At 53.4% G+C, this 121,518-nt stretch overlaps 1 protein-coding gene across 2 annotated transcripts; it reads left to right on the forward strand.

Annotated features, from left to right (window-relative positions):
* Nucleotides 1-323: 323 nt before the first annotated feature.
* On the forward strand, nucleotides 324-114,814 carry RIN3 (Ras and Rab interactor 3). 2 transcript variants are annotated; one of them, XM_087856192.1, is made up of 10 exons: nucleotides 333-770; nucleotides 36,967-37,174; nucleotides 51,171-51,288; nucleotides 73,356-73,428; nucleotides 77,565-77,656; nucleotides 83,355-84,929; nucleotides 86,824-87,132; nucleotides 102,093-102,224; nucleotides 109,203-109,366; nucleotides 112,794-114,037. In XM_087856192.1, the coding sequence occupies exons 1-10, from the start codon at nucleotides 727-729 to the stop codon at nucleotides 113,112-113,114; spliced, it is 3,036 nt and encodes a 1,011-aa protein (XP_087712318.1). In that variant the 5' UTR covers nucleotides 333-726; the 3' UTR covers nucleotides 113,115-114,037. The 2 variants fall into 2 exon arrangements, with proteins under 2 accessions (XP_087712319.1, XP_087712318.1); XM_087856193.1 differs by lacking the exon at nucleotides 102,093-102,224 and having other exon boundaries at nucleotides 324-770; nucleotides 112,794-114,814.
* The last annotated feature ends 6,704 nt before the right edge of the window (nucleotides 114,815-121,518 follow it).

Here is a 121,518-nt window from a genome sequence, read left to right on the forward strand (position 1 = left end):
AGTGAGTTCATCGTTAGTGGAGGCATCCAAGAGGAAGCTCCGTGGTCACCTGTCAGGGAGGTGCAGGAGGTGACCTGCCTTTGGTCTGGGGCTGCCCCTGGGCGAGGCTCAGGCTCCTGCAGGCGGGAGGTAAGGCTGTGGCTCCCTGCCCGGCGAGAGAGTGCCCCGCGCCGAGAAGAGCTCTTGGCTTCCCCACCTGCCGGTCCGCGGGCGGGCGGGCGGGAGCCGGGAGCGCCCTCCTCCCCACGCGACTCTCCGCCTTGTGGGAGACTTGTCCCTAAGTTTCCCTCCCGGCGCTCCGGGAGCCGCCCGGGCCGCAGCCCCAACGCGAGAAGGCGCCGCCCGCGCCGGGCGCCCACCATCCCCCGCCGCCCGCCGCCAGGCCCGGCCCCGGGGGCGCGGCCGCCGGGCTTCCGTGTGCCCCAGGGGGGCTCCGGCCGTTCGCCGCCGCCGCCGCCAGGCTTCTGACAAAAACCCCTTGACCACCAAGGCCAGCCTCTTCCTGAAAGCCCCGCTCGCTCCGATACAGGAAGTGGAAGCGAGCAAGCGCCTCAGAGCGGCGGCGGCGGCGGCGGCGGCTTCCCACTCGGCGCGGGGCTGGCGGCGGCGCCCGGCCGGGCCCTTCCCGAGGGCCAGCGCCAGGGCCATGCGGGCGCCCGGGGCACGGCGGCCCGCGCCGCCTGGCGCCTGAGCCCCTCCGCCCACCGTCCCGGAGCTGCCGGCGGCATGATCCGACGGGCCGGGGCGCCCACGCGCGCGGACTCCGCGGGGTAAGTGCGGGCCGGTCGTCCCTCCGCTTCCCCGCCCCCGGGAGTGCTCGGAGCTCCGGGAGCGGCCCCGGCCGCCCGGCCTCGGGGCGTCGGGTGAGACCGAGCGCCTCCCCAAGGCCGGACTCCGGTGCTGCGCGGAGCGGGGCCGGGCTGCTGGCTGCAGGACCCGGGGACTTGGCTAAACTTTGAAGCCCAGACGTCACTGCTCGCTGGAAAACCAGCCGGCACGTTCGGCGGCTAGGCGGCCAGGCGGGCGGGTGCTAGAAGGGCGTCTCTACCTGTCACAGCCGGCGTCGAGGGGCTGTGGACGCGGCCCCCTCCCCAGGCTCCTGTGCCGCCTGAACTGCTTGCAGAAGCAGTCGCTCGGGGTCCGGATCCCGCCAGCCTCCGGCACCCGCCGCTCCGCCTGCGTCCCGGCGCGCGCGTCCTGGGACGCTGACGCCCATCCGGGCGTGGGGTGGGGGGTCGGGGTCCCGCCGCGCCGCAGCTGACCGCCTATACCGCGGACCCACTGGGATCCCCTCCCCTGTCCCTCAGGCGGGCCCGGGGACGGTGACCTTTGGACCGGCCTTTGTCGAGCCTGGTGGTTGGGGAGGGTCCGGGGCGCACGGGCCGCGCGGGGGTCTGTGGGATCCCGGGGCGGGGGGCAGTGCACACAGCTTGGCGTGCGTGAAGCCGAACTTGTTTGCGAACTGGCTTTCAGGAGGGGTCTCTAGTGCCTCGTTTGAGGTCCCCTACCTCCACCTAAGAACCTCAAATTGCTTCTGAACGTTGCTCAGGACTGCCCTTCGGGGAGAAGGTTCCCCCGCCCAGCCCAGCGGGCGTCTTGGGAAACTTTAGGGGGTTGAAGAGGCTCCAATTCCGGAGGCAGTTTCTTGGGAAAGCCTCTTAGAACCTTCTGGGTGCCAAGGTTTGTGGGCGCCCTCCTGGGGCTGCCATTCCTGGCTTTTCGGTCAAAAAATCCCGGGCCTACTTCTTGTTGGATACCCAGCTGCTGCCCGGCCTAGCTCCATAATCTCAGCTCCCAGGGCCTCAGTTCTCCACTGTGTAAACCAAGAGGAATGGGCAGATCCTGTGCCGTCCTGGATGGGAGCAGCCGGAGGTGACTGGTTCCCATTCTGGTGGGAGGGGTGGCATGGAGGGGCCCTTAAACTCTTCTGCATCTGAATGCCTCCCTCCTCCCTCTTCTCCCATCTGCCCCTCCCCGGAAATTCTGCCTGGATGCTTTCCCTTGGAAGTGATCTCTGCAAAGACAAATGTCATCCGGTGGGACGAATTGGAAATTATGTTGGGGAAGGGGCCCCTTAGGGGCAAGTATCCACCACGCCCAGTATTGCAGGGTGGAGCTAGGAGGAGTTTCCCAGGGAGGAAGGCGAGGTGGGGGGCCAGGGTCTTGACCTCTCCAGCTTCCCTTTCCCCACCCCCCCAGGAATGACCTGGCCTCACCCACTTCCTCTTGCCTTTCTTTGTTCACTACTGGGTCATTACTTAAGCTCTCTGTGCCTCAGTTTACTTATCTATAAAATGAGGATAAAAAATAGTAACTGCCCTCACACAGTTGTTTCGAGGATTAAATGAGATAATGCATAGAGTTTTGCACATTGGAGCGCCTGCAAGGCTCATTCTGACGAGTGCCTGACTCTTGATTTTGGCTCAGGTCGTGATCTCAGGGACCCAGGATCAAGCCCTGGGTCAGTCTTGCCTGGGGCTCCCTGCTGAGCGGGAAGTCTGCTCTTCCCCCCACTTGTGCATCTCTTGCTCTCTCTCTCTAAAAATAAATCTTAAAAAAAAAAAGTTTTGCACGTTTGCCTATAAGCTCTTTTAATAGTTATTTTTGATAATAGTAGTTTTCTCTGTTTACCAGCTGTTTAGCCTTGGACAAGACACCTGGCCTTTGCCTCATCTGTAAATAAGGGATAATAATAACACCCACTTCATGGGATTGTTACGAGGTTTGGTTGAGTTAATATTTAAGCAGCTGCCTCTGGGCAGCTAAGGGTTAACACACCAGCTCAGGCCTGCTTAGAACAGTGCTGGCACATTCTAAGGAATATCGGTTTGTTGCTAAAAACACTTTATTTAAATAGAGGACCTTTTGTGTTGGAAGGGTTCCTACAAGTATCTCACTGAACCTTGGACCTGGTACAGGAATCCCTTTGACAACATTCCTGGAAGGCACTTGCATACCTCCAGGGATGGACAGCCTGCCACTACGGTGGCAGTCCCGACAGGCACGTACCTAAGAAAGGAATTCCTGAACTTGAGTTGCAGTCTGCCTCCCGCTAACTTCTACCATATGAGACCCTGTCCTCCCCTTGGGATCCCGGTCCTTCTTGACTCTCAAGTCCTATAAGGCAGTTCTCAGGGGCACCCCCACGCATCCCTGGTTCCCTGGGCTGCGCCTCCACCTGTGTTCCAGCCCAAATATGACTCCTCACCCCCAGACCACCCCTAGACCCTGCTGACCCACTCAGGGCTGCGATCTGAGTCCTAGGCTGAGGATTCTTCTTTCTGCTTGGCTTCTAAAAGCCCCCTCCTTCTCACTGGCCGGAGCTGATGTTCAGACGGCCAGGAGAATGGCTGCCACCCCCATCCTCCGGGAGCTAGGATGTTGTCACTCGGGTGTCAACCCCCTGGAAGAGGAGTGTGAGGATCTTGGCAAGCAAGCTCTATCTACTTCTTGTTGAAAATGTCAGCTGGGGAGAAAGAAAAGGCAGACAGGCTGCCCAGTATCCTCGGTGCAGACACTTTTCTCCTTCTGTTGGACAAATAGTGTCTGCACTGGGGGGAGGGGGGCAGCATTAAACCAAGCCCCTGCCTGTTTGCAGCTGATGTTCCCAGAAGAAACAGAAAATCAGGGTCAGGGGTATGGGGATCCCAGAGGGGCTGTTCTGGAGCAGGTGGTCAGGGAAGGCTACTCCAAGGAGGTGGCATTTGGGAGAGGCCTGAAGGGAGTCGGGGAGAGTAAGACAAGTCCCTGGGGGATGCTGTTGGCATGTCGGGAACCTCGAGGCCAGGGAACCTGGAGTAGAGTGTGGAAGATGAGGACAGAAGGTGTTCTGGTGGGGTAACGGCTCTGGAGAGTGCTGGGGGCCACAGATAGGGTTGCACAGAGAGGTGAGCTGATTTGGACTGGGGCCCTACTGCAAACAGGCTGTAGGGGGAACAGAGTCAGGGAAACTGCGGGGAAGGAAGCTCTTCGGTAGAGGGAGCGAGGGCTGCAGGCTGGGGGCTGGGCCATGAGGGGAGAAGCTGGAACGACAGGATCTGCTGATGAATTGGAGGTGAGATGGGAGCAGGAGAGGCATTGAGGATGACGCTGGTGAAGCTGTGACCTGCCAAGAGGCCAGGTCCCAAACTGTGCAGGGGTCACTGCGGACGTGGACACTCTGAGCCCACACTTTTCTATGTCTGATAAATTGAGAGTCTGCTTAAGATTTTATTTGAAAAAGGATTCCACTCTTGGATCTAATCCAATCCCCTAATTTGACGGACAAGGGAAAGGAGTCCCAGAAAGAGGAAGTGACTTAGCCAAGGACTAAGGAGCTGGAGGTGGGGCTGGGCCTGGAAATTGGGTCTCCTGAGCCTTGGGCCTGCAATGGGCTGCCTGGGCCAAGCCCCAGGGTTTGGGAGAGCCCTGACTTTGTGCCTCATGCCTGACATAATGCAGGCGTCCTGCCGAACCCATTGAGAGGAGTCCCTCAAGCACTCCAGGCTCTAAGACTGGGGGCTCTTCTGGGCTGGGGCCCACCCAGAGCAGTGATGAATTCAGGGTTCCAGATCCCAGCTCCAGCTCTGCTCACTGACTGGGCTTCCTTGTTTCCTTGCTTTCAGGGGCTAAGGCTCCCAGGGGGTCCTGGCTGGCGCTCAGCTGGGAAACCCACCCCCTTCCAGACCCTAAAAGAGGCTGTGGCCCACAGGCAGCGAAGGGTTACCTGACCAGCTCAGGCTTGCACTTCTGGGCCTTGAGAACCCCCGGTGCACTGGCTGGGAAGCATGTAGGGGGTGGGGGCTCAGGATCTGCTTGGGACAGGGGAGTCTCAGCACATTTGTCCCTGAGGCCCCCCCTTCTCATCTCCCCTACCACTTGACAGGACCTATCCTGGGCCTGGGCCCCTGTGTAGTGATCTTTACTGAGGTTGAAAGCTTTAAAAGCTTCAAACCCTGTGAAGACACCTGCATTTTAATCCAGGACATAGGAAATAAAACACGGAAACCCACCAAAAGTAGGTATGATATTTGAAGGGAAGACCCACCCCGGGCCCCTCACTGTGGTCTCAGGCCTCCCTGGAGCTCCACAGTGCCTCCCAGCCAAGGAGCCAGAGCAGAGGGAAGGAAGGAATGTTGATAGGCAGTCGCAAACTCTGTCCTTCCCGTCCCATCATGGATTCCATCTGTCCCTTGAGTGAGGGTCGTCCCCAGTTCATGCCATCCAGGCAGTGACAAATGAGTGGAACTGTGTAGGCAGCATTGAAGAGGGAGGGGAGACGGGTCTGAGTGAAGTTTAGAGGTGGAAAAGTTTGGGGGGGACTCTTGGTGGGGAGGGTCTACCCCTCAGTTATCAGAACGGGGGAGGTAAGTCTTGGCTGGGAGCCATTGATGGAACGGCCTGGCATAGGAAGGGGGCCCATCCCCTGGGCCTGGGTTACTCTAGGGGTTTGAAGTTCCTGTGTGCCCAGAAAGAGCCCCAACCTGGGGGAAGTGACTCAGAAAAGTCCCAGACTTCCTGTGTGTCCCCAGCTGTCTGCCCCCATTCAGGAGTCACCTTCAGAAGGGAGCGAGGGCCCGGAGTCATCTTGGTCTTGGCAAGTTGGCTTAGAGACAGTGAGTGTCGTGCTGGCGGCCAGCTCTAGAACTTTTGGCTGTGTAACTATTACCCCGAACCTGCCATTTACCCCATGCCCTGGGGGCGTCCAAAACATGCATGTTTTCTTCAACACTGAAGCTAAAGATGAGAATCACGATTTTAATGACTTTTCTTTTTTCTTTTTTCTTTTTTTTTTAAGATTTTATTTATTTATTAGAGAGAGAGAGAACACGCAGGGAGGAGAAGAGGGGGAGGGAGAGAGAATCAGAAGCAGACTCCTCCCTGAGCACAGAGCCTGGCGCAGGGCTTGATCCCACGACCAGGAGATCATGACCTGAGTCAAAACCAAGAGTGGACGCTTAACCGACTGAGCCACCCAGGTGCCCCAATGACTTTTCTAAACTGTAGATCTCCCCTTGATCTTACCCTGCCGCTCCCCACACCCCCACCAAATGAGCCCTTCTGGTGGAATGGGTCTTGCTGCTAGAGACAGAAGACAGCCGTCCGGCCACTGCTGAGGTTTCTCAGACTGAGTGGGGAAAACAACGTGACCCCCTTAACCCCTCATCACCACTGTCCTCCATACACCATTCTAGCCCTGCGTGAAGCCAACGCACAGTTTTACTTTCTCTGTCCTCCCTGACGTAGGACGGTTGCCATAGCCTCCCGCCTTTGCCCACAAAGTTCCTTCCCGCTGGGATGCTGCCACCTCCTCCATGAAGCCTTCCACCCACGCAGCTCTTGGACATTTCTCCTTTTTGAACACCCCAAAACCTTTTTGCGTGCACTACTTATTTACCTAGCAAGACACCGAAACCCCCTTAATGTCACATCTTGTTTAGATTACAAACTTCCAAATCAAAGGGATCCGATCTTTTACTCTCCTATCGTTCTGTCCTGCACACAGCTGGCGCTCCACAAATGCTTGAGGACAATGATATACTGAACAGGATTCTAAAAATTGCCTCGCAGCCCTCTCTTTTGTGTCCGGAAGCGCCTGAACTTCTGGACTATTTGTGAGACAGCACAGACCTCGGGGTGGGACCGGGGACTGGGAGGTCAGGAGCCCATCTCCTCGTCTGCAGCAGGTGGTGACCCCCTGAGGCCACCACACCCCTCCCCCACTCTGGAACAAGAGGGTGGGGACCCTGTGTAGCCCCCAGTCCCTTCATCTTATCCTCCCTAGCTGGGCTGCCCCGATTCTAGCTGTGTTCCTGTGTTTGTCTGGGAGGGAGGGTGGGAGAAGTTGAAGCCAGCTCTGGATCACCAATGGATGATTGGTCCTCAGCAAAAAGAGTGGAGTTAGCTGGGTGTCTGGGTTCTGGGGGGGCCCAGGCTGGGTCATTGCGTCCCAAGAGCAGGTCTGTGGTCCACTGAGAAACTAGGAAAATAGGGTGCTGGTGGGGGTGGGGGTGGTATGTCTGTGTGTGTATCAGCCGAGATTGCCAGACTGTCTCTTCCTGGGCAGAACTGTCTTTTATTCTGAGATTAGGGTTTGTTTGTTTGTTTGTTTGTTTGTTTGTTTGTTTTTGCCACGTTAAGCCTCCTTTCTATGAAATGGTTTGGTAAATTGATGGTGGTTGTTAGTTTTTCATGTCCTTTTGGCAAAATAGAAGATTGCAGAGGCAGGTCTGAGAAATGCTGCTCTCGTGGTTTCAGTGGGATTGATCCCTTTTGTGTCCCCTTCACCCCACTCCTGCCCCCGCCACACCTGGCGGTCAGACAGTCGATCTCATTGCATCCTCCTTTGCTGATTTGGAAGATGCCTGGGGGCTTACACACTGTGAGACAGTGGTGGGGCTGGTGGATGTCTCTGGGGTCCCGTCCCTGTGGTGAGTTGGGAGGATACTGTAGGAAGCAAGTCTCTAACTCTCTCTGGGCCCCATTTTCCCCGTCTGAGAAATGATCCCAGTGATCTCCAGGTCCCTGCTTGGCCTAACGTTCAGCGATGCCCCGAGTACCGGCCGAAAGGCAGCAGAAGCTGATATCCTAGAGTACTACTGGAACTCGGGGGATTGACGTGCCAGCTGGAGGTGACCTAGCCTTTCTTCCTTCTGACGGCTGGAAGGGCAGCCTGTGGACGAGTCTAGAACATATGGGTACACTTTCAAAGAAACGAAGACCCAGAAAGGAAACTTCTGGGTCGTCACCCTGACCAAGTACCTGGAAGGAAATGCTTTTGCACTGCTGTGGGTTTATTTTTGAAAAGCCATTTTTGAAAACATTGCGTTGGTTTTGGAAGCCCACTTTGGGGCTGGGCTGCTGGTATCCTGGTAGAACTTGCTGGCTGGACGGTGGGTCGGGAAAGTTCTGTTGGAGTGGTGTCTGTGAGTGTGACTGGGGTTGTGAGGTGGCGCCTGCTCTGGCCATTTTGTGTGCGAGCTGGGGAGAGGCTGAGGAGATCACAGGCAGCCTCATGTCACAGAGCTCCTGGTGGGAAGGCTGTCCTGTCAGGGTTTGAAAGGGATGAGGCCCCGAGAGAGGGGGCTCCCTGCTGGGCAGGCTGAGGTTGGAGTGGGGGTGCCCCATATCAGGCCCAGCACTACCCTGAGGTGGCCAGCCTGTCCCTGTGTAGGCGGGGCTGCAGATGACACCGTGTACCCCCCCCCCCCACGCAGTGTTATACAGTGAACCCAGACCCTTCCCTCCTGTCAGCGTGGCCTGGAAGGAGAAAAAAGCGATGGGTGGGTACAGAGGAACTTCCCCTCTGCCTAAGTGTCCACAGGGCAGTGGGAGGGCCTTACTAACTGCGTACCTGCCTGGTTGTGAGCCTCTGCCTCTGATAGAAGAATCTGGAAGCCACCATCATGGCCGCCACTTCCGGCTCGCCCCACCTGCCAATAAGTCCTCTGCTGCCTCAGGCCCATCTCCTGGCCTCGGGGTGGAGCTTGAGGAGGCTGCCCCAGTGGCTTAAACAGCTCTGGTGGTCGAAACTTCTGGTGGTCAGAACCTACTCTGGCAGTCAGCAGAGCTCTTTGCCCCCATCTTGCCAGTAATTCCTGGGAGCGTTCCTACCCCGGTCTGTACTTGTTTGAAAGAACGAACCAGCCTGCTAAGAAGTGTCAGTTCCCTTTTAAAAGAAACGGCCTAGAGAGCGGTTGTGGTCAAGGCCTGTTGCTGCCGTGTGCACTGCGGCAGTGCACACTCAGGCCACATCCTATGGGCTAAGGGCACCAGCCCCAGGGCCAGGACCCCCTGCACCCTCCGTCCTGGTACCAGGCAGAGTGATGGTTCCCCCAGAACCTGGCTCCACCCACAAACCTGGAGCCCAGGGGCGGTAAGAATTCTAGGAGAGGGAGGCCAGGGTGGGGACCTTTGAGCCCAATGGTGAGAGGCTGCCCTAGAGGGGCCCATCCTATGGGGTACATCCCCCCATGAAGGTGGCCCCCATTTCCTCACTGACTCTGGGATCTTTGTCAAAGCCGAGAACTTTTTATCCCCTAGTTAAGAGATGGGACTTCAGCTGTCAACACCACCCCAACTCCTTGACTGACATTTAAGAGGAGATACCAGGGCTGATGAAAAAGCCTGTTTTCTGAAGATGGACAGAGGAGAGAGGGGGATGGAGAGGGACATCCCAGGAGGAGGAAAGGGGACCACAGCAGTAGCAGAGAAGCCTTCTTCCCTACAGGTTGTCCCACGGCTAAATTGTTCCCTGGGTCTGTAAGTGTGCTTTTTCACCCACCTCCGGAGACTAAAGAAATAAAGGACTCTGCATCTGAAATTCACAATCTGATGATCTCTGGCTAAAGGAGCAAGCTATTAAGAAGGAATTCACCATTAATTCTGGTCTGTGGGCACAGTTTTAATCTGTGTGTATATGTTAATCTGTGTGCCTTTCTCCCCAGCCTTCATGTCTCCAGCTTCCTTAATCTCAATCAATGTCAGATGGATACTGTAAATTTCTCTAGGGATATTGCAATTCAAAGCAAGAACTTAGCTTCTACAGATGGCATCTGATGATAGCATTTATTCATTTATTATGCTTGCTTCTTTCTGTTCTTGACATTTTTTGACAGAACATCCATCTAAAATATATTCAGAGATTCTTTTCTCAACTAATATCTTCTTTATCCATCCTCAGCCATCTATCCATCCATTCATCCATCCATACACTCATCCACCCCTCCTCCCATCCATGCACCCATCCTCCCATCCTTCCACCCATCCTCCCATCCTTCCTTCCTTCCATCCACCCATCCATCCATCCATCCATCCATCCATCCATCCATCCATCTATCCACCCATCCTCCCATGCATCCTACCATCCTTATACTCATCCATCCATCCTCCCATTCTCCCATCCAAACACTAGTCCATTCACCCATCCATCTGTCCACCCATTCATTCATCTATCCATCTATCCATTTACCAAACAGTTGTTGAACATCTAGGAGTTTCCAGTTTATCTATTACAGAAAATAAGAGAAATATGCACATAATTAAATCACAGGTCACTATATAAAATCATGCCTGTGTTCTGGTACACCTAAATTACAGTGAGCAGGAAGGACTCTCTGGCAGAGGAGGCATCTGGATTGGGTCTTGAAGGATGAGTAGGATTTTAACAGCTGAAGTCAGGCATATGCAGAGAAGGGCCTCCTAGATAGAAGAAAAGCACAAAGCAGGAAGGTGGGGAAGGACAGGTTGTGTGGGGGAGCCCTCAAGAGCCTCATCTGGGGGTAGGGAGGAAGAGTTCTGTGTGTGATGAACCTAGAAAGGGAGTTGGAGCCCAGATGGCAGCAGGTGGAAGAGTTTGGATTTGACCACGGTGGTGAAGACCACAGGTCTGTTCCCCCGCTTAGAGCGGGGCAGCCCTAGGCAAATCACTGCCCCTGTACCTGCCAGGACACCTTTCTCCTTCTTCTCTGCCATGTGGAGCAAGGAGGATCCCTGCCTCCCAGGGTTGTCGTCACCGTTACGTGAGAGGATGTTGGTTCTTAGCTGTTTGGGCTGAGATTAGTTGAGAGGTGTTACCTGTATGGATATGGGGGGGGTGCACTGTTGATTCCCCCCCAAAGTTTATTATATACCTGAAAAAGGTCACACACGGACACACAAAAATATCGACATTTAAAGCATCAAACATTTTTCTCTCTTTGAAGCTACACCCAGTCTGAGTGCGTGTTTACTTAATTCTGGTCTGTGGGCACAGTTTTAATCTGTGTGTATATGTTAGTCTGTGTGCCTCTTTCTTCACTGAGTGTTTCCTGTACGCATTTTTACATACCGGGCTGTGGACATATGTTACCCACATATCATCTTGGATGGCCTCATCATATTATGACCATTCTAATGGTTGGAGTTGACATGTTAACTTCTTTCTAATCCCCTCTGTTTTGAATGAAGCTCCTGGAAACCTCTGTGGGTCTAAGGTTGGAGGACTGTTTCCTTGAGAAGTATCACCATCCTGGAGTACTTGAATTCAAGGGTATAAAGCTGATCCTGTTGATTGGCCCCTGAATTTTAATTGGGTGAAAATTTTAGCTGAACTCTTCCCGGTTTCCTTGAAGCTATGTGTGGCCATGTGATTAAATTCAAGATGGTGACATTTAAATGGGGAGTATAATTTGTTTGGAGATGTCCTTAAAGAGAAGGGGGGCATGGCTTTCTGTCCGTTCCTCTTTCCTGTTGGCTGGATTGCAGATGTGATGGTTGGAATTGAAGCAGCCATCTTGGACTCTTTGGTGAATTTGAGAATGGAGGTTCCTAGACATGTTGGAGCATCATCCCAACCCTGGACTACTTACTTGGACTTTTATATGACAGAGGAATACATACCTATCTTATTTAAATCACTGTTCTTTTAGATTTTCAGACACAGACAAACTTAATCCTAACATAAAAAGTTTTCTCTCTTGTCACATAGTACCAGATTGTGTCAACAGTAATAATGCTGCTTTGCAGGGCTGCCTGAAGGTCTTCGTTCCTAATGGAGGTTGGAAGGAGGAAGAGGAGGAGAGAGAAAAGGCAGTTTTGTGTCGACCAAGGCTCTTATTTCAAAGACTAGATTGCAAACACTTTCTTCATCTTGGGTGTTCGTGAGTTTTAGATTTCACCAGAAGCTGCAGACTTATTACTCTGGTTTGAGTTCTGACTCCCAAATTCTGGGCTTTGATGGGGTTAAATATTGCTGAGCAACAGTGTCTCTTCTTTCAGCCTCAGTTTCCCCACTCTGCCGTAGAGAACTCTCAAAGGTTAACCCTCCCTGTGCTGACCTTCTGCAGCTCCTTCTCAGATAGAGCCTTCTGTCACCCCAGCACCAGAAAGGCCAGGTCCAGTCTGAGCAGTGCCTGTGTCCTTGCTGGCTGCCACCATCCATCCATCCATCTATCCATCCACCACCTCTTTTTTTTTTTTTTTTCAAGATTTATTTATTTACTGTAGAGAGAGTGTGTGTGTGTGTGTGTATAAGCAAGGGGAGGGGCAGAGGGAGAGGGAGACAAGCAGATTCCCCACTGGGCAGGGAGCTGACTCAGGGCTCAATCCCAGCACCCTGAGATCATGACCTGAGCCGATATCAAGAGTCAAACATTTAACCAACTGAGCCACCCAGGCATGCCCCCCGCCTTTTTTTTAAGTAGGCTCCACACCCAGCCTAAATGGAGCCCAACACGGGGCTTGAACTCACAACGCTGAGATCAAGACCTGAGCTGAGATCAAGAGTCGGACACCGCCCAGGCGCCCCACTCACTGCCTCTTTATTGGGCACTTGCTGGGCGACAGGACAGGTTTGTGCTGAACACTAGCCCCTGGAGGTCTTGAGTAATCACCTTACCTCTCTGCCTGGGCTCGGGAAAGATTGTCCTGAAGTGGCCGGGTTTGGCTTCCCCTCCCGAGGATAGCACGGGCTTATTCGGAGCCTGTAAGAGCTTGCTCTGAGCTGCCCTGCATGGCCCAGGATCGCCCCCTGGGCATGAGGAGGCCCTCAGGGCTGCGTCTGGGAGCTCCTGCGTGTGGCCTGGGATTGAGTGGGGTGGGCTGCCTTGACAGGCTGAGCAAGTGTCCCTGGAAGGGGTTTGAAAGACAGTCAGGGGTCTTCTTTTTACAGGCCAAAGCTGCCCGCATCCCTGGCCCGCATCATCAGATGTCAGGGCTCGGTGTTGCTCTGGGGAACACCCAATCCATCCCCTACTTACAGATGAGTCTGTGGCCCAGAGAGGGGAAGTGATTGTCCTGATGTCTCACAGCTGGACCCAGGCTCTTTCCAAGGCTCTGTGAAGGTGCCTAGGCCATTCTTTTGCCTGAGGCATTGGAGATGGGGGTGGGGTGGGGGTGGCTGGCACATCAGTCTTCACTGGCTGCCTCTCCCTTCAGCCTCTGGAAAATGTGAGCTCTTTCCTGCCTCAGAGACTAAGCACACAGGCCCCACCTCCACCCCCTGCAAAACGCCTTCTGGGCTGTCTAGCTTCCAGGGCTGTTATATACAGTTGTGCAGGCTGTTCACTGCACAGGGACACCTGGCTGAGAGAGAAAACAGTGGGGGCTAAAATTTCATTTTCTTGCCAAGCCATGTATGATGATGTCAAGCGGTGGAGGGTGAGAGGATTGCCTGCATTCATGGGGAGGAAGGGCACCTCGTTCTAATGTACACAGAGGAACCGCACAGGCTAGCAGGGACCCCGGACAGCAGTAGACCCATCACCACCCTCGAAGCCTTGCTCCTTGTGCCCGTCACAGTATATTCTCTGTCTGTGGCCCCAGTAGACCGTAAGCTCCCCAGGGCAGAAAGAGGGACTCATCTTGGCATGTGTCATTGCCGGCCCAGCGTGCTGAGCAAGAGCTGTGAGGGCTGGGGGGGAGTGTCCAGCTCAGGGCTTGGGAAATGTTTGTCGAGTGAATATATGGCATGTTAATGCCAAGGAGAGGGGTGAGGGGAGGTTACCGGGACAGAAGGCATCTGGGAGAAGGAAGGGGGCCACTGGGAGGCCTGCAGCTTAGGGGGGTGGGGAACCAGTAGAATAAGGGGGTGATTGGACAAGCTGTGGGGGCCCCCCTGGGTGGGAGGCCCTAAGAGCAGAGGCTGTGGCTGGAGAAACCAGAGGCCCACAGGCACACCTGGCTTAGCCCCGGCCTCATTTCTGCAGGGCCAGGGCCAGGGCTGCGCTGGGCCCTTTGACTCCCACCCAGCACAGTGTCCTGGGGCACGGTGCCGGTCCAGCCGTGACCCGAGGGTTCATCCTTGCCTCAAGGACCCTCTGTCTTGTGGGGACACGGGAGTGACATGCAGTGCTGTGCCTACAGGATGCGGGATGGCCGCCTGGAGTGCTGGGGTCCCCGCTGGCTGAGGGGTGTCTGCTCAGACAAGGGGGTGTCTGGGAGAGCTTTCCTGGGGAAGGCAGAGCCAAGCTGAGTGATGTCTGGGAGTTTCTCAGGTGGGGAGCCAGTATGGCCATGTTGGGGGTTGCTGCGGGCTCAGTGTGCCTGCCCTTTGCACTCTGCACGGATGGAGGATGGGGTGTGCAGGAGAGGGGACCAGACAGCAGGAGCTCTCAGGCTGTATCCTGAAGGCCATGGAGAGGGAGACGGGTATGCTCCCCATTTTAAAAACTGAGCCCTGAATTCATTTCCTAGGGCTGCTGTCACAAAGTGGCACAAACTAGGGGGGGGTTAAAGCAAGAGAAATTCATCCTCTCACAGTTCTGGAGGCCAGGAGTCCAAAATCAAGGTGGCAGCAGGGCCACGCTCCCCCTGAGACTGGGTAGACCCCTTCTTGCTCTTCCCAGCTTCCAGGGGCCCTGGGCAGTCCCGTGGAGTCCCCGGGCTTGTCAGCTGCGCCCCAGCCTCTGCTTCCTGGTGTCACGGCCATCTGCTCCCTGTGTGTCTGTCTCTGTCTAGTCTCTTCTTACAAGGAGACCGGTCCTACTGGACTCGGGCCCGTCCTGCTCCAGGATGACCTCATCTCAACTCATTGCATCTCCAAAAACCTTCTTTCCAAATAAGGTCACATGAGGAGGTGCTGGCAGTTAGGACTTCAGCATATCTTTTGGGGGGACACAGTTCAACCCGTAACAAACTAAAATTAACATACGGTAAAATTCACCTTCTTTTGTGTTCATTTCCATACACTTGGGCACACGTAGATGGTTGTGTCACTGCCACCACAACCAAGACACGGAGCGGGCTGTCACTTCCCAAAATTCCTCTGCGCCCTTTTATAGTCAGCCTGCCACTCCTCCATCCCCCCATCCTGGCAGTCACTCATTTCTTCTGGGTCGTTTTCGAGAACGTCCTATATACGCTGCCCGTGAGTCTGGCTTCTTTCACTTAACTGAATGCATCTGCGATCCGGCCGTGGCTGCGTCTCAGCACTGTGTTCATTTGTATTGATGAGAGGACCTCGTTGTTGTGGACGCGTCACCGCTGGTTTATCCGTTCACCCACGGCAGCACATTGGGGTCGATCCAGTTTTTGGCAGTTACACATGAAGCCGCTGCCGACATTTGCGTAAAGGGTATAGGTTCTGGGTAGGGAGCTCCATGGGCCCACTTGCCTTCAGGCTGCCGTGTGAAGAAGGACGTGGGGTGGGGGAACAGCACGTGGGGAGACCAAAAGAAGGCCACAGCAGGGGTCTAGGTGAGCAGCGATGGTGGCCTGGCCTCACATCTTGGCAGCGGGGGCGGGGCGAAGTGGGCCCACTGGACAGTAGAATGCCCGGGGCCTGGGGGTGGCCAGGGTGGGCGCCACGCCAGCGTGGAGGCCCACGCTCCACCTCCCCAAGAGAGGCTGGCTGTTGGAGCTCAGTGTGACCGTCTGGACCCGAGGAGCTGACGGGCGGAACGCTACAGTGTACCGGGTGGGGGTGTGGACCCGGGAGCAAACTGTCCGGATTCAAGTTCTCCTCTCCTCCTGTTTCCTCAGCTGTACAACAGGGATACTAATAGTCCCCGATTCACAGAGCCGTTGTATTCTGTGAGTTATTAACTGTAAGGAGCTTGAACCGAGTCTGACACATAGTAGGTGTTCAAGAAACCTCAACCATGGTCACTGGCCTTCTGCAGGGCCTCCACTCCACACGCTCTTGCCTGCTTCACTCATCCCTTTGGCAACAAGCCAGTCTGTGGTGCCTCTTGTGGCTCTGTGGGGCCGTGGGTGACACCGTCTTCTGGGCCCTGTCCCAGGTCTGCCCCGACTTGCTGGGAGAACTTGAGGGGCCTCCTTTACCTCTCTGGTCATTGTTGCCTCTACTCACGCTGTGCAGCGGTACAGAGCCCCACTGTGTGCCAGGCTCTGTGAATGGCATGCGGCATGGTGGCCACACACAGTAGGAACTTCATAAAAACACGCAGGTGAGGGGCGCCTGGGAGGCTCAATCGGTTAAGCGTCTGACTCTTGATTTCAGCTCAGGTCATGATCTCAGGGTCCTGGGATCGAGCCCTGTGCAGAGCCCAACACAGGGCGTGGAGTCTGCTTAAGGTTCTCTCTCTCTCTCTGCCCCTCCCCCCTTCCCTCTCTTTAATTAAAAAAAAAAAAAAAAAAAAGACGTGCAGGTGACCTGCTCAGTCTGTGCGGATGCCCAAGTGAGTGACTTTCGGGGCACCCCCAGCTTGGGGGCTGGCAGAGGCTCTCCTGTAGTTGCCACAAATCTCATCCTCCTGTTTTCCTCCCAAATCCACCGTCCCCCTCCAACAAGAACTGACCGAGCTGTCCCCCCAGCAGCCGCAGCAGCTCCCCAGTTGGAGGTGAGCGAGTGCCTGGCTTGGGCTCCACAGGGAGATGTGTGGTGGGTCCTTGGTCAGATGCCGCAGCTGCTCCCAAGGTCTGTTGGAGAGCCTTGCTCGGAGACCAGGGTTCATGTCCAGGTCATGATTGGTGCCGGCCTAACGAGGGAATGTTTGCAGTCAACCCTCAGGACTCTCAGATTCCCTATTTGCACATTCTCCGTAACCCCTGAATCGTAGCAGCTCAGAAGTCATTTGCAAACATGCTCAGAATGGTAAAAAACTGGGATCCTCTGACACGCACGTTCCCACCTGAGGCCAGATAAAGCGAGACGCTGCCTTCTTGTTTATTACCCTTCAAACGAGGGTCCTTGTCGTTGTCTGTTGAGTGCCATGGTTTTCACATTTTTTGTGCATTTTGTTGGTGATTTTGCTGTTTACAATGTCCCCCGACCACAGAGCTGAAGTGCTTCCTAGCGCTCCTAGATGCAGGAACACTGTGATGGCCTTGCAAGAAGAGGCGTGTACTCCAGAAGCTTCATTCAGGCGAGGTAGATGCACTGTTGGCTGTGAGTTCAGCATTCATGCATCGAGAATATATATTAAGTAAAGTGTCTTTAAAAAGAAAGGCACATAAGGAAGGTTATGTATTGATCAGTTGACGAAAGTGTTGTGACCAGCGGCTCACAGGAACCTCACCTAACCCTGTGTTTCCCCTGGACGGAGTGGTTCAGTATTCGCTAACTCAGTGTTCACGGTGACTTTACAGAACATAGCAACCACAAAAAATGAGAACCGATTATATCTACATCGTGTAGGTAAATTGGCCCCAAGTCGCTCCCCTGCGCCGTCTGCACTTCCGCTGCTGAGCAGCTCATTCCTCTGGATTAACAAGTGCCCTGTTCATGTATGGTCTCTTCTTCAAACGCACAAGTCCTTAGGATAGGCACTATCCTCCTGGCCCCGAGCCTCGGTCCTCTCCCCTCCAGGGAAATTCAAGACCCGAGATTTCCAAGAAGGGGAGTGGTCAGTGCTAGTATTTCACATTCTGTGGTTCTAATAGAAGAATCTTTGCGGGGGCGCCTGGGTGGCTCGGTCAGTTGGGCATCTGACTCTTGGTGTCTGCTCAGGTCATGATCTCAGGGTTGTAAGATCGAATCCCATGTTGGGCTCCGCGCTTAGTGGGGAGTCTGCTAGAGATTCTCTCGCTTTCCCTCTGCCCCTCCCCCCACTCATGCATGCATGCTCTCTCTCTCTCTCTCTCTCTCTCTCTCTTAAATAAATCAGTCTTGAAAAAAAGAATCTTTGCAGGGAGCAGCATACCAATCAAGGCAAATAAAAAACGAGGATTCTTGGCATTCATAGGTCTGTCCCTAATAATTACATCAGTTATGTCTGGAGGGTTTACATCAGGCCCCTTTGCTGACAGCTTTTTTCGAGTTCATTATCACAGCCCCAGGAGGCTGGGGTTACAGTGCCCAGTTTACCAGTGACTCGATCAGAGCTCTCAGCAGTCAGTGGGAGAGCCCGGACCTGGATCCAGCGTTGTCTGAGTCCAGAGCCACTGTCCTGAGCCCCCAAACTCCCTGCATCCCAAGGTCCAAGGTCCTTGCTGCCTCTCCTAGAGCCAGGTGTGCCTGGAAGGAATGCTGTGGACCCTCCCCAGCCTTCTGAGGTTACCTTCTGCGGGGGAAACCTCCTCGCCCCCTCCCTGATTTGGCCCTATCTGGATGGGGGAGCTGAAGAACCTGCAAGGTGCGGAAAGGTACACCTGGTCCCACCTGCTAGTGTCTCCCTTGTCATCCTTTGGCCAAGTCCCACCCTGGAACCCCTGGCCCGGGAGTCACGGGGAGACGGTCTAACCTGGGTAGGTTGGAGTGTGCCGTCAGGCCTCAGGATGGCTCCCTCTGGCTCCTTACTCTGTGCACCCCAGTGCCTCCCCACAGCCCCCGAAGTTAATGAACCAGCGTCCTTGGCTTCCTCCAGCCTCCCACTCTGGAAAACTCCGCGGTAGTGACTTCCCTTATGCTAAGGTGTCGGGGATTGTGCCCACTGTGAAGTCTGCCGAGGACAGGTGGGCGTCACTGGCTGCAGGGAGCAAAAACCTAAACAAGATGCGGCCGAAGGGTGGGATTTCAGGCAGGGAGTGGGGCATCCCGTTTGTGTTTCAGGGTAGGGCCGGGCCCAGGAGGTGGCAGCTGCCAAGAGGCACCAGGACTAGTGAGGCTGGCTTGTTCACATGACTCGCTTACCCCCGGTAGAGGAAATGTGGTCACAACAACTGTTGGGTGGGTTGCAGGGTGACTCAGTGTCACCAGGGGTGGAAGGAACGTGAGGCTGCAGTAGTTTCCTGCAAGGTGCTGTCAGGGCCCGACGTCCGCAGCCTGCAGCCTCGCCCCGCTCTGCCACTGTCCGAGGGGAGGCGAGCCTCGGGCATCAGCACTGCATTTGGCCCTGGAGCCCTGGGTTGGCGCCATGCCTGACCCCACCTCCAGTTTAGAAGTGGGGTTCACTTTGTCGAAGCTCGTCCCACAACCTGTGGTCGCGGTTCACCCTTCCAGCAAGCCCCTGAAGTAGTGTGGGGGGGGGTATTCTTCCACTTATTTCACGACTGAGAGAACCGAGGCCCAGAGAAGGAGGGAGACTTGTCCAGGGACACACAGCAAGCCCATAGGAGAGGCTAGAATAGACCCGGGCGCCCTTTTCCCGGCAGAGCATTTTCTGCACCACTCAGCTGTCCAGGATGAGTAATGTCACCGACGACCATTTATTGAGCCCTTGTTAAACTCTGGATAAGGTAAGCTATCTTGTCCTCCCAATGCCTTGTAGGGTCAGTGCTGCTCTCAATCTCGTTTTACCGACATTGGAAGGCCAGGCACAGAGTGGAATTTGGTCAGGCCCCCAGAAGCTCAGGGCAGGGAAAGGAGAAATCCCAGCAGAGATCCAGCAGGAGGAGGGGCCTGAGGGCACAGAGGCCCCTTGTCTCTCCTTCTGGGGTGAGTCATGTCCACCATGGGCTGCTGCTCTCCCCCCTTGCCTCTCCCTCCCCGGCCCCAGTGTCAGGTGGGGGAAGGGAGCACCGCACTCTCCTTCCTTTTTCCCCCAGATAATGGGGAACCACTGAGTAAGCAAGAGGCAGGGCCAGAGGCCAGGGTCATGGTGGGGCACATGGGCCACCACGTGTTGTGGGTGCTCATGGAGGTAAGGAGGTTGGCAGGGGCAAAGGACACACTTTCCCAGAGCTGTTTTCTGAGCCGGGTCCGCCCTTGGGAAGGACAAGGCAGCAGAAAGGTGGGTAAGGACTCTGGGAACTTTGTAGAAGTTCGGGGAAGGGGTGGTGGGCTGGGATCTGTGAGCAAAGCCAGACCTGCAGCCAGCCCCCTAGAGAAGGGTCCTTAAACACTGGAACAGGTGACCAAGAGCAGAATCCTCCCCTTGAAGAGCTTTCTAAACAGAATAATGGCGAATGGTAATAATGTGCGTGTAATTTTTGACATGCATATAATTTTCCTGTTTATCTTCTTTCTTTCTTCTTTCTAATTAAAAACAAATCCCCCACGCAGTACACGGATTCACACACACTGAAAAGATTTAAACCGTGGAAGAGTCTAGACCTGTGTTGTCTAGTACACGAGCCACTAGCCACATGGAGCTGTTTTACAAATTAAATTAATTAAAATGAAGGAACAGGGGCGTCTGGGTGGTGCAGTCGGTTGGGCATCCGACTCTTGGTTTCAGCTCAGGCCATGATCTCAGGGTTGTGAGATCGAGCCCCATGTCAAGCTCTGTGCTCAGCGTGGAGTCAGCTTGGGACTCCCTCTCCTTCTCTCTCTGCCCCTCCCCCAGTGTCCCCCCCCCAAATAGATAAATAAATCTTTTTAAAAATAATTTAAAAAATATAAAATGAAGTAACAGTCTTCACCAGCCATACTTCAAGTACCCCATAGCCACAGGCAGCTGATTGGGACCACACTGGACAGGGCAGTCATAGAACATTTCCGTCATCATCCACCGTTCTTTCGCACAGCACTGACCACACCGGAAGCTGGGAAAACTCTCCTGCCTGGAAAATCATTTTTGGAATTGGGTTGGTTCCTTTGAATCTGTTTTGAGTTCCGTATGTCTGGGTATCCACCTTTCCTCCCACAAAATTCCATCTGGCCTGCCCAGCTACTTGGCCCTGTGGGTATGAGGGTGGTATCTCCCATGTTTTCCAGATGAGAGGAAGGTAAGAGGGCGACAGGTATGGGGAGGGTGGGGTCAGGTCTGTCCCTAGGAACAGAAGCCCTTCCCCTTGGTTTGTCCCGGGTGGCTGAGGTGCGGCCAGGCCAGGGGACGCGGTGATCTGTCCGAGTCCCCACGCATAGTGCCATGTTGTCTGTGACAGGGAGATGCAGCTGAGCAGATGGTCGTAGGGAAGACTCGCCCCTGGGCATCCATTCCTCCATTGTTATTATGCCCCTGAAGTGTTTGCTTATTGTTTTCTGATTTTTGTAAGAGAGTACAGACAAGGGTAAAGAAGGAGGAAGAAGTCACTTAATCTCGGGATTAGCAACCACTGTTGGACCAGTTTATACTCCCACGGACAGAGCAGGAGGGCCCTGGCTCTCCCGCGTCCTCCGGGGCCCTCGGTAATGCAGGTCTTCTTCGTGACAGCCGTTCTTGGGGGGCTCTTGGAGTTGTCATGCCAGAGTCCTAGAATCTTCGTGCTGTTGAGAAGCTTCACGCACTTGTCGGCCATTGGGAAATCCTCTGGGTGAAGTTCAAGCGTCTTGCTCGTTTTTCTATTTGCTTCTGCTTGTCTCATGTCTTCTTTATTGATATACGGAAGGTCTGTGCTTCGGCTGAGTATCAGCCTCTTGTTGGTTATGCGAGTTACCAGGATCTTCTCCCGCTGAGGGCTCGACTTTGCTCTCTTAATGGCGTCTTGATGAACAGAAAGTCTTCATTTTAATGCAGTCACATGTATCCGTTTATTTAAGGTCGGTGTGTATGTACTGCTTAAGAAGTCTTTCTCTCCCATCAGATGATGAAGGTACTCTTTATTTTCTTCTAGAAGCTTTTTGTTTTGCTTTCCACATTTAGGTCAGGACAGAGTCTCCCTTGAACTGATTTTTGTATTGCTGTGAAGAAGAGTCACGTTTCTTTTTTCTGCCCGCGTGGACAGCCCGTTGTCTCAGCACATTTTGTTGCAAAGACTGCCCTTTCCTCAGTGTGCTACTGTGGCGATGCGTAGATCAAGGGACAGTGCATATGTGTGGGTCTGTTTCTGGACTCTTCTAGTCTCCTAACCTACGTGTCTCTCCTGCACCGGGACCACACCATCTTAACCACTGTAGCTTTAGCATAAGTCTTGGTACCCGGCAAACAAAATCCTACCCCGTTCTTCAAGTGTGTCAGGGATACCCTTGGCCCTTAGCCCTCTCCATTGCCTTTTCCCGGAACACCTTTGGGAATCGAACTGGAATTGCATTGATTCTCTAGATCAGTGCGTGTAGAATACCTTGGCATTCCATGGACAAGATCTGTCCTTCCATCTGTTCTCGTCTTGCATGTTTATAATGTTCCATGTTTCATCTTATATCATAAGCAGGAATCTGGAGGGGTTTGGCAGAATGGATTAAGAATGTGGACTATAGGGGCGCCTGGGTGGCGCAGTCGTTAAGCGCCTGCCTTTGGCTCAGAGCGTGATCCCAGCGTTCTGGGATCAAGCCCCACATCAGGCTCCTCCGCTAAGAGCCTGCTTCTTCCTCTCCCACTCCCCCTGCTTGTGTTCCCTCTCTCGCTGACTGTCTCTCTCTCTGTCAAATAAATAAATAAAATCTTAAAAAAAAAAAAAAAAAGAATGTGGACTATAGACTCAGAAACCACCAGGGTTCAAATCCCAGCTCTGCCACTTACTAATTCCATAGCTTTAGTGAATGGCTTATCTTCTGTGCCTCAGTTTCCCCCTCTGTAAAATGGGAATGATAACCAGAGTTATCTTATAGGGTTATTTTAAAGGATTAATATAGTTAATATAGAGAGCAATGCCTGATGCATAGAAATCTCTGGAAATAGTATTAGTTTATTTTCGAGTATGTAATATATTCACAGGATTCAAAATAAAAATGTATTTTTAAAAAGATGCATAGTAAAAAATTCTTACCACCTTTGTTCCCTTTGTGCCTGTACCCACCCTTGCCCAACTAGTTACAGTTTCTCGTATCTTCTTCCAGAGTTTCTTTATTCAAATACAAATAATCTTTTTGTTTTTCCAACAAAGGAGCTCAATATACATGTAGTTCTGTATTTGCTTTTGTCATTTAACCACATATCCTGGAAACCTTTCCATATCAGTATACAGAGGGCTCCTTCCTTCCTTGTTTAACCATTGCCTGGAATCCATCTATTTACCTCGCCCCTTTATGATGGACATTTAGATTGTTTCCAGTCTTTTCCCCATTGAGGACAATGCCACAGTCAGCCCAGGGAGTATCTTTGTCCAGTCATCATTTTGCACACGTGCATCTGTATACAGATATATGATTCCAGTGTTTATATTAGATTGAATATCTAAAATTGCTTTCAGGGGCGCCTGGGTGGCTCAGTCAGTTAAGTGTTTGGCTTCGGCTCAGGTCATGATCCAGGGTCCTGCTCAGCAGCAAGTCTGCTTCTCCCTCTACCCTTCCCCCCTCCTGGTGATCTCTCTCTCTCAAATAAATAAATACAATCTGTAAAAAATTGCTTTTTTTGTAGGTCAAAGATAAGTGGATGTTGCCAACAGTACTAATCTTTCCTCAATCATTCAGTCATTAACAAAATTTCATCGAGCACCTATTCTGTGCTGAGCCTGGGCACGCAGCAGTAGATATGACCGGCCCGGGACAGAGTGAGGGCAGGGGAGGGACCGGCAGTGAAAAGCAATATTGTTCGCTGTTTGATTCCACTTCTTGATGTCTGTAAGTCACGTTGCGGTAAAGAAACACATTTGTCCATGGAGCTTTATGGTACTTTTTTTCAAAAGACTTTTTTAAATCTATTATTTATTTGGGAGAGAGAGACAGAGAGACAGAGAGAGTGAGAGAGCATAAGCAAGGGGAGCAGTAGAGGGGGAGAGAAGCAGGCTCCCCGAAGCAGGGAGCCCAACGTGGGGCTCGATCCCAGGACCCTGGGAACAGGACCTGAGCTGAAGGCCAGCACTTAATTGACCGAGCCACCCAGGCGCCCTTATCGTACTTTTAAAATATCCCGTTGAGATAGATTCTAGAAGGGAAATGACCTAAATGCGCCATCTTAGCCAAAACAAGAAAGCAGTGTTCTCTAGATCTGCTTGTACTGAACCCCACTCAGTTCAACATCTGAAATCCCCTTAATGAGAACTTTTCTTTTTGAAAGTTACGAATCGTTTTAATTTTTTTTTTTTGAATAGGTGATAGAGTCACATGGTTCAAATTCAAAAGGTACAAAGAGGTCTACAGTGAAGCACCTCCCTTCCACCCCCAGCCTCCCAGTCCCAGACCCAGGCCACCCCTTTATCCCTCTCCCGTGTGTCTTTACAGAGGCGGCCTCAGCCCATCTCAACATATGTGTGTCACAGATGCGAATGGCCTCCCACTGCCCTTGGTGACCTGGGTTCTTGTGTCCCCCACTGCCTCTCGCTTCAGTCCCAGGCAGGAAGTTTGTCCCCCAAATCCTGTCTTCTCTAGTAGCCATCTCCATGTTCAGTGAAGTTTCTAAGATTTTTTTTTGTGGGGGGAGGGAAATGTCAGCTGCTCTTTCACTATGTGTGATTATTTTTGTAATTATGATTATGATAAGTCTAGAATTTTGTCTGGTCCAAGTAGATGCTCAGTAAATACTCATTGGATAAATGAATGGATGCTAATAACCTCATTGAATGTTTGCTGTATTCTGGGCACTATCCTGAACTCTTTACAGCAATCCCATAAGGTAGTAAAGCTTATGTTTCCCATCTTAGGTATAGGGAAACTGAGGCAGAGAGAGCTTTAGTCACTTGTCAAGGTCACCAAGTGAGATTCTAATCCAGGCTGTCTGGTTCCCCAAGCCCATGCTTAAACCACTAGTCAACACAAAACGTAACTGCACACAGCACTATGGAAAGAATTTGTATTATCGTCTGTGAGCTGGGTCCTGATGGCAGTGGACCATCCGAGCCTGGGACTGGTGTGGGGGGAGGTTGTCAGCAGGGCCAGCAGGCTGAGTCAGGTTCGGCAGAGTTCAAGGGGCTGGCTGGGATAGGGAAAGGGGCTGGGACCTATGAGCCAGAGGAAGTTACAGAGGGAGGGTGGAAGAACTTGGCCCGGGTTCCCAAGAGGCTGTGGGTGCCCAAGGCTCTCAAAAGCACAGATTGGCCAGGGCCAAAGGCCAGGCATTGGGAAGCTGGGAGCCAGCAGTCAGAGCTTCTCAGAAATGGGGTCTGGGAGCAGGCCTGGTAGAGTGGGAGCGGCCAGCAGAGGGCTCAGCACAGAAGCAGGTGCCTCCTCCGGGCTCCACCAGGGCCCAGGAGGAGCTTAGTCTGAGCAGGTGGAAGCCCTAGGGGTCAGAGAAGGACCCAGCAGGCAGCCTGGAAGGCAGGGCCGGGAGCTTGGCAATGCCTGACACACACCAAGCGATAGAGGTCTGCAGTACACACAGGTGTGGAAAGTTTGAAGGCCTTTGACCTGCTAGACCCCTTGATGTGGGCTGTGACGTGCGAACTCAGACAGCCTGACCCGTTCTCAGCACTTCCGGGGTCCGGAAAACCTGCTTAAGCTGACTTCCCCTCTGAGAGGCTGTGGGCAGGGGCCCTCAGAGCCTCATCCCAGCTTCCCTGGGGCCAACCCGCCAAGGGTCAGGGGTCTCAAGCTGCACCCTGTGTCCCCCCTCGTCATGGAAGGCCTTTTGGTTTCTGTGTGGAGAGAAAGCCAGGGAACTTTCACACAACACGCTTTTCCAGATACTGTCCTTGGAGCCCCAAGTGTCAGCGGGAACACATCAGAGCCTCCTGTAATTATTTAGCCTGTGAAACTGGGCTGGAGGCCTTTGCTACGTGTTTGCACATTCTGTGCGTGAGACATTCTGAATCTGAAACTGGCTTCTCTCCCATCCCCACATGACGGCCATGGTCAGCCTGGAGCTGTGCTTTGGGTCCCGGGTGCACCAAGGGCTGTGCTGGAGGTGGAAGTCAGGCAGCAGCTGTGGCTCGGCTTCCACACGTCGAGGAAAAAGCATCTGGCAGAAAGGAAGCCACAGAGAAGCTGGGCTGTCCTCCTGCTTTTTCTCAGGCTGTCTGCTGGGGCAGAGCCAGCCCGGCTAGGAAGAGAAGCCTTCCAGTGGCATCTAGCCAAGGGTCAGTTGAGTCCAGAATTACGGAATTCATCGAGCTGGAAGGAACCTCATCCCTGGTCTGATCCATGTCAGTAAATGCACAGCCCAGCTGCTGCCTGTCTCCAGTACAGAGCCCGTGGCAGACATCACAGGAGATCCCAGCATTGTTTCTCTGCTGAGCCTCCAGCCTACCGGTCTAGGCAGCTGCTGCCGGTCAACTGGCTTCGTGTGGACATCCAACCCCCTTGCCATCCCAGATCTAGTTCAGCCTGCTCATTGGACCGAAGGGGCCGCTGAGCCTAGAGAGGGGAAGTGAGTTACCCAAGGTCACACAGTGAACAACAGAAGGAGAACATGGTCTCCTGAGTGTGAGCTCAGTGCCACTTCTTCCTATCATACCTGTTCTCCTGATGAATACAGCATTTGTCCTGTCACTCCTCATCTCATAAACATGTTATCTCCCTTCATTTCCACAATGTGATCCCAGCCTCAGAACACAAAAAAATTTCCCACCATTTCCCCAGAGTGTTGCGTAGGGAGCTGGAGAAAAGCGGATGCCGTCTCGGGTCACGTTAATAGAGTAGGACATCTAGATTGTGGAAAGTGACGGTGATGCTGCTTTCTTTGCTGCTCAGGACACACCTGGGGAATCATCTCCCTGTTTGAGACTCTACATTTCAAAAATAGAAAGACAGAGGAGACGCAGCATGCTCAGAAGGATGAAAAACAGTGTGATGAGGGGGTTCCGAACCACTCTGTAATTTAAAGTCAATTCATTTTCAACAAGGGTGCCATGAAAATTCAACAGAATAATCTTTTAACAAATGGTGCTGAGACAACAGGATATCTAAATGTAAAAAAAAAAAAAAAAAAAAAGGAGGTTAGACCCCTACCTCCTGCAAACACAAAAATTAATTCAAAAAGGAACCAAGACCTAAGTGTAAGAGGTGAAACTATAAAACTCTTAGAAGACAAACTCATGATCCTGCATTAGATCATGGTTTCTTAGATATGAAACCAAAGGTACGAGCAACAAAAGAGAAAACAGATAAATTGGACTTTGCCAAAATTAAAAACTTTCATGTTTCCAAGGACACCTTCATCTTTTCACCAAGAAAATGAAAGGTGGTCACAGAATGGAAGAAAATATTTGCAAATCATAGATCTTATAAGGGACTTATCAAGCATATATAAAGAACTTACAGCTCAATAATAAAAAGACAAATGATGTATTTCTAAAACAAGCAAAGGATCTGAAGATGTATTTTTCTAAATATATAGAAAGAGTCAATAATTTAAAGATGCTCAACATAATTATGTATCAGGGAAAATGCAGATCAAAACCACAATGAGATACCACTTCATACCCATCCTTGGCTATAAAATAAAGACAGTCAATAACAAGTGTCGATGAGCGTGTGGAGAGATGGGGACCCTCGTAGGCTGCCAGTGGGAATGTCAACTGGTGTAGCCATTTTGAAAAACAGCCTGGCAGTTCTTCAAGGTGCTAAATACAAGTGGCCCTATGGCCTGGCAATTCCTCTCCTAGATGTTCCAGAGATTGAAAACAATGTCCATACAAAAACTTGCACATGAGAATTAGCACTACTCATGATGGCCAAAAAATGGAAACAACCCAAATGTCCATCAGCTGGTGGATAAGTAAAATGTGGCGTGCCCATGTGATGGGATATTATGTGCCAAGAAAAAAAATGAAGTACCGATAACACCCTTCGAGCTGTGATAATATGGCTGGACCTTAAAAATTATGCCAAGTCAGGGGGAAAAAAAAGGCAAATGAGAAAACAGACTCTTAACTGTAGAGAGCAAACAGAAGGTTACCAGTGGGGAGCTAGGTGGGGAATGGGTGAGACAGGCGATGGGGATTGGGAGTGTGCTTACCTTGATGCGCACTGAGTGACCTATGGAGAGTTGCTGAATCGCTCTGTTGTACACCTGAAACTAATATAACACGGTGTGTTAACTACCCCGGAAATAAAAAAAATATACATGCCAAGTGAAAGAAACCAAACCTAAAAGACCACCTATGGTCTGATTCCATCTGTGAAATATCCAGAAGGCAAATCTATAAAGACAGAAAGCAAATTAGTGTTTGCCACCAGCTGGGGTATTGGGAGGAAATATTGACTGCATTGTGGGTACGGGATTCCTTTTGGGGTGATGAAAGTGTCCTAAAATTGTACTGATAGCAGCATAATTCTCTGATTATACTAAAAACCATTGAATTGTATACATTAAAATGTTATCAAAAAACAAATCCCTCCCTGTGCAAATTCACGGAGACAGTGTGTGTGATACACCCGGCTCAGTGCCCACCAGTGGAGGGAAGCAGCTGATGTTACCTCGCGGCCTCGTGCAGGAGTGGGGCCGTTCATCCCAGGGAGGAGAAGACCTGGGGGAGGGGCTGTGCCAGCCCCCTTCCTACAGCCAAAGGGCTCTATGGGGACGGGGTGAGCTGTCCCCAAGGCCCTGCGCGGTATAGAGAAAGCAACAAGAGAGAAGATTTCTGAGGAACACATTTCATCTCAATAGAAATTGAGAATTGCTTCTCATGTGGGATGCCCAGTGAGGTCGTGAGCGCCCTGTCATTGGAGGTCTTCAAACCCATCCAGCAGTTCTGTCCTGGGGATGCTACAGAGAGAACTCCAGTGTTAGGGGATCGTTGGAGGTAGAGGCAGTGGCGTGGAGGCTCACAAAGGCCTCTGGGTAGCTATTGAGGAACTTAGCGAGAGGCTTGTTACCCGCAATGGTGGCACTATTGACACCGCGGAAATCGCTCACTGCATATCTGGACGACTCTGGCACTGTCCCCAAACGCCCCGTCCCCTCGAGGAGCGACCACCTGTTAGGTGTCAGCTGTGGCTGGAGTCTTTCCTGGCGCTGCCCCGTGGGATCCTCACACAGCTGTTAGGTAGGTGGCCTCGTCTCCCTGTTTACAGAGGGGGGCCCTGAGGCTCAGAGGGCCGAGTGGCTTGGCTTTGCTTATCGCACTCGGGCCTCCAGAATATCATTCCTGCTGGCATCAGCTGCTGCTCCTGGCCTCAGTCCTGTGGCTGCCAGAGAAATGCCCCAGTGACCTCTGGCTTCTTCTCTAGTGACCTTGTGGCAGCTCTCAGAAGATTTCCTCAGAAGTCCCCTGGGGCCTGATTCTTGGGACGAACTGGTAGCCGCCCCGGCTAGGCTTAATCTTCATTGCCTTTCAGCACGGGCCCTCAGCCTCCAGAACTGACTTTAAAACACCAAAAAATAAATAAATAAAATAAAGCTGGAGTGTCCTGTATAAATTGCTCTGGCAGAGGAATAGGCTTAGGTATCTGGAGAGTTCCCACCCTGTATCCTCTCAGCTTGTGACAGGTGCCGGGATCTTGGGGGAAGGCGTGTGGGAGTTTTGTGTGTTTTTTAATTAAATATTTCAAGCACATAGAAATCTAGGGGAAAACATAACAACGCCCTGAGTACCCATAGTTGAGTTTTGTTAAATTCTATCATTTTGCCATATTGCTTCAGATCTCCTAAGAATAAATCAGTGGTTACAGAGCGGGCTGAAGCCTCCTTCACCCCCTCCCTAATCCCATTGCCTCCCTCTCCCCTCGGCAGTAATCTTCACCCTGAAGCTGGGGCGTGTGCGTCCACACACAGCACACGCAACTGTCACGTGTGTTTTTACACCTAATTGTTTCCGTTCCTTCAGTAATTTGCTTATTTCACTCCACATCAGGTTTGTAGGATTTTTAAAACTCTTTCTTCTAATGTAATTTCAGACTCCCCGAAAATTTACAAGATGAGTACAGCAAATTCCTGTATGTGCGCTCTTCACCCACAGTCACCAATTATGAACATTTTGTCACATCTGCTCTCTCTCTCTCCTTTTTTTCCTGAACCTTCTGAGAGCAAGTCGCAGACACTGTGCCTCTTTACCCCCATATATCTTAGTGGGCGTTTCCCAAATACAAGGACGTTCTCTTACGCATCTCAGCAGAGGGACCCAAATCGGGGAAGAACAGTTGGAGATTGAACCGTGTAGCCTTGGTGCCTGCCTTTTAGCAGCTGTGTGATAGTCCCGGGTGGGTGGGATCACAACCTGCGGACCCGTTCTCTTACGGATGGCCGTGCGTCGTTCCCATTTTCTGATCGCTGCCAAGGCTACTGTACCGCCATCATCATTGTCTCCTTGTGCCCGTGTGTGTCCTGGGAGGGGCTGCGGGGCCTAGGCTACAGCATCCCCGTCCCTCTTGGATTTTGACAGTCATTTTCAGAACAGGTGCACCTGTCTTCATTCTCGGCGGTGCTTTACCCTCTCGGTGCTCCGGTGGCTTTTAGAGGGCTGAGCCCTGGCTTCTCGCTTATCTCAGGCCATCTCTCGCACTGCTGTCATAGCAACCGGTGTCCCTGGGAGAAACAGGGCGTGGCCGCATACGTGGTTACCCCCCGCGAGAATAAAGACCTATTTGAAGTGCTACCATGTGCTGCTTGATGCACGTTAAGCATGTGCAGGTGTTACCAGCTCCGTTGCACAGATAAGAAAACTGAGGCCCGTAGAGGTTCAGTACCTTGGGTCACTTGACCAGGGCATGGCAGGGGCTGGGACAGAGACTGAATGAGTCCTAGTTCTTCACCCCTGTGCTGTGCAGAGTGTGTGAACTGTCCGCTGACCCTCGAATGGTGAGTTTGTAGGGAGAGGGCACAGGTGAGAGGTTGACGTCCCTTCCTGTCTGTGCAGGAGTGATTTCCCCGAGGAGCAGTCGGCATGGAGGAGGAGGAAAAGGATGGGGTGTTGGGGGCAGCCATGAGCAATTGTCCTGTCTCACCCTGCGAGTGTTGAGGCATGGCTGGTTCTCGGGGCCACCAGAGTCACAGACAGGGAAACTCCCCTCCAGGACCTCCAGACAATCCTGTTCCAGCTGGAGAAATAGGGACTACTTCAAAAGGGAGGACGAGGTTTCGGACTTCAGAAGGTTAGGGTGGGTGCCGGAACCCTTTTGGCAATTCAATTACGGCTTTTAGAGGTTAACTCTTAATGACTCCCATGGTAATCATCGCGCACGGAGTGCCCTCTTCTTGCCATGTGCCTGCCCGCCTCTTCTTTGCTCTCAAGAGAATCCTCTCAGCTGGTGGTACTTGCTCCCTATTTTACAGAAGAGGAAGCTGGAGGTCATAGTGGTTGGAATAAGGCATCCAAGCCCCACCCACAAGTCTGCAAAACTGGGATACGAGCCGGGCATGGGAGACCCCCTAAGCCAACAGCTCTCCATCTGTCTGCGTTAGCTTATGTGACAAACAGGGTTATCTTCCCACATTATTTAAGATGGGTTTTAATCATATAATTATGCTTAATCAGTATAAAAAATTGAGACAAATCCCCCGAACTTCTCAGAAATAACTGCCTTTAAGGATGTCTTACGTAGCTTTCTGGAAGTTATTTTTCTGTGTGTTTGTATATGTGTCTGTGTATGTAGATATTCCAAATGCTATTACAGACATTATTGGACACTCCTACTTTGCCGTGTACTACAGGGATACAGATACACGGGGAAATTTTAAAATTTCTTCAAGAGCTCAAATAGGGTAGTGGTTTGAAGCACAAGCTCTGAAGCCAAATTGCCTGGGGTTTGAATCCCAGCTCTGCCACTTACTGGCTGTGTGACCTTGGGTGAGCTCTAACCTCTCTGTGCCTCCGTGTCCTCATCTTTACATGGGACTATTAGATGTCAGGTATTCATTTCCCAGGACTGTGGCGGTTCACCTAAACTTCGCAGCTTGAAACAACAGACATTTATCCTCTCGCCATTCTGGAGGCCGGAAGTCCAACATCAAGGTGTGAGCAGAGATGGTTCGTCTGTAGGCTCTGAGGGAAAATCCGTTCCACGTCTCTCTCCTAGCTTCTAGTGGTGGCCGTCGGCCCTTGGTGCTCCTCGGCTCCAGATGTTCTAATCTAGTCTCTTCCTCTGTCGTTGCGTGGCCTTCCAGCATCTTTCCATGACTTTCCCTCTGCTTATAAGGACACCTCCCACTGGATTTAGGGTCCATCTTCAATCCAGGATGAGCTCATCTCTAACTTAATTACATTCACAATGGTCCTTTTTTCAAACAAGGTCCCATTTTTAGGTACCAGGGGTTAAAATTTGGGCAGACCGTTTTGGGGGACACAGTGCAACCCAGGCCTATAGATGTGAGGTCAGCCAAGTTAAGGGACTGTGTGGAGTACTTAGAATGGATCCACACATGGTCGTGCTGTGGGCTCCTTGTACATCAAACAGGTAGGCTGCTGCCCTGCATTCCCAGGGCCCCTTCCCTGCTAGCTCCCCATGTCACCCGTGTGCCCATGCACCTAGTACAGAGTGTCCAAGGACAGCTGGCCCTGAGTAGAGCTCTCCTCCCCACCAGCGAGCTGAGGGAAACTGGCTGTGAACAATTTCTTTTTCCTGTGGAGTTGCTCTAAAATTTCTGAGGCTTGTTACTTTTTGCTAACGGTCCCGTTCATTACCCAAGGTTCCCGTGGCTGCCTTTGCAGGGCCTTCAGCTGCAGTTTGGCTGCAGAGGGGGAGGACATGGGTGTCCGGGTCACCTGCTCTGCCAGCAGATACCAGTTAGAGAAGGAGCAGCTGAGGCTGGGGGAGCTTTGGGCCTTGCTCTGAGTCACGGGAGTACGAGAGCCCTTGAAGGGACAAAGTGACAAGGGCACTTGCTCTGACCAAGCCAAAGAAGGGCCATGGGGCCAGACCCTCTGATCCCTGAATCCTTGCTGACATTGGGCCTTGGGTCACTTGAGCTGTCTGGGCACCCACTTGTGACTGCAAAATGCCCATGCCGATGATGGAGCTTGGGGCTGGGCTGTTGGGTGCAAGCAGAAAGGTAGAGGTAGAAATACCCAGAACTGACACCGTGTCGGGTCTTGTTTCCCTGCTGTGATTACTGGTATGAGAACAGCCTGGCCACATCAGCTCAAACTGCTGGGGACTGTCGCTGAACCCACACAGCACTTGAACTTGCGGATTACCTCTGGGGCCAGATGTTGTCTTGGGTACAAGCCAAGTGCAACATGCGGACATCTACCCTCTCACGCTAATCAAATGCACTAAGTCCTAAAATCAAGGCTGCAAAGTGAAAGAATTGTAGTGAGAAGAATCCCAACTGGAGGGGTGGAATGATGGAAGAACAATAGTTAACATTTACTGAGTTGTGCGAAGCACTCTACCCACCTCTATCTTGCTGATTTTTACAATAACTCTGTTAGGTAAGGGTTATTATTACCTTTTTACAGACATTAAAACTGAAGCCTAGAGAAGTAGCATAACTGGCCAGAGGTCACACAGTCTAGATTCAAACCCAGGGCTTCTAGTCCAGCAGACAGGCTTCTTCTGGATGAATCTTAAGGGATGGGGAAAACTTTATCCCCAGCAGTGTACTATAAAAGTTTCTAAATATGCAGAAGAGTCAAAAGAATTTTTCAGGGAACACCCACCTACCCCTCCAACTTACCCTTAATGTTTTTGTATATTTACTTTATTACGTATCTATCTAAACCTCTATCTTTCCATGAATCCATCTTACTTTTTTAACGCATTTCAAAGACAGTTTCGGGCACCCCCGAATATGTTAGCATACGTATCATTAACTAGAGTTTGGTACTTATTGTTCTTTTATATTGTTTTGGTGTAAAATTTCCAAATGATAAAATGTAAATACACATGGGGTGCCTGGGTGGCTCAGTCGTTAAGCATCTGCCTTCAGCTCAGGGCGTGGTCCCGGCGTTCTGGGATCGAGCCCCACATCAGGCTCCTCTGCTATGAGCCTGCTTCTTCCTCTCCTACTCCCCCTGCTTGTGTTCCCTCTCTCACTGGCTGTCTCTCTCTGTCAAATAAGTAAAATCTTGAAAAAAAAATGTAAATACACATACTTCAGTGTACCACTAGAACTTCGTACAAATGGGCTCATACGGTCCGTGTTTTTGTGCGTCTGGCTGCTTCCAGCACGTTTTTGAGGCTCATGCACGTGGTTGTACAGATCAGCGCTTCCTCTTCTGTTGGGTGATGTATGGCTGTCTGCTGTTCTTTCTCCACTGATGGACACCTGCACCAGTTTCAGGCTGTCATGAGTAAAGCTGCTGTGATACTATGTGGACATTCGCTCTCATTTCTCTTGGGAGATAGATACCCAGGAGTGGGATGGCAGGGCCACACGACAGGTGTATGTTTAGGTTTATAAGAAAACGGCCTTTTTCCAAAGTGGTCGTACCAGTTTACATTCTCTCCAGTAATGCGGGGGGTTCTGGTTCCTTCCCACCTGTGATGTTGTCAGTCATTTCAATTTTAGCCATCCCAGCGGTCGTGTCGTGATGTCTCCTTGTGGCTTTAATTTGCATTCCTTAATGACTAATGATGTCGAGTAGTCTTTCACCTGCTTATTGACTGTTCGGATGTCTTCTTGAAGGTATTTTCTCCCCGCCTGTGGTTTGAGTATTCCTTTTCTTCATGAGGTGTTTTGGTGGGTGCACGTTTAATTTCGTATGTTCAGTTTATCCATCTTTCCTTTTGTGGTTCTTGCCTTCTGGTCCAACTTTTGCCTGCGCATTGGAGAAAATGTTGGGAGGAGGTAGCAGGGAACCCGAAGGAATCACAGATGGACAGAGCGGGAGCACCGGGTGGGGAAGTGCAGGTTTTGCTGAGGTGATGGAGGGCAGCCCTTAGTCGGGAAGTTAAGGTGGGAGGATGTGCTCAGAAAGGGAAGGCCTACAATATTAGAAGACTGGATTGGATCCTTTACACAGTGGGAGCCATTGAAGGTTTTAGAGCAGGAAGGAATGTGATCACAGGGGAGAGATGGCATGGTTCGCATGACACGGGAGCCTGCACAGAGTTTCTCCTTGGTCACCCTGTCCTCAGGTTGCAGGTGGGACTTGCAGGAAGCTGGGGGCAGGGAGCGGCTGCTTCTCTGTGGACCTTTGAAGATTCTCTGTGGGCCCAGAAGCCCAGGGAAGGTATTTATATACATGGATTTAGAGTCAGCTCTGCTGGTATTTCCAGTATACTTATGGGGAACCCCACACTGCCCCTCTGGCCTCCCCTTGCCCCCATGCCCCCAACCCCCTAGCCCCGGCACCTGCCAGCCCCCAGGCTTCCTCGAGGTTTCTCTGGGTCAGCTAGCTCAAAGGCCTTTGCTCTTTCCCAAATATCTGTATCCTTGTTCCAGCTCAGCACGGCCTGACACACTCTAGGTCACTCATTCACCTTGTCTGTCATCTGGCTTCTCTCCTAGAGATGAAGTTTATTGTTTTTGTTTGGTTTTGTTTTGTTGTTACTCTTGTTCTCTACTCTAACCTGGTCCCTAGAGCAACATCTGGAGCTTGCAGGCCCTCAGAAAATATTCATAGTACAAGTGAGTGGGAGACCGACCCCCTCCTTTCTCCCAGAGCCTGTTTGTTTGATCATGGCTTTGCTTCTAATGAGATGATGAGGACTTTTGTCCCCAAAGCCCAGGCCACGCCTAGGGCCACCCAGTAAATGGAGGAATCTTCCGGCCCACCCCCTGCCCATTGCACAGATGAGAAAACAGACTCAGAGGGAAGGGACTCACCAAGACCTAAGCCTAGTTGGTGGCAGAGGGGAAATGGGAGCGCTCACTCCGAGCTGCCCTGAGAGCCCAATCTGCCTCTGGGGGAGGCCCCCGGCCAAGTGAGGAGATTTAAAGATGATCAGGAATCTTTTGGTGCCAGAAGATAGTTTTGTGTTTCCAAGGAGGGGTTAGAGGAAACTAACAGGCCCCAGGGTGCTTCTTCTCTGGGTAATTCTGGCCTCCACCCTTTTCACTTCTTTCCCAAAGGAGATGCTATGACCATACTTCAGGGCCTGGGAAGAGGTTACATCAGTATCAGCTGGGCTGCCCTGGACTTGAACTCCAAATGAGGCCCATTGAGCCCCAGTTCCATAGCCTGTGGACATCCACGGGGCTGCCCTACTGCCCCTCCCAGCCCCGCGGTGTCTACAGCTGCCTCGGACATTCCTGTTGTCCTGGTGACCGGGCACACTTTTCTATGTGGACCCAGAGGGGAACTACACAAGTATCCTTGCTCACATAGCATCTGTGAGCGGGAAGGCTTCTCGGAGGGTTTGGGAGTGGGGGTGTCAGGAGGGAATTTTAGCCAGGACCCCACCCTTCCCTTTAAGAAATACTGTTCCCTCCTCAGGACTTTTGGGTCTTGAGCCCTCTGACCCCCTCTCCCCCACCACCTGGTTCCACTCTTCTGTGCCTTTAACGGGGCTCATCCTGGCCTCGTCCCTCCCCAGGGCACCTCCTTACAGCACCGCTAGCCAAGGACACAGGCAAAAGGGAGGCACCAGCCGCATCTTCCTACCTTTATAATTAACCCCCTCTGTCTGATGAAGGTTTTCACCCCTGCAGATACCCTGAGACTTAGTTCCTCGGAATCAAAACTGACCTGCCAGTGTGTATAAGGGGTCGGTGGAGCGAGCATTTGGGGGAGGGTCCAAGATCTCTTAAACGGCGCCTCTATTTGGGTTTTGCTCTTTCTCAGGCCTGTGACTGTCCTCCTTCCCCTTCCCTGACCTGTTACATCCCAACCCTGGGGGGACAGAGAGTATTGACTGGGAGGAGACAAGAGGGAGCCTTCGGGAATATCTGTATCAGCACAATAGAAATATAATGCAAGCCACAAATTTTAAATTTTCTAGGAGCCACATGAAAAAAGTAAAAAGAAATAAGTAAAATTAATTTTAATAATGTTTTATTTAACCCAATATACTCAATCTGCTATCATCATTTCAACACATAATCAATGTAAAATATTATTAATGAGCTATTTTACAGTCTTTTTTTTTTTTTTTCATATCAAGACTTCAAATCCTGCATGTATTTTACACTCACAGCAGGTCTCAGTTCCGTCAACCCACTTTTAAGAGCTCAATACCCTCATGTGGCTAGTGGCTACACTCTTGGACAGCCTATATGGGGGTGGTAGTTACGTGGGTAGAGACATATATAAAAATCTCTCTAGATGTATACTAACAACGTGTACATTTCACCGTGTGTAAATTACACTTCGTTTTAAAAGTTGGGTAACAATCCTCTTCAGAGCTCTGCTCAAATGCCCCCTGTTTCCCTGAAGCCAAAGTGGGTTGGAATTAGCTACTTCTGCCGCATGGTGCTCCCATTATATTTATCCCAATCTTCTGCTTCAGCTGGTTGCTCCTGTGTAGATCCAACCCACTTTATTATAGGCACCCTAAGGTGAGGGTCACGGTTTATTTTTTTTAATCGCCCAGAGGACTGCTGGCCTCGTAGATGCTAAATGAAGGAGCACTGTTGAATTGAATCTGCGTGTGTTACACACTGCTCTCTGGGCTGGCCGCAGGAGGGGCTGATCATTTGGTTCTGTTCTCAGTCCTATTCCAGATGTTGGCAAAGGAGAGGGAGAGGAGGAGGAGGAGGAAGATGGCATGGGGCCTTGTTCGCCGGTCACTCCGAAGAACTGCCTACCCCGGCGGGGCATCAGCGTTCTGGAGAAGCTCATTAAGACATGCCCTGTGTGGCTGCAGCTGGGCCTGGGCCGGGCCGAGGCAGCCAGGATCCTGCTGCAGGAGGCGGCTGGGGTGAGTCGGGTTCTCTTCACCTTGCGGCCGGTGGTGGGCAGGCATAGCTACAAGGAGCCGCCCGGGCTCCCACCTAAGCAGCTTTCCTCTGTGCAGCTGCCCGTATCTGCTTTCCTTTCTTGGGTTGGTCAGCTTTTCGACTGGGGTGTTTTTTCCAGAACTCAGGAGTGAGAGACTGGCGGGACATCTGGTTCTGGCTTTGGAAACCAGGTGTCCCCCTTGGAGAACAGGGGACTGTGGCTGGTGTGGGCTGTCTGGGCACTGGGGCACCTGAGAAGCAGGGCTGACACTTGGAGAAGTCAGCCAGGCATCTGGGACCAGAGGGGATCAGAGCTGGAGACACCTGAGAAATCATATTACACCCCCTGAGTGGATGTATGAAAACAAGGGGCTGTGTGATGGAGGCAAAACTTTTCTGGAGCCAGCCTCCATTTCTCACTTTGAAATGGGTTCATTAGTGAAGGTACGCTGGTCCGGGTAGTATGAGCGTCACAGGGGAAGAAAGATAGGTAGATAGTGAAATGTGAGTCAGAACCCATCAAATGCCACCCACCCCACGCATTTTCTCTTACATGCCACTTCCTTTTAAAAAAACATTTAATTTGTTTAATTATAAAAGTGATAAACATGTGTAGTCACTGTAAAAAAAAAATCAAGCCGGACAGAAGTTAAGAGTCTTCTCAAAGTTTTTGCCACCTGTTCTCTTTCCCCTAACCTACTTCCCAGAAGTCTTTTTTCAGTTTTGTTTGTTATTGAAGTGAAATTCGCATCATAGAAAACGAGCGGTTTTCAAGCACGCCATTTAGTCTGTTCACAGTGCTGTCTAAGCAGCACCTGTCTGCTTCCAAAACATTTCGTCGCCCCGACATAAAGCCCCGCGTCCGTTAAAGCAGCCGGGCGCTGGGCCTCCTTCCCTTGGACCCGGCAATCATCCGTCCGCTGCAGAAACCATGTTTGCTCGAACTGCATGGTCTGTCTCTGCAGAAGCCCTCCCCGCCCTGGTGACAGTGGTCAGGGTCCACCAAGCACTGTGTCCCAGGCCCTCCCCAAATGTGTGCCCGTGAATCAGCACCGTGTGTGCTCCCAGCAGCCCTCTGACATGGGCACTGCAATCAGGCCCATTTTACAGAAGAGTAACTGAGACGCAAAGAAGCTGAGTGACCTCCCCCAGCTGACTCAGCGAGTGAGTGCCCGAGCTGGAATTTGAACCCAGACAGTCTGGCCGCTCCGGGGCTATGTCGTACCTGCACGTGCAAAGGGAATTCTCCGTTTCAGCTGCTGGGCACTTCTGCTGGGCTCACTTTCAGTGCCGATATCGTGCTGTGCGCGGTGCGTCCGGAGAAGAGTGCAAGCTCCCGCACACATGGGGCTCAGTTGGTTAGTGGATTCCTTCACCTTGGACTAGATAAAAATCCATCAAGTAAGCGGTTGTACCTGAAAATTGGAATTCCTGGAACTTATGGGACTTCCAAGAAAGTTCCAACCTCCCCTTGCCACAGAGGCCCCTACCACAGGGAGTAGGGACCATAGAGGCCAGGCAACCCAGCAGAATTCTGCCAAGACCCGGGGTGGGGGGGGAGGGGGGGCGGGTCTCCTCTGGGTATAGTGGCAGGTGCCCTGCGGGCCAGGCCAGCCCCACTACAGCACCAGGGGCAGCCCGGGATTCTGCAGATCCTTCTGGAGGGGTGAGCAGGGAGGGGGCTCTGGGGGCAGGCAGGCTGACTATCGTCCTCAAGAAAACAAGCTCTTTTGTTTCGTCCCTCACCACCAAAAGGTTTTCTATTTTGAGCTGACTGGGGGCTTCGGAGCAGATGATGAAACTGTGGAAAATAAAATAGGGATTCATGCCAGTGAGTGTCCCAGTCAACGTCCCCAACGTGTCCAGTCAGCCAGCGAATTACCCACTTCCCTCTTAGGTGCTGGCTTCCCACCCTTCCTGGGGGGATGCGGCTCAAAAAGAGGTCCACGTGCAAGGTTTGGATGTGGAGGGATGGCCATTTCCTGGGGCTTTCTTGGTCACTGGGGAGGTGTGTCCTGGGCATGGGTATAGATGCGGGTGGATAAGACAGTGAGGACCCGTCCTAGGAAAGTCAAGTGCATCTTCAGGGCAAGCTGGGCCGGGCCTAAGTCCCGACTGCTCTGCGCCAGGGTTCAGCCCTGTCTTCAGAAAGTGTCAAATCAAAGTAACAAGAGTGGTTCTACGTGAAGAATGCTTCTTGACGCTGGGCCCTGTAGTGGCTTTAATGCCAAGTCCTGTGTGATGTCATCTCATTGAATCCTTGTGATAATCCTGGGAGGCCTCTGAATCTGCTCTTATTCCCAACTTACAGATAAGGAAACTGAGGCTAAGTGGAGCTCCCTAGTTTGGGCTTCTCCAGAAGCAGACCCCGAGACAAGGATCTGAGTTCAAGTGGTTTGTTTGGGAGGTGAGCCTAGGAAGCCAGCAGGGGAAATAAGACAGGGAGGCAGCTAATGACAGGTATGTGATCTTGCACGTTACCGCGGGCTGCAAGGGGAGCTGGATCCTGCTGCGGCATTCTGGGAACCAGTGTGAACACACATCTCGAGGCCATCCCACCCAGGACACTAGAAAGCTGTTCCTGTCCACTGACTCCTGAGAGCCATGAGTTCAAGGCCATGGGGTGTGAGGATTCGTGTTCCAGTACCTCTTCTCTGCCCTGAGAATGAGATCTGACTGTGTTCAGAGATGCCGAGCTCTGGGGTGATGCGGGTGGACTTCCTGGAGGAGGCAGTGCTGAGCTGGGTCCTGCAGGATGGATGGGCCGGACAGGGATGGGGGAGCAGAGAGGGTCTGTTGGAGAGTGGGTGGGTGCTGGCACAGCATAGGCTGAGCCCCAGAAGTGGGCAGAAGCTGGGCTGGGGGACATGGGGATGGAAGGCAGCATGACTGGGGGCACTGGCACCAACCGGAGTGGCGAGGGAGCAGAGTCACATTGCATCTGTGTGGCTCGTGACACCGGCCTCTCAGGCCTAGGTGCACAGCAGGTCTGGCTCTGATCGTTCCTGAGAACAAATGAGGGATGGCAGGGAGGGTGGGGCTGCATCTGGGGAGCAGACAAAGCTGGCTCCCTACCATCTGGGAGCTGAGTATGGCAAATAGAAAGCTTCTCCAAGGCTGGGTCCTAACATGACACCCGCATCGGATCCCAGGAGTGAGAGCACAGCTATGATTAAGATGGAAGGTGACTGCCCTTCTAAGGGGGTCAGCCAGGCCCGCACACTGCTCCGCTCAGCGCCCCCCTGAGGCCTCAGGGGCTGGGCCAGCCCTGAGGACAGCCCTGAGCGGATGCGCCTTCTCTGACTTCCCTGCCCCCTCCCTCTCTGCCTTTACCCCGACTGGTCCCATCTGTATTTTCAAGCAGAAGCAGAGCCCAAAGTTCGTGCTCTGATAGGAACGGTTGGCCGACTTTTACCCAGAGTGGTTCTTTGCACAATCTTATCTGTCCCCACAGCGAGTTCTGTCAGGTGGTCGGTGTGATTCTCGTTTCCTGCTGAGGAAGCACAGGCGCAGAGAGGTTCCCTCACTTGCCTGAAGCCACACAACTCGGGAGAGGTGTGACCTTCAGGGAGGCCCTTTGCTGGGTAATGTCATCCCACACAATGGTCTGAAACTCAGCCCATGCAATGCTTTCCTCATTTTTAAAGCCGCAGACAGGGCACCTGGGTGGCTCAGTCGGTCAAGTGTCTGCCTTTGGCTCTCAGATCATGATCCCAGGGTCCTGGGATCGAGCCCTGCATCAGGCTCCCTGTTCAGCAGGGAGTCTGCTTCTCCCTCGTGCCTCCCCCTGCTCTTGCGTTCTCTCTCTCCCAAATAAATAAATAAAATCTTTTTTTAAAAAGCACTTTAAAAAATGGGGGGGAAAAAAAGCTGCAGACATCACAGGTGGCCCCCAGCCTGTGAGAGCTCAAAGGGTCTTCAGAGATTGCCTGGACCACCTCCCCACCATGAGGAGGGTGCTTCCTCCTGTCCAGAGGTGAATCGTCAGAAGACCAGGTATCTGGGGCGCCTGGGTGGCACAGCGGTTAAGCGTCTGCCTTCGGCTTAGGGCGTGATCCCGGCGTTGTGGGATCGAGCCCCACATCAGGCTCCTCCACTATGAGCCTGCTTCTTCCTCTCCCACTCCCCCTGCTTGTGTTCCCTCTCTCGCTGGCTGTCTCTGTCTCTGTCGAATAAATAAATAAAAAATCTTAAAAAAAAAAAAAAAAGACCAGGTATCTGGCTTCTTTGCCCCCCCCAATATCTCTGCGACCTTGACCGTGTTCCCCCCGCTCCACCCCTCCGCATCTCCCCACCCTGCAGCCTGCTTCTCTGATAAGGTATTGGGAACATACTGGCCCATTTTTGATTTGTGTGTATCTAGAAACATGCAATGAAAAAGCCACCTTTATTCATTCTGCACCCAACGGTGTTTTTGGGGTTTTTTTTTTTTTTAAGTTCAATTTTAGAAATGTTAGATTTACAGAAAAGTTGCAAAGACAGTATAAGGAGTTCCCAAATCCTCCTCACCCAGTTTCTGCTGCTGTTAACATCTAACACTGGTAGGATGCATTTGTCACAATTAATGAAGCAGGTTTGATACGGGCATACAAACTAAAGCCCCTGGCTTTTACCGAATGTCCTTTCTCAGCTACAGCACCCCATGCAGGAGCCACCTGACATGCAGTCATCGTGGTTCCTCAGGCACCTCTCAGCTGTGACGGTTTCTCAGACCGTCTCTGCTTTTTGATGGCCTTGACAGGTTGAGGAATATAAGTATCTTAGGTGTTTTGTAGGGGGTCCCTCCGTTGGGATTTATCTGGTAGTTAGATTAGGGTTATGAGTTTGGGGGTGGAAGACCACAGAAGAAAAGTGCCTTTCCCATCATATCCTGTCAGAGGTACGTACTATCAACATGACTGTTGCGTTGACCTGGATCACCTGGCCCAGGTGTTGTCAGCTTTCCCCTCTGTAAAGTGGACGTATCGCCGCTTTTATGCTGCTGTCTTTGGAAGGAAGTCACTATGCACAGCCCACCCTCAGGGAGTGGGGAGTCCTTGACTATCTACATAAAGTATTTCGAGTTCTTCTGCACAAGAGTTGTGTCTCTTCTCCACTCGTGTATTTATTCCATCATTTACTCGTAGCAATATGGACTCGTGGAGATGGCCTTTCTGCTTTGGGTCATAATCCAGTGCCACTTTCATGATTCCGTTGCTCGGATTGCTGCAGCTTTGGCCATCAGGAGCTCCCTTAGTTGCTGCCCGTGTCCCGTTGACATACGGCCATCTTTGTCGTGTATGTGTGTGTTGGGTTTTTGGAATGCTTCCTTACTTCCTGACACCACACGCTCCAGGATTGTCTTGTATATTTCTTGCCGCAGTCCTAGAATCAGCCATTTCTCCAAGGAGCCCCGGTTCCTTTTATTAGAGAATCATATTAGAAAGCGAGATCCGGCTGTTAGGTGTTGTTTTTTGCTACTGGAGTGCCATGGCTTGGAGGACAAAAGATAGCTTTTAATGAAAGAAATCTCTCATAAGATGGCTTTTTGTGGTGGGGGGGGTGAGCTCAAGAGTTGGAGTAGGCCGGTATGGTGATATGGACCAGCCCTGTAGGTGCTTCAAGGCACCCTCCCCAGGTGTGAGCCCAAGAAGTGCCAATTCCATTCAAGGTTAGTTTGGCAAAAGCCTCAGTGTAGCCCCTGTCTTGCCCCTTCTGGGTGCTGGGGCTGGGAGAGAAGGCATGGCTCCCGCAAGTCTGCTGTGCCTTCAGCACCATCTCTCATCTTTCCAACAGCCCTGCAGAACAGGGGGCAGGCTTCCTATTTTATTAGTGGGGAACCTCAACCCTGATGGTAAGGAGCCTGCCCCGTGTAATGCGGCTGCTAAATGCTGAAGTGTGATTTGAACCCACCAACCGACTGCCTTCAAAGGCTTGAAACATGTCTCGGCCTCATTCCCAGAAAGGTTGGTTTGGTTTTTTGTTTTATGGGTTTTTTTTTTGTTTTTTGGTGTTGGGTTTTTTTTGTTTTTGTTTTTTTTGTTTTGTTTTGTTTTTTTTCGGTTTGTAGTAGGGCTCAGGCACGAGCATGTTTTAAAAGCTCCCTAGGTGATTGAGAAACTCCACTCTGTGCCATGCTACCACTTCATTAGAAGTAATGGGAAAGGTGGGCCACAGGTGTCTAGAGTGGGTTCTGGCCACTGACCCACTGGACCACTGGCCTCTGGAGGCCCAGCAGCTCCGGAGCTTCGGGCCTCTGGGAAGAGCCAGCCACTTCTGTGACTGCTCTGATGGGCATGATTGGAAAGTTTCCCCCAAGCAGCTGGAAAATAGTCCTAAAATAACCAAAGTAGAAAAGCAGACGGCTCTGGATTGTCCAGGCCAAAAATGGATAGTAGAAGTAAAATCATTATGGTGTGTTGGGCTTTGGGTTTTTATATATTTATTTGGAGAGGAGGAGGGGCATGCAGAGGCTGCATAATTCTCTCCCTAAGCATACTCTGTCCCAGCTGTTACGGAAATCAGTTGGTCTTTCCAAAAATCCACCCTGGCTCAGGGTAGACAGGGCGAGGCTCGTACAGCCTGCTGTTCCAACCTTGTAGACTGCAGTCACTTCCCCGGGAAACTCAATGCCCGCCTCTCGGGCTCTGGGAAAGACCCCAGGGTGCTGATCTGGGAGAGTATCTTCTAGAAGAAAGGAGTCCTGGGACCCTTCAGCCCCCTGCCCTCACTAGAGTGGAAAAGCCGGCTCAGAGAGGGGAGGTGACTTGCCAAAGGATACAAAAAACCAGGGTCAGAACTAGAAGGGACACCAAGTGTCCTGCCTGGCAGCCCTGCACTCTGACCACTACCCCATGGTTGTTTGGGGGGCAGGGACGGGAGAATCCTAGCTCTTTAAAGAAAACTGAACCCCCATAGTGGGCATGCCTCAGTCAGTTTGTACGATTGGGGGAAGAGGGTTCTTCTGCTTTTTAAGAGTTCCTAATGCAGGGCACTGGGGAAGCTGACAAAAGGGTGGGAGGGAATAGAAGGAGTGGGCTGACTCAGATGTCGGCTCAACGAGGCACCAGTCTGTGTTTGTCCCACAGAGGGGAGAGGCTGAATGAGGACTCTGGGGCACAGCAAGGTTTGTTGGGGGCCTGGTTAATCCGGAAAACTTTTAGGAGCAGTGGGGGAGGGAAGCGGAATGACTGAACTGCAGGGGGACGAAAAAGGCCCCCGTGGCTGCACTTGTCACCTCCTGCTCCCTCACTCCCCACCTTGACCTATCCCTTCACGCTGCCTGAAGTCTGGAGCTGCTAAGGAGGGTGTTGGTCCTTGTCCTGGGTGCCTGGTGTCTCACCATGCTTCCTTTCCAACTCATGGAGCCATCCATGAACCATTGAGGATAAGAATGCTACCTTCTTGCAGGAGGGGGTTCTGTGCCATTTGTTCCCAGGACTCCAGGCAGGTAGAGGGGCACTGGGGAAGGGAGGCACCATATACCGAGGCTTATTATGTAGCAGGCATTCTACTGAAGGCCCCTGTGCAGTTCTAACAATCATTCCAGGCACTGGGGCAGCGGGGAAGTAACAACAAACCCAGCCTATGGTAGCTTCAGCCATAAAGCCACTATTGTTCATCTAATGAGAAATCTGGAGGTTGGGGTCCAGGGTTAGTTTAGCAGCCCAGTGATGTCCTTAGAACCCAGGGTCTTTTCACCTTTCTGTTCCCCATCTTAAGTGTTGGCTTTTTGTCCTCCGATTTGTCACTTCATGGTGACAAAATGGCAGCTGCAGCTCCAGCTGTCTCAGCCATTCAAAAGCAGTAGGTCACAGGCAAAGGCCTTCTTCTCCTAGCCTCAGTCTTTTTGTCAGGGAACGAATATTTTTTAGATGTGTTTTTGGTCACCCCTAACTGCAAGGGAGGCTGGGAGAGGGAGTGAATGGCAAAAAGGAGCAGAGTAGCCATGATTGGCTTTGACCGAATCCTCCTGAGGCAGGATACATTGCACCCAGATCGGAACTGGGCTCAGTTGGCAAGAAAGGGAAAAGACTAGTTCTTGGGGAGCTGATAGCGACTGTCCCTGGCAGAAACTGTTATGAGCCCATTTTCCAGAGGAAGCAGCAGCCCCAGAGAGACCACACAGCTCTGAGTAGCCAAGCTAAGGACTGAACTCAGAGCATCGGGCTCCAGAGCCTGCGGGCCGAAGTCGTCCATGGAAGGGCCCCCAAGGCCCACTGCTCTGAGTGTTCCCCTTTTCTTCTCCTTCTGCTGCTCCTCCCCCCATACTTTTCCTGTCTGTACAATGGGTAAAATACGCCAAGCCCCAGGGAGGGAGTTGCTGCAAAGTATCTGAACTCCCTAGCCTGATGCCTGCATAGAACACATGCTCAGTTGACACTCTGGGTTGGTTGGGTTGGAGGACGTGACCTGTGGTGGTCCACAGCCGTGGCCTGAGGGTCACCGGCCTTGCGTTCTTGTCCTGGTTTTGCCACTAACAACTGACGTGACCTCAGGAGCTCTTTTTCATCTCTCGGTCTTGGTTCCTCTGGCTGGAGAGTGGGGAGCTGGCCACATCACTGGCTTTCAAACTCCCACCTCTCCGAGCTTTGGGCTCCATCCGCAGCACCTCCTAGAAGGAAGAGAGGAGGGGGTACCCAAAGGATGGGGCTCGTGTCCATACCTCCCGATGTCTCTATCATGGGTGACGGTTGCATAACGAAGCACTTCAAACTTCAGTGGCTTCAAATAGTCACCATTTGATTTGCTCACGATTCTGTGGGTTAGCAGTCTGGGCTGGGTTCTGCTGAGCAGTGCTACTGCTGGTCTCACCTGGGGTCAGCCATGCAGCCACAGTCAGCCGGCAGCTCGGCCGGGGCTGGCTGGCCTGAGGTGGGCTCACTCACGTGATTGGCCCTTGGTGCTGGCTGCTGGCTGAGCCACGTGACTCCCTGCAGACTCGCTCTGGGGTCCTCACGTGACAGCTCTGGTCCCAGAGGGTGAGCATGGAAGCGGACTTGCCTCTTACAGCCTAGGCTCAGAACCCCACCGTGCCCCATCGGCTGCGTTCTTTTGGTCAAAGCAAGTCGCAAGGCTCACCCCTTCCAGCTGTGGGAAGATTTGATGTGAGAAGCGGCAAAGAATTTGTGGCCATTTTTAATCTACCACATGGGAGGACGGTCTGTGAGTCCCTTCTTCCTGTCTCTCCCTTTGGAAAAAGATACATAATAATCATCTTACTAATAATATTTATCAAATGAGATTATGCATATCAAAATCTTAGCCTGTGGTTTAGTGCTCAGTAAACGAGAACAGTCTACTTTAATAATAAAGATTGTAAGTACTTTTTATTAAGTGCACATTGGGTGTCGGGCGTTTGATGTCCATGGTCAGCAATTCTCACAGCAACCCTGAGAGATGGATATTATCATCCTCACGCTCAGATCAAGAAACTGAGACCCAGAGAACTAAAGGCGGCTTGTCCGTGGGCCCACAGCTAGTGTGTAGCGGAGCTGGGATTGGGGTCCCGCTGCATCTCTCCAAAGCTAGCTGCAGGGGGTAGAAAGAGAAGCAAAGGGGGCCTGAAGAGTTTGCACACAGAACCCCCGAGGATGTTGGAGCAGGAGCCCTGGGTGGCCCATGCAGCCCTTCGGCCTCCTGCACACTCACTCGCGACCACCGTCGTGGACAGATCCTCCCTAGAGGATAAGCCAAGGCCACCCCGTGAGGGTGGGAGCGAGGGGTGTACAGACAGCTCACACAGACGGTCTCCCCCTGGCACTGACTTTGGCTGGACCCTGTCCAGGTGGAGCATAGGAGATTGCCCATGACCTAGAAAGCCTTGCAGGGGTCACTATGCGTTATTCCTCACTTTGCTGCACAGTGACACTGCGTCTGGGGTGTTGTCTGTGGATCTTTCCCAAAAGGGACCCTGTGACTAGCTGAGCAGCTAAACCTCCCGAAAGGGGAACACAGAACAGACTCTCTTGTTCTAAAGGACAGTGGCCCAGGCAGACCCTTGTCAGTGTCCCCCTCCCTCATGGCCTTCTAGGCAGGAAGGGTCAGAGGTGTCCTCCAGCTTCCCTCTCCGTCCTGCCCCCGCTAGCTCACAGCCTCTCCCCCACCCCATCTTCCCCCAGGACCTTATCTTGGCTTTTCAGATAAGAGCCCCAGGACTTGGCCATGGTAGAAGGAAGTGCTGCGTGAGGCTTTGTGGCCGTGCAGAAAGGGTGGGAGTTGGGCATTCAGAATTGGGGACCAGTCAGAATCCAACCTGGGGGACTTTCCACCCCTGTCCACACCCCTACCCCCCAATGAGTAGATGACACAGACATGATAGCAATAAAGAAGCGAGGTGCTCCCGGTGACACCTGGGTCTGCGCCCTGCTTCTGCGCTTCCCATCGGCGTGACCCTGGGTTTGTCCGGCCTCTCTGTGCCCTGAGTCTTCCCCCGTCAAAGACGGATAGTAGGTACCTACCTCACGGGGCTGCGGTGGGGAGTGAGTGAGGCCAAACGTAGGGAAGGAGCGTGGCACAGAGCACAGGTGTCAGCCGCTGTTCCCGCCTCGGGCTCCTTACCATGGCTGAACCGCTCTCCCAAGGAGATCCCTCCTGGGTTTTTATCACAATCAACACCAGTGGCAGACTGATCCCCAGTTCGCCATGGAGCCTGAGACTGGGAAACTGAAAAACAAAAGCCAGCTGTGGGGGGCGGGGGGCAAACGTGAGAATTAATCCTCAGGGAGCATCTGTGGAGACCCGATTATCCCACTGGGTGCTTTTCTGTGTCGTTCTCCCCATTGACAGATCAGGACCCTGAGGCTCAGTGAAGCCACAGAATTACCCAGGGCCACAGAGCTTACAATCAGCTGCTCAGGGCCCTCTGGGAGCCCAAGAAAAATACAGATTGTGACAGACTGACTCTCCTCCCAGCTGGAGAAGTTCCTGTCCGTGGGCTCCTATCTTCTGTCTTTCTCTCAGTGGCACGCGAGGGCGGAGCACAGGGCCGATGTGTCAGCAGAGTGAAGACATCTAGAAATAAGTACGTGCTGGGTATGAAGGAGCCAATTAGCTTGCAGGGCAGTGTCAGGGAGGTCCCCGGGTGAGGCCAGCAACCATGCTTGGTCATCGCAGTCAACCTAGGAGAGATCAGTGCGGGTCAAAATCGTCAAGGAAGAAGGCCGGGCCAGTAGAGTAAGAAAGAAATCTATGTTGGACTGTGGCCCTGGCCCTTTGTAGGTCTCTCTGTTTTTCTCACTCTCTGACAAAGAGTCCATCCTTCTCATAGGTATCCTTCTTATCTTCTATTCTCTTCTATTTTATTTTGAAAAAATAAAAATAGTTGGTGGCATTTGCACTCGTGGGTCCCGACCCACAGTTTGAAAAACACAGGCCCTCCTTCCTCTGCCATTCCTGACCCTCTAGGTTGGAGAGAGGCAGCTCTGCTACATACGTGGCCTCTGAGTGAGGGACCTACGTGGGCAGGTGTCCCCACACACAGGCACCACATGTGTAAAGGGTCTGCTTTCCCTGCAAAGACAGAAACCCTCCAGTTTGGTTTCAGTTTGGGGCACCAGCCTCAGCTCCCACCCCAGCTCAGGATCAGGGGTCCCGGTTTGCTCTGTTGGCCTTCCTGGGCGTGCCACCAGCTCCAGCTCAGATCTCCCTTCCCAGAGTTCCAGGTGGGAGGCCCCGGGGCAGCCCAGAGTTCACTCATTCCATACTCACCTCCCCCCCCCGCCCCCGCCACACACATGTACTCACTCACTCACTCATTGGGCTCTGACAGCAATTCTCCGACTCCAATGGGAGTGGGAGACAATTGTGGGACAATTCAGCCCCATCCTGACACTAACTACCCGGAGTGCAGGCAGGACCCAGAAGTTCAAGGTCAGGGTCCCCAACAAGGCTGCCCTGACTTCAGGTGCCAGATGGAAGTGGGGTCCCCAGGCTACCCACACTAACTCAGCTGCAAATATGACCCCCCTTCGGGGTTGACAATTCGCTAGAATAACTCTGGGAACTTCCTGAAACCACTATATTTCTGCTGACCCTTTTATTCTAAAGGGCCCAACTCCAGAGCAGCCAATGGCAGGGACAAAGAGGGGTGAGGTCTGGGGGGTGGAGGGGCGCCCAGATCTCCCATACCCTACCCCAGTGGAATCTGGGCATATCTATGTGTTCGCCAACCAGGAACTTCCAACGGAGCCTGAGCGCCCAGGGCTTCCGCTGGGTTTTATCTCATAGACATGGCGGACTAACGTGTCGGCCATTCTGGCTCCAGCTCCTCTCCCCACCGGAGAATGTTGAGGTGGGGCTGGAAGTTCCAACCCTGTATTCCCCTGGCTGGCTTTTCTGTGGCCAGCCTCTCCTTTTACACCAGGGGCCCACCATGAGTCACCTGTGAGTGTGAACTCAGGTATGGTCAAAAGCAGCTCATTATGGATAATAAAAGACACTTGTCACCCAGGAAGTTCCAAGGGTTTTTGAAGCTCTGTGCCAGGAACTGGGGACAAAGACCAGATCTGCTTTCTATTACACTACACTCACCCACCCCCACGCACAGACTTGCCGTCGCGGGCCCACACACACTGCTGGTTCCCACCGGCCTGGGGGGCAGAAGGCAGCTTGACCTTGGACCTCTGAAGGAGCGGCCAGGTTACCTCTTTTCTTTGGAGGGCAGTATGTTCCTGGGATGAGATCAGGTTCGGGTGACCTGTCAGGGTAGGGCGAGGCTGCTCAGGGTGCAGGCGTCCTCTCTGTGTACAGAAGCTTCCAGAGGTGAGCCGGCCTCCAGCTGCATCCTCTAGGGAGGGCCCCCTTCCAGGCTGGGGCACATTTGTAGGCAGCATCCCACCTGCATTTCCACCTCCAGAAGCCTCCCTCCCATCCTCCCTTGTCCTCCCCTGTCCACTCCAGGCTCTCATGCTCTCTCCACCCTGTTGTGCTCCAGGAGAGGGGCTCTAAACTTTCAACCACAGTTCATTGACTCATGGGCTCATGCTGTCACTGCTCCCAAAGGGATGCAGCCTCTCTGGGCCAGGTCCAGGGATACAGGGGTGGTGGATCTGAGAGGAAGGGCCTGAGCTCAAATCCCAGCTCTAGCACTTACTAACCTAATAGTCTTGGGCATGTCTTGCCTCTCTTTACCTCAGTTTCCCCATCTATAAAATGGGGATAATAATAACACCCCCCCCCCATAGCTTTAATAAAAGAACTAAGTGAGAAGGAATCTAATCACCTGGGGTTAAGGCTCGAGGCCGACTAGGGAGGCAATATGTACGTGTCAGCTACTGATCAGTAACAATGGCAGGGAACTGGGAGCATCACGAACGAGGTGGAGGACAGTGTGTCTTACTGGGGAAAGGGAAGAAGTGCCGTCTTAGTGGTTCTCCAGAGCCTCTCACGACTGGGGCCACATCCACAGGGATGCCCCAGTGGCTCCCAACCTTCCCTCAGCAACTTCGGCCAGACTCCCGGTCTTCCGAGCTCCAGCCCAGGCACTTGGGGCCTGAGTGTGAGATGCTTAGACCCCAGGGTGGGGATGAGGGTGGAGGTGAGCGTACATGCTGGGGTGTGAGTTGAAAATCAGCATGACTCCCCGTGTCTTAGAGCTTTTCTGAGTGCGAATGCAGGACCACCACCCATATCAGAATCCCCCGATTCTGGGCCCCACCCACCCAGCCAGCATCCCAGGGCTGGGGCACAGGGCTGCATGTTAAACTCCCCCCAACTCTGTGTCTACAGCACAATTCTTTGGGAAGCATTGATTTAGTTGGACCCCCCAGTGGGCATGTAAGAAATGGAGAGTCAGGAGCCAGGGGCCAGGGGCCAGGTGACACATGGCTCTTAGGGCAGAATCCACAGTTTTCCTGAGGGATGCTTGACTCCCCCACCCTGCCTCCTTGTTTCTGGAACATTCTGGATGACTTCCATCCCACTGTTGTCCTTCTGTTGTCCTTCTGACCTTCACCCAAACCTTTGATTCACGGAGCTCCCTCCCTTCTTCCATTGCAGACGTTCCTGGTCTGTCGGGACAGCGGCTTGAAGCACTTGGTGCTCTGTGTCCACTTCCCTTCCCTGAACGAGGGCTCGTCCGAGGTGCTTGAATACACCATTAAAGAAGAAAAATCAAGTAAGTACCTGTCTTCCTGTGCCGGCCCTGACCACACAGCAGCGGCAGCAGAAGATACTACGCCATGTAACCACAGACACTCCCAGCAGGCCAGAGGGGTTTAAAATTAGAAGAAGGGGGAAACTTTCAGTCCCCCCAAGTTATTTGGCCAGGTTTGTTGTGAACTCAGTTTATCACTCAAGTCAGTATGAGCTTCCGCTCACGCATATCACAGCGTGGTGGCTTGGCTTCCTCGTGGTCTCTGTGAAGTTTCTTCTTGTTAGTTCAGGCTGGAGAAAAGGAAGAAGAGGAGAGGAACTGGGCCCCTGGTCCTAGAGACAGCTCAGCACACACACAAACCATGATCTTGGACAAGTCATCCAACCTCCCTGAGTCTGTTTTCTCATCCGTCAAATGCATGTAATAGTCACTGTCCTGCCTGAGTCACAGGGCCTTTGTGAGGGTCAAATGGGCAAGCACTTTGGAAGCCAGAAATCCCATGTGTGCACAGGGCTGCCAGGAGCAGGCCTGGGCCCCCGTGGGAAAATGTTTGGGGGCCTCTGATCAAGGGCAGGTTTGTACTGATACGCAGTGAGAGGATCCGGGCCCCCTATGGGTATTAAGGTATTAAGATCCAAGAAGCCTAGAAGTTAGAGGAATCTATAGAACGTTCCAGGCATCAGCTTAGGTCCTCTTATAAATCCCTGGGGTTGTGGGAAGCTTTTTACCTTTGGTGAGATACAGAGTGAAAAGAGTTAAAGAAGACAATAAAAAATGTATTAAATGTCTCATAAATATTATATACTGATATAACATATAAATATAATAAATACTTTAGAGATATTTATTGAATATTTTGGAGTAGTTGTTTCTCAAGAAGCACTTGGCCCAACACTGGGAGGATGAATAAGCCCTGGCCTCAAGGGTCTCCCCATCTAGCTGGGCGGGAGGGACATGATGGGGTGAGAGAGACCCAGACATCGGCTGCTATACAGTGTGACAAGTGTGACTGCAGAAGGACGCCTGGCTGAGGGACACGGGATGCTGACCACGGCGGGAAGGATTCCAGGAGGGCCCCAAAGTGGAGAGAATACAGGCTGGGTCCCGCAGGGTGACCAGTGGGTATTTGTTCAGTGAAAAGCGAATCTTCTAGCTCCAGAGGTGGACGAGAAAGTGAAAGCAGAAACAGGGTGCTTTTCTTGCTATAAGGGGGCCTTGCCATAGAGACCCTGATTCATGGTGTGTTCAGCAGAGTGATTGGGTGTCTGTCCTATGTCAGGAGCTGCTCTACCGTTGGGGACACAGCAGTGGATGAAACACAGTCCCTGTCCCTCTGAGCTCACATTCAGGTGGAGGGAGGAGACGATCAACAAGTAACAATACAGGGTGACCTTGAGGTGAAGAGTCGTGCTGTGCAGAGCATGGAAGCAGGAGGATTAGCTAGTTGCCACAATAATAACAGAAAGTGTCATGCCTTAAGCCCAGAAGAGGCTAGTGTCCTGGTCCTGTGCAAAATTCCTCAACCGCGGGGAGGGCTCTTTTCAGGGACCCTGACCAACAGAGGCTCTGCTGCAGGAGCAGGTGGACTCCTGGTTCCCACGGTGGACTCCAGCCAATAGGAGGCTGGAAACTTGTGGGCCGGTCTTACCAAGGTCTTGTCCAGGAAGTGGGTGTGTCACCTGTGCTTGCATTCCATTGGCTAGAGCTGGGTCACATGACCACACCCAACTGCAAGGGAGACTGGGAAATGTGGTCCAGGCGTGTGCGCAGGCCGACGCAGAGGACTTGGATCCTGGTGAACTGTTAGGAGTGTGTAAGGGGATAGAGTAGGTGGGGTTGTTACTTTAGACAGCAAACCCCAGTGACCCCTGTCCTGCAGTGTCCAGCAGGGAAGAAAGTGTAGGGATCTCAAAGAGGAAGGAGGGTTATAGTTTTCCCAAACCAATATACAGCGCCCTCTAATGAGAGCAGAGGGGTGAGGTTGTTTGGGGCGCCTACTGCTCTCCAAGAACCTGGGCCCTTTCTCAGACGTTGTCAGCAGGTGCCTGGGGGTGCACAGACCCCCAGTGTAAGTTTGGCCATCAGCCGGTTTCAAAGACCTGCCTGCCCAGGCCCCAGATACCTACAGTCCCTTTAGAAACCTGAGGGCCGGACAAGTAGCTGAAGGTGGGCAGGGGTGATGTCCCGAGCATGCGTCCCAGGTTCTCTAGAAGTGCAAGGAGGGAGCTTTGTTCAAGAGCAGGCTGATGGGACGCCTTCTCGGAGGATGCACAGGGCCTATCCAGTGGAACCAGGATGTCCTGTTTGGTTGCAGTGTCTCCTTTCCAATTAGGAGCCTGGGGGACAAACCAGGGCACCCGGGGATGGAGGCCTCTTACTTCCCTGTTTCATATCTTCCTCCCAGGACCATGTGGTAGAATCTCATTTCCCACTTTTAAACATACATTCATTCATTCATTCATTCATTCATTTACATTTTAAAGATTTTTACTTATTTATTTGAGAGAGAGGAGAAGTGGAGTGAGGGACAGAGGGAGAAGCAGGCTCCCCACTGAGCAGAGAGCCCGATGTGGATCCCAGGACCCCAAGATCATGACCTGAGCTGAAGGCAGACACTTAACTGACTGAGCCACCCAGGCGCCCCTCCCACTTTTAAACCTTTAAACATTCAGTGCTCAGCTTGCTGAAAATACCATCAAAACTCAAACCAAAATTCCTTCATGTAATGTAACTCTTTCAATCACGATTCGTGTCCATTCCCTGTGACTACACAGACGTCATCTATAAGTGTGTACGTGTTTTATTTTGCTCTTTCTTTATATTGCTCCACTGCTCCCCAAACCTCAGACCCCGGAACCCAGACAACAGCAAGAAAGGACCAGGTAATGTGTCGCTTTGTCCATGTTCATTCATGCTCTGACCTTTCTGCTCTCTTTTCCTCATTCCGCACCTGCCTCCTTCACATGGTGCTTGAGCACCGACTGCAGAAGCCACACCGCCTGTGTCTGAATCCCAGCTCTGCCTTTTACTCCCCGTGTCACCTCTCCAGGCCTTCCTTCACTTCTCCAGGCCTCTACGATAGGGAGGATAATGGTGTCTCTCTCTTGCGGTGATTGAAGGAGTTAGTGTGTCTAAAGTACTTAGGACAGGGGCGCCTGGGTGGCTCAGTTGGTTAAGCATCTGCCTTCAGCTCAGGTCATGATCCCAGAGTCCTGGGATGAGCCCCGCGTCGGGCTCCCTGCTCAGTTGGAGCAGAGAGAGAGAGAATGAGCAGGAGGAGCAGCAGGAGAGGGAGAAGCTTCTCTCTCTCTGTCTCAAAACAATAAACAAAATCCTTAAAAAATAATAATAATAAAGTACTTAGGACAGTACCCAGAGTACAAGAGGGTTATAATCATGTTGTTGTTGTTGTTGTTGTTATTATTATTATTATTATTATTATAACTATTATTAATCCTCCTGCAAGATGAAGCCAAAAGGAAGAGTGGAATGAGCCTACACAGAGGGTTCCAGGCTCTGGGTAAATCCCATCCGCCTTGTGTACCCGCCTTGCAGTCTCTTATGGGAGGAGGGAGCCACCAGCCTTCTGAGTCCCCCTGTCGCTGTGGTGGCTGCAGTGGGGGTCAGCCTGAGAGGAAGTGGGCACGGGGAAGGCCCAGGCCTGGAACTGGGGCCTTTTGTTGGGATTCCCCACATGCTCAGGCAAAGGAGGGAGATGAGGGGATCCCCCGAACATGGGTGGTCAGCCTCTTCTGTGGCCCTGCTGTTTGCTTTGAACAAGAAAGGCTCACTTCAGCCCCCTCTGTGCTTCTGTGTGCTCCGAGGGTCCTCTGGTTCCTTGTTAAGAGTTTCTTCACAGGGGCGCCTGGGTAGCGCAGTCGTTAGGCGTCTGCCTTCGGCTCAGGGCGTGATCCCAGCGTTCGGGGATCGAGTCCCACATCGGGCTCCTAGGCTGGGAGCCTGCTTCTTCCTCTCCCACTCCCCTGCTGTGTTCCCTCTCTCGCTGGCTGTCTGTCTGTCACATAAATAAAAAAAAAATCTTTAAAAAAAAAAAAAAAGAGTTTCTTCACAAAACACCGACCCGGTAGGTGGGGCTGGTGGTGCTGTGGGGACAAACAGCCCTCAACTGCAGTGCTGTCCTCTGTTCGGCTTGGGGACCGCAGGGCGGGGCTGCTACCCCTTTGAAGAAGCGTCACCGGCTGCTACACCCTCAGCCCTCCTCTGGCGGCACAGAGGGGAAAAGAAGGCTTTGCAGGGTCTGCGTTGCCACTTAGCTTCACAGGGGCCCTCAGAGCCCAGATGTTTGTGTGTGGCAGGCAGAGAACCAGCAGAAGAGGCCCTGGAGCAGGGGACCCAGGCGACAAAGGAGCAGGCCACAGGATGGATGAAGGCTAGGCCAGCTGCCCCTTCATGGCCCAAGTTAAGCATCCGGCGCAGGGACGCGAGCTACTTTTTCATTCATCTGTACCCTTGAAGATAGTGACATGGACACATTCACGCGATGGCGTTTTTTTCTGCTGGCTGCGAAAGAAAGGAAAAGAAAGGGGGAAGGGAAGGGAGGGGAGGGGAGGGGAGGGGAGGGGAGGAAGGAAGGAAGGAAGGAAGGAAGGAAGGAAGGAAGGAAGGAAGGAAGGAAGGAAGGAAGGAAGGAAGGAAGAAAGGAAGGAAGGAAAGGAAAGAAGGAAGAAAAAGGAAGGGAGGAAGGAAGAAAGGAAGGAAGGAAGGAAACCAGTTGGCCCCGACTCCAGAAGGGGAACCATCAGACAGTGACGCAGAGTGTGGTCTGGCCCCTACAGAAAGTGGCTGCCTGGCACCCAGTCTGAGCCACTGGCCCCACTTCCCGGGCGGCCCCACCATCCTCCCTGCCACCCCAGCCGACGCCCTGGCGTTAGAAAGGCTGGCCTGCCAAGCTGTTAGGTTCTCTTCTTGCCCTGAGCAGCTCTCCCAGTCTGAGGTCTGTGGTTTCAGACCAAGTAGTCGAAGCTGATAGACACACTTGTGATTAGGAGCGGAGCCCACCTCATGGGTCAGTGTGGTGGATGTCGTGCCGATTGGCACTGACGGTTATCACCACTGGACTGGGGAACTGTTCCACCAAGGAGGAGAGACATTCTAGATGAGTTTTCCTGGGCAGCAGAGATCTGTGAGTATGGACAGGTCAGACTGTCATCCAGAATGCGTTTGAGGTCCATACGGGAGACTTACATTGCTGCTGCTGGGTTTGACCCCTTCTTCACCAGTGGACCATTATCCTAGGATGAGACTTAACCTGTATTTGACCATAGTGTATTTATTAAGTCCATAAAAAGGTAAGGAATGGTTATTACTAACATCGAGGTCGGAACGGTCGAGGCAAGCTGTTGCTGTTTTATCAAGGGAGGCAGGCTGGGTTGTGGTGAGTCTTACGCGCTGGTCAAAGCAAGCCTCTTTTGAGAGCCTGTGCTTTGTGTGGGAGGGCAGAGAGTTCTACAGCGTTCTTCTGTCCCTGTCACCTTGCGACAGCAGACAAGCGACTTAATCTGTGTGTCGGTTTCTTCGTGTGCAAGATGGGAACGTCTCGGCACCACTGCTGGGGGATAGAAGAGGGAATCCATGCAGGGACACGACAGTATTGCCTGGCGCGTGGGAAGCACTCAACAGCATGTATTGACTGTATTATCAGGATCTATAATAAGAAATATATGTTTGGTCTCCATTCCAGTTTTGGGTGCAGAGCTCCTCAAACCCTTGGAATTTCCTAAGTGTTAGGAGCCATAAAGCCGTCTGGATACTCATAACAAGTCCCTTTCAACCACACCAGGGTTTATACGAGGCCCAACGGGAGGGGGATGGGGGGGCTGATTGCCAGGGGAACCAACCATGTGATGCAAGAGTGGTGGACCCTTTCAGTCCCACACCCTGGCCTCCAGGGAGCAGGGAGGGGCTGGAGGGTGAATCAGTCACCAAGGCTAGTGACAGAATCAGTCATACCGACGTAGTGAAGCCTCCACAAAAACCCAAAGGATGGGGTTCAGAGAGCTTTGGGGTCGGTGCATGTCGAGGTTGAGGGAGACTGGGGTGCTCAGAGAGGGCGCGGAAGCTCCACACCCCTTTCCCACATCCCGTGCCCTATGCAAGCTCTTCCATCTGGCTGTTCCTGAGTTCCATCATTTTATAAGAAACTGGTGAGCTAGGATGTAAGATGTTTCTCTGGATTCTGTGAGCCGCTCTAGCAAACTAACTGAGCCCAAGGAGGGAGGCATCAGAACATATCTGTCTCCATTTGGTGGCCAGCACAGGTGACCACCTGGGGTTGAAATTGGCATCTGCAGGGGCAGGGCAGGGGGCAATCCCGGGCGACCCAGCCGTTAACCTGCGGGGCCCGACACCACCTCCGGGTGGACAGTACCAGGATGGAGCTGAATTGTAGGCCGCCCAGCTGGTGGAGGAGAACTGCTTGGTGTTGTAGGGGGAAAAGACACATTGGGACCGAGGTCAGAATTGGAGTCACTTCCTAACATGATCGTGTTGCCTCCTGGACGGAACGGGGCTATTTCTGGGGAAAAGCTATCACCGTGTCTGCAGGGAAGAAGCCCTCAGGAAAGACCAGCAGTTATAATTCGCTATGGGGATTGAGTAACATCAACTTACACCTCAAAACCATTGTTTTCTGCAATGCCTGGCTCCCAGAGAACTCCGCTAACAAGCTGATTCATTCCTCTTATCGAGCAGTGGTTGTTACCCAGGGAGGTTTGGGCTAAAAGCTAACCACAGTTTGTTTCTTTCTGGTTTGAGCCATTCCCTTTTTGGCCTCCAGAATTGGGGTTGGCCCAGGAAAAAAAAATACACCATCGGATAATTTAACTCCAAGAACTTTATTGTAAAACTGGTGAATTTTTTTCTTTTCTTTCTCTTTCTTTCTTTTCTTTCTTTTTTCTTTCTTTTCTTTCTTGTCTTTCTTTCCTTCCTTTTCTTTCTTTCTTTCTTTCTTTCTTTCTTTCTTTCTTTCTTTCTTTCTTTCTTTCTTTCTTTTCTTTTCTTTTCTTTCTTTCTCTTTCCATGCATTTAAAAATTTTTTAAATTCCAGTATAGTCCACATACAGTGTTGTGTTAGTTTCAGGTGTACAGTATAGTGATTCAGCAATTCTCTACATAACCCAGTGCCTATCACATAAGTGTGCTTTTCATCCCCTTCGCCTATTCCGCCCATCCCCCATTTCGCCCATACCCCACCCCAGTGTATTTTGAATCATGATGGTCCATACAGTTTTAGCCTCCCTTTATTCACTTAAACAGTTTATTACGGGCTTCCTCTGAGTTACTAAATATTTTGACAACTTGGCAACCAACTGAATGTGTGCTGAATAGCTTCTGAAGAAAGACCCTTACGATGGGCTCTGTAAGACAAGGCTCCTAACGTTGGAGCCATAGGGCAGACAGACACACACACGCACACACACCCCATCAGAAGTGCAGGCCAGGCTGTCGTAAGTGCTCGAATGTCAACTGTGTACTTTGGGGGCATCAACATTGATGACTTTTGACTGGAGGAGATCATCCAGGCCTCCTTGGGCCGTGGAGGTTGGGAAATCACTGTGAGAATGAGAAACTGGGGACAAGGCCTGTTCAGCAGTAACCACAGCCCACATAGGGCTCAGAGGCAGGAAGGAGAATCAGGAAAGGGGGGGCTATGTGGGGGTGAGGTGGTGGGGACCCAGATCAAAGATGAGGCTGGGAAGGTGGGATTCGGCCAGGTCACCAAGGGCCTTGACAGCCACGCCGGGAGTCAGGGACCTCATTTGCAGTGCCCGGGGCAGGCATGAATGGACTGGGGGCAGGAGGTGCCCTGACGAGACTGGCACTTTTGAAGGGAGCTGGCTGTGTGGGTGCGGGATGGGACCGTCCGCCCTGCCAGGAGCAGCATGGGGCAGGAGGAGGGAGGGCTTGGGAGACCTGCCTGAGGGAAGGGCCTCGACGGTGGTTGGGGGACCTGGGACAGGCCAGTGAGGCCAAGGAAAGGGGAAGAAGGGGGGAGGCCTTTTCAGTGGGGGAAGCTTCCTGAGGAGGCAGGGGTGCTGTACCCCCTCTCTGGGACCCAGGAAGCCCGGGACTGCCAGGAGTTAGTTTTGCCCTGAGCAAGTAGGACACGGGGAAGTTTTGACACAGATGGGAGAAAGATACAGGACACAGGGCATTGGAGGCAAGAGAAGGGGAAGATAAGGGAAGTGGGTTTGTGGGGGTGAAGGTATCCTGCCAGCGTCAGGCCCGAGTGGGTGGCCTGTGTGTACAGGGACCACCACCTTCAGGGGCAGCTTCCGAAAATATGTCTAAGGGAAAACAGTCCAATTCAAGTGTTCCAGAGAGCCAGGAGCCTCTGTGCAGCCCCCCCCCTTTTAGGGGTGACTATAGAAGTGTCAGGGGTCAGGGTCCAGGCCTCAGTGTCTCCTGGGCTTTCCGTCACTGGAGAGCAGGGGGTGTGGATTATCTCAGCTCAACATTTTTGTCTGGGGCTTCCACCTTCCTTTCTAGCTGTTTCTGCCTCCCTCTGCCACCTTCCATGACAACTTGCTGCCTGGAAACTCTCTAGCCAATAAACAGATTTATACTAACATGTGAAAGACTAACACCGCCGTAAGGTAGTGCAATGAGGGTGCACATCTCAGTTCTCAGAAGGAATTAAAGCGACAGTACTGATGTGACAGCGGTGGAGTGTCGGACATCAGCCAGCAAGGAGTGGGCGTTCGTTTGTCCCAGCTGCCCTGAAATAGCAGGGGAAGGGGCGCCCACCTGTTCGGACTGTCCGCATCCTCCCCAGGCCCACCGCTCTCCCGGGCCCTCTGCTTGGGTGGATAGTGAAGTTCCCAGTGTGCCCCTGCCTGATCGTGCCTGCTCGGGGCAGTTTCCCCCAGGTTATCACAGTGTGGAGGCCCCCCCTGGAAGAGCACCAGTCCCTGCACCCCCATGGGGAACTGCCCTGCCCTCCTCTCCCCCCTCCCTGATACTCTCCAAGTTCAGCCCCCTCTGCCTATGCTTGGGTGCTCTCCCCATTCCTCTTGGCCTTTGTTGTCTGTTCCATGTTTTCCTATCTCCTTTCCACCTACCTCCCCCCCGCCCCCAGCTACCTGGAAGTTTCCAGGGTGTGATACAGTATCTGTGGTCCCCGGAGCCTGGCACAGGGCAAGGCTATAGCAAGTGTTCAGCAAACACTGGGCCATTGATCAACCGCTTTATAACACCTCACGCTTGAGCAGACAGCTGCCTTGGTCCCAGGAGGACAGGGACGGTGGGCTTCGGAACCCAGTGGACCCAGATGCAAGTCCCACCCCAGTGCTTTCATCAGCTGTGAGGTCTTGGCAATGCTGCTCAAAACTCGGCCTCACCAAGCATTGGTTTTCTCAACTGTGAAATGGACTCATTGTGACAGTGAACCGGAACTACGTGCAGAAGGTGCCCACGAAAAGTTAACTGCCGTCCCCCTTCCCTGACGGCCCACCTTCCCCGTTGGCCTGGTTCTTAGGGTTAGAAAGTCTGGATTTGCATTCTGTTCTCCCCCTAAACTAGCTCTGTGAACTAAAGCAAGATGTTTGACTCCTGGGCCTCACTTTCAACCACAAATGGAGTGAATTATGGCTCTAAGGAAATTGGTATGAGGAACAGACAAGAAAACATATGTGAACATACCTACACCAGGCAGGAATGCACGAGGGACCCTCCATCCAGCCATCCTTTTATTCCTGTATATATGTAGCTGGCATCTGCTGAGGGTCATGATAAGACCAGATTCTGCTCTTTTTTTTTTTTAAGATTTTATTTATTTATTTGAGAGACTGAGGGAGAGAGAGAGAGAGTGTGTGAGTAGGGGGAGAGGGAGAAGCAGACTCCCCACTGAGCAGGGAGCCCGATGCGGGACTTGATCCCAGGACCCTGGGATCGTGACCTGAGCTGAAGGCAGACTGAGCCACCCAGGTGCCCCAGATTCTCCTCTTTTTTTATTTTATTTTATTTTTATTATGTTAGTCACCATACAGTACATCCGTGGTTTTTGATGTAAAGTTCGATGATTCATTAGTTGCGTGTAACACCCAGCGCACCATGCAATACGTGCCCTCCTTACTACCCATCACCAGGCTATCCCATTCCCCCACCCCCCTCCCCTCCGAAGCCCTCAGTTTGTTTCTCAGAGTCCATAGTCTCTCGTGCTTCATTCCCCCTTCTGATTCTCTTAAAAGGATTGCTGGGAAAGCTGAGTAGTTTGGGGTAAGAATGGAAGAAACAAAGCAAGGTACTTCTGCGAGTGCTTTGTGGCTCTCCCGGTGACCGGGGTGGAGGAGGCTCGGCTTGCTCCGGAAGGTTTACCCCATGGTCAGGACTCATAAGGAGATGTTCTTCCAAGCTTTGGGGTTTTCTCCTGAAAGAGAAAGCCAGTCGCTACCTCTGAACACCTCTGGAGCCCCTTCCAGATTTGCTTTGCTCTGGAAGTTCCCGGGCGGCCTCACCCCTAGGAAGAGGGGCAGCTAAAGGGCCTGTGCGAGCCTGTGCAAAGCCACGGGTGGTGTCACCGAACTGGGTTCTAATCTGGCTCCCCCAGTAACTTCCTGTGTGACCTTAAGCAAGTCACTCAGTGTCTCTGGGGCTCCTAGGAGAAGGGACCCCTCACCTCACCTGGCAAGAGATGGAAATGAAATGACTTGAAAGGTCAGAGCCCCACACAGAGAGGAGGTGCTCCTGTTCTTTGTTTGCCTGACCCCAGGCGTCCCGAGCACCTGGCTGATAAACTGTCGCCACCGCTGAGGGACATACGTGCTGCTCAGTGTCCAAGCAGCCAGGCTGGCCTGGTGGGAAGCCACGTTTCTATGCCTGTCCCGCCCATTTCTTCTTTCTGCCTCAACTATTTAAGGAAGAAGTCAGAGGTGGGACCTTCTGCAAACTTCCATAGAAATGGACTGGTGTCTTCCGTGGCTCTTTGTGGCTCTTTGTGTCCATCTCCCTTTATCTGTCGAGAATCAATGAATAGTTTGCACTGCTTTTATCAGCAGTCCCGATCTGATCGCGTGTGTTCTGTTGTGCTTATGTTTGTCTTGCTCTTGGTTTTCACAGTGGAAACTTTTAAGGAACTTGCCCCAGCAGAACTTCCCCTGCTGGAATGTTCTTTAATGTAGTCATTGTTCCCAGTCCAGGACTGCTCTGAGCAGCCCCCAGGTGAGACCCAGTTCCCCAATAATGGGCCCTACCCAGAAATCTTATGTAGCCGTTAGCCCCCAGTTATGAGGGACGCCGTGTGCCAGGCACTGTTCCAGACTCACTGTGTGCCAGGCACTGCATCGGCTTTCATAGAAATTGTTCCTCTTGGGGGCGCCTGGGTGGCACAGCCGGCTAAGCGTTCGACTCTCGGTTTCTGCTCAGGTCATGATCCTAGGGTCCTTGCTCAACGGGGAGTCTGCTTCTCCCTCTCCACTCCCCCTGCTTGTACTCTTTCTTTCTCTCTTGAAAATAAATAATAATAATAATAATAATAATAATAATAATAAAATTCACACAAGATTTTGAATATTTAGTATGAAAAAAATGTAAAATATCCCATTAGTAAGTTTTTATGTTTATGGTTTGTCAAACTGATAATATTTTAGATATTTTGGGTTAAATAGAATATAGTATTAGGATTCGTGTGAGCTGATTCTGTACCGTTTCTACTATGACTACGGGAAACTTGAGAACTGCACGTGTCGTTTGCGTTGTTTCTCCCGGACAGCGGGGTCTGCAGAACCAGCAGGCGTGTGCTCCACGCAGACGGCAGAGTCACGTCCTGGTATCACTTCCTAGCTCCGTGACCTCTGGCAAACCACGGAGCCTCTCTGGGCCTCCCCGCTTCCCTAAGTGGTGGTAACTTTTCTTCTGAACTTCTGATGTAAGTTTGCAAACTCAGGGGTAAGATCCTGAAATCAAAGCGGGGTCGTTCTCTGGCTGGCTTGTTTCTTGATGGGTCCTTCTCTGGACCTCGGGGCTATTCTCGCCAGCAGGGTGGTGCCATGGGCCACCTCCTTGTCTTCCTTCGGCCCAACAGAGCAAAGCGTTTCTTCTTGCTGGGGACCGTCAAAGACATCTCCTCGCCCCTGAGTGTGAGCGTCGGAGAAGGCAGATGGCTTTCCCAGACTTGCAGCTCATTGTCTGTGGGTAATTAGACCCCCTGATGGCAGACGGCCTGCCTCTGCTCCGCTCTCCTCCACCCCTCCCCACACCTTCTCCCCAAACCCCTCCCTGTCTGCTTGCTCTGTCGTCTCCCTGATCCTTGGCAGGTCGCTCATCTGTCTAGTGTCTCCCCTTCTGTTTTGGCGTCTGAGCCTATGCATAGTTCCCAGGCAGGGTCCCATCTGCATCGTGACAGTTGGTTCTGTATTCCTTTCCCCAGACTTAAAGCCTCAGACACACAGTTGCTAAATATGGAAGAGCACCCGCCAAGAAAAGGAATCTTCCATTACGGCTTGGACAGCGTAGCGGCAAGCTGCTGCAGATGTGGCCGCCAGCCCGGGCTCGGAGGGGGTGCTTTTCACAGCAGCAGAGCCCGCTAAGCCTGCCGTAGCGTCCTGGCAAGGTCCCGGCTGTGGGGCGGCGAAAAGGAGGGACACCTGCCTCCCGCTCTCCCGGGAGCTTCATTCTGGGCTGGAGTCAGGCCTGGGAGCACAGAGGAAGTGGTGGACTGATGCTCTCGGGCGGGGTGTGTACCCAGTGCCAGGGCCGCCGGGAGGGAGGCCGTAGTTGCTCCTGGGAAGGCTTCCCCCAGGGTGACATGGGGCCTGCCTGGTGACAGGGGAGGAGACGTGTGGCCCATGGGAAGGCGTCTCTGCTAGCTGACTTACTCACTTAAAGCAGGGACACGTTGAGTGCATTCCAATAGGAAGTACTGGGACGCCCTCCCTCCACCCCACGTCTCCTCTCCGGAACAAACGCGCCTCATATACCAGGTTCCCAAGCTGCTGCACCTCGTCTTGACTGTGGCCTGTGGGCCGCTTGTTTAACCTCTCTGAGCCTCGGTTTCCTTGCCTATAAAATGAGGATAATGGAGTTGTCATGGTGATTAGAAATAGAGACTGGCAGATAATATTATTATTACTATTGCTATTATTGAAACCTTGAAAACTCTACCCTCCTGTTTTTAATCAGGAGGCTCAAAGCCCGTGCTGGGAATTTGGGAGAAGGAGGTGGAACCACAGCAATCAGAATCAGAACCTAGATTCCAGAGAGCGCCATGGTCAAACTCTGGAAAGCACCCAAATTAATCCTCTCTCACAGGATGATGACGTACCTTCTCTGGACCTCAGTTTCCCCATCTATGCCTGGGGGAGTTTGGACCAGAGTGGTGTCTGAGGGCCCTTCCGTTCTGGCTTTCAGTGGTTCCCTATCCACTAGGAGGAAGATTTGGGTATGGTCGTGTCTCTAGTCTCAGCAAATTTGGGGTGTGGTATAGAACTCAGTAAAAGGACATTGCAGTACTTTTTTCATCTTAAAATTCTTAAGATGAAATCAAGAGGAGATTGCTCCTTATGCCAACCACAACCAGCAAAGATGGCCATGACTCATAACCAGGGCTATCACAGACAGTTGCATAGCTTGTGCACTGCTTAAAAGTCCCTCATTGGTGAATTAAATGGGGATTGAAATCTAGCTGGTGTTCAGGTTGTGCAGCTTAGTGCAGGGCTGCAGCCACCTTAAAGAGGAAGCACCTCTCTGCTCCCTTGCAAGATCCTATAGCGGGGCATTAGGAGCATTTGGAAGCAGCCCCCTTCTTGGACCCCTGACCATGACTGGCAGGTCCTCCCTGCTCCTTTCCCTGTCAGCCTCCCTGCAGCTCATACCCTCCCCCTAGGGGCCTGTGGTTGATGGAGGAGATGTGGTGGGGGCAGCTAAGGGAGGATTATCTTACACTGAGAAGCTTCGGGGCAAGGGTGGGGGGTGGCAGTTTTACAGAGGGAGGCTCAGGCAGGCTGGTAAATAGACAGTGAAGGGACTCCAGGCCAGCCTATGAGCCAGAGGCCGAGGTGTCCACGCTGGAGCATCCGTGCCAGGCAGGGAGAGAGAAGGGATCCGTCTCCAGCACATTTTCAAATTGTCGTCCTCTCCCAGGTCCCCGCCCTCCCTCCGCAGACCTTCAGACTCTGTGTTATCTGTGGTACAGGGGCTGCTATTCCTCCCTCAGCGCCTCTGCGGGGCACCGACCTCTGCGTGAGGAGCCGGAGGGCCAAGGAGGGCCTCAGGTTCTCATGCTCACTCGGCAGTTAGAGAAAGCAAGTGTCTGAGAGTGAGGGCTTTGAGCTCTGGACGTGTGGCCGCTGGAACCAGGAGCCCGTGCCTGGCCGGTACTGTCCACGTTTGGGCTTTGCCTGGAGCGGGACCGAGAGTTTGCAGCACTCTGTGCTCCAGTCCTTGTATGGTCGGGCAGCACGACTGCCCAGAGAGCACAGGAGATTTGCTGCCCAGCGTGGGATTGTTTCTTCTCCCTTCTGGCGGCTTCTCCTTCTGCTGGAACCGGCTGTGGCAGAAGCCCTAGTCTAACAGCACCCTTCCTTCAGACAGGGAGCGGGCTGGTCTCCCATTTCCCAGGTGAGGCAGCCGCACTGCACCATCATCTCAAAGCAGGGGGGTGCCAGAGCTGGGCCTGGAGCCACAGGGCCCCCCGGACTGAGAAATTGCGATTTTCCCCGCTTTCACCCCGGGAATAGGGGAAAGTGTTTTCATCCACTGCAGAAAATTGGGCCTTTGGACAGAAGACAGTCCTCTTCCCACCTCAGCCACAACGGGCCAGGTGGGGGTTCCCATGGCAACCGTACTGTGGCCCGGGAGCCAGAAGGCAACTGTGACCTCCCGAGAGGGGAAGAGGGCTGGGGGGCCCATGGATGGGTGGGCCTGGCCCCACCTGCCAGGCCTGCAGCTGACTCTCCCTCCTGCTCCCCACCTGTGAACCACTCCCCAGCGTCTTATCACAGTAGCTTTTTATTCTCAGTGTCTGCTCTCCTGGCCTTTCCTGTTGGGGACCCCGTTCGGCCGTCTAGTGTGCCTTTTAGGAAGCAGGATGAGAATCCATTAGGATCAGTCTTCCAACCCATTCTAGGTGATAGGTTTCAGGGAAGGTTGGCTGAGCAGTGTCACATGAGGCTATGGACGAGGGCCACTTCCTGGATCCCCCCGGCTGGGAGTGATGGCTTTTTCTCACCAACGGTGAGCCCTGGGAGAGGTCTGTGATTCCACCTCTCCTGCCAACCCATGGTCCTTCCCACATCCCTCTGGGGACACTTTCTTCCTGGGGTGGTTCTCATCCATCCAATGCTCTTTCCATAAACATGCATATTGAGACCTTGCCACACGCAGTGTTTTCTCTTAGGTGAAATCAATTACATGTCTCCCATCCCCACCCAACCAAATTTTCAATCATCAAAAGAGAATGAGCTGGTTGTTTGAATCTCTGTCCTTCAGCAGTATGTCCTGGATAGGTCCTGGCGCCAGACCATTGGCAAATTCCCTGTCATCCTTCTACCTGTGAGGCTTCCTCTCGATGTCTACATCCAGCTACCCTTTTTATCAAGATCATGAGCACAATAAATATTTGTCATAAATGAATACGTAATGAAAATGTCCTAGCTAAAGAGGAGCTCTGATTGAGCCCTTCAAAACAAAACAGCAAACAACCCGATTAAAAAATGGGCCAAGAACTTAAATAGGTATTTCTCCAAAGAAGATACACAAAAGGCTAATAAGCACAAGGAGAGAGGCTGGCATCACCAATCATCAGGGACATGCAAATCAAAACCACAGTAAGACCACTTCATCCTCACGAGGATGGCTGTAATCAAAAAGGAATGGCAAAGGGGTGGAGAAATTGGAAGCCTCGTATGTTGCAGGTGGAATGTAAAGTGGCGCAGTCACTTGGAAAAAGAGTTGGCAGTTTCTTAAACCTGTGTAGTTACCGTAATACCCCGAATTCCACTTCTAAGTCTGAGAAGAGTTACTCCAGAGAAATGAAAACGTATGTCTGCACAAAAACTTGCACGCACGTGTTCACAGCAGCATTATTTGTGGTAGCCAAAAAGTGGAAACAGCCCAACACCACTCATCAGTGATGAATGGATAGACAAAATGTGGTCCATCCAAACAATAGGATATCATCTAGCCATAAAGAAGAAGGACCCATCCTACCACACGGACAAGCCTTGAAAACACTGTGCTAGGTGAAAAAAGCCAGATGCAGGGGACCACACACTCTATGATTCCACTTATATGAAATGTCTGGAAGAGGCAAATGTGTAAGGACAGAAAGTAGATTAGCAGTTGCCAGGAGCCATGGGAAGGGGGAGGGGTAGAGAGTGACTGCTGGTGGGTCCAGGGTCTCTTTTCTGGGATAATGAAAATGTTCTAAAGTTGATTGTGGTGATGGTTGCACTGCGCTTTAAATGCCTTCAGACCATCGAATTGTGCGCCTCAAATTGGCAAATTGTGTAGTATGTGAATGATCTCTTAATAAAGCAGTTTAAAAAAAAAATCCTCAACATTTTAAAAAGAACCTGTCCAATTAGAAAATGGGCAAAAGACATGAATAGACATTTCACCAAAGAGGATATACAGATGGCAAATAATCAATGAAAGGATGTTTCGTGTCCTTTCGAAATTCAAATTGAAACGGCCATGAGATCTCATTCTACACCAATCGGAACGGCTAAAATAAACAATAGCGAAAACACCAAGCCAGCAAGCATGAGGAGAAACTGGGTCACTCCCACATTGCTGGTGGGAATGTTAAACACTGAGGAAAAGAGTTTGGCCGTTCTTTGAAACGTGATGACGGACTTAACCATATTCCCAGCAATTGGTCTCTTGGGAACCCCAGAGAAAGGAAAATGCACGTTCACATAGAAACTTGTACACCAATGTCCACAGCAGATTTGTGCGTAATAACTAAAAACTGGAGGGGTGCCTCGGTGGCTCTATGCATCTGTCTTTGGCTCAGGTCATGATCTGGGGGTCCTGGAATTGAGTCGGGCTCCCTGCTCAGTGGCAAGTCTGCTTCTCCTTCTTCTTTTTCCCTCCCCCACCCCCACTCATGTGCGTGCACACTCTATCAAATAAATAAATAAAATCTTAAAAAAAAAAAAAAACTAAAAACTAGAAACTGCCCAGATGCCCTTTAGTGGGTGAATGGCCAAGCAAACGTGTCGGCCTGGCCCAAAGAATAGTTCTCAGCAGTAAAAAGGAGCAGGCTGTTGATTCACTCAGCAACTTGGAGGACCCTGGAGGAAATTATACTAAGGGGAAAAAGCCAATCTCAAATGAATGGAATTTCTTTAAAAAAAGAAAAAAATCTTCTACTAGTTTTCTGGACTTCGTGACTATTTCACTTTGATGTTGAGGTTGTAAATGCTAGAAGCCAGCCAGTGTGCATGGACCCGGCATCTCTATCCTGTCCCAACTCAGCCCCGATGGTGAGTCGTTAGGTAAAAGATTGCCTTTTCTTGAAGCAGAAGCGGTGTCCAGTTGTTGTCACCTGTTGTCGCCTCTGGATGTACCAGGTGTGACTGATGGGGACCCCTTCTCCTGTCTTAACCCTTTGAGTGAGAAATGCATTAGACGGGGCCTGGCATGTGCCCACCGAGGCTGCAGCTGAGGACCCCGGAGACCGTACCCAGCAGGGGGCTCACTGCTGGCGCTTGTCCAAGGTGACCAGCTGGAACCAGCATCTTTGTTGGGAGGGGCCCCCTGGCTGGGCTCCCGGCCACCAGCTGCTGCCAAGGGCAGAGCGCCTGCCAGGCATTCCTGAGGCTCTTTCTGAAGCTGGCTTGGCAGGGTAAGGGGCAGTGTGGTCCTCTCAGCAGTGGGTGGCCCGGAGGCTTGTCAGCTGTGCCTGGCAGGGCTGTGAGTGGCCTCTAAAGTGGCATCAGCTGAGAGGAGACTAGACACCAATCAGCTCTAGAGAAAAATTTACAGAAAATTTTGGAAGATTAGAAAAAAATGTAGAGACGCTTTAGTTTCTCGGCTTACTGAAGTCATATATGCTCATTATAAAAATCCCAGAAAAACGTACCATAGGCCGTGAAATTCAGTCCACTCTTGGTGTATGGGTTTCTTTTTTTTAAAATAATGGCTTTATTGAGAGGTATTTATACAATATATTCAATATCCTACAATTCACCCACTTAAGATGCTCAGTCCAGTGGCTTTTGGTGCATTCACCGTGGCCCGTCCTCACCATAGTAGGTCCGAGAACATTTCATCACCTTGAGAAGGAAGCCCCACGTTGCACAATGTGAGTGCACTTAATGCTACTGAATTGTACCCTTAAGGTGGTTAAAAAGCTCAATTGTATTTTTTTATAGTTTAACACAATAAAATAGCAGAAAACCATACCTTTAATATCCTCTCCCTCTCTCTCCCCTCACCCCCCAGCGCTAAGTAACCACCAACCTACTTTTGTCTCTGTAAACGTGGTCCACTCTGGATCCCGGCCCCAGAGGGCCTGGTCAGCCGTCCTCTTTGGAGTCCTCATGTGTGCCTGGCACAGGGTTGGGGGCAGTGCCGGTGACAGGGAAAGTAAGACCTGGTCCTGCGCCCCATGGGCCCACAGTCTCACAGCCTCAGATCACAAGGTGAGCACACAGTCGGCGTTCCCCTGCTGGGAAAGCATGTGCTTTACAGAGCACCTCCTGCATGCAGCTTTCCCACGGGAGAGGTCGGAACACCCAGGGAAGGCTCTGGGCCGGAAGGTGGATCCTGACGTCAGTGAAGGGCAAAGAGGGATCCTCGTCCACCGGAAAGAGCATGAGCAAACACCTGGAGGCTGGAATGCGGAGTGCGTTGACGGGACAAAGTGAGGAAAATGCCCACCCCACCCCCCTCCAAGGGACAAGTTTTCTATGCAGGAGCCATACAACATAATGCCAAACAAAGGCACAAAAATCCTTCCACCTCCAGCCCTCCCTCACACCGTGATCGGCTTACTTGTTTAAAGTTAGGGTTTATGGGACACCTGGGTGGCTCAGTCGGTTAAGCATCTGCCTTCGGCTCAGGTCATGATCCCAGGATCCTGGGATCCAGCCCGCTCGGCGAGGAGCCTGCTTCTCCTTCTCCCTCTGCCTGCTGCTCCCCCGCTTGTGTGCGCTCTCTGTCAAATAAATAAATAACTTAAAAAAATTTTTTTAAAGATTTTAGGGTTTAGTAATCCTGTACCCTCACTGAGCGTGCTGTGCGCCGTTCTAGCGGCTTCCGTGGATAAGTATTGCTGATGAGCGGGCACGTGAGTTTCCTAGGGCCTCTGCGTCGAAGTAGCACAGGCTGGACGGCCTAAACCAGCACACAGTGGTCCTCTCGTGGTTCTGGAGGCCAGAAATCTGACATCGAGGCGTGGGCGGGGTTAGTTCTTTCTGCAAATCAGGGAGAATCCGTTCCACGGCTCTCTCCCAGCTGCTGGTGACACCAGCACTCTGGTTTTGCTTGACTTACAGGGGCCTCGCTCCAGTTTTGATCTCCCTGAATCTCTACCTGGCCTTCTCCTCTCTGTGTGTTTGTGTCCCATGTCTTTACGTGTTTTTATAAGGACACCATTCATGGGATGTAGGGCTCACCCCCAATCCAGTCTGACCGCACGTTCACTTGATGACCTCTACAAAGACCCTATTTCCAAATAAGGTCACAGTCACACATTCGGGGGTTAGGACTTCATCATATCTTTTTGGGGGACGCAGTTCAACCCATAACAGGTGGATACTTTATTATCCTTGTTTTACAGCTGAAGACGGCAGGGCACAGAGAGGGTGAGCGACAAGATGATGGAGGCATGTTCACATTCAGGCAGTTGGGCCCAGGCACCCACGCACAAGCCACCAGGCTGCTACAGCACAGAACCCAGGGCCGTCCTGGGAGCAAAGCCCACCCACCACTCATGGGGACAAAGGATTTTCTGACTCTTACCCATGTGCGTTAGCCTGTGCTCCAGAATGGTGTAAGGCTGTCTGCGAGGATTCCCTCAAGTCTGAGGTGTCCCTTCAGACTCCTCCAGGGGAAGGCGGTCGATCCATGCAGTGGAAGGCCTAAGATCCCAGCCAGAACATCCCCAGGCCTCTACCCTTCTGGAGTCTCCCTCCCAGACGGGTATTTAATAAACATGTATTGATCTCTTAAATTGCACGCCACACACTGTGCTGGGTACTGGGGGAAACTCAGATTGGGGCCACCCCCTGGCCCTGGCATGCGCAAACTCCCCCAGCTGAGTCCCTGTTGTGAATGGAGGCTGTTCCCACCATCAATGTATGGATAGGGTAGAGGGATGTGGCAGGCGCCCGGGTCCAGGGCAGAAGAGGTCAAGTTATAAAGAAACAAACAAGAGCTTTCATCATTGCTCATGATTTTACAGATCGATAAGTTTAACAGTAAAAAGGTGACTGGGTCACTATGTCTAGACCCATGCAGGGCCCCGGGCCACAAAAAGGAATGAGCTCTGGTTCCTGCACCCCAGTTGCTGACCAGCAAGGACACAGTTGGTAAACTGAGTCTAAAGAAAGTATGGCTTTACATAAAGTGCCTGAGGGCACAGAAGGGGGCATGGCTGACTTTATCTTAAAGCTGCTCACTATTGAGCACGCCCTCCCAGTGGATCCCACTTTATAGACGGAGCTCTCTATACCTCTTGAGGCTACAAGGTATCTTTTTGGCCCTGGGCTCCCTTGGCCCAGTCACTTCTTGAGACAGTGGGCGATGCACCAGATGCCAGCACTAGGTGGCGCTGTGGGCCGCCCCACCGCTATTAATTCACAGACGGTGGTTATTCCTTGAGCTGATGTTTCTGACTTTTCCAAGTACCACTGGTCCTATAATTGACTTAGTGTTATTCTTCAAACACCCTTTTGAAGTGTTTATATCTATCCTAATGGGAAACCATTATTTCTTTGCCATAAATAGATGATGAATGTAAACTTCTTTTAAAAAATCATGTTAACTGTTCAGCACAGTGTCTAGTATGTTGAAAGAAGGCAAATATAAAAATAAAGCTATTGGAACAAAACATGTTGTTCGTGTATGCCCGTCTCGCAGAGCCCCAATGCAGCAAAAACAGGACAGCCTGCTGTCAACTAGATGCAGGCGTGTTTAGGGTGGGAAAGGCTCCTTCCCTCTGCAGCGGGAGGAGCTAATAAGCTCCTGGTTGGAGCCAGGCCTGGGACTCAGGTCCTGCCTTCCCTTCCACCACACGAATGAGAGAAGAACCTTAGCAAATTGGAACTGAAGTGTGACACACTCAGTTTCTCGGTGCCTCTGATGCCTAAGAAAGTTCACTGTGGGGGTCCCCAGTACAGGGAGCATCACCTGTTGGGCATATGGAACTGTGGGATGACAGTCAGGAGTCGTGAGGGTGATGGCAGCCAAGATGGGCAGCGGACCTCAACCAAATCTCTTAGCTTCTCTGGGCCCTTTGCCTTGAGGGTCCAAAACAGGGTGTGGTGTGGTGCCATGTTCCCCTTTCAGGCACGACCCAGCACCCAGCCCCTCCAAGAAGCCATATCCACCATGGGATGGGATCTTGGGCAAATGCATGGATCCCTCTTTGTTGTCAGAGCTGGAAAATATAAAGGGGTCACCCTCACTCTTGGGTTACCCATGCAGCCTAAATCAGGTAAGGTTCTAATAGGCCCAAGGGTTCTTGGGTAAAGGGCCAGTGGCCCCAGGCCAGCATCCCTGCATCTCCTGGGGGCCAAGACAGATCTGGGCCACTTGCCTCCTGCTGGTCCCTCACAGTTCCTCGTCAGGCTGAGACAACCCGATCCATTAAATGTTTAATTCTGCTTTTACAATCTAGAGTCTTCTGTGTCATTTTGCCCCCAAATGATGACTGTATGTTAAAGATAACATCAGCTGCTATAATAATTGTCCGAAATCTCGGTGGATTAACACCACAGAAGTTCACTTCCCACTCCCCTATGGTCTGATTGGCAGTCAATGTGTATGAGGCTGCAGGATGCCAGGCACTGTAGCAGGTGCCGGGACCCACCGAAAAGATGGCAGACATGGCCCCCACCCTCAGAGAGCCTCCTTCTGTCTGGCAGGGGCACTCATCCAAGGCTTTTGTCATCTCTCCTCAGTATTGTACCTGGAAGGCTCGGTTCTTGTGTTTGAGGACATCTTCAGACTGATCGCATTCTACTGTGTCAGTAGGTGAGTATGCCTGGCCCACGGAAGGACATCGGGGTGCAACAGATGTTCCTGCACCCTTGGGTGGGGGCGAGGGTCCCAGGGAGGCCCCCAGAGGGAAAGGTGCAGCCCAGAGGATGCAGACAGAGGGGACAGTCCCTGGCTTTGCCCTGGTAACCATGTGGGAAGGTGTGGGCTCCTGAGGCACACAGAGTCTGGCCACTCAGGGCCCCTCCCTCATCACCCCCTGCCCCCTGGCTCACTGCCCCTCACCCCAGCTTCCTGCGTTCCAGTGTCCAGGACAGCCTGGAGCCCCGCGCCGACCTGACCCGCCCTGTTGCAGGGGTGGCAGATGGCACTTCCTGTGGGGACAACAGGAAGGGCTGATACCCCTCAGTGGGACAGAGCCTGTGATTCTTAAGTAGCTGCTGGGTGGGGTGGGTGACTGGTCACCACCCTCAGAGCTGCTCTGTTTACTCAGAACTGGTTTCAGGTCAACAGGAACGTAAAAATACATCTTGGTACCATAATGGCTTAAGCTGCGAGGCCTTGACAAGGGTTGGACAGGATGTCTCGGCGTTCAGGGCTCCAAGCCCACAACGCCATGCTTCAGAGAGACCCATCCTTTCTGCCGCTCAGTGAAAACCACACTCATCCCAGAACAGCCCTCCCACCTAGCGGGACCCTCCTGGGCTCCAACAGGCAGGAAAGGTGATGCTGATAACAGCAGCTGCGAGCCGCTGCCACCTGTCGAGGGCTCACAGGGACCCAGCGCTGGGCTACCCATTACCTTCATAAATCTTCCAGAAGTTCCCATTTCACAGATGAGGAAGCTGAGACTAAGAGAAGGAACTTGCTTAGGTCGCGCAGCTGGTTAATGGCGGGGTCGAGATTCAAAGTACGTAAAGCTCCGAGGTCCGTGAGCTTTGCTATGACCGCCCCACCGCGTGCCACCCACGATAATTCAGATGATCTGGCATGTTCCTCTGGGCTTGCGAGGCAAAGCAGCCAAGGGCCCTGGGGCCGTGGTGTGCTGTGACATGCCAAGCTCTCAGGCAGACAGGACTGTTCCTGTTCTGAGAGGTTCTTATCTCAGGAGGGGGTGCCCAGCATAGCGCTTGGCCCACACCAGGTGCTTTGAATGAATAAACGGACGATGACATAATTGCAGACCCACAGTTGAGCTCGTTACCTAATCTCTCTGAGGCTCAACTTCCTCTTCTGTGAAATGGGAATGATAATACCCGTTAAGACAGATGCCGGGGAAGGAGAGGATAAAGAAGCAGCACACTGCCCAGCAGTCAGACGGTGTTCTAGTTCCATTTCCATGGAGGGTAGTGACTTTGTGTCCACAGAACTCTGGAGCCATAGTTGCCAAGCTCACACCATCACCTCCCAATCTTTCCGCCTCTGGCTGCTGTTTCTCTATGTCCCAGAGAAGCAGGTCCCTGGTTGCCCGCCCCCGACTGTGCAGGGAACCCACGAAGAGACCACAGGGCACAGAGCCCATATGTCTGGGTGTCTACATACTATATTTGGTGTCGGCGCCAAGGCCATCTGTAAGGAGTGAGGTGCTGTGGGAGGAAGAGCCCCAGGCTAGGAGCTGGAGACCGGTACCTGGCTGTCACCCGGCCTCCCCTGACTGTAGTTACCTCACCTGTCAAAGGGATGGTAGCCGAGAAGGAACAACACAGCGCCAGAGCACTCATTCGAGGCACGTACTCCTTTGCCCCTCACCCCCCCCGCCCCCACCCCTGACGCAGGAAGGCACAGGGTGCTCCCCCTAATGCTCCAGACTGGATGGTTGCCCAGTGTGAGGACTAGAGAGGCTTCCCAGACTGGGCAGAGTCCCATAATCGCCCAGGGAGCTGGTTAAAAATACAGACCTCTGGGCTTCCCCCCAAGATGCTGATTCAGCCGCTCTGGGGTGGGGCACAGTAATAGCCTAGCTGGGGCTCTCTTAGGGGCAAGAGTTGAGAGGACTTGCCCCTAAGGAGAAAGCAGCAGGGAGGAAGGGGGAGCAGGACGGGGCAGGGAGAGAAGCCAGCAAGGATGCAATTATAGGAGGAACCCAGCCTCAGCAGGAACCCCGGGGTCTTTCAGGAGCCTAAGAGAGACCTGAGGGCATTAAAGCCAACGGGGCTGGATTTCGTACCCTCAAGCCGCCCGGCCAGCCAGCCCCATGGCAGAGGCTCTCCCTAGGGTCAGTGGGACAGGCAGGCTCCAGCATACCAGGACAAGCTGCTGAGGGCCACAGGTGCCAGCCCTCAGGGCCAAACCCCACTGAGGCTGGGCCGTGGGTGGGCAGAGCTGTAAGAGGCATCCACGGGTCCGGGTGGGGGTCTGTGCTGAGTCAGGCTTGGTCTGCGCTCTGTCAGTGCAGTCCTTTCTAACCCCTACCTCAGCCTTGCGGGGCAGGTGTTCTCCTCTGGAGACCCACTTCAGGGGCTGATGCCTGCTGGCCCCAGGTTGTGCTAGGGGTCGGACACGAAGATCCTTGCAAGGGGTTTGCCAGAAGGCCTGGCATGAAGTAAGCACTCCATAGCCATCGAGTGTGTTCTTAGAGCAGGCTGTGTCCATCAGGATCCCCTTGAGAGCTGGTGAAAAATATGGATTCCTGGCCCAGCCCCAGACCCAATCCTGGGAACCTACATGCCTAGTTCTGGGGATCTGCATTTCTAGCAGCTCCCGCATGGGATTCTGATCCGGAATTAATTAAGTAATACAAAGGTATTAATGCCTACGCAGAGTGGCTGCGATGTAGTGATAGCTGATTACTATATATCGGGACACCTGGCTGGTGCAGTCGGTTGAATGTCTGACTCTTGGTTTCAGCTCAGGTCATAATCTCAGGGTCCTGGGATCGAGACCCTGTGTTGGGGCTCCCCGCTCAGCAGGGAGTCTGCTTCTCCCTCTCCCTCTGCCTGCCCCTCCCCCCACTCGCTCCCTCTCTCTTTCTCTAAAACAAATAAATAAATCGTTTTTAAAATAGTGATAATATCATGTGACGAAGACCTGCAAATACCCAGCCCAGTACCTGGCACATACTAGTTGCCCAGCAAACACCCCCTCCTGTGGGTACTTTTCCTTGGATCAGCAGAGGTGGCCCCCGGGGGAAGGGCTGAATTGGATGATGTGGCAGGGAGCAGGGACAGATGAAATCCGTGAACATAACTGGGTCCTGGAGAAGGAGGAGGTCCAGGGCCTCAAAGGCTCTGCAGAGTCTAAGGAGATGTCGGAGAGGATGAGCTCAGAAGTGGCAATGGGCAAGGCACACTCCCTATAGGAAAATGAGCATGCCATCTGGGGAGGCAGCCGGGAGGCCCCTGAGTGCCAGGGAGGGGTCTGTGGTGGGCAGAAGGGAGGAGCTGGCAGGAGAGGCCGAGCAGGGGCCAGGCCCAGAGGGCCCTGGAGGCCACGGTTCCGGGCTGGAGCTGGTCCCCAGCTGTCCCTGCAGCATCTTGAACAGAACACAGAATAGGTGGCTGAGGGAGTGTGGGAGATTGTCCTGTGGTGGGGGGTGGGCACCAGAGCAGCTGAGTGACTCTGTTGCCCACGGCAACATACACGGAGACCCAGGAGCCACTAGACACCCGGCTGGCAGGCCAGACAGCCAACCAGGTAAACTGAGGCAACATGGGCCTGAATCATGCCATCCTGCAAAGTTAGAGATTGGGGTAGTGGTGGCCTGAGGTGGGAATGAGTGCTGAGGGCGCAGTCTGGGTCTGGGCCTGGGTTTGACCTGCCCGGAGGGGCCGACTGGTAGCCTTCCCTGGAGAAGTCTGACTGTGTGCTCATCTGGGAAGCCTGACTATGCGCTCCCTGCCCGTCTCAGGGTGGAGCGGTGATGGTTAGCAGGCAGGAAGGGCTGGGTCATTCTGCCCAGAATGGCACCTTTAGAGGAAGCGACCTGGGCTTCCCAAGGGCCAGGAAAACCAGGGACCAGGGAGAAGAGGCTCCCATTTCTGTGGGTCCCTCAGCGCTGGCCCAGGACTAGATCAGACCGGTTGCTCCCTCAGCCACAGGGCTCAGCCCCTCAGCCCCAGGGAAGTTTCCAGTCTGCCTGGAGACCCCAGCAGCCAGCAGGGTTGCCGGGGCCCAGGAATGGACACATGGGTCCCTCTCCCTGCCATGACCTCTGGCCTTTCCTGTCTCCACAGAGATTTGCTGCCCTTCACGCTGAGGCTGCCGCAGGCCATCCTTGAGGCCAGCAGCTTCACAGACCTCGAGACCATCTCCAACCTGGGCCTGGGTAAGTCCCCTCCGAGGTTCAGGGGAGGGGGCAGGGCTTTAGGACGTGGGTCCTCAGGACTGCTGACCAGTGTGTACAGGGGCAGCCCCTCGGGCTGAGTCCCAGCTCCTGTGAGACCATCCGTCCCCCTCTCCAGACTGCTGAGCCCCGTAGCGGGGAGATTCTCCCAGTTTTCAAAGGGGCACCTTTTACAAGCCACCCAGAAGGTCTGACGCACAGCCTTGCAGGGTCTGGGGGAGCTGGGTCTGGTCAGGGCCAGCACAGGCTGACCTACTGCCAAGACGAAGCTCTGGGAAAGGCTGAGCCCAAACACCCAGGCCTTTGTCCGCTGACCAGAGCCCGGCACCAGCGCGACCCCGGCCCTGGCTCCCGTCCCACCCTCGTCAGAAGGAAGAGCGACAGGAACGTGATTGTGCAGTGGGTTTGGGATGCAGGGTGGGTTAGGAACTTGCACGGCCCCAGTGACCTCTCCCCTGAGGTCTGAAGTGGCATAACGACACCTTCAGTGCTTCATCCCCTTAGTTTTAGGGCAGCTGGGAGTGCCTGAGGAATGTCTCACCTATCCCACCTGGGAGTGTGGGGGGGGGGGGTGTTGCAGGGTGTCAGCTTGTGCTTTGCCCTCAGCTTGCCTTCTGCTCCCTCATCACGCGGGCCTGGGGTTCTGCTTTTACTGGGGCTGAAGGTGGGGACGTAGGGCTTCGCAGGCTCACCCTCAATTGGTGAATTGAAAACACGGGAGGAGAATTTGATGCGCCAGCAACAAGTGGCCCAAATGGTCAGTTATCTAAATCAACCAAGATCTCTAAAGCAGAGGAGCCTCGGTGGAGGAAGGCAGCCTGGCTATTAGTCTAGTCTTGTGACTATCCACATGTTTATTCAAGATATCGAAGGATACCTCTTCGAAATGGATGCCTCAGCCAGCAGAGCTGAAGTCAGCACTTGCATTACAAAAAGAAAAAAAAAAAAACAGGGAGAGATTACACGGCAGGCAGGTGTCCCTGGACTGACCTTCACCTATAGCACCGACACGAAATATCCAAGACAAGGAAGAGATGCCCAGGCCCGGACACACTAGGAGACACACTAGGAGTTGTGCCCTGCGCATCTCTCGTTGTAGACGAGGCGTTCTCCTGACAAAGAACTGAATACCCACTTGAACGAGTGTAGATAAAAGGGGACTTTGTGAAGGGACCCTGGGGAATCTCCAAGAAACAGAGCAAAAGGTCAGCCGGGCTTTGCGGGCAGCAACAGCCGCCTCCCCGCCCCAACTGCTGGCCCCTGCTCCCCTCCGCCCCCACCCTCCCGGCTCTAACATCAGCTGCGCCCCACCCGCTGACCTTGCCCTTGGAATAGGTTGTGAGGCTGTGTCTCCTATCAGCAGTGTCTGCAGTTTACTTTTTCTGGCGTTCTAATCACTTTTTACAAAATGAGCAGAATGTAAGAACTATCCAATCATTGCAAAGCCTGGCTGCTCGGGCGGGGATGATGCTGCCGAAACAGAGCTGTTTCTTTGCAGGGTCAGCACCATGTGACAACCCAGAGGGGTTGCTCATGGCTCATGAGCTGACCTCAGAAGGTCCAGGTTCGGCCTTGGAGAGGCCCGCGTTCGAGAGGGCGGGCTATCTTAGAAGTGTTATCTTGGGGCCACAAAACTAACACAGGGGGCAATCCAGCATGAAATTACATGCAGTTGATTCTAAGTGGAAGAGGAACGTAGAGAAAGCCATGGTCAATAAGGGTTAGATTTGCAGAGGGTCTTGTCCGGACACGTTGGAGGTATATATCCGCTTAATATGTTTAAAACATAAACATGTTTGAAGAAACCACCTGTTCTGTCACTCTAGCCCGTTTGCATGGAATTTGCTTTGTCTTTTACATTCTACAACGAGAATTTTCCTGGTTATTAAACACCCGTCCACAACCCAAGTGTGAATGACAACGTGAGTGTCCAACCGCCTGTCCTTGGGATGCCACAAAAATATTTATTCGCTAAACTCATTGGACTTTCAAGCTGTTTCCATGGCATCTGGAATACTTTCCTGCATTTACTCATCTCCTCTCCGTCCTACGGCTAACCCGGGGCTCCCCGAGCGTGAACCCTTCTTCGCCTTGGCCCTCCGAGCCTACAGCCCAGTACCTGGCCCGGCCTGGGCCCTCTGAGGATTGTAGGAGTGGACACCTGGCAGGAGGTATCCCCAGCCGAGTTGCAGGATGCCGCCGGGCCAGCGACACGTCACCTCGGTCCGGGGGCAGCACAGAGGCAGGGAAGACACGGCTGCTCAGGGGATCTCTGGCAGCTGGGCCGAGGCTTGGCATGGTGCCAGTGGGCCCGGGTGCCCCCCACTTTGCCAACCACTAGCATTGCATGACTGGGTTCCGCTTCTCCTCTGGCCTTGGCATTCTGCAGGCTGCAGAGAAAGTTACCTACTTCCCCCTTTTGTTTTTTGTTTTTTGGTTTTTTTTAGCATAAAGGCCTGCACTGGTTCCCTGACAGGCCCCCAGACCCTAGGATGTAGCTCCTCGGTCCCAGCATCCCCCACCCCTCAGAGTGGCATTGGCTTTGAGGCTGCCCTGCCGCAGCGTAACCACCAGGCTTATCTTAGGGGCTGGGGAGCAGTTCCTTGTCACCCAGGCCCCAGGCCCATTGCTCTGAACCCCATTATCTGTGCTGGTCCTGCCAGAATCCACATGTAAGCAGTGGAAAATGTGTTCTTTTTCTTTCTGTGTGTGATGGGCCCACCTTGCTATGCTGAGGCAGGCTGTGGGGCTGGCTGGAGCTCCTCAGCCCTCTTTTTGCCCACCTCCTCCCATTTTCTTGTCTCTTCTTGCCTGCAGCCACCACCACCACCACCACCCCCGCCCCGTTCAGGTCATCCCCATGTTACCATCAGAATGAACCTTGCCTACGTGCCCCTCCTCAGAACCCGCCTGCCTGTCCCCTCTGGCGAAGCCAAGCACTGGTAGCCTGGAAGGTGTGGGAGGGAGTCCAATAAAACCCAAGAACTCCAGTCCCAGTGCTAGTCACGAGGGTCAGGGTGTGCCCCAGAGCTGGGGGGAACACAGAGGAGTATACGGGAGGTCTGAATGTGTCAGGAAGGCTCCACCAAACAGGTAACATTTGACCTGGGTCGTGAAGGACAGCGAGAGTGTGCCAGGTGGCGAGGGTAGGAAAAGGACTCCAAGCAGAGGGAACAGCATTAGCCAAGACCTTAAGGTGGGAGAGCCCCGTGACATGTTCAGGAAGGAGCGAGTGGGTAACTGCTCAGTAGGTGAAGCTGGAAAAGATGTGCGGGGCCAGATCCCACAGGCCTCGAGTGCCAGGCTAAAAGGTTGGCAGTGATTCGATTCCAAGCAAAGAGCACCCAAGGGTCTACTCTGCGCCCAGCTTCGTGTCTCAAGGAGGAGACTAGATGGGGGTGTGGGCAGGCTAAGGCCAGGGTCTAAGTGAGCAATGAGAATGTCCAGGCGTAGGTGGGCAGTTCCGTTCATTCATCTGCCCCATGACTTCATCTTTACCCAAAGGAAGGGCTTAAGAGAACTCGGAGGTGAGCGTCAGGGGCCTCGGCTCACACGTGGGGCTGCTGCCAGTTCACCTTTGAGTCGGACTGGCTTCTCCTCGCTGGGCATACTTGCAAGGAGACAACTTGGTACTGGTCCTGTGTAGACAGGGTACACAGCGCCTCAGGTGCTGGCCCCTTGGGGCCCGAGCATCTGTGTGCTTGGCCTGAAGCACCCGGGAGAGTGGATCAGTCATGGAGAGGTCAGCAGCTGCCCAGAGAGCAAAGTGCAGAGCCCAGACAATCTGAAAAACAGCCTGGGCTCGGGAGCCCAGAGGCTCCCCTCCCACCCGGGGCTCTCCACGCCCTCAGGCAGAGCTTTGTGAATGGGGAGCAGTTCATGTGAAAGTTTGTCATCCTTATTGCTCCAGAGACAGGTCTCTGCCCAGGACAGGGCTGAACGGTGAGCCCCACTCTCCTTCCCGGGAGAGGCACACGCTCACTTTCAGTTGGTGTCCCAGCAGCCCCATTGTCCTGGGTTGTCCCCTGCTCCCTGTGACTGGAGTTGCCACCCCCAGGCCAGCAAGGCAGCAAGTGCCCACATCCTGGGAGTGCATGTCTCAGGACAGGCGCACAATGGCTGCCAAAGGCCATCTTGTGATGTTCCCTTTCTTTCGACGTCTTGAGCCTGTTGTGTTCTTACCACATCCCCAGTTCTGGGGCGCACACCACGCTGTCAACTCCGACCCTGGGAGAGCAACTCAGATGGGAAGTGTTGCAAGTTCCTATGAAGGAAGACACAGAACCTGGGCGCTGAGCACACAGGCTTTAGAACTAGTCTGACCGGGTTCAAATCCCGGTTCCTCCACTCACCAACCTGTGACCTTGGGCAAATTGTTTCATCTGTCTGGGTCTCTAATCTTCATGTCCTCTGGGGACAATGTTAGGACTTACACCAAAGGCCTGTGGTCAGGGGTGGATGAGATGACCCACATAAAGCAAGTTGCCTACACAGCCAGAATCCAGTGCATGTTTGCTCCTGCGTTATTTTTGGCAGTTTTCTTAGTGATGAATCACTCCTAGAAGTAAGGAGCTTGGGGTGAGAGGTTGGAGGACTGGCCCCATTGTTAACAAGGGACTCTGCACCCTCAGGCTCTAAAATTAACAGGCTGAAGAGACTGGCGTCCCTGCTGCTCTCCAGGAGGAGTGGCTGGAGTGAGCCCAGGGTGGCCTGTACCCATTTGAAGTGACTCCCAAAACTCTGCACCCTTTCTGGAGGATCCCGAGCTAGACCCTCGATAGAAGCTGGTACCCAGAGGTCAGGAACTCAAGAATTCCTGAGCTCGCCAACCGCCCGTGCACTTTCCGCTGGGATGTCCCATGCTCCTTACCCAGTGAAAGCCTGGTGCTGACCAACCTTGTCTGGAGAGGGACAGGCCTGCATCGGTGGCCACAACCACGGGCCGTCTGCGAGGGATGAGTCAGGAGAAAGGCCTGTGCTGGAACCGAGAGCCAGCAGTGCAGGGCCCCCCACTTTCTGACCCACCCCCCTTCACACCACACAGACACACACACACACAGACACACACACACACACGGAGGGCATGGGACATTTGCCTATTTTAACATAGAGATTGACAGTTCGAGCCATTTTGCAGTGGGGCCAGTGTTCCCCGTTTGGATGGTCAGGTCTGAGCTCACTGGCCACAGTGTGTACTTTGTCCCTCCTGCACACGGCCACCCTGCTAGCCAAAACAGGCCCAAAGCACCTTCCCTGGGGGGACCCCCATTCTAGAGATGACTAGAGACCGAGGCCTGGAAAGGTCAAGTCACCTGCCCCAGGGCACCCAGCCAGTTGGCTGCGGAACCCCTTGCCTTCTGTCCCCCCGCCCCCAACCTGGGCCTGCACCCCGTGCCATCGGTGCCCTCCTGGTGGGCTGTCACATGCCAAGGGCAGAGCTGGAGCTGAGCCTATCACCACCAGGTCCAAGCCCCACCCCCGAGAGCCTGGGACATCAAACGGGGCTTCCCCTCTCGAGGCAGGAAGTGGTGGGAGAGGTTTAAAACAGCCCAAGAGGGGAAACAACCCTCAGAGCAGTGAAGCAAACGCTGGGACCAGCCCTGCCCCACCACGCCCAAAAACGCCACCCCCAGGGCCTGGCTTCAGGACTGATCAGCCTCTCCCTCTCTTGTCTCTACAGGCTTCTGGGACTCCTCGCTGAACCCCCGGCGAGGCGGTGGGAGCCCCGCAGAGCCGCCAAGAGACCCAGCCCCCGGAGCGCCCCCAGCCTCCAGCCTCAAGTCCACCGCCCATTACGAGAACTGCTCATGTGAAATTGAGCTGTCCATAGGAAATGACCGCCTGTGGTTTGTGAATCCGATTTTCATCGAGGACTGTGGCGGCAGTGCCCTGCCTGCCGACCAGCCACCCCCTGGAAGCTGCCCCTCGCGCCCATTGCCTCCCACCTCCTTTGCTACCTCACCCACCTCCAAGTGGGCCCCTCGCCGCCCAGCACCCCCTCCCCCGGCAGCCCCGCTCCAAGCCTCCGGCCCCCACCGGCCTCCTCCACTCCCCGCTCCTGTTCTGGCCTGTCCGTTGCCCAGTTCCCCCCCAGTGGCTGCTCCCCCGCCTCCAGAGGCCCTTCCTCCAGCACCCCCTGCGTCTGCCCCCCACCCTGCACCCCATGCCCCAGGCCCCCCTGACCATTCAAGCCAGCCACCCATGGCAGCCTGTGAGAGGCTTTCACGCCCCCCCACAGGACTGGGCCCCCTCAGGGAGGAAGAGATGAAGCCAGGGGCAGCCCCTAGCCCCTTGCAGCAGACCCCTGCCCCTCCAGTCCCTGTGAAGAAGAACCTCCCTGCTGCTCTTCCCAGACGCCGCATCTCTGAGAAGGTCTCCCTGGAGGACCCGAGTGCAGGGAAGGTGGACAGGGGGATGCCTGCAGAGGGGGACCAGCCAGCTCTCTCCAGGGCATCCCCACTCAGCCTGCCTCCCCAGGGGACCTCAGGCAGTCCTGGGGACAGGCCTCAGAGGACCGCTGAGCAAGGTCAGGAAGCAGCAGCCAAAGCCAGTGATCCGGGCAGCATGCCAGAGCCGCCGAGGAAGATCCGACAACCCCCAATCCCGCCCCCCAGGAGGAAACGGATCTCCCGGCAGCTGGCCTCAGGCCTTCCAAGCCCCTTGGAGAGCACCGAGTTCTCCGCAAAGGAGGAAGCCCCCAGGAAACCCACGCCCGGTCCACCCAGAGAAGGCCAGAGCCCTGCCTGCCAAGCCAGGACTCAGAGCCCGCACACCCCGGCCGGCGCCCGGCCCCAGAGCACGGCAGAGTTCAAGGGCTCCCTGGCCTCCCTCTCGGACAGCTTGGGAGTGTCCGCCTCGGCCACAGACCAGGACTCCTACTCCACCAGCAGCACGGAGGAGGAGCTGGAGCCGATCAGCGGCTCATGCGGGAAGAAGAAGCCCTCGGTGATCCTGGGCAAGGCGCGCCACCGCCTGAGCCTCGCGAGCTTCACCAATGTCTTCCACGCGTTCCTGTCCAACAACCGCAAGCTGTACAAGAAGGTGGTGGAGCTGGCGCAGGACAAGGCCTCGTACTTCGGCAACCTGGTGCAGGACTACAAAGTGTACAGCCTGGAAATGATGGCGCGCCAGACCTCGAGCACGGAGATGCTGCAGGAGATCCGCACCATGATGACCCAGCTCAAGAGCTACCTGCTGCAGAGCACCGAGCTCAAGGCCCTGGTGGACCCCGCCCTGCACCCCGAGGAGGAGCTGGGTCAGTCCTGGGCCGGGGGCTGGGAGCGGGCGGGAGGGAGGGCTGATCCAGACCGTCCCCCCTTGCCGCGAACTGACTGCCCCTCTGCTGTGCTGCTTCTCGCTGCCGGGTTCTGCCCCAGGGCCGGGGAGACGGCGCAGGAGCCTCAGGCTCAGGAGAGGCCGGCAGGACCTCCCCGCCCCCCGTCCTGCCCGGGATGCTCCCGATTTCAGGAGGGAGACAAATCATAAGGAGCAATTAGAGGCAAAAGATGTACCACCGGGCGTGGCTGCAGAGGGCCAGCCCGTCTCTGCAGCTCCTGGGGCCCTCCGAGATGCAACCCCCCCCCCATCTCACTTTGGAGATGAGGAAACAGGCTCTGCCAGGGGAAAGGACTTGGCCAAGGTCACGCAGGAGCCAGAGGCACTGGGGACGCTCCCCGCGAGTCCCTGCCTTCGGGTCCCCGCACCTTTAGCCGCAGAGGCAGTGGGGTCACGCTACGGGCCTGGAAGGATGGGCAGGAGTGGGCTGAGGCAGACAAGGGCTGCCACATGTCCTCCTGTTGCAGAGGCTGGAGAAGCCAAGGGGAAGAAGGAGGTGGTAGGATGAGGACCCCGGACAGCAAGGGCCAGCCCCAAACCCGGATGGGGGCCAAGCCCAGGCCTGCGTGGCAAGGGAGCGTTATCTGGATCTCTACTGAGACTCAACCATGGGAGCGTGGGCCCCTCTCTTACCCCCAGGGATAGGGCAGCTCCGGTGTCTCCCTATGCAGACAGGGCTTGGGACCTCCCCTGGGGATGAGATAGAGCCAAAAAGACTTCCCAAGAACATTTCCCTACTGTCAACCAAAGCAGACAAGCGTCGCCATGGTGTCAGACATAGGGTCAAATTCTTTTTGCACCCCCTCCTAGCTGTGACCCACACCGTCAGAGCCCGAGTTGGTCCGTCTGTAGAGTGGGGATAATGGCGTGTATGTTGCAGAGTTGCCGTGAGATCAAAGCCGACTAAATCCCCTTCCACTAGCTGAGCAGGATGCCTCTTGGATAAGACGACATTTGAACAGCGAAGGAAGAGGTCAAGTATACAGCTGTGGAGTGACTTCTCCAGGCAAAGGGAATAGCAGGCACAAAGGCCCTGAGGCAGGAGCAGAGCAGCAAGGAGGCCAGAGTGGCTGGAGCAGTGTGAACACAGGGGAGCAGGCAAGGTGATACGTGAGAACAGACTACAAGGCTGGGGGGCGGGGTTGCCTAGTAAGTCATGGGGAAAGACTCTGGCTTCTACTGTGCGTGGGATGGGAGCCACTGGAGACTTTTGAGCACAGGAATGTCATACTCGAACATGCCATAACAGGATTATGCTGGTTGCTGAGTTGAGAATAGATGAAAAGGGGCCAGGGCAAGAGACTACTCATGTAACTCAAGGAAAAATGATGGCAGCCCAGCTCGAGGTGGTGGCCGTGGAAGTGGTGAGAAGTCAGGTTCTGGATATACTGTATTCTTGAGCCTCGAGGCAAGTGAATTTGAGAATTCAAAGAGCGACATCAAGAACAATTCTACCAAACATTTACTGGGCCCCCGGGCCCCCCATGTACAATTGCGCAGGTTGTATACTGCACAACCCCATGTAAATAGTGCCCTTTGAAGTTGTGCATTGGTAGGCAGCCCTGTGAGAGTGTCTTCCGTTCCAGGCCCTGTGAAAAGCATTAGGATACAATGTTTCAGTCCCAGAGGGCTCCCGTATGGGTGTCTTCGCAGTGTGGCGTTTTGCTGAATGTACTACACTGCCCCCTGCGAGGTGTAGCTGCTGGGGCACTGAGCGTGTCCTTCTAGGGGCTGGGACATGGGGACAGCCACACCATTGGGCACCAAAGCCTGCCAGCTGGGTCTCTCACCCTCCCGCTCTTGCCCCCCTACAGAAGCGATTGTGGAGTCGGCCTTGTACAAGTGTGTCTTAAAGCCCTTGAAAGAAGCCATCAACTCGTGCCTGCGTGAGATCCACAGCAAGGATGGCTCGCTGCAGCAGCTCAAGGAGAACCAACTGGTGATCCTGGCCACCACCACCACTGACCTGGGGGTGACCACCAGCGTGCCAGAGGTGCCTGTCATGGAGAAGATCCTGCAGAAGTTTGCCAGCATGCACAAGGCCTACTCGCCCGAGAAGAAGATCTCCATCCTGCTCAAGACGTGTAAGCTCATCTACGACTCCATGGCCCTCGGCAACCCAGGTAGGTGGGCAGCCAGAGGGGCCTGGGCTGGGGACTCTCTCGAGGACCAGCAATACTGTGTGGGCCTGTGACTGCTCCCCGGCAAGGACCCCGGAGCCCTTGGAGGGCACTGGAGAAGGCTTTCCAGGTTCCGAGGCCTGTTGGAGCAGGACCGGGCGCAGGGGGATGGAATTCCTGGGCACCTCTCAGGGGTTCCCTGGGGGTCAGATGGAGGGCCGTGGTTAGCTTCCTCGCTGGAGGAAGGCCAGGAAGCCAAGCACAGTGCGCGTTCGTGTTGACCAGGAGAAGGTTTTCTCTTAGTGTCTTAGGGCTGCTTGTAGCAAAGTGCCACAAGCAGGGGCTGAAACCGCACACGTCGATCATCTCACGCTTCCAGAGACTGGAAGTTGGAGATCACGGTGTCACAGGGTCATGCTTCCTCTGAAGGCTCGAGGGAAGGCTGTGTTCCAGGCCTTTCTCACAGCTTCTGGTAGTTCCTTGGCTTGTGGCAACCCTGTGGATGTCTCCCTGTGGGTGTCTATGTCCAAACTTCCCATTTTTTGAGGCCGTCAGACACATTGGATTAGGGGCCCCCTCCCTACTCCAGTGTGACTTCATCCTAACTGATGACATCTGCAATGACCCTATTTCCAAATAAGGTCACATTCCCAGGAACCAAGGCCTTGGACTTCAGCTTATGAATGTCAGAGGGACACAATTCAACGCATAACGGCCACTCCAGTCAGTTTGCATTTAACAGTGCCCACCAGGAGGTGTGGCAGTGACGCTGATCTGAGCGGGCACGCCTGAGCTTGTCTGCGCCAGAGCTGCCCTGGGCTGCCTCATGGGGTGGTGGCCAGAAGGGCTTGTTTGGAGGCTGGCTGGCCTAGGAGGGCCTTGCTCGCATGTTGGGTGGTTGCTTGGCTACTGACTGGTCAGGAATGAAGGTTACGGGGCCACACGTTTCTCTTTCTTCGGCAGGTTAGCCTGTAGTTGAGGTCCAAGAGAGCAAGTGAAGCCAGGAAGGCCTCCTCGGGCCTGGGTCTGACTTGGCACAATGCTACTCGGACGTATTTCACTGGCGTATTTACTCACAAGACCAGCCCAGATTCAAGGGGCACGGAACTCAACTTACTTGATGGGAAGAGCTGCAAAGTAACATCGCAAGGGGCACAGATGTAGGGAAGGGGATCACTGGGACGGTTTATAATCAGTTTACCAGAGTGCTCCTCTAGACAGACAAGAATAGGCATGACCGCACCATGGTGCACACCTTAGTGATCAGCATGGTGGCTGGATTTCATGCCCGGATCACCTCTTCAGCTGGATGCCCTTGTGTAGTGAGCAACCTGTGTGACTGTACATGACAGCCACAGTAATGGAGAGGGGAAGGATTGTGACGTCTGTTGCCACACGGACTTGGGTTTCAATTCCTGATCTGTCACTTACTATCTGCATGACCTTGAATGATTTACTTAACCCCTTAAAGCCCAGGGTTTAAGGTCCCCTCACCCAAGGAAGCTGTTTTACAAAGGGAACGCTCAGACCCCTAATGGTTCAGAAGCCATACTCAGTCACTTGTAAATATTAGAAGCAACATACATAAAACGTCAGCCTCAATGCATAGAACATAGCAGGCCCAACCGATGCTGGCTGTCTTAGGCGAGGGCTTCTCTCCATCTGCCTTGGAGAAGAGCAGGCCTGTTTGGCCATAGGCCAACAAAAAGCAATTGAGGGATGGCGCAAGTCCCCCTCCCCCAGGAAAGCTCCCTCCCAGGCCTCCTACTGGCCACAATTCCAGGTTGGAGTCACTCTTTTGGGTTACACAGACCTGTGTTCGCTTGCAGTCGTAGAAGGAGCATTATTCCCTGAAAGCAGGCCCCATGTGAAGGTAGACCTTCCCATTCACCGTTCGGCAGAATGTTGGAAATGGGTTGACAGAGAGAGCCTTGTAGTGGAGACCGGATGGGGAAGTGGAGATTTCATTATCATGGGGCGGATGTCAGGCTTCGATACCGGGGGTCTTGTGCCATCTGGACCCCCGAGAACCATCCAACATGTGAACTCCACAGCCAAGTAAATTCCTTAAAAACCCCCAAAGAAGTAAGATGAGGGGCAGCAAGCAGCCTGCAGAACCCCGAGCTCTGGAGTTCGACCTGCTCAGTCCCAGAGGTGTGGAGCCTGGGGGCTGTGCCTGGCATGCCTCCCAGCAGCAGTGGGAAGCTCAAGGTTAAGACCCCATCACGGTATGGCAAAGAGCTGGCCAGGACCTTCCCAGACCTTCTAAGAGCGAGAGGCAAGCCAGATCTGCAGCCGCTGGGTGGGGGAGCTCGGGGCGTCCTGGATGGTGTGGGGAGGGAGCAGCAACACAGCCAGGTCGAGCCAGAGAGGAGACAGAGCCCCGAAGGACCCTTTGCTGCAAGCAGCCTCAGAGAGATGACAGACAGGCTGGCCTGGGACCTTGAAGGGATGTGGACAGGAAAGATCCAGGTTTCCTTCCCAGCTATGTGACTATATTCTGGTTACTTAGGTGCTTGGAGCCTCAGTTTCCCCCTCTGTTAAATGGGCACAGCCATACCCACCTTACAGGGCTATTGTGAGATTTTATTGAGTCTGCAAATTTGCATCTAGCCCTGCATCTGGTAGTTAATCAGGGAGGTTACCTTCCCTATCTGAACTTATAATTGGGGGAATCTTTTCTTCTGGGGCGGTGCTGGGTCTGGGGTAAAATCAGGGCCAAGGGCTGTACGGACCCTAAGGCATTATCAGGGAGACGGTTTGGGGCCTAAAAGAACAATTCCATTCTCAGTAAGTCCTAGGTTACTCAGAAGCCTTGGGCTTCCTGCAATTCTTTTTTTTTTTTTTTTTAAGTTTTATTTATTTATTAGAGAGAGAGAGTGTGCTTGGGGCAGGGGGTGGGCAGAGGGAGAGAGAACCTCAAGCAGACTCCACGCTGAATGAGGAACCCAGCACGAGGCTTGATCCGGAACCAAAACCAAAGACGCTGAACCAAACCTGAGACCCTGAATCAAAATCAAGAGTCCGATGCTTAACCCACTGAGCCTCCCGGGGGCCCATGCAGTTCTTCTAAACGCTCAGTCCCTTGGCAGGGACTTCGAACACCATGATTTTTGCTGATGGCGAATTGACTTACTGAAAACGTAGCAGAGAGCAGGGAATGGGGGAGGGATGACTAATTTTGAGGGAGAAGGAAAGGAAAGCAAGGCAGTCGCTACAGCGGACGTGCGCGGGCGAAGCCCAGGAAAGAACAGAGACGAACAAGGGCGCTCATCGCTTCCCCGTCCTCGCGGGAGGGAGGGAGGCTCCTTGTCCCTTTTTACACGTGGAGTCCAGTGTGGGATTTTGTTTGAAATAACTAGTTCTGCTGCTCAATATTTTAGCTTTTAATTAATGAATTGAGAGTGCATGGTGGGGCAGGGGCAGAGGCAGAGAGAGAATCTAAAGCAGGCTCCACACCGAGCGCGGAGCCAGGCAGAGGGCTCGATGTCATGACCCCGAGATCACGACCTTAGCAAGACCCAAGTCAGACGCTTAACCGCCTGAGCCACCCAGGCGCCCATCAATAGTTTAGCTTTTAAGCCTCACATTCGAAAGTAACTTCAGACACCACAAACTTTAAGAACAGAAATACTGCAGTAAAATAGGAACATCCACATGCCCTTTGTGGATTGTTAATACCTTGTTTTGCTTTATCATTGACACACTCTGTCTGCATACAGAATGTTTTTCCTGAATCATCTGAGGGGGAGTGACATATACCCCTAAACACTTTTCTAAGAATGGGGATATTCTCTTGCATAACCACGGGAACGTTGGCCACTTGGTACATTGACGTTGATAACGATGTTTTTACCTAAGCCGCCATCTTTACTCCAGGCTGTCACTGGAGCTAATAAGATCCTTGCTGGCATTTCCCCCTCCCGTTCGGGAAACAGGCTAGGGCCAGGTGTTGCAATTAGTTGTCAGGTGTCTTTTACCTCTTTTAACCCGGAACATTTCCATGGCTTTTTTTTTTATGGAGCGTTGATATCTTGAAGGAATACAGGTTTCCCTCCCCACCCCCACCTTTGGTTCTTTTTAATGAAAGTTCCTCATTTTGTGTTTGTCAGATGTTTCCTCGTGATTAGATTGAGGTTATGCATTTCAACCCGATCCTGACTGACTCTTAAAATTGGCTTCTGACTTTGATGTTCGGTGACCTGGGGACCAGGCCTCTCTACCCCAGGCCTTCAGCTCACACCTCCCTTCTGCCGGACGCTTCCAGCGACTTCCTACTCCAAGCGTGGTCCGCAGGCCAGCAGCCCTGCACCGAAGCCCTGGGAGCTATCAGCACCCCCGTGGAAGGGCAGAACTGGGGCGCAGGTCCTGCCTCCCTCCACCACTGACCCACCCAAAGCAGAAAACAGCCCTTTCCTCCCACTCCTAACCCTATGAGCCCCCTCCTCTCCACGGAAGAAGTTCCACCTGCGTGCCTCGTAGCCATTACATGACACTGGCAGAAGCAGCCTGTGGTGTCCCCGTGGCCTGACTGCTGGCAGACCCTGCTGGAACACTCAGAAAACCACTCAGCTTGGAGACACAGGCCCGAGTTCACCAGCTGGGCCGTCTTTCCCAGAAGGGCGATTGCTCTCCTTGCCCAGGATACAAAAGGGCCAGGATTTGAAGCTAGAATTTCCTCACTCCGAAGCCTGTGCTTTTATGATCGTACCCAGCAGCCAGCCTGGGGACAGATCTCAAGGTTCCTGATGAATCCCCATCATTGCCTGCTCCACAGGAGCAAGTTCAGGGGCCTGTGTCAGGCAGGGCGGGTGTTCGTGGAGACAGGTGGCTTTGGGTAAGCTTGGCCCTCCCTCCTGCAGCATGGAGCAGACTGGGTTCCTCATGGACTTCATGAGGCTTGAGGAGAGTAGTCAGAACTTCTAGAATCATTTCTCCTGCTGCTTTCACAAACAAGTCATTCCCACGTTCTCAGTGTCCAAGAACAGACATTCAGGGCTGGCCTTGCAGTTGGGGAGAAAAAGAGTCAAGCCCAGGAGCCCCGCCCTAAAATGCAAGAGGGAGGAAGGAAGGAGGAGTGTGGTGTGTATGTATACGGGGTTCTCTCTACAAGAACCTAAAGAACCTTCTTTTGATAAAGAGTAGGCAATAGGAGGAAGCCAGTGAGGGCCAACAGGCCGCCTTTTTTCTGTGCCTTCAAGAGTCTGTGTGTACACCGTGATGCCACACCTGACGAGATGGCACCTGGCTCTGGACTTTGGAGCCAGGGTGCCCAGCAGCCAGGGGGTTAGAGGTGAGGGCCAAATTGGTGGGCTCAGGGTCCTGGACCCTCCAGGGACCCTCACCGTTCACCTGCCTGGCAGTTCACCTCCCTGGCCAGAGCCAGCTGGGAATCTGCTGCCGGAGCAGGTGGAGGCAGGGGCTGGGAGTTGAATGGGTGGAGGACAGACCTGGAGGAGCCTACGACATTGACCAGGGGTCAGGAGGACGGAGAGGGAGTTCAGGCTGTTGGTTTTTTTAAAAAAAATCTGTTAAAAAAATCTAACGTGATTTCTGATGACAGAGGTCACTGATGTTTATTGTTGAAAAAGATAGTATTTGGTGGATTTCTTTCTGGTCTTTTTGAAATAGCTATAGATAGGTGGGTGTGTAGGTAATTAGTTAAGGAAAATACTTGCTGCCCTAACAGGTAAACTCTACAATCTTATCCAATAAAAGTTTCTCTCTCATGTCAGTCCAGTCGAATGCAGGAGGGTGGGGGTGGGGGTGGAGCTGGGCTCTGCTCCATTAGTCGTTCAGGGATCCAGGCTGAGGGAGGCTTCGTAAATCCTCCTAGGCATTGACATCCAGGTGACAGAGAGAGAGAGAGAGAGAGAGAGAGAGAAAGGGCCAGGCCTGGACGCAAAGCATAACCTTGCTTTTTTTATTTTTATTTATTTTTTTAAGATTTATTTATTTATTTGACAGAGAGAGAGAGAGAACACACAAGTGGGGACAGGGGCAGAGGAAGAGGGAGAATCTCAAGCAGGTTCCCCACCAAGCACGGGGCCCAATGCGGGGCTCGATCTTACGGCCCTGAAATCACGACCTGAGCCGAAATCAAGAGTCACACACTTAACCGACTGAGCCACCCAGGTGCCCTGCATAACCTTGCTGTTATACCCCACACCCGAAATGGGGTTCAGGCCCTCTGAGATGTCAAGCTCTGAGGGTGAGGAGACCCGTTACCCTCCTGTCTTGCATCATAGCCATGTCGCAGACATTTCTCGCATGCCGGGAGCCCAGCTTGTGAGCATCTCTTTCCACCTGTCTTGGCACTAAGTCCTCCCAACCACTTCACGAGGTGTGGACGCTATTGTTGTCCCCATTTTACAGTCAAGGAAACTGAGGCTTAGTGAGATCTGGCAGCACACCCAGGGTCATACCCGAGCTGGTGAGTGGTACAGAGCTGGGATTTGGATTCAGGTCCTGGGCTGAACCCCTGCACTGTTTGGCCTCTCCGGGGCATCTGGGTCAGAGACGACCTCAGGGAAGTCAAGCCTAAGTCACAGGCGGCCTCATGCCTTTTCCAGCCATGCTAGGACTTTTGGCTGCAGGGCTCCAAGCCCACGGCCCCATGTGGCTGGACTGGCTTGTGGGCTGAGCTCCCCAAAGAGGAACCTGGGGAGCTGGAGTGATTTCCTCCAGGATGCGGTGTTGCTCAAAGCAGAACTGACGCTCGGGCAGCATCTCAGAAAGCCCGAATGACCCAACAGGGTAGCTTTGTGGAGGCTCCGTGGGCGGGCGACTGCCTTCTCACTTCATGTCAGCCACACACTTGGGGGGGTCCTCCACCCAGTCGGCCCTGCTCCCTGGGCTCCAGCCCTTTCAACTGCGCAGCGTCAAGGTTAGACCAGACCAGTGGGTTGCAAACCAGTTGCAGAGAACTCTCTAGAGGCCACAGGCCTACCTGGGGGCCATTTGCAGGCCAGCCCTGCTGCCTGCCCTGGGAATCAACCAGAGAAGCCAATTTCTGCATAAAATACCCCCGCATGAAAGGCTCGCACTGGAAACGTACATTGAAAACCTCCTGTTAGAGATGCTCTCTACTTCCTCCCATCCTGTGTTTCTCGCAAATAAATGCATTCATTCAACAGTCCCGACTAACCTTGCCGGACAACATGGATGTTAACAGGAAAACCCAGTCCCTGTTTTTAAGATGGTCACAATTCGAGTGGGAACACAGAGCGCGAAGCAAGTGTCAGTCATGCAGGGTGGCAAATGATATCCACGCGTTCACTTAGCAGATACATTTATTAAACACCAACTGCATGCCAGGCACTAGGGAAGCACAGCAGGTGAACTCTGTTCACGAGGGGACCCCTGCCCTCACAAAGCTTTCATTCTGGTGAGGACAGGTGGGTAATAAATCAGTAGACAGAAGGCTAGACTCTGCCATCAGATGCTGAAACCGGCTAGCAGGCGGGCTGAATTGGACCGGGTGAAGGGGCTGGGGGGTGTCAGAGGAGCTCGCCGTTCTGCGTTGGGAGGTCAGGGGAGTCCTCTCTGAGTTAATGGAAAGTGTCTGTTTTTCCATTCTGCAGTGACAGGGTGGGGGAAACCCATCATCGGGGCATTAACCTGGTTGGTGGGCAGCGGGGGGGTCTTCGGTTAATACTTCCTGGAGGAAGGAAGTGGCTTTAAGTGGGAATCACGGAGGAGGATGCAAGCCAAAGCACATCACAGTCATGAGCCTTGTCTGCCCCAGGACTGTTGCATCAGCCACTGCTTTCACTTAGAGCCCAGTGAACAGATTTGGAGGGACAGTTACAGTAAGAGGATACACCTTTCCTCTATCTAGATCAGGAGCCTGCGGGCCAACTCGGGCCCCCGGCTTGATTTTGTAAATAACGTCATTGAAACAGCCACACGTACTCATTTACACCGTGTCTGGGCTGCTTTTGTTATAACCACCAAGTTGAGTAGTGGGGACAGAGATGGAGTGGCCCACAAAAAAAAAAAAAAAAAAATCGTTGCGACCTAGTCCTTTCCAGAAACATATGCCAGCTCCTCTTTTAGGTGATCCTTCCTAGATGACAAAACCTAATTTTTAATTCAGCCGCTCACTTGGTGCTCACCACAACCCCGCGTGACGGTCTGAGGGAGTTTTATTATTATTTTTTAAGATTTTTATTTATTTATTCGACAGAGATAGAGACAGCCAGCGAGAGAGGGAACACAGGCAGGGGGAGTGGGAGAGGAAGAAGCAGGCTCCTAGCGGAGGAGCCTGACGTGGGACTCGATCCCAGAACGCCGGGATCACGCCCTGAGCCGAAGGCAGACGCTTAACCGCTGTGCCACCCAGGCGCCCCTGAGGGAGTTTTATTATTATTCCCAGTTTTCAGATGAGAACACTGAGGCTCAGAGTGAGTGGCCCCAGATCACGCAGCTGGCAGAGTTGGGGGCGCCCTAATGCAGTGCTCCTTGCGGACTGCGTGACCCCGCTGAGCACATTCAGCTCATTTCTTATCAGAACTCCCCTCCAAAACCTGCCCACCGATGTAATGGGCCTAAGGCGCCCAGCCAGCTCTTGAAAGTGTGCTCGGCTCCCCCCATGCCTCCAGCTGGAAAACAGATGCGATATTGGCAGAAAAGAAAGCAGGAAGTGCTGGCTGCACCCCGTAGAGCTTTCGGGTGGAGCACGGCCTAATGGACATTAGGCCGTGGTCTCTGATCTACGCAATCCAGGTATTCTGAGCCCCGGGCAATCATTTTGGAACTTTGCCTCCGCATCCCAGGGGCGCTGCCTGGAGCAGGGCTGAGTTCATGCCTCGGGCTCCTGGCTTCATGGGAAGGAGAATGCAGCCCTAACAAGCCCCTGGAATATCAGGGAGGAGCTGGTGCCTTTCAGCAATGCTTGAAGCTTCTGTTTGTCTGCAAGTCGCTATCAGGTCAGAGAGCCCGTGAGCCCGTGTGGACATTTCTCACCTACATCAGGGAAGAAAGACCTAGATTCTCATCACAGCTCCACTACTGGGACTCCAGCTGCAGGACTTTGAGGAATTTCTCTGGACCTCGGTTTGCTCACAGTGAGACTGGGTCTGGACCTCGGTTTGCTCACAGTGAGATTGGGCTTGGTGAATCCAAGGCAGCCGAGTCAGCTGGGCATGTCACGAGAGCTACTCTGCGTTTCTCCCCCTCCATGTTCACGCTGATAGCTCGAAACGGGCCACGGTGGAAATATTTAGACCATGGGAGCTTACTTTTTCCTTCGGAGAGCCAGTAGTTGGGCATTTCCCAGCAAACCACTAAGACTCACGGCAGATCCTAGTCTCCTTGACCATGGCCCTAACCCCGGGCAGGGCCGAGTGGATGCCAGCGGGAACACATGTGTGGTTCAGTTCAGTCAGCTGTCAATGGCTAACATCCCAAGCCCTGTGCTAGGGACTGGAAAGGCAGTGATGGGGCAGAGGCTCAGAGAGGTTAAGAGACTTGCCCAAGCTCACCCAGCCTCCATCCCTGCCCTCAGGGAGCTCACAGTCCAAGAAAAAGGGCAGGCTCTGAACTAGTCAAGGTGTTTGGGAGCTGGAGCAGGAAGTGACCAACTGTGTGGGAGGACGTGGGAGAGGGCAAGGAGAAGTTTGTAAGGGAAAGCTCGGGAGGGTGTCTCTGGCAGAGGGACTCTCCTGCGGGCCAGGATTCTGATAATTAAATTATCAACATGAAAACTCCCGGCACAAGATCTTTTTCCGGGAACCCTTAAGGTGTATCTCAGGCTTATAAAGGTTGAGGGCAAAGCTTGCTTTCTCCAAAACAGACACATTTGGTGCAGGGAGGGGACAGGGAACCTTGAAACAAGTAATCCAGAGAGCCTCAGAACACAGAGCTAGAATGGAAAGAATAGGTGTCTTTTAGCAGGCATTTTCCATGGGAGCGTGGGGGAGCACCCTGGGTAAATCTGCGTATACAGTTCTCACCGGAATCCCGTAGCATGCCTCCCGTAGCATGCCGTGCGATCTGTGTCCCATCGTGCACGACTAGAAACACGGGCTCGGAGAGGTAAAGCGCTTAGCCCCAGGTCACACAGCTGGTAAGAAGTGCGCTGAGGCTCGTACTGTGCGTGTGCAAAGGCATGAGGATTGAAAGTACCTTTGGAGTTCAGGGAATGGTCCGTGATTCAGCACAGAGGAATGTTATGTAGGAAGGTGATGAAAGCAGAATGCCGTTCTGAGTTGGAAGTTGGAAAGTAGAGTGTAGAATAAGCACCAGTAGCTGGGGCAGCCCAGGAGGGCTTCATGGAGGAGGTAGAACTTGAAGAAAGAATGTTGAAGTAGCAGGAACATGGGATTGTGGGTAAGCAAAAGCTGGATTCAGGTCCTGGTTCACTGCATCCAAGCTGTGTGACCTTAGGCAAGTAGCTTACCTTCTCTGGGGCTCACTTCCTTCGTCTGTAAAGTGGGCACAATGAATCTAACCCACCTCACAGAGTTGTTTTAGGCACTCGCTGATAGGTTTATAAAATATGCTTTGCATTTTTAGAGCGTCCCACAAAGGTTAGTGCTGGGTGGGAGATGGAAGGCTCAGGTCTGTGGAAGGCAAGGAGAAGCCATGCCGCCAGGTGACCGTGGCCAATCCCAGGGGCCTGGAATGCAGGTGACCCATTCTAGATGGTCTGGCTGGAGGAGAGTAGAGTCAGTCATGTTGGACAGGTGTCTATGGGCCCAATTGTGGAAGGCCATGAATGTCAGGCTAAGAGGTCTGGACTTGATTCTCTAAGCAGTGGGGAGCCATTGATGGTTCTTGAGAAGAGAAATAGCATGATCAGAGCCGTACTCTCAGGAGATGAGTTCGGGGACAGAGTAGATCAAAGGACAGAGACCCTGCTGGGAGGGGTAGGGTAAGGGAGTAAGGGAGTAGGGCAGGAAAACGCAAAGGGTGAGCGCAGGAAGCAGTCAGAAGGAAGATTCCCCTGGGGCTCTGCCTGGGGAGAGGCAGAGAACTGAGAGCCCCAGAGGAAGGGGGTGCTTCCAGGCGTTGCATCCTGGGACTGGGTGCAGGGGCTCCTTGACAGAAATGGAAGGGTTCCCAGCAAGGGCTGGTTTCTAAGAAATGATGAAACACTTGGCTCGAGCCTGGTGGGGAAGGACTCAAGTGGTCTCTGTAAGGGTCCACTGGAGCCGGGGAACCTTGGTGGGAGCTCAGCTTCCTGCTCACCTTTGCTATGGCCTGCGCCGTGTACTGTGGAAACAAAGAGGGGAGGCTCACGGGTAGTTGGAGGGACAGTCATGGGATCACGGGAGCCCTGGCAGCGGGCCGGCTAAACAGAACGTGGTGCGAACCATGGAGATGGGCCCCAAAACCCTTCCTGAGCGTCGGCCAGGATTCTCAGGGAGAGCGTGGCAAGAAGAAGAAGGATCAACTTTGCGTCCCCACGGGGCCCAGAGCCACATCCGGAGGGCCTCTGAGTCCCAGACCTAGGGCCAGAGCTGGACCCTACCTCTTACTGAAAGTCCCTGTCCCCTCAAGCAGAGCTTCTCACCCTTGGAACTGTAGACGTCTGGGGCCGAATACATCTTGAGCATGGAAGGCTGTCCTGGGCATCATAGGCTGCTCGGCGGCATCCCTGGCCTTGGGGTCCATAGCACCCTGTTCTAGCGTGACCGCCAAACAGCAACTCCAGACACGGCCCAGTGACCCGTGAAGGGCAACATCGCCCTGGTGGCGAACCGCTGCTCAAAAGCACATGAGCTCGCCGATTGTATTCCTTGCCGAGTTATTCACACAACAGCAAGAAGAAATGGGTGTTCTAAGAACCTAGTGAAGTTTAATCAGCTCTCTGCCAGCGCGTGCGTTACACGGGCATTCCGAAAGCCACAGGACTGTGTCCCATCAGTTCCCAACTCATAACTCTCCTGCGGGCCAGGATTCTGATAATTAAATTATCAACATGAAAAACAACTCCCAGCACAAGATCTTTCCCCGGGAGCCCTTAAGGTGCATCTCAGGCTTATAAAGGTTGAGGGCAAAGCTTGCTTTCTCCAAAACAGACTCATTTGGTGCAGGGAGGGGACAGGGAACCTTGAAACAAGTAATCCAGAGAGCCTCAGAACACAGAGCTAGAATGGAGAGAATGGGTGTCTTTTAGCAGGCATTTTCCGTGGGAGCGTGGGGGAGCACCCTGGGTAAATCTGCGTATACAGTTCTCACCGGAATCCCGTAGCATGCCGTGCGATCTGTGTCCCATCGTGCACGACTAGAAACACGGGCTCGGAGAGGGAAAGCGCTTAGCCCCAGGTCACACAGCTGGTAAGAAGTGCGCTGAGGCTCGTACTGTGCGTGTGACTCTGCTTTCAGGGCTGTGTGTTACCAGCCCCTCCACCCTGCTGATTTCACAGATGGAAAAACTGAGGCCACTTGAGGAAGCAGAACAGAGACGTCCGTAATAGCCCACTTTTCCACAGCACTTTACGGCTACGGAACACGTTTGTGTTTTCTCATCTTATTCTCTTGAAAACCCTGCAAGGCCATCAGGGTTGGTGTTACTGGCCCCATTTTGCAGATGTAGGAACTGAGTGCGGCCAGGAAGGCCACAAGGCACACTGTTCTCTGGAAAACCAAGAAGGGGCACCTCTTGGACAGACCTTATCAGAGGCCCCCGCGGGCTCGGGCCGCAGGACAGAATGCCACCCGAGGGGCTGCTAAATTCAATACAGAGCTCTCCCACGCCTTTCAAAACCTCTTTCATGCTGTTTCTCTTACTCACATCTTTCTGGTCCCCACAGGAATCCAGAAAAATCAGATCTTATTACCTGGGCAGGTAACACCCAAGGAATAGGGTGATTAGTAAAAGGGCTTAAGTGAATGAATGAATGAATTAATTAATTAATTAATGAACGAACCATCAGGTGGGCCGCGGCCAAGCCGTTCTGACCACTCACTGGGAGCACTTTCCACCGGGATTTGCCGCTCACATTCTGTAGACGTGAGGACACAGCCCAGACTGCTGTCCACACACACTCCCACCAGTGATCTAAACAAAACGGGGTTCATTCCCCTCTCGGGTACCTGCAGCCTGGTGCGACTCCGCTCCTGTCTTGTCCCTTCATCACCCTCAGGGCTTTTTCCTCTGCACGGGCAAAACAACGCCGACTTCACATAATAGTTACAAGGACTGGAGGGGAACTTGCACGGTGAGCTACGAAATTCGCGTTCCTGTCCTGGAAGCGCTCGCCCCGAGCCCCATCTTGAGGCAACGCAATGAAAATTGCGAAGTCAACTTAAGCCCCCGCGTGCGCCAAAGGAACTTGCCGATCGCGTCCCCCTCGTGAAGCCACATGGGAAATGTTTGTGTTAGCCCTAAGCATTAGACAAATGACTTGGTGCCCCCGAGAAACTGGTGTGTTTTCTTTTCATGGACAACGAGAAAGGTGTAACTGGGTTTTCCTCTTCACTTTGGCCACTGGGAAACTCAAAGCCAAACTTGTGGCACTAAAAGTGTAGTTGAATGGGTCCTTGCTTATTCATGTCTCTATTTTACCTGTGACATACAATTCTTCTTGTAATTTAGAGTTCTCCTGACGTTTACATTTTTATTCAGATTTTACTGTTTTATCCTGTGTTTTCCGACGGTCACCCAACTCCTTTGTAAAACGTGTCAAGTAGAAATACACCTTTTGAAAGAACTGTAATTATTTGGCATGTATTTGGACTGATTATTAATCTCATCCAGGACACAAAGGGCAACAGCCATGGTGTGGAACCTTCTGGAGTTCTCCTTCTGTCACCTCCAGCTGAGTCTGGGGACCCCACATGGCCATTCCCTACCATGCAAAGCTGCTCAGCCAAGCTCTCCTTCTCCCCAGTGCACTCAGAGGCATGCCAAGACGCCAACTGAAGGACTCCAGGGAATTCTGTCCTTGCAGGAATTCTTCCCCTCCATGGCCAGCCTCTGACTTTGTGTTGCCAGACGGTCAGTCTCCAGAGCCAGCCCAGAGCCACACTGGGAAGGCATCTCTCCTGGATGCCTACCCTCTACCCTCCTCTCTTCCCCAAGGCATCTGTTACTGTCGAGATGCCCTAAACCACGTGAACATGTCCCACAAAAGCAGAAGTGATGGGTTATTCCTTTTTTTAAGATTGTATTCATTTATTTGAGAGAAAGAGAGAGCTAGAGCACAAGCAGGAGGTGGGGAGAGGGAGAAGCAGGCTCCCCACTGAGCCCACGTGGGGCTCCATCCCAGAACCCCAGGAGCATGACCTGAGCTGAAGGCAGACGCTTATCCACTTAGCGGCTTAACCGCCCAGGTGCCCAGTGATGGGTTATTCTTTCAGAGGTATTTACATTTTAAAAGAACCCCTCAGGAAAGGGCCCTGCTTAGGTTGAATGGTGGAATTTTCAACCACATGGTGCTGGTTGAGGGAGGGCTTTCTGTTCTGCAGGTGGAGAGGGAGACGTATGGTTAAAAGGGACAGGGAAACTTCCCAGAATACATCACTGTTAGAAAGACAGCTGTTTCTGGGTGGCTCCGTGAATGAGTGTGATATGAACTTGACTGTCAAATAAGCAGCGAGGAGGGGTAGCGGCGCCTGGCGGGCTCAGTTGTTGGAGCGTGCGATGCTTGATCTCAGGGTTGTGAGTTCAAGCCCCACGCCGGGTGTTGAGATTACTTAAAAATAAAATCTTAAAAAAAGGGGGGGGCATTGAGGGGAAAGAGCTGGGGAAGAGGGAGGGGTTGGCTCCTGCCCACTCCAAGGGAGGGTGTCTCTCTCGGTTCCTTCTTCCTAAACCTGGACTGTGCCTCAGACCTCCCTGAGGAGGCTGATCCCAGGTCGCCCCTGTCCTGAGTCATGAGAAAGCGGCAAGGTTCCTCTTCCAGGGGTGACCATCCCCCACCCAGCAAACTACTGTGCTCTTCCCCGGGGCAGGGAGTGGCTCACACCAGGAACCGTACGCTCACTACCTTCCACGTCCTTTCTCCTCCCAGGGAAGCCGTACGGGGCAGACGACTTCTTGCCCGTGCTCATGTATGTGCTGGCCCGCAGCAACCTCCCGGAGATGCTGCTCAACGTGGAGTACATGATGGAGCTCATGGACCCCGCCCTGCAGCTGGGGGAGGGTGAGTCACCAGCCCGGCCCGCCTCTGGCCCCCGGGGCGGCTCTGTGCCTCCGGGGCCCCTTGCGTATGCGGGGGGGAGGGTGAGTCACCAGCCCGGCCCGCCTCTGGCCCCCGGGGCGGCTCTGTGCCTCCGGGGCCCCTTGCGTATCACCGGCCTCGGCCACACCAGGGCCATACCAGGGCACAACCCAATAAGCACTTCCTGGATGCCAGAGTCCACTGAGCCCTGGGGACAAGACCCAGGGACCCTGTTCAGGGGGAGCTCAAGGACTAGCAGGGGCGCTGGGCCAGGAAAGAGACCCTGTCACCACTATTTGACAAATGTTGGAATGATGGGAAGCCCAGAGTGTATGGGAGCCATTGCTCAGGCTCTGCAGTCAGGGAAGGCTTCCAGGAGGAGGTGATACCCGAGCTGAGTGTTGAAGGATGGCTAGGAGCCAGCCAGTTAAAGAAGTGGGAAAGGCATTACTTCACAGAGGGAACAGCACGAAAGATAAGGCTGAAGCAGTGGGTAAACGCATGGGAAGGAGTCCGAGCAGGGAATGATGATCAGTTCCTAGACAGGGGTGGCCCTGGGAGCTGTCAGCCCCCTGCTCGTTCAGCCCTGGCCAGGTCCCCTGTCAGCGAGCAAAGCTTGACGCTGTGGACAAGGAGCCCCGCACTCCCCAATAGGATGATGGCAGACGCGTGGTTTGCTCCACCCCACGCTCAGTTTCCCTTCCCCTTTCGTCCTGCCCACCACTTCCCCCCACCCACTTAGCCTTGGCCACTCCTCCACCACGAATCCCTGCTCTGAGGCAGCCCTGAGGTGTCAGGGGCTGAGATGTCAGCCCCAAAGGACAGAGCGAGACTCTCAGGGCTCCAGTGTTCCCCTTGGGCCTGTGGTTCTTGAGAGAAGCTGCTCTTCTTTGCATCTGTTTGCATTTTTAGCGTCTATCAGTCTCTGGGGTGATAGTGTGACGAGGCGGGTCCTGTGAGTTCTTGGAAACTCAGGGGAGCGTGTAAAGGTGTCATGTAGAACTGTGACTGGGCTCTGGGACGTCTGGAACTGTTTTTTTCTCCCCATTAAAAGTTTTCTGCGGTTGGAACAACCTGTCTTCCAGAGAATGTAGGAATTCAGTGGGAGCCAGGCTTCCTTCAGCAGTGGTTATTTGCTGCCCAGGGTATCCGTCCATCCGCCCATCTGTCCATCCACCTGTCGTCCACCCACCCGTCACCCATCCACCCATCTATCTCTCCATCCATCCATCCATCCACCCACCCATCCCCCTACTCACCCACCCACCCATCCCCCTACTCACCCACCCACCCATCCATCTACCCATATAGCTACCCACCCACCCATCCACCCACCTTTCAACCACCCACGCATCCATCCATTCATCTACCCACATAACTACCCACCCACCCATTCATCTGTCCATTCAGCAGCTACTCAGTGAGTCCCCACTGTGTGCCAGGCATTTGTCCGCAGTGCAGGGCAAGGCAGGCGAGGGTCGTAGTTTCATGAGAGTGAGTGAATGCTTCATTCTGAACCCCACACTTTGGAGCCTCTACCTCAGGCCTTCATGAGCCTTCCTCCTTGACTTCTCCAGTCCTGACCATGCACATGAAAGCACCACAAGGCTGAGGGGTGGGCAGAGGCCTCCAGACAACACTGATCTGTTTCCTACAGTCTACGGGGAAAAAATAGAAGGAATGAGAGGCAAGGAGGGTCAGGCGGCTATGAGCAGAATTGCCCCAAACCCTGAGCACCCCATTTCCTAGGACTGGCTCCTGAGTAGTAAGCAGCCTGCCCAGAGCTCTCAGCAGGAATATTAGCTGTTGTCTTCTGGCTACCATACATGTAACCTCTAAAGGGCAAACTTCTATGAGTCAAAAATTACCATAACAGAATAAGATACTAACAGTAAACCAGGGAAAAGTGTTCTACAAACTAGCACACCAAAAATTAATAGCCTTAATATGTAAAAAGTTCTTATAGATCAATAAGAAAAGCACTTAGACTCAGTAGTTACCTGGAAAAGGCCATATATTCATTCATTCAACAGATATTGACTGAGGTTCTAATTTATGCCAGGTGACAACAGGTCCCCTTTCTTGCGAAATTTTATTCCAGTTGGCAGAGGGAGGATGTCAGACTTTAAATCTTTAAATTAAACAAATAGGTAGGGAAAGAAAGGGATAAAGAAAGGGGGGGTAATCAGAAGGGGGAATGAAACATGAGAGACTATGGACTATGAGAAACAAACTGCGGGCCTCAGAGGGGAGGGGGGTGGGGGAATGGGATAGACCGGTGATGGGTAGTAAGGAGGGCACGTATTGCATGGTGCACTGGGTGTTATACGCAACTAATGAATCATCGAACTTTACATCGGAAACCGGGGATGTACTGTATGGTGACATAATATAATACAAAATCATTAAATATTTAAAAAATAATTAATTAATTAAACAAATAAGCAAATGAAAATATTTCACATCTGACACATCTGATGGATGTTGAGAAGAAACGCAATAGGCTGGTGGGATATCGCAGTGGGGCAGGATATGGCTCAGACAACCGTGGAAGGCCCAGAGCACAGAGCAGAGTGCCTTCTCTTTGCTTTTTATCTGATTTTCAAATTTTCCGCAGTGGGCACTGCTGTTGATCTCCCTGGGAAGAAATCACTAACAAATCCTGTTAAAGGACTGGCTCCACCCCCCACAGGTCATCATAGGGCCTTAGAAACAATGTCCACCAAAGCCCTTTGAGGGACGGAGCGAGACCGTGGGGCTCTGCCATGGTCCGAGCCGGCGTGTTCCCAGTGGTGGTCAGCCACGCCCTGGTCACGGTGACTGCTACTCCATCCTCAGCCTGAATCCTTGTGGCCAGATGGGGCTCTGGGCCAGGTACAGTGACTGAGCGGGGACAGGGCAAGGACATCCTGGGCCCAGTTACCCTCTCCTTATGGACCTGCACTCCCCACCCCCACCCTGCCATGGCCTTCTAGGATCTTCCTCCTGCTCCTGAAGCCTACACAGGGTTTGGGTGGGAAAGCCCAGGTCCTTCAGGCAGGAGTGCGGGTCTATTCTGGGCTATGTTGAGCGTTTTTGAGACAAGCCAAGTACAAGTAAATAATGTAAAGGTCTTAACTCACGGTTTCTGACTCAAGGCTGCCTGAATACCATGCAGCCTCTTTCAAACCAAAGGAGTCAGTCTCTGGCCCCATGGGGAGATTCTAAGGAATCCATGAGGTGTTTGCTGGGAGTAAAGTTGCAGGCAGGGCAGGGTCTTGCAAGGCACTGCACTTGGCCCCTCCCAGCAGCCCTGTCCCAGCCCCCCACCCCCAGCGGTGACAGACCCTGCCCATAGAAGCTCTGAGGGCCAGAGAACACTTTATGTCATGCTGCGCAGACCAGGAGGCCTCCCTGCACCCGTCTCTGTTCCTGCTCTGAGAGCCAGAATGGGAAGTCACAGCACCCAGCACAGGCCTCACAGATATTGGCCCCGGGGAATGAGAGGACGTGGGGGTCTCCAGCTTGGGAAGGGGCTTCCACCCGTCAAGTCTGACAGCCAGTAGACCTCCATCTTGAAGTATCTGGGCTCAGGGGCAGAGGGACAGAGCACAAGGTGTGGGGGGGACAGTGTTCCTGAGTTCCCCCAGCTTTGCCTCCTGTCCTGGCTGGCTCATGGCACCCAGGATGCTCCTTTCCCAAAGCCCCTGAGGCTCAGGTAAAAACAAGAGGCTGCCTAGAGGGGAAGAGGAGGCAGAGCCCCTGCCCTCCCAGCTCTGAGGAGCTCAGAGATGCCTGGAGCAAGGGCCGGCCCTCGGGGAGTCCTCACTCGTGAGAACTTCAGTTGCTCCATTCTAAGAGGAGAACTAACCCAGGTGTAATAGAAAGAGCGGTTTGCAGGCTGGATTTCCGTCCTGGTTCTGCCTCTGATTGGCTGGAGACCTTGGACAAGTCACTTAACTTCTCTGGCTTGAGAAAGTGCACGTGCTGGGCTGGATTTGGGGTTTTCAAACCGACTGGGCGCTCCAGCATTCTGCATTGGACGAAACGCCTGCTAGTCTGCCTCTGTACCCTCCAAGACCTTCATATTCTTTCAGCGGGTCCCCCAGTGCTGCTGATTTGGTGAAAGACCAGTGATCGGGGTCTGCTTTCTTTGCAGGGGGCTTATCAGGCATGGGAGATCAGGGACTTCCTATAAGAAGTAGAGGGGGCCTGAACGCTGGGCGGATGGGACCCAGGCCCCCCTCTAGCCTCTCTCTGCAACTTCTACCACTCTGGGCAGTTAAAGCTAGACGGGGAGACCCAGGCCGCTCTGGACGCCTGGCTGGAGCCAGCAGAAAATCCAAACCTGTTCTAGAAGCACCCTCCTGGACATCTTTGCCCGCGTCCCCTCTGCAGTCTGGCTGATGGCTGGCCATGCTGTACAAATATCTTAATGGGGTAGTGAATTTTGTCCATCAAAGGACAACACTCCCCTCAAAGGGACCAACCAGCTCCCAAACTCATGGTGGGAGGGGGCGCCTGCCACCTAGTGGTCCTGGCAGGCACTGCATGGCTTGACGGCCCCAAGTCAAAGGGAAGTTGGCTGCAAGAGGGTGAGATTCCCCCTGGGGCATCTTTCTGCCTTAGGTCACTAACCACCTGCATTACTCACACTTTACTAAGCCCTGCACTTAACAGTATTCATCTCATTGACTTTCCACAACATCCTGGGAAAAGTAAGTGAGGAAACGGGCGTAGAGAGGATGGTAACTCCCTGGAGATGACAGGGCTGGCTGCTGAAGGGCACAGACCCGGCCTGTGGTCTCCGACTCCAAAACTGAACGCTCTCCGTCAGCCGCCAGGGAGACGCGATCACGGATGGGATGCAGAGCCTGGGAGGCATGTCAACCCGAGGAGAGGGGCTCTCGGGACAGCCAGGGCTGTTGGCCCCAGGGATGGGCTCCTGGCACAGCTGGCTCCAAGTTCCACTGGAAGGGGAGACACGTGAGTGGTTTAGTGGCTGGCTCTTCTCCAATAAGGGTTGCCAGCCCAAGTCCTATGTTAGCTTTGACATGAGCAGCACACCGTCCCCAGACAGGCTGTGCACTTTTTCCATATTGGTGTGGAATTTGTAGGCATATGGAGGGAGCTTCACCCAATGTAACAGGAATGTGTGGGGCTGCAGATAATTCACGATGTAACTAATAATGGTTTAAAAATCAGAGTGAGGGGGGACGCCTGGGTGGCTCAGTCGGTGAAGCATCTGCCTTCGGCTCAGGTCATGATCTCAGGGTCCTGGAATCGAGTCCCACACCAGGCTTCCAGCTCAGCGGCGAGTCTGCTTCTCCCTCTCCCTCTGTGATCTCTCTTGCTCTCACTCTCTCTCAAATAAATAAATAAAAATCTTTTTAAAAAAGAAAAGAAGTCCTAGGAGAAGCAGCTGATGATAACGGCAGTTTTTAGTCCTGTCGTCAGGAAATCTCGGACCCAGCTCTTTCCATTGTTCTGGAGGATGTGAGCCTTTGTCTTTGTGCCCGTCACCTCTGATCTGCAGACCGCTGCTGTGCCTCTGGCCTCACCTCTGGGTTCCAGGCAGGAGGAAGGAGGACAGGCAAAAACCCAAGGCTCTATCAACCCTTTCAAAAGGCTTTCCATGAAGGTCCCCCCACCACCAAGGATTTCCACTTACATCTGAGTAGCCAGAATGGGGTCTCCTGCCCTCTACTCTGAGCTGCAAGAGGGTCTGGGAAGTGAGCGTTTTTAGTTAATTGTTCCTTCCCCCCAAAAGTTGATTTCATTTATTCAGGAAAAAAAAGAGATGGGATTTGCGTGGGTCACTAAGAGAATCAGCCTCATGTCAGAAATCTTTGTCCTGGGGACACCTGGGTGGCTCAGTTGGCTAAGTGTCCAACTCTTGATTTCGGCTCAGCTCGTGATCTCAGGGTGGGTGGTGAGATCAAACTTCATTGAGCTCCACGCTCAACTCGAGTCTGCTTGGCCCTCTCCCTCCCCCTCTGCCCCTCCCCCTCCCCCTCTGCCCCTCCCCCGCCTTGCAAACAAACAAACAAACAAACAAAACCGAGAAGAGAAATTCTTGTCCCGGCCCCTAAAGGGCTTGGGAGGGAGGCCTGAGAAGTGGGAGGCAGGCCCATCAAAGTGCCGCACGACCTTGACCAAGCCACCCTCTCTCTCTCTAAAGTGACAGGGCTCAGTGAGGTCAGTGCTTCCCTAACAGTTTTAACTCAAACCTCTAGGAAGCTAAGAAGAGTGAACTTGGAAGCATTGTGCAAATGGTTGTCTTTTATCTTAAAACTTCAGGTAAATTTTGCCGTCCGAAGTATCTCAATGCTTACATTACCTTAGGAAACACACGTGAATTAACTTCAGAAGTAAAAAGGAATGGAGAAATGAAGAATTTGAATGTTTTACTTCCCTTAAATTTTTAAAACTCGTGGGTAAAAATATAACCTAACTGAAATTTTTCTACATCTTTTGAAAAGTATTTTTTAGACTAGGACATATACATGTGTGTGTCTGTCTATACACACACATATCACTCTATGGTGAGAAGTCTCCCGGCCACCCCTTTCCCCCACCCTAAAGACATCCACGATTATCAGTTTCTTTTGTGTCCTTTAAGTTTTAAAACATGCCAAAACTCATTTGAAAAATAAGTTCCAGGGCGCCTGGGTGGCTCAGTCATTAAGCGTCTGTCTTTGGCTCAGGGCGTGATCCCAGAGTCCTGGGATCGAGCCCCGCATCAGGCTCCTCTGCTGGGAGCCTGCTTCTTCCTCTCCTACTCCCTCTGCTTGTGTTCCCTCTGTCATTGACTGTCTCTCTCCCTCTCTGTCAAATAAATAAATAAAATCTAAAAAAAGAAAAAGAAGTTCCACCCTGACGGGGAGCCAAAGACCATCTCTGATGGGGGGAGGGGTGCTGGACTTCAGGAAGCTTGCGGAACTGGCAGCCCGCTCAGCTTCCACACCCTTGTCTCGGCAGGATCCTACTACCTGACCACCACCTACGGGGCGCTGGAGCACATCAAGAACTACGACAAGATCACGGTCACCCGGCAGCTCAGCATGGAGGTGCAGGACTCCATCCACCGCTGGGAGCGCAGGCGCACGCTCAACAAGGCCCGGGCCTCGCGCTCCTCGGTGCAGGTGACGCTGGGTGCGGGGTGGGAGGGACGTCGCGCTCCTCCGTGCAGGTGACGCCAGGCGCGGGGTGGCGGGGCGGGAGGGGGCCGGCGGGACCATGCCGCAGACACCAGTCGCGTGCCCCCCCGCAGCTCAGTGAGCCTGACGCCAGCTGGTTGGGGGGGCGGACAGGGCTTTAGAAGAGTATCACAGGCACCATGGGTGTTTGAGGTGAGCAGACAAGACCGGATGGGGGGGCTTGGGATGAGACTTTTATCCTACATTCCTCAGTGCCCTGCTGTGCACAGAGATGTGGATCTAATCTTGCCAGTCCCCCTTTGGGGAGCCCATGAGCTAATCTCCAACCTTGCCGCTTTTGTCCCTGGACAAAGGCAGCTGCTGCCAGGGTCCTCTGCCCTTAGCCTGCCCCTCCAGTCCAGCCAGCATTCCCGCCACCTCTCTCTAGACACACTCAGTATTCAAGCCATACATGGCGGGACTCCTGCCTCCTACACGCTCGTCACCCCCCACACCCCTACCCTGCATTCAGTCAAGCTACAATCCCCCCCCCCACCCCCACGGCCCACCGTTCCCTGAACAGGCTGAGCTCAAGTCCCTGGTGCTCAGCCTCTGCCCATGCTGGTCAACCTCCCCTCCTGCACTGGCTGCCACTGCCCAGCCTCAGTTTCTCTGACAGGTCCTTCTCTAAGAAGCCTTCTTCGAACCACCTCCCCACCTGTCCCCCACTCCTCACGGCCCAGGTTAGGTGCCCTCCTCTGTGCTTCTTGCTGCTGCTTCCCCCATTATAGCACATGTCACACCATATCGTGATCATCTAAATATGAAGCTGTTGTTCTGGAAGGGAAGGCCCATGGTTCACATGTCCCAGGTGTCCCACGCCCAGCGCCTGGGACAGAGTGGGACTGGGGTGTGTGCAGAATGGAGAGAGTGAAAACATCAAGCCAGGGGGCGCCTGGTGGCTCAGTCATTAAGCATCTGCCTTCGGCTCAGGGTCCTGCTCCCTGCTTTGCTGGGAGCCTGCTTCTTCCTCTCCCGCTCCCCCTGCTTGTGTTCTCTCTCTCGCTGGCTGTCTCTCTCTGTGTCAAATAAATAATAAATAAAATCTTTAAAAAAAACACACAAAAAAAACATTGAGCCAGGCAGCAATCCAGAGCTGTAAGTAGCTCTGCAGTCTCGTTCCCTTGGCACCCAGAGCACACTGGACCTGAACTCCACCCCTGGCTTTCAGGATGGCACCTCTGTAACAGGCAGAACCCAGGTCTGGGAGGCAAAAGGCTGAAGGTCTGGACCCAGCTCTGTACTAGCTGGCTATGTGACCCTGAGCAGTCCCTGCCCCTCTCTGGAACTTAGTTTTCCTATCGGCATACATGGGCTGGGGACCAGATGTGCTTTGTCTCTCCAGTACATGTTCTAGGCTACGGAGATGATGTCCTCCCTCCTCTAATCGATGGTGTCTTGATAATGTTTAGTAACTGGCTCTCTGGGGAGATAAAAAGCAGCTCTGGGGGCGCCTGGGTAGCGCAGTCGTTAAGGCGTCTGCCTTCGGCTCAGGGCGTGATCCTGGCGTACCGGGATCGAGTCCCACATCGGGCTCCTCCGCTGTGAGCCTGCTTCTTCCTCTCCCACTCCCCTGCTGTGTTCCCTCTCTCACTGGCTGTCTATCTCTGTCAAATAAATAAATAAAATCTTTAAAAAAAAAAAAAAAAAAAAAGCAGCTCTGATCTCCTGTCAGTTTCCGTGGTATAAATATTCCCACCACGGCCAATTTCAAGCTACCAACTTAGCATCACTGAACTTGAGATTGGGAAGAGAACTGAAACTGGTGATGAGCAAGCATAAGTCGGTAGGGGCGGGCTCCACCCCACCACCACCGCTCCCCATCCCCTCCGGGGACACATGTCTCTCCACCAACTCTGACAATATGGGCAGTCTTGATCCAAGCCTGACCACGGGACTCCTTAACTTCTTGCTTCTACTTTGTAGGTTCCCAGTGCTAAGCCAGGCAGAGCATCGGTGCCTCTCACTGGGGTGGTAAAGCTTAGGAGAGAGGCCCGGGATGGGGGATGAGGAACCCCCTCAGCATTATGTCTGGGGGCGGGGGCGGGGCACGACCCTCTGCTTCCTTCCAGTGCCTCATATGCACTCACCACTCTGTAGCCATAATTATAATCACTCTTTTAAAACTTTTATATTTATTTATTTATTTGGGAGAGAGCTTGAGCAGGGGGAGGGGCAGAGGAAGAAGCAGACTCCCCACTGAGCAGGGAGCCCGACGTGGAGCTCTATCCCAGGACCCTGATCTATCCCAGGACCCTGAGATCATGACCTGAGTGGAAGGCAGACTCGCTTAACCCACTGAGCCACCCGGGCGCCCCTAATTAAAATCACCCTGAAGTGGCAGTGATGTCAGACAGCTGTGCTGTTAGCAGCCTTCCACAAGGGGGCAGCCCCGCACACTGCTTCCTCTCTGCCCTCGGGGTGCTGGGGACGAGGGACTCTAAAGGCCCTGAGCTAGTCTGTCGGCTTCCTCACAGCTAAGGTGTAAGGGCGGGTGTTATCCCAGTTCACAGTTGAGGAAGCCGAGGCTCAGGGAGGTCAAGGTCACGCAGGGGGAGCCGATTAAAGCCAGGCCGGGACTCGAGGGCCCCTCCTTCCACCATACGGTCCTCCCCTGGGGCTGGTGGAAGAAGATGCTGTTCAGGTTTGTGCGTGCGTTCCCAGCCCCGCAGGCATCGCGTCACCCTTGCCCACCTAGCTCCTGGGGTGCCCCTCTCCATCCATCCCAAACCCGCCTTCGGGCCCAGCGCCCCTGCCCCTTTCGCTAAGCCTCTTGCCCCTCCTGCCCCTCTGCACCTCCGAGCGCCCTGCCCCCATCCGCAGGCTTCTCCAGCGCGGAGGGCTGAACTAGTTCCGCCAGCCTTAGCCTTAGCTGCACCGTGGGCTGCTTGGCCTGGGGTCCGCCCATTAGATTTTATTTATGCCAGCCTCGGTGCCCCAGCACTGGGCCTGGGGTGGGGGTACGGGGGGAACGTGGGGAGTTGTTGTTGAGGAAGAGGGTGACGGATGAATAATGACGGCGAGGCCGCTGCCGACTGGCCACCAGGGGGCGCGCTCACTCCTCATTGCCGAAACCCATCCCCCGCTGACTCACCCGGCTGGGTGGCTCCGCCGGTGGAGAGGTGAGGCTCAGAGACAGAAGGATCTGGGCCGTGGGTCACACAGCCGGGTCAGCCGCAGCGGCCGCGACTTCCAACCCCACGGCCGCTCTTGCAGTCCCCTGTGTGCACAGAGAAGAGCCCGGGGCAATGGACTTGTCCAAGGCCACTAGGCTCCTCCGCGCCCTGCCAGCGCCCAGGGTTGGGGTGGAGGTGAGGCGAGACGCCCGCTGGGCCCCGCGGATGACGCCAGCCCCCTCCGCCTCGCCCCGCAGGACTTCATCTGCGTGTCGTACCTGGAGCCCGAGCAACAGTCGCGGACGCTGGCGTCGCGGGCCGACACGCTGGCCGAGGCGCTGTGCGCGCAGTGCGCCGAGAAGTTCGAGGTGCTGCAGCCCCAGGACCACCGGCTCTTCGTGCTGGTGGACGGGCGCTGCTTCCAGCTGGCCGACGAGGCGCTGCCGCACCGCATCAAGGGCTACCTGCTGCGGAGCGAGCCCAAGCGCGACTTCCACTTCGTGTACCGGCCCCTGGACGGCGGCGGGGGCAGCGGGGGCCCGCCCTGCCTCGTGGTGCGGGAGCCCAACTTCCTGTGAGGCCCCGGGCTCCCCCGGCCCCTGTTTGTAAAGGGGGGGCAGCATGTAAAGACTGGTTCCCGCTCGCTCACCAACCCCCAGGCGCACACATGCAGGGCCCCCCCCCCATCTGAACACACACACACACTCGAGGTGGATGGGACGCCCACGTGTCACGCTTGCAACATCCTGAGTGTGCCTAGGCCAACCCGGCAGAACAATCGAGAAAAGAATATGAAGCATGAAGGCCGAGCGTGCTTCATGGATAGTCAGAGCCTCCAGAGGCCAAGTTCTTCGTTAGAAAGGGATATGAGGCTCAGAGAGGGAAGGGACTCTCCCGCCAGCTGCAGCAGACAGAGCCCCGGCCTGGCCCCTGTTCCCCCACAGCCCTGCAGGCCGGGCCTTCTGCCCCGCCCCCATGCCACCCACTCCTGGGTATTTCCCCAGGAAGGGCGTACTTTCCCCAGGACCGTCCTTGGGGGGAGCGGCCTGGCCACAGCTGCCCACCGCGCCCCCGCCCCGGGACGGAGCTGGGATGTTTTGGACCCTCCCAGCATCTCAGGACCATCTCTCAGGGTGTGTGTTGAGGAGACAAGCCTGCCATCCCGACACCGGAGCCTGCCCTCAGCTACCAGTGCCCACAATCGCCCTCCCTTCCACCCCCGCAGTTTCTGAGCCGCTCCGACACCAGGACCACCCAGCAAGGCCAGCTCCGCACCTACATAGACAAGCCCAGCTTCAGCCACCGGAGAACACCCATGGAGCCGTTTCCCTGGCAGGCACACCCGGGGGCTCTGGCAATGGGGCAAGGGACGCTGTGTGGGGCGAATTTAATAAAAGCCCTTTAAAAAATGTCTTCTCTTTTCCTCAAGAGGCTAGAGCTCTGCTCAGCCTGCCAGACCCTCCATTAATGCCTAACTCCCTTCCCAGGTGGGGCCCAGAAGACCGCCCCCCCCCTTTCTGCTGAGGTCCCTGTCTTTTGACAGAATCTGCAGTGTCATCAGCCACTCTTAGCTCTCACGCCCTGGCCCCTGACTGCCCCTTGGCCTGCTCGTCTGCTGCCTCCCCACTACCCTCGGTTCTCGTCATTCCCACCTCTGTATCCTTTCAAGAACGCTCTCACACCTTCCTGCTTCTGCTGCTTATTCCAGGAATACTGTTCCCTGTAATCATTGCCTGGTCAGACTCCTATTCATCCTTCAAAGCCTGTCTCCTCCAGGAAGCCTTCTTTGACTTCCCAGGCTGGCCAGGTAGTGCTTGTACACATTCCCACGGCCGCCTGGGCTCATCTCCTCACAAGAGACATCTCGTCGAATTGCAGTTGTCTGTTGGTACTTCTGCTTTGTCCACCAGATTTGGACTATGCATGTCTGTGTCCTCGGCACGGATTGAAGACATGTATTTGTGGAGTGCCTGTGAAATGTCAGCACTCTTCGAGGCCCTGGGAAACAGCAGAGAACAAAACAAAGTTCAAATGGAAATGGAACCCCAATGAATGGCCATGAACAGTGTACCCAGGGCAGGGCGGCTGACTTCCCTGAATGGAGCCCCTGGGCATCAACCAGCTCATTCAGCCAGTCAACAAACAGCCGTTGGCCTCTGGCTCCAGGCCAGCCCTGTGTGAGAAAGAGGGATTGCTTCAGGACGCAGCCAGCCGGGAGGGCTTCCCAGGCTGGGGCTTGGTGTACATAGGCAAATAGCCAGAAACTGGGGGTAGCCAGCTGTGACCCCAGGTTGCCTGTCCCTCCCCCTCCCCCCCATGATGCCGACACTGTCCCCTTCCTAGGCTTCCAGTGCCCCCCACGGCCCTGAGCTGAGCTTGCTCTGCGGTCTGGTACCCCCAGCTATAAGGTAAGTGCCCGCTGCCTCCCATAAGCCTGAGACAGATGGGGAAAGTCAGAGGGGGCCTTTGCCCAGCTGGAGCCCCCAACTTGGGGCGGGTTTGGGATCCAGATGGTGCATTGGGCTCCAGCCTAGCTCTGGGGTCCCATGTCCCGCTCCCAGGAAGCAGGCAGAAGCAGCCAGAGGGCTAAACTGAGGGGCCACTGTAAGATCAGCACGTGTGTGTGTGAGAGTGTGTGTGTGTGTGTGTGTGTGTGTGTGTGTGTGTCTCAGGCCTACCATCCTCAGGCCAGTGCAGGGATCCACCCAACAGAGGCCAGAAGGCAGGCCAGGTGGGGCTACCTGCCCCTCCCCCACCCCCTTGTCTGGCTGTTTCTCCCCCTGGGGAGGTGTGACAGGACAGTACAGGCCTTCTGGCCTGACCCAGGGCCACGAAACAGGGTATCACCTGTGCTGAGCCCTGGGGGGGAGGGGGAGGGCTGCTACTGGTGAGCGATTCCCCTGCATTATTTTATTTAATTGGCAAAACAGTCCTGTGAGGCAGGTGTTTACAGGTGAAGATATCGAGGCTCAGAGAGAGGGGGTGTATTAGCCCGCTAGGGCTGCGTAACAAAATTCCGCAGATGGGGGGAGGGGCTTAAAGAACAAATTTATTTTCTCACAGTTCTGGAGGCTGGAAGTCTGAGAGGGGAGTGTCAGCAGGATTGGTTTCTCCTGGCCTCACAGAGGCTGCCTCTTGCTGTGTCCTCATATGGCCTTTTTTTCTCTCTGCCTCAGCACCCCCAGTGTCTCTGCTTACCGGACACCAGTCCTACTAGTTCAGGGCCCCTCCCTTCTGACCTCGTTTAGCCTTAATCCCCTCCTTACAGGCCTAGTCTCCAGATACAGTCACCTTCTGAGTGCTCGGGGTTAGGGCTTCATCATAGGAACTTCGGGGGACACGATTCAGCTCATAACAGGGGGGCCTTACCCAGGGTTATGCACCAGTTGGGGGCCAAAATGTGGTTTGAACTCAGGGCTGACCATCCCCACAATCTAAGGCTCTTTGTCCCCCCCCCCCCCCGCCCCAGCATCCCAACTGACCTGTTTCTAGAAAACCAAAGTCAGCTAAGCCCTGCCTGTTTGGCCCCAGCTCTGGGTGAACTTTCCGGAGGCGGCCACGGGAGCATCACAGGGCTGGCCTGGCAGACAGACCCAAGATGTGGCCGAACCGGCCTGGCTTCTCCGTGGGCCCCGAGCAAGGGGTCAGGAGTGCAGGGCTGGGCCTGTGTGCATACATGTGTGTCCAAGAGTGGCAAGGACAAAGGCTGTGACCTGTGACAGGGGCTCATCAGTGTGCCCTCCCTGGCATTTGTCACCTCTCCCCCGGGCAGGCTGGCTCCCTCCACCCTCTGTGTTTACAAGCCCTCAGCCTGAGGCTGGAGCTGGGGCCCGCAGGGCCGAGATGAGGGAAGCCACCAGCTTCCTGCTGCTTCTCCATCCCGTGGCCTACCAGTCCTGCCCATCTAGAAAAATCTCGAACCGGCCCTGTGGGTGCCTGGCCCGTGATGGCCTCACAACACCTGAATGCGGTGTACCCGCTTCACCCTAGCTATGAGCCCGTTTCTGCGGGGGGCACCGGGGACAGGCCGGAGAGGGAGGAGAGGCAGAGAGAGGAGGGGAGAGCTGTCTGGGGGCAGCAGAGGCACCCCTGCCAGTCCCCGGCTGGCAGACGCAGCAGCCGTCCAGCTGGCCAGACCAAGGGTGTGTCGGGAAGGCTGCACACGCTGGGGGATGCGGTCACTGGGTACGCAGTCCGTGGACCAGATTCCGGGACGGGGCCGCCCCTGCTCGGGGCAGTGTCATCTGTGGGGAGCTGCTGTGGCAGGAAGGCGACATGGAGCAGGGCTCTGGGGGAAAAAGTGCCAACTCACAGCGTGGCTTCCCCTGTCCCCAGTTGTGACGCACTTTGGGGGAAACATTCTTTTCCCAGGAAAGCTCTCCAGGAATCGTCTCTTTCAGCCCATGCAGCCTAAGCCGGAGGAGAGCTCTGACATCTGTTTGGCTTCCAAGTGGGAAAACCTGGTGGGAAGAGCCTCAGTAGCGGGTGGGAGAGCCGGGCTCCGGACCAGCTGGGAGCCCTAGCGAGTCACGGAACACCTCCCCCTCCCCTTCCCCGCTCTTAAAACGGCTGTTTCTACCCCGATTTCCCAGGCTTGTTGCAGGAACCACACAAGCTCGGCTGTTTCTACCCCGATTTCCCAGGCTTGTTGCAGGAACCACACAAGCTCGGCTGTTTCTACCCCGATTTCCCAGGCTTGTTGCAGGAACCACACAAGCTCTCGTGTGGGGACAGGTAGGGGAAGCCCCAGACCTTTTTGAAAAGGTAAATACTAGGGCTTGGGCATTTGGGCAGGGAGGTCGCTCACTGCCAAGGTTGCACGGCCAAGGTGATAAGTGGGCTGACATCCAATCTGGGCTCCCCTCGTCAAGGCTGCTGTCTGGCATGGGATCGTGTCCACCCAGAAGAAGGGACACCTTTTCCAAATCTGTATGAGGCGTTCTACGGTCTAGAAGGAGTACAGGTGAAAGATCTGGGGCGTGCGGAGCCTTGTGCCTATTTTCAGCGGAGTGTGAGCAGCGCGACGACAGCAGTTAACTCGGGGTGCTGTGGGGCTGGAGGGAGTGGAGGGTAACCCACTTGGATGAAGCAAGGGGGGCACCCTGGAGCCAGGGATGTCTGAGCTGGGTCTTGAAGGATAAAGAGTTAGCCAAGAGCAGAAAGGAACAGAATGCCTGCAAGACCGCCGGGAGACAGCCCGTGGGGTATTTCCGCGTGTCTGGTGAAGAGTCCTCAGCAGCTTCTATTCTGTGTAGGTCTGTGTAGGAGTATCTGAATAGCTTTGGAAGATACAGTTTCTCCCTCCCGGGAAGAGGGCAGGTTTGTTTTCTTTCTGACCAGGATGATGAAATAATCTCTCTCACCTTAGAAGATAGTGTCTCCCTTCAGGGCAAACGTTGGGCAGGTTTGCTCGCAGCCTGTTTAAAAAGATTCGGATTTTCCTAAGCTTGAGGTTCCTCGGCCAAGCCCCAGCCCAGGGTCTGCCTCCCCCCCCAACCCGGTCCGCCTGGGCCCACCGCCGCCTCCCCCCATCCGGGCCCGTGATGGACGGGGAGCCCCCCAAGCAAATGTGAGGCTGACTCAGCCCAAGTGCCTTGTCTGTGTCCCAGGGGTCTCAGATCTCCTGCCAGTGCCCATGAAGCTGTGGCAGGTGACCTTGTTAGCCTGCGACTGGGGTAAAAATCTTAGGTCCTGGCAGTTCTTGACAAGGAGGCTAAAGAAAGTGAAAAGTCTCAGAAAAATGAAATCGAAGCGTGCTGTATGCAGGGTAACCAGTCACTTCAAGGTGGCTTGAAGAGTTAGCCTGAGCAAGGGGAAGTGAGAGGTGAGGCCAGGCCAGGCATAGCCCTGGTGGGCAGTTCAAGGAGCCTGGGAAGTCTCCGCTCATGGCGGATGGAATTGGCGGGGAGCCGGGCGGGAGGCAGGGGGTCTACTGAAGCCTGCCGCAGTGACCTAGGGGAGGGGGGGGAGGTCAGAATGGGGAGGGTTCAGGGATGGGAAGGGGAAGCCTGAGAAGCATCGAGGGAGTAGAGGCAGCAGGCTATGGTGGAGGGTGTGAAGGGGAGGAAGCGTCCTAGGCAGGCTTCTGGATTTTCGTCTTAGACACAGTGCTGGAGGGATGTGCCATCTGCTGAGGTTGAGGGGCACGTGGACTTGAGGGGGACCGGGCAGCCTCAGCCTTGACAGAGCACAGCGGGATGCAGCCCATCAGATGTGTTAACATCCATGAGTTCAAAATCATCTTTAGAAAGCTTCCTTGGGAAGGTCTTTTTGAGGAAAGGGAACCAATTTAAAAACTAGGTAACTAAGACGACAGGTGGAGTTTTGTCCTGCCTTTCCCACCTGAGCTATACCGGGGGTTAGCAGGCAAGGGGAAGCGTCTCCTTCTAAAGTCGTTGCAGCTACTAAATGAGAACGGATAGAATTAGAATTTCACTAGTTTGCAGTCCCTCGAATTCATGGACACGGGCCTTGAGCATCTTTCTGAGTGTAGTCAGAGAGCAGCAAAGCTCAGCCAGCACACCTCCTGAGCCGAGAGCACAGCCCACTTCCAACCCCGCCGAGTCTGCTCCACCCTCTGGCCCCGGCGGCTGATCTGTAAAACCCCCGGGGGCAGAGGAACTACAGTGTGGAGTCAGCAAAGCCCAGCCCGAGAAACCCCACGGGTCAACAGCCCTGGCTCTTCAACAGAAACTGGAAAGAAAAGAGATGGGGAGGAAAGCTGCAGGTTACAGGAGCTGAAAAGACATTACTACTTTTAAAAAAAAATTAAATTCAATTTAAAACACGTGGTGTATCATCAGTTTCAGAGGAAGAGGTCAGCGACTCATCAGTTGCACCTAACACCCAGTGCTCATTGCATCCCGTGCCCTCCCTAAGGCCCGTCACCCAGTTACGCCACCCCCCCACACCCACCTCCCCTCCAGCAACCCTCTATTTGTTCCCTATAGTCAGGAGTCTCTTACGGTTTTTCTCTCTGATTTCATCTTTATTTTTCCCCTCCTTTCCCCTATGTTCCTGTTTTCCTAAGTTCCACATAGGAGTGAAATCATTCTTTCTCTGACATTTCACTTAGTCTAATACCCTCTAATTCCATCCACATCACTGTAAATGGCAAGATTTCATTTTTTGATGGCTGAGTAATATTCCGGTGTATATAGACCACATCGTCTTTATCCATTCATCTGTCAACGGACATCTGAGCTCTTCCCGTAGTTTGGCTACTGTGGATATGGCTGCTATGAACGTTGGGGTGCAGGTGCCCCTTCACATCACTGTATCCTTTGGGTAAATACCCAGTAGTACAATTGCTGCGTCATAGGGTAGGTGTTTTTAACTTTTTGAGGAACCTCCATACCGTTTTCGAGAGTGGCCGCGCCAGCTTGCATTCCCACCAGCAGAGTAAGAGGGCTCCCTTCTCCACGTCCTCGCCAACACCTGTTGTTTCCTGAGTTAATTTTAGTCCTTCTGACAGGTGTGAGGTGTGATCTTATTGTGGTTTTGATTTGTATTTCCCTGATGCCGGGCGATGGGGAGCATATTTTCATGTGAAAGACATTACCGTTTTCGTTAAATGGGCAAGAGTGAACCGGCGTGCAGGGATATGCCTGTGACAAAGCCACGAAGAACACAGGCAGAGTGGGTGTGGCGGCAGGGGGCAGGGCTGTGCCTCGGATGGAGCAGGAGGGGTTTCTGGGTGGCTGGTGTGGTTAGTTCTAGGTGTCAGGGCGCAGTGAGCCATGGTGCTGATATCTGGCTGAATAAGACTCTGGATGTTGCTCTGAAGGTGTTCTTTGGATGGGTTAACATGGAAGTCGGTGGACTTTGAGTAAAGCAGGTCATCCTCCGTAATGTGGGTGGGCCCCATCCCATCAGCTGAAGGCCTTTGTTAGGGAAAGTCTGACCTCGGAGCAAGAAGGAATTTTACCAGCAGACAGGTTTTGTACTTGAACTGTAATCGCCCCCCGCCCTCCCCCCCGGGTCTCCAGTCTGCAGACTTCGGCCTTAACGAAGCCTCCACGGTCATGTTTATCAATTCTTTAAGATACATCTCTCCAAACATAGGTATGTACACACGCTATTGGTTGTTTCTGTGGGGAACCTTGAACTAAACAGCTGGTAAAGTTCTATTTCTTGATGATGGTGACAGTCAATATTGGTGACAACATTTTTTTGTATGGTTTCCTGTTTTTATAATGAAAAGGTAAAAAAATAAAGTATCATTTGCATATAAGTACGTTAATGTAGAGAAAGGGGGTTCTCGATGAAAACCAGATTGATATTTGGGATTTATGGGGAGGAGAAGGGACGGCCACGTTTTGCTCTGAATATTTTTGTTTGTGACTTTGTGTGAAGACATGTCTGTACATTTTGGATAGAATTACAGAAAAAAAATGCTGGTCCTAGTTGTGACACACATGGAAAGATCAATCTGATTGGAAACTGAACAGAAAAGGCCTTAATAGGAGGGACAGAGAGCCCATTTTCTACTGGGGGCCTGTTGGAACCACAGGAGGAAAAGAAAAGCCAGGGCACTGTGACTTAGGAAATCGTCATTTATTTGAGAAACAAAACATAGCTGCTGTTAACTTTTAGAACCACGAATATACGAGCTTCTGTGTGTGTTGACAGGTAGGTAAGGATACTTTCATTCTACAGAGGGGACCCAGAGAAGCAGCATCACACGGGTCGTTAACAATTCATAATAGAGGAACAGAGCTTCTTACCACCTGCATCTTGGCCTCCTGAAGACTTCCTTTAACAATCTCCTTTCAGTGCCTGCTTTTCTATGATCACCAGCCAGCCCTCAGGTTCGCCCATCGCTGAACATTAGTGATAACTCACTGCAGGCTTCTCGTACTTGTCATCTAAAACCCTAGAGCGCCCCCGAATCTCTAGGACAGTGAGAGTTCTCTTCCCTGAAGTCATGTGATTACCCGGAGGCCCACCTCACTGAGAAAGGATAAACTGTAATGAAAAGTG

This window comes from Ursus americanus, chromosome 26 (assembly GCF_024610735.1).
Source record: "Ursus americanus isolate L20-20 chromosome 26, mUrsAme1.1.p, whole genome shotgun sequence".
Classification (NCBI taxonomy): domain Eukaryota; kingdom Metazoa; phylum Chordata; class Mammalia; order Carnivora; family Ursidae; genus Ursus; species Ursus americanus.

What these genes read in the sequence shown, in the direction of transcription:
- RIN3 (XM_087856192.1), top strand. Translation starts at nt 727, where the DNA reads ATGATCCGACGGGCCGGGGCGCCCACGCGCGCGGACTCCGCGGG. An exon ending in CATCTCCAACCTGGGCCTGG is followed by an intron (nt 77,657 to 83,354) that starts GTAAGTCCCCTC and finishes TTGTCTCTACAG; the next exon opens with GCTTCTGGGACTCCTCGCTG. An exon ending in CATGGCCCTCGGCAACCCAG is followed by an intron (nt 87,133 to 102,092) that starts GTAGGTGGGCAG and finishes TTCTCCTCCCAG; the next exon opens with GGAAGCCGTACGGGGCAGAC.